Source organism: Liolophura sinensis, chromosome 10 (genome assembly GCF_032854445.1).
Source record: "Liolophura sinensis isolate JHLJ2023 chromosome 10, CUHK_Ljap_v2, whole genome shotgun sequence".
Classification (NCBI taxonomy): domain Eukaryota; kingdom Metazoa; phylum Mollusca; class Polyplacophora; order Chitonida; family Chitonidae; genus Liolophura; species Liolophura sinensis.
This window is the reverse complement of record NC_088304.1, coordinates 6,443,730-6,564,381: the sequence shown is the minus strand read 5'-3', so window position 1 is coordinate 6,564,381 and position 120,652 is coordinate 6,443,730. Positions and strand designations below refer to the sequence as shown.

Sequence of the window (120,652 nt, the reverse complement as noted above, 5' to 3'; positions counted from 1 at the left end):
GACATATAAGAATACAAAATTCCTTGAAAATGAGTTGATGAAGTAGTATCCTTCTCCTGACCACAAAATGTGAGCCCAGCGGGATATTTACAGTCCCATGTGTCGCCATCAAGTTCAAAATACGAAATTAAGTACTCAAGGAAACTTTTTAGACTGATCATCATCTGTACAAGGTAAAGTTCTGCGGGTTTCAAGGTCTATAAAACTGAACTATGAAGTATATGAAAACGACACTCGGCTGATCCCAAAAGTGCGAACTCCCTAGGAGATAATTTGCATGATCCAGCTCATTTACGGCGAGGAATAGGTACATATGTTAAGACGTTAAGCCATGTTAATGTATATATGTATAGGAAACAAAATACTGGTTTCACATTATCAAAAATTATTAACAGCCATCACTTAATTACAACTGGCTCAGAAATCAGTCATTTTGCGAAAATATTTGGACTGTATAATTATCGATATTGACATGCAGCGTTATTCTATCAGATCACAGATTTGTTGCTTTTAGTAGACATGAGGAAAGGTATACGTGAAAGCCTTACCATATATATATTCAGCGGTATATATAGCATAGGGTACCGTTACTTTGTGTTCGGCCTTTAGCCATATCCTGAAAAAGCAATTTGTTACTTCGTGTTTGGCATTTAGAGGTAGTCTGTAATAGCAAACTGTTATTTTGCGTTCGGCTTTAAACTATATTTTGTAAAAGCAAACTGTTCTTTTGTGTTCGGCTTTTGACCATATTTTGTAATAGCAAACTATTACTTTGTGTCCGGCTTTTAGCTATATTTTGTAATAGCAAACTGTTAGTTTCTTTTATGCTTTTAGTCATATTTTGTAATAGCCTACCGTTACTTTATGTTCAGATTTTAACCATATTTTGTAATAGCAAACTGTTGATCTGTGCCAGCGCAGTGCAATGACCCAGGAGCCTCTAACAGTCCAGTCGCTGTGAGTTCATGCCCAGCTCATGTTGGCTTCCTCTCCGGCCGTACGTCAGCAACGTGCGGATGGCCGTGGGTTTTTCCGCTCACCATAATGCTGGCCGCCGTTGTATAAGTAAAATATTCTTGAGTGCGGCGTAAAACACCAATCAAATAAATAAATGAATAATAAGAAATGCTATTGTTTTGTACTTGGGTTGAAACACACGATCAGGATAACTGACCAGTCGACAGCTACGTGTGTAAAGGAGCCGTGTGCACAGCTCACAACTAATACGACCGACAACGTGCACAAGTAGGCACCCTACCAAATCTAAGCATCCTTCTTTCCACGAAAAGGTCCCCAAATACAGTACAGAGTAAATAACTTTGCTGGCCAAGGTAATTTATTCAGTGTCACATTCCACAATATATTCAAGTTAGCAAGTAGACTGGCTGTTAAAACCAAAACACTCGAAGTGGAATAAAATAAAACACGGAGAAAATGTCACCAGATAGATAGTTGAAAACCATATCCCAAACTAAGGTTGTTTTTGGTTGCATTTTCCGTTGACAATACCTTACGTTGTCTTTGTTGTATTCCTTTAGCAATTGGTTGTTAAAAATGTCAGTATGTCAGTTTACTGTAACACTGAAAAGTTGGTTGTCTAGTGAAATTCTCAACATTCTAAATTACTTGTACTTACGTATTCTATACTACAGGATTATATATATATATATATATATATATATATATATATATATATATATATATATATATATATATATATATATCACATCTTGCACCCTCTCAAATTCTTAACCTGCTCTACAAACAATATGTACATTTATACACACTGTATATTTAACAATTTCGATCAAATATCCAAATGCGGAGGCTAATGGGGATAATCAGTACCGGGATATAAAAGAGCAAGCCTGTACGCCATATGTAACAAGAAATACATTAAGTACAGTTAACGAACATTCACTTCCTCAAACAGGCAAGCACCAACAATATCTGCACTCCTTCAAATAATCATTTATCTCAGTGATGTATTACACATATTTACACTTATTTACTTACTTGACTGGTGTTTTGTGTCGCTGTACGGCGATAACGGCGGACCAACCCACTGTCCGTCGCCAGTTGTACGTGATAAATCCCCTGACATTCACATCATACATATTTACAACTTCATGTATACAGATTCGTTGGCGATATTTGTCATTTGTTTGGCATTTGTTCTAATGATCGTTTAAACTATAAAACAAATTGTATATGTGGAAAATAGCCTACATGCATTTTCAGTAAAACTAGCTATCGAACTTTCATTTTACTTCATGATATCACACACTCCCTCTCCGGTGTTTTCGGAGATTTCTTGCCTTTTCCGGTCCGTGCTTCGAGCTTTTCGGGGTCAAGCTTCTCGCTGGGAGTCAGAGAGAGTAGACTCCCTTGACAAGACACATAATCCGAGTCGGTCATGATCTCTGTGTCTAGCTTATCCAGGCTAAAATTGTCCGGCGACGAATACTGAATGTTAATTTTAGGCGCTCCATTGTGATCTTTAATGAACTGAATTCTGTCACCGGTAGGCTCCATCCTCAAACTTCTGTCCTGTCCTCCAAGACTTTCACTTTCGGTTTGAGCAGCCGCTCGCAAGTCATTTTCGTTTTCATTTTCTCGCCCCTTGTTTTCGAACCATGTGTCGTCATGGAGTGGACTTGCAGAGCCTTTCTCAAATATGTCCCCAAGAGTTGAATTGATCAGGTCAGTTATGTCGTCTTTACACTTCTCCACACTGGGTGTTGGCGGAGATTTCGCACGAGGTCTCACCTTCCCCGATATGTGAGGACAGACAGCTCTTCTGGAGCCTTTCCTTTTACCTTGAACGGAAAATAACAACAAACTGAGAAGACGATATAGCAATGTCAAAACTTCATGTATATACATAATTTCAGACTGAAATCTCATTACAGTGGCTCAGTTGGTTAGCGCGCTAGCGCAGCGTAATGACCTAGGAGCCTCTCACCAATGGGGTCGTTGTGAGTTCAAGTTCAGCACATGCCGGCTTCTTCTCCGAACGTGGGAAGATGTTGCAGCAACCTGCGGATGGCCGTGCGTTTCCCCCGTGCTCTGCCCGGTTTCCTCTCCCCACAATGCTGGCCGCCGTCGTATAAGTGAAATATTCTTGAGTACGGCGTAAAAAGCCAATCAAAAAAATAAATAAACAAATCTGATCACCTCGCAGATATTAGTTGCACGACAACCACGTGTGTAAATCGCACGAGCAACTATATTACTTTTAACAATAAACCTTGTGTGTAGAAAATAAACATAAACGGATATGAGTGTCCCTGCATGATATCAAACAGAACAGAAAAACGTCAGGGTACGAAAACAACGGAGATGGTTTTGAATATAACAATTTTCACGACTTCACAAACTCATTTATGTGATGACCCACTTTAAAAACACACCAACACGAATCCATAAAAATATCATGATAGTTTGAGAATAACAACGGAAATCTCCATGGTTAGAAGTTAAGGAAGCCCCAAAGAAGTTGTTTGATAAAGTTTGTGTGAGTCGTCACAAAACGCAACAGGAAACAGGGCTGAAAAACACGTTTTTACTCCTGAAAAGCACGAAAAGTGTCATTACTTGTGGGTGCAGAAATGGGGTATAAAGGGAAGTCATTCGAAGGCTACCCGCATAATCGCCGTAGCAGCGGAATAGAACTGAGGACGCAATGCCGCGATTGACACCCGAGGAACGGGAGCGTGTCACTGCCTTGATTGAAGTTGGCCTGACTACAAGGGTCATAGCAGCAAGGTTTGGATGTCATCACAGTACCATCACAAGTACCATAAACTGTCAACGACCAGGGCAAACAAGTGTTACAACATCAAGAGAAGACCGACAGATTGTGAGAGCTCGTCTACGTGATCATACACATTCAGCGTCCAGAACAGTAGCTACCATCCTCTGTCAAGAAGTTGTCGGGGCCGATACTGTACGCCGGCGACTTCGTGCCTTTGGTTTACGTGCCGCGTGTACTTTCCAATGACACTTGTCATTACTAATGCGTAACTGACTTATCTGAGTGTGAATGTAATACACATCCAAAACCAAATAAAACTTGGTTTAACGTCATTTCTACTTTTTACCTCTGGTGCGTTTTTAATGCGTTTCAGTACCTGTATATATGGTACACGTACTCTCCACAAAGATGCCAAACAGTATATGAAATGATCAACTACTTTTCCTCATATCGTAATAGTGCAAATCATGCAGGCATATAATTTTCACACGGTCGATCTTATTGAAACGACTAAAGGAACAGAATAGAAAAAGAAAGAAGAAAAGGCTATTGAAAGAACCAAGAAAAAATGTATATAAATGACACATGACGAATTTTAGAGATTTTTTTTCAGCCAGACAATATTTGGATTACAAGGTCGCTTTATCAGTCATACATCACCTCACTGTTATGAAATCTATTAACGTAATATGTATGTAAGTAAACCTATAGAGTAGCTTTCTTGCCAACATATCGCTGGCCGCCGTCGTATGAGTGAAATTTTCTTTAGTACTGCGTAACACACCAAACAAATAAATAAATATAACAAAGCTTACCTGATATAATTTAAATTCAAATTCAAACACTGAAATTCATATAGGTTGCGGGTTAGTTGACGTTTACTTCATTTCGTTTTTTTTTTTTTTCCTTACTCACTATTGGCCAATCCATACTTTGCTCATATGGTGTTCATATCGAGATCAAAACAAGCAGGGGCTCAAAGTAAAAAGGTGTGTCAGGTACTTGCCAAGGGTCGGTGGTTTACTCCAGGCACCATTCCGGTTCCCTCTACCCTTAAACCTGACCGCTGTGACATAAGTGCAAAAATTCTTCAGCAATAGCATGAACAGCTCACCAATCAATCTTGTACATTTTTTTGCGTGGAAAACGAGGATTAACCTGAGAAAATTAAACAACACGTACGCGACAAATCTCCTTAATCTACTATATTTCTATCTTGGATGTTGTTTGTCGTGTATGAAGAGTTTCAGTATGACTGGGCCATTAACATGGACCTTATCACGCTCTCTACGACAGACCCAACAGCCTCTGTCTGAGGGCAGCAGAACCACGAATCGGTTAATCTCACTCATGTACGGACAGATGATACTACGGTAACTCCAGCAACGGCGTTTTGAGGATTACATCCAGGACTGGCAAATGCTGAGGTCAGCTTGCTTTTAATTATCTTAATAAGGAATTTGTCTCTGTGTCCACTTAACTTTTTTCGTAAAATTCTACTTGAACTCAAATATACAAGGCCAATTGCTATCAAACCTGGTGTTCAGTCAGCACTAAAATATCAGTCAGGAGAGTGACGCACTTAGTATCTTCGGTATACTGTCCGTACAAAGTATTTGCATATGTTCTTAATGAGAAGGGAATGTTAGCACAACGTAATCATCGAATGGCCTCATTTTACACATAAATGTAAGTTAATTAGGCAGAGCATGAAGCCGGATGACAAATTAAGCACTGTATGAGGCGGTATGACTTGGTGATTCGCATGCAATTTGGCACTAGTTGTGTGTAGTGCCAGAAGAAAATACATGTATTCAGAAAAAATCATTTCTGAAATTTGTCCAAGAACCATAACAAATAAAGTCGAATAGATCTTATCGAGATGAAAGAATGGAAGATGTAACACAGGCGTATGTATAAATATATAAGTTTATTCAACCAAGTAAATGATGTTATACTTTCTTTTTTTTTTATTCATCAGAGCAAACCCAATTCAACAAACAATAGCTGATGTCCAAAAAAGCTCACCATCAACAAACAGTGACTGATGTCCAAGAAAGCTCACCAGCAACAAACAGTGACTGATGTCCGAGAAAGCTCACCAGCAACAAACAGTGACTGATGTCCAAAAAAGCTCTCCATCAACAAGCAGGCATTATGACAAGACTTTAAAGCAACAATTAACACTGCATAAATCTGACAATCAAACCTCTGCCCATATGTCAGTAAGAATTCCGTCCAGATGACATACAAGAAGGCTGTAATACATTACAGTTTACTAAAGGCACATTAACGGCAGCATACGGGCTAGTGCAGAAATTCTGGTGGTGTAAAACTTATTTTGTTTACATGCAAACACTCAGCCGGCCCGTTTGCAAACAAAGCAATCCCACAGGTCATGTTGATTGTAACTACCATTGCAACATTTGTAAACTATCATTGCAAGGTATGTACCTATGATTGAAAAGTATGTAACTATCATTGCAACATACGTAACCACTTTTGGAACATACGTAACTACCACAGCAGTGTAGATTTTTTAACATTTGTCGCCATAGTTACAATTAACTATACAGCAAATGATTAAATTTTCTGAAACAAGGTCCGTAATTCATACATCGCAACATTCACAAATATTACACTTAGATTTGTGAAGTAACTTGACTAAATTTAATTTTTATTCAGGACTTTCTGATGAGGTTAACATGTATGTAAAACAGCAACGTTCCACTGCGCTCTAGAATCCTTTCAAAGATAAATCTATCAGCATGAAAACTAGGTGTTATCAGACCTATTCAAGAATTGCTTCATGTACACATGTAAATAAAATCACTACTGAAGATCTTTTGTTAACTCTCATCTCATAAGCTATCAGCTTCACTGGTATACCTTGCAAGTATTTTATGTGCACTGAGATTTTCCTACTTTCTAATAAAAATATCAACTGTCCCAAAAGGGTTATTTTTCCATGGCTGAATCCTGAAGATAGGCCATTTCTTCCAGGCTGCAGAAATACTTCGGGTTAGTGGTATGGCTAGTATATCTTTTAAATATATGAGCGCTAAGGTTCATTTCTTTATATTGCATGGTATTGAATTAAGGTAGGTTTTACTCAATGATTAATATAATATATACACATATGCAAATTTACATTGTGTGATGCCATTTTGATGTCAGAAGTGGTATTGAAAATCATAAACAATCTTGCTATTTTCAGCTGCATCTTGCCCATATAGATTAGTGATCAATGGAGGACAGCTATACATGTAAGTTCATAAATTATGAGGGGGGAGGGGTATCAATAAAAACAAAAATTAAACAAAGCATGGAGAAACTTTCAACAAAATATGCATGCACCTTACCTAAGAAAATAACACTGGGTATATTAGTAAAACTATACATTCCCTTGAAAAGAAAGAGAAAACATGATCCCAAATAAACAAGAACTTAAGTGCTGTAATAAACAAAATAAATATTAGCAAATGTACAGAGACGTTTCAAACTAGCATAAACAATAAACATAACAAAATAGGGAAGGGGCCCAAAGAGCTAGATAATATATTCAGTATATACTTATGTATAAAAATGATAAAATGCTGGAAAGGATACATTTTGTCCAATCCTTTCAGTAATGTTGCAATTTGGCAAGCGATTAGCAGTACATGTATCACGTTCAATGGTAAAAGGTAGAATGCTGACACATATGACTCAGTATTATTCGTCGGTATCTTTGTTTAACACCCCACTTCTTTACGTCTTGAGAGGTTTCCTTTAGAGTCTCTTTACTTCATGATATGGTAGAGGGGTAAAGATTTTGTGAGTTGTGGAATTTAGCAACCCATTTCTTTACATCTTCAACCTCTTGAGACGTCAGGTCTTGATCTTATTAAAACAGTGCTCTACAGTAGACCCTTCATGTACATTGTCATGGCCTGTTAAATGCTGTGACACCATGGACAGAGACTCCACCTATTCTGTACACCATATATGTGAAATCTATGTACCATATTCACCTAACAAATTGTGAGTATTAATTTGAATTGTGTTCAATATTTTCCAAAACACAAACTCACTTGCCTTTCAGACTTTTAATATGGCTATTGGCAAAATCCACACTACTTTTTAGTTGAAACTGGTTAAAACTGACATAACCCTACATCTGCTTATAAAAAGAAATTATACTGAAATACCACTTCTTCATCTGGAAACCCTTTTGGGTCCCATCAATATGGCTAAAATTTAAAAAGCTGAAATACATCAAATATTATGTTGAATACACATATGCCACTAAATACACAAAACTGTGATCTTGATCAGATGCTGGAAATGTGTACTTATGTACTAAGCACATCACCATAAACTTGTGCATAATATGCTTCCGTAAGACTAACACAGGACATCCTATATTTCCAAACCAAACCAGCAACTCCTACAGACAATCAAATGAGCAAGGTCACAGATTTGCACACACATGTAAGGGCAAAGCTGATCACGTTGAGCATCAGAAGGGTTCACGCCATTTCTTATAACCACAAAGTTCAATCAAAACCACAAGATCAAGCCCATATCTTGTCAATTTTTCTTTTCAGTAAAAGTTGAATTGAATCCATTATATTACTTGGATTAGGATGAAGTATTAGTTTATGAGACGACTAAATGCAGGTATATCTTCCCAGGAGACATGAAACAATGCCTAGAGGCTTTGCTACGAACATGAACAGGAAATACATGTATTGTATAGAAGCTTATTAAATTAAAGGAATATCAGGTCATGGTTGCCAAGCTACTGGGGTTCAGGACAAACGCATATGAAATTTATACAACGGGACCTTAATTTGCTGAAGCATTAGCTTATGCCCAGACAGAACACGTACTTACAAAAAGAAATGTGGCATACCCTTATTTACACAAGATGTTACATGGCAATGAATATAGGCTGCATTTCACCTAAAGTTTGGTTATGTAACAATGCACTGTAAGAAGGAACATAAAGGCTTTCAAATACAACTTCTGATGCCAACACTTAAGGTTTCCTGATAAGAAATCAATCCACCTTCACAAAAAAGTGGCACTATAAGGTGGATGAATCAACCTTTACAAAAAAGTGGCACTATAAGGTGGATGAATCAACCTTCACAAAAAAGTGGCACTATAAGGTGGATGAATCAACCTTCACAAAAAAGTGGCACAATAAGGCGGATGAATCAATCGAAATTAAACAAAGTGTGCCATTTTAAAAGTGCTAAACTTTAGGTGAAATACAGTAATATGAGAAACATTCAACAGGAGATATGTACACTTGTTTATCATATATAGATGTGTATGTATATTGGTTATTAACAATGGAAAACGTGACTATGGTAGATGTACACACAGTATGTGGTTACAAGTGGTGTACACTCCACATAATATCAGGTACACATCAGAGACTTGAGTAAATATCTTCTGGGTACACACATCATATTGTACACAAAGAGGAACAATATCACTTCAGAGAGAAAACCACAGGAATATATATTACTACTAGTAAGGCCACTTCAGTACACAGGAATACATTCAGGTTGAATTGATTGAATGACTGATTGATGTTTTAACAGGACCTACTGAACTAATCCACGACCATTGTCATGTGTTCAATTCTTCCACCATTTTTTTTTCTTCTGTAATATGTATGAAAATCTGTTTGCAATTTTTAAACTGTCCTTAACCAAGTTTTGAAGATCTAAAATGGTTTTCCTGTCAAGAAGAACCTACATATTGATAACATGCCCCATTAACAATAATGACAAACAAGATGAACAGTGATTATGGAGACTCAATAGGGCTACCTGGCCTAACATTTGCATCACGAGTGAAACTCCACAGAATTGTCCTGGCAGGGCAAACACATGTACAAGGCAGGCATAGGACTCCAACTCGAAAAACCTGTGGAAACTACCTTATCAGATTGTTACGTTTTCCACTGCAACAAGCTCACATGTCGAGAAGAACTTCTGCTTCACTTCCTGCCATTCATAATGAGTTATATGTACAACACCTGTTGTATGATGTGAATAACTGAAGTTTTCCTATACTACTGAAGTGGTCTGGGTATGTGCAAACTATTGCAGGTCATCACGGTTTTCTCAAAGAGTTTTTAAACAATCTCAGGGAGGAATACATGTCATTATAAATGCTGAGGAGAAACAGAGGTAATGGAGGTGATCACTGTCACTTTCCTTTAACAGTCAACTCTGATGAACATCCGAGCTGTCACTGTTTACACACAAAATGTTTTCAGAAATCACACAAACTTGATTTCACCGTACATGGAATTGTTCTGAATGGATTGCTCTTGACATGGAACAACAAACACAACATGGAAATATCACAACTGTTTTGTGAGGAATTCACACGAGAGGTTACGCGTCCAAAAGATAAAGGAAGCACAGACCATTGAGGAGACTGAACCTTATCCAGGTTCAAATATCTCATGTTAGCTGACCAAAGGTGGATTATTTCAACGGCTACCAAAGCTGTGCAGAAACTGTACTCTATAGCCTTTGTAGATTCAGCCAAAGATGTCCAACAAAGGAGAACTTTCTTTTCAGCACTGCATCAACTTTTTTCTTTCACAGCCCAGCTCCTAGAATACCACAAGTGTTAGCAGAATAAACATCTGGCTGATTAAACCTTTGTTTGTTTTCACTCAGCTTTTATTATCACTCAAACACTTGTCTTTAATGATCAGCTTTCTTGTGCGATCTTGTGGAGAGTATCACGGAACTTTTAACAGAAGGAAAGACCAACAGCCTTCATGAAAACACAGATCTATGTTGTATGGCCAGTGACCATTTGCACCCGTATCCTTTCGAAATGACAGAATAGCTCGACCCTTTCAGAACACAATTTGTACAGCTAGAGGGTGAAATTATGTACGCACAACTTACAACCTTTCTCCTAGGCTGACTGCTAACTGCCATTATTGTTCTCAAAGAGCGCTTCCTTAACTGGATGGGCTAACTACTCCAACGTGTTCAGGCCTGATTACCGTGAAAAGCGAAAAAAGGTGCTTTCCTTCAAGATGTCTGCTGAGACATTGTGTAATGTGAGTAGAAGCTGCAGAGGGGAAGCACCGCAGCGGTCACGGGTCAGCGCTCTATCAGCCAATCAGGTGCCAGCATTCTAACAGCCAATCAGGAGCCAGCTATCTATCAGTCAATCACCAGGGAGCTTTCAAAATGTCTGCTCATCATCACAACCAGTTGTCCAATGGCCAAAAGCTGCAAAAATCAAGGAGAAACCCACGATGCACAAGATGCTGTTAGAGAAAACAGAAGTTTTAAGAAAACAAAATCAGCTAAAAAATACTACTGCTATTACAGCTTACACATTTACCCTACAGATCTTCAAGAAACAACACCGACATGGAACTGTTTTAATAGTTGTTAACTCGTTAATGAACATGACTTTACTGATAATCAAAACATGATCTGCATGAAAACAGCCACTTAATGATTTCAATGCTGACCCCATGAACAATGATTATGACTGTTCCTTAATGCCATCTATGAACAATGATAAAGAACACTACATATCAACGACAGCAATGATGAAGATGTGGTGCTCAGTATTCTGTATACAACCCATTCCAAAACAAACCTGACACCCAAATTTAGAATAACTGAAAGAAAGTGAACTCCATGTGAATTAAAGTTTTCTGATGTGTTGATAATATTGGTTATACAGTACTTTTGATCTTTGAATCATAAAATTTGAAATATTGCCTCTATTAGTAACTGTAAACTGGAACAGGTAGGTATGCTTGCTATTTAACATCGTACATGTAAACAATTTTTCAGTCATATGACGATGAGGGGTCATTAGGTGTGTGTACATATTTTGTGTCTTCTTGTGGCAGAGGAGAGTAAATGATGCCGAAGTGCTGCTGCCAAATGTCCTGTTGCCACAGAAGTATCATGCCGATGACACCAGACATGACGCCCCACCCAGTCACATTATACGGACACTGGGCCAACTTAACTGGAATAGGTCAAATGCGGCTTGGTTCACGGGATACTCCCACAGGGCATTGACTGGGGCCTACATGTATGTTTGTCTCACCTTCGCAGATATCACAGTAAGGCCTCTCCTCGTTCCGACTGCCATGGTGCTGTGATGGGGGTGGGCTCTCCGTGTCTGACATGGCCTGCAGAGGACAGTCCTCAGTTTCGTGCTTGTCAAACACATCACAGATGTCGCAGAAAAGCCGCGGGGCCTTCACCTTGGATGGGCTGAAGTCAAATACACAAACATTATGTAATGTGTAGTCATAGTCCAGAGATCACTGCATCTCACCTGAAATTTAACTTTTTTCAAGGGACATCTTCATTCTAATGGAGTCATCCACCTTACAGAGTCACCACTGAGTTTTTTTTGTTAAGTTTGATCAATTTCTGTAGCATTTACACTGGTATCATTTCAAACATCTGGGTCACTTACAATACATGTACTTGTTTCAGAGATATTCAAACCACTGACTAACATCAACTGCAAATACCTTCACAAACAAATTTCCAAACTATGAAGAAAACACAATTATTTAAACACAGATAAAACATTATTTTACATAAGGTGGTTGGTAATTTTTTTTTCCATTTTGTTTTTGATGGAGTAGACTAGAACCTTTCCAAAGAAGCTTCCAGAGCCCCGTTGACATGATCTCCAGCCTCCATAGCAGACAGACGGACAGACAGCATCTCATTTTTGTTCTGTAGTTCCACAATCACAGAGTTCAAGAATTCCACCTGTAAGACAAATATTACACACACTCGGTAGAAAAATATCCATTCACTTCATACTGGGGTAGAAAAAGGAACCTCTAACTCAGGAAGACTGGTACACATCAATCAATTGCCTAAACAGGCAGAAGACAACACAGTTTGGCACACAGAGTCAGTGAAGAATACAATGTATTTACCAAAATTACTTGTACTGATCAGGGCCCGGTTTCATGAAGCATGCTTACCCAAGTCACCCCTCAATTACCATGACAACGTCTGTTGTAGGGATATGATTTATTTATTTATTTATTTGATTGAACCAAGGAGATACTTAAACCTTACCGACACATCAGAGCAGCTCTCAGACAGACAAGATGCAAAAATTCATTTAAGTGTGTATGTAATGCAAACACTTTTCGAACCCTGTAACAAAACAGCATCAAAATAAACCTACCTGTCCTTCTAGTGTGTCTTTATCCGACTTGAGCTTAGCCAGAGCAGGGTTACCTGTGAGGAGAGGTTCAAACATTCTGATAATTCACAGTTTCAGTTAAGTATGTATGCAGGTGTGTGCAGGTGTGTACATGTGTGTATGGATGCACAGCTGGGGTTTTACGTCGTACAATTTCTCAGTCATATGGCGAGGCGCAATTAAGTGTGTGTTTATTTTGGTGTCTTCTTGTGACAGGGTCCATGCTGCCAAAGTGCTACCACAACTGAAGTACCATGACATGACACTGCACCCAGCCACATTATACTGACACCTGGTGAAGCAGTAATCTCTCCTTTCTCTAACCTCTCAATGCTGAGTGTCAAGCTTCCAATTTATTATCACTAAGCATTTAAATACATGTACATGAATCAAAATTTTTAATTATATTTAGAAAATCAAATTAGGCAAATGGGCTATTCTCAATCATTCCTAGACTGGCCAAGAATTTACCAGGTTAAATATACCATAAATACTGTTCAAATGAAAGGTGGAAATGATAGAGCATGAGATGTGAAGTGTCATGTGAGTTATCACTTTCACAAGAACAATATTTATGGCATTCAGCACTGCCCTCACTATACAATATTCTACCTGCTATCTAAGTTTTGGATATATCATGATTCTGTGTATCTGAACAGGTTCAGCAATGTTTGCAGCTGTAGATCTTCACAGGCAAAATATCACAAAGTCGAAGTCAAGGAAACATCCTCTCGCTGATCAGACTGGAATGTCATGGCTTTTGGGTGCGAAATATCAAAATGTAATAACAGAAGTGATATAACATATGAAATAACACTTTTATCAGTGAAGGAATCCTGACATTTCACCTTTAAATGAATAATTAAGTGGTTTACCTATCCTAACTAAACACCAATTTCATTACTTTGCTATAAATATACATCTGGCTGAGATCGATAAGCGCATGTACTTATTAATTTATTTCACCAGGAAAAAAAGTTGTACTCTTGTATTTATTTGATCTGTGTTTTATGCTGTACTCAAGAAATACTTCACTTAGACGTTGTCGGCCACCATTATGGTTGGAGGAAAACATGAAGAACCCGGGGAAAACTCATAACCATCTGCAGGCTGCTGTCAGACCTTCCCACGTATGGTGGAAGATGAAACCAGCATGAGCTGGGAGGCACTGTGGGAGGCTCCTGGGTCATTGTGCTGTGCTGGCATGCTAAACCGCTTGGCCATGGAGGCACCCTGTTCTCATGTATTTATATGATGGCAGTCCGGGGTATAGGGTGGAGGAAAAAAGGTATTAGACAAATATCCTCCATGAAGTTTGCCACCTCATTAACCACAGGACCCAGGGATGCAGCAGAGACAATGGTTTACCCGAATAAACCAATGCAGGCCCCAAATCAATACATCCCAATTCCTCAACCTTTTTGCACATAAAGAGCAACTTTAAGTGCAATTTATGCACTACACAAAACTACACTGGTTTGACTGGCCAGTTTCAGAGCTTCACAAAAACCACAATTTTATAAGCCAAAACAGAACAATGCCTTCAGAATATGCTTGATTAAACACACTGCAAACATGAGAAATGGTTGAAGAATTACAGTATGTATATAAACATAATGAAAAGAATGGTTCATATGGGCATACATCTGGTGGATCGTACCTTCACCATCAGGGTTGTTGATGAAGTTAGCATTGGCTTTGGACTCCTCCAGAGAACTCTGGAGGTTAGCCACCTTTTTCTCCAGCTCAGAAACCTCCAACTGAAGTTGCTGGGAGGAATTCTTGTAAGCCAACAGAGTTGTCTTCTCCTGCTCCAACGCCTCGATCTGCACAAGGTTTTATTAAAACAAACTGTTGACATGTACAGGCACTGATATTTCATTTTATTTCAAGAAATACTGATGCTAAAAAATTTTGTACCTTCTAAGGCATGTGACATTTCCATACACATGACATTTACGTACAAACTTAGGGCTTCAAATATATTATAAGCTGGTAGACTTACTGATAGTGTTCAATATCATACTTAAAAATCTTTCACTGATACCAACGTGGTCAAATTTATGTGTTAAACAAATAAGAGTCGCAGAGTAAATCATGGGCATATGGCTAGTCTATACTGACTAATCTTCCATAACAAATTTGCTATGGGGTAAATGACTAACATATTTCACACCAAGATTGCATTTTTCGACACAAAAAAAAAAAAATCCCAGAAACCATTACTTATGGTGCTGAAACTTACATTTCCGCATCATAATATAATCCTACCTTCCAAAAAAACCTCAGAACATCTTTCAGAATCAGGCAAATACTGCAATTTAGTCACAGGTGAAACATAAGGTTGTTTACTGTACTCCTACAGGATAAGATTACTGGACACCCGGGAGTCCTACCTGTGATCTCTGGGTGGTCAGCTCCTGCTCCTTCTGCCCTAACAGACTGTGGGTGTTGTCCAAGGAGTCCTTCAGAGAGGCCTGCTTAGACTCACTTTCACTACTGACATCAGACAACCTGACAGGGAGAAAGGACAAAGCTGATTATCTCCCCCTTGATTTATATTGAAACAGATTAGGAATTTGAGTGAGTGCTTGGGGTTTAACGTCGTACTCAACAATTTTTCACTCATATGACGACAAGATTAGGAATTTGAGATCACAGACATCTGGGCATTTGCTGTATTAGATTGGGCTATTTGCTGTAAGATTGGGCTCATTTCCCTATGCCTTCCCATGTTATCTATCAACCTGTCTGCTAGCCGCTGCCTTATGCAGGTAAAGTGCCCGGAAGTGTGTGATCCCAAATAAGACAACCTGCGAAAGCAATTTGTTTTCAAAACCTGACACATATGATCCGTTAATAATACAGACAAGTTCAGATGCAGTTTTTACTCCAAACTAATGTGCATTTTGAGATAGAAATATATTAACCTTCCATCAAAAAAATAAAATGTACAGAAAACAAACTATTGTGCATTTTGAGATAGAAATATATTAACCTCCCATCAAAAAAATAAAATACAAAAAACAGTCTAAGTAGTTCAAATTGAAAAAATTAAACTGACAATATAATGTGTGATGAAGTAGTTCATCACAATCACACATTTCTTTAAAAGCACATTTAATATCTAGATGTAGAATATACGTAATGTTTGAACAGAAATTCATATCCTTATCAAATGTTTATAGGAATCAGTATTTATAACTCTCTTCTTTTCATATCATAATTCACACAGTTAAGTGATTCATGTAATCTACATTTTGACATTATACACAAAAGTAAACAAATGAAAAAAATTCAAAACACGAAGAAAAACAGCTACACAAAAATAGTACGCAAAAGAGAAATAGTCATTAGTCAAGCAGAAATGCAGACAAGAATGATAAAGTTAACAAGTTCTAATGATGAACTCTAAGTGGCTAGTTTACAATGATGGTGCTAAACACAGAAACAGGGAGACTGAAAATATTAATTCGAACGATTTTGTCTGATACATGTACACTGTACATGTATTTCTAGCTCCTCTTGTATCAAAGCCTTTATAATCCTGTTACTGTCACGCAATGTACTAATATTATTTATTTATATGATTGGTGTTTTACGCCATACTGAAGAATATTTCACATATATGGCTGCCACCAGCATTATAGTGCGAGGAAACCGTCAGGGACATGGGAAAACCCACAACCATCCGCAGTTTGCTGGCCAGAGAGAAAGCCAGCATGAACTGGACTTGAACTCACAGCGGCCAATTAGTGGGAGGCTCCAGTGCCATTGTGCCATGCTGGCGTGCTAACCTCTTAAGCTACTACTAATATAAAGTTGCTGCTAAATGTACAGGTCCACAAATTTCCATCAGGTCAGTCTGACTGCTGAATATGTGTGCAGGACTAATTACTGTTTGACGCTAAGAAAGCACCAAAATCAATAGTGACTGGGGAGTCTTGAAAAATTTGTGTCGAAAACATTTTACGTCTAGTACGATTCAAACAGACACAACCCAAACTTTGTAGACGTGACCACCTGTCTCCACACCCACCATCTCTCTCACAGCTGGTTTGACCAGGTTGATACACACACAAAGACATCACCCTGACAGCGGTGATCCTAACATGAAAGCATCAAGCTATGCATGGTGGACAGAGAACCAGAGCCCATGTTAGTCCAAGTGAAAGAGCAGCTGTTTGACTTGCATTGTGTGTACAGGTATGTAAAACTTGCCTCAACCATCCTCCTCTATACAGGAACACAATATTACGCAGATAATATAAAACAGTTTCACGCCCAAAGTCATGAGTCTATGTCAGGTATAATTCTGCACAGCATAAACTCAGAAAGTGCATGAAACATTAAAAGTACAGCGAAAAATGTGTACCATATCAATACATGTCCACAACATAGCACCAAAGAAAGAAGATTTAGCCCACAGATGAATATCACATGAAAAATGAGTGTAACCAAGGTGATGTTCACTTAAGGCATCTATAGCACACGCATATACAAAATGTTGCCTACATAAATACATGTACAGAAATACTATAGAAAAAGCATGCTGAAGTTGACCTACAAAAGTCTTACCGGTTAATATGTGCCACACAGAGGCACAAGAGGAAGTTATGAAATAAATACATTTAAAAGTTTTAAATCCGGTAAAATCTTCATCAGAACAAAAAATTACATATATACAACAATATTTAATACTGATCATAGTTAACATGTTTTTTGGTATTGTTTGTCACAACCAGTACATTATTGTTTACGTAGAAAGGAGAACATTTACCTGATACTTTAATACTCTCTATGGAATTTGCTTGTTATGCAATTACACTGAAGTATTACAGAAGTATTATCAAACTTCACTTAAATTTTAAAAATAAAGCTCTGAACATAAAAGACAACTTACCGTTGTGATATTTGCTTCATAGCTGTTTCTAGTTGCGCCTTCTCTCCTTCAAACTGAAAGTGAAAGTACATCAGAAAGCTGTCAAGTATATCTGCATCTGGCATATGACAAGGAGTCATTAGGTGTGTGTACATATACTGTGTCTTCTCATGGCAGGGTGACTCCATACCCTCACCATGGCAATATCATGCCTAAGACGCCAGACATGACACACACCCAGTCACATTATACTGGCACTGGGCCAACCAGTCCTGTTTCCTTGCTCTAACCTCTCAGTGCTGAGCACCAAGAGAGGCAGCACCAAGTGCCATTTTTAAAATCTTTGGTATGACCCTACCCAAGTTTTATTTATTTATTTCATTCGTGATTCACACCATACTCAAGGATATTTCACTTATACAACCGTATGCATTATGGCCAGGTTGGACAGAAGGTCTGACTTAATTTGATTTATTTATTTATTTGATTAGTGTTTTACGCCGTACTCAAGAATATTTCACTTATACGACGGCGGCCAGCATTATGGTGGGTGGAGACCGGGCAGAGCCTGTGGGACACCCACGACCATCCGCGTGGCAGACCTTCCCACATACGGCCGGAGAGGAAGCCAGCATGAGCTGGACTTGAACTCACAGCGACCGCATTGGTGAGAGGCTCCTGGGTCATTACGCTGCACTAGCGCGCTAACCGACTGAGCCACGGAGGCCCCGACTTAATCTGAGGTGGATTCACCAACCATTAGGCTGCCAAAGAAGTCAAATGGCACTGTGAAATACATACCTGTGCTTTGGCTTTGTTCACTTGTTGGATAGCCTCAGAAGTCTGTTGTTTTAAGCCCTCTTTCTCCTGTTCTGAGGAAACCAGTTTAGCCTGAGCCTCTTGTAAAGCCTTCTTGATTTCTGCACTGTTGCAAGTAAAAAGCACAAACACATTAAGAAAGCAAAGCAAAAAAATTCTCTTTTTTTTATATCAACGCGAATGTGGTCGCTATTACGTCTTTATGTAATACATGTATTACGTCAAATCCTTATATTACATTACAATTATTACATTGAACATATAATAAATAATTCCACACCGTACTGTCACAAACAGCCGGATAAAAAAAAAATTCTGAAAATTAAATCAATATTCACTTCTGCAAGCCTGAAGTTTCTACCAGCTATCATTCAAGTCTCATTTTGTTGAGAAATATACTTTTGAAACAAATGAATAAGTGGTAACAACTTACCCTAATTCCTCTATCTTTTTGCACATGAAAGAGCAACTTTCATTTGCAATTATGCACATTTATAATTTAATTTTGGAGACAAAATAACATTGGATGGATTGGTCAATTTAAGGGCTTCACAAATAGTATTACCTTATCAGCCAAAACAGAATAATTCCTTTAGAATACGCTTGAATAAACACCTTGGAAACATGCGAAAAGGTTGAAGAATTACAGTAACAATGGGCTACAGTGTGTTACACATCTTACTTACAGCTGACTCTCTAGCTCTGAGCTCAGCTTCCCCTCAACCTGCTGAGTCTCTATTAACTTTTTCTGTTCCTCGTTTTCTTCCCTCAGTTTCTTGATCTGTCGACGCGTAAGAAAATTATATTTATTTATAACTCATACATAAGAGAAATTTCAGGATTTCCTGCACTGATTTCAAAGGTTACATATACATGTATGCAACACCTGTGTTATCATATTTTGATATTTCACATCCAGTTGCCATGGCGTCAAAAAAACAGCGCTGTCCCACATGAGCTCAGTGGGAAGAAGTTTATACATGAATTTGTGAACTTTAAAGCAAAAGAAACTGTTCACTGGACAGGCAACTGAAAACTCTGCGTAAAAATACGTTCATTTATTTTTTTCAATTTTTTTAAAGAGTGTCGAAAGGCATTCAAATATCTGAATTCTATGGTGGGCTTTATGAGCCATACTGATCTAGGAACTCTGATGTCACATCACCTTTTTTATCTATGTTTACCAGAAGGAATGAATTTTTGACAACATTATTTCAGTAATCTTTTACTTATGGATAAAAAGAATTATTCAAGTATTCAGTGTCGTGATTATAGTTGGAAAAACTTCCTGTCATGTCAGAGTTCCTAAACTCTGATAATATGGTTCATTAAGCCCACCTTAGAATTCAAACTTTTGAACGCCTTTAACTCTCTTTACAAAAATCTATTAAGTGATGCCTTTTTCGATTTTAAGAGGTCTTTTCTTTCAACATTTCTACTTCAGGCAACATGAAATGCTCTTATACAAGATGTCATGCTTTGACATCAAGCAATATACAACTCTTTGACAATCTACACGTGAAAGCATTCAACATATAAACATTCAAATGAATAAAATCAGGGATATTTCACTTATACAATGCCAGCCAACGTTATGATGGCAGCACTGGGCAGAGCCTGCAGACTCCCTCGCCCATCTGCAGGTTGCTGCATGACCTTCCAATGTATGACACAAGAGGATTTGACTGTTACACTGTATTACGGCATTAAGTTTTCAGCAATGCTACAGACAAAATTTTCTGACAATACTGAAGTTTGAAAGATGGAATTTAAAACTGTGGAAGTCCACCAATTCACATCATTTATTTATTTATTTATGGTATTTTATGCCATACTCAAGACTATTTCACTTATACGTGGGCAGCCAAACACACATCAAGTGCAAATGGTTAACATGATCTGTGGCTCTGTAAATATTAGCTGAACAGAAGGAGCTTAGTATGCAAAGGTGTGGGCTGGATAAGAATCTTCCTCGGTCATGAGTCTCTGACAGAAGAGGAGAATTAAAGCTTGACAATGCCATTGTGCCATGTTCAAACTGAGTCCATTCACCATTATGGGTCATCTTCTTTTAAAGTGGCTGACACATTTTCCTTTAAGGCAGTTTACGTCAACCCTTGCAGCACACAAGCATGTTCAGCTCTCTTTATTAGGAAAATCTGCCACCACAATCAAAATGCTGACCTGATTGAATACAATGGCCATGGCAACTGACAAGTTTAATCAGTTGTTGCCTCACAGAGTTTATGAAAGGGGGTGGTTCCTTATGCCACATAGTTTTATTATATTTTTTCACTGCCTATATATTTAATGTCAACACCACAGCACAGTTAAGTTTCAACAGGCAAAGCCGAAAAAAAACATTAGCCGATCTAAAAGCATAATGTGTCTGCAATTAGGACAGCTTTTGCAGAATAAAGTGCAATAAAGTGGTAATTACCAGGGTTGCATGTTTGAACTATGGAGGATAACAGTAGGAGATATAAGGATGGCCATGGTTGTTCCTGTATTCACTGACCTGTTCCTCTAGCTCCCGTAGCTCTGCTGTCTGTTTTTCCAGGTTGCTGGTCAGTTCCATGTTCTCTGCCGTCAGCTTGTCCAACCGATCTGTCAGCTTGTTGGTGTCCAGCTGGGCTTCCTGAAGTTTCTTCTCTGCCTGTACACATAAAGGTCACTTTTGTTAAAAGTCGTTACAGTTTTCACATATTAAATGTACTATACAGAGGAGATAAAATCTGGCGTGAAATTCACGCAAGGCGAAATCCTGCTTTAGATGAAGATTTCTACATTATCAGACAAAATCATGTTCACCCCTCAGTCATATCATTTTGAAGTAAATTCACGCTGATTGCCATGACCCAAAGGCCCATCTACATCACATAAGCACATAAAAATACTGCTACGTGTAGACCATGTTATCCCACATCAAACAAAATACTCCACTTTTCATTGGGCAGCATCGTCCATTTGGAGGACGTATATATTCCTGTATAACGTAGCCGACATCATGTGTTTGTTGAGCAAGTTATGTTCCTTTGTTGGCTTGTGAAAACACTGGCCACATCATGCAAGCAATTTGCCTATGCATTGGTCTTTGCATGGACTTGATGGGTCTTTTGGTTACTCAGTGATAGGATAAGAAAACATATACTGTCAGTATACCTCCTATTGGGTGAAGCGTCAGCTGAGTAACCATATAACTAATATTACCACACAGTGGTTCTCACCTGGTCCTTCTCCTGTCTCAGCTTCTCCTTCTCCGTGGTGAGGGCTGTCAGTTGTGCCTGTACAGAGCCGTGTTGCGAGTCCAGCTGCCCATGTTCTGCCTTCACCTGCTCCAGCTCTGCCTGAATCTTGCTCACTTCACAGCTCAGTCCTTCTTTCTCACCTTCTAGCTTCTTCACAGAGCGTTCCAGCTTCTCCTTCTCAAACTGAAATCATAACAATGCGAATTGGTTTGACGCGATGGCAGCAAGGAACAGAAATTTTTGATTTGACTTATCTTTTAAATGATGCAAACTTTATTTGAAGGCAGCCTTCTGCAAACAAGGCTAAGGTTGATGGGCTTAAATCCTAATTCCAGTGCACTGAAAATTATCTAAAATTTTCCCTTAGACATGCATTTTTAGATCCCAAAAGTGTCACAAAAAATTACTTCAGCACCAAAACTAAACATTTTTCCAGTTCTATATTCTCCTACCTTACAAACAAATCACAAAACATCTTTTCAAGTTCAATGTAACTCTCAGTCACACAAAGCACTTTGGAGCAATCAGCCTCAGAGCTTTGAAGATCTAATGAACACTGTAAATATTTAACTTTTTCAACTGCTGAAGCAATTTTTCACTCTTCTCTGTCACTGAATATATAAGCTTCATAAAACTGTGAAAATTATTTCTCTACACTCCTTAGTTCTCTCAGACTGCTTCAAAATATTGGTTACAGTGGCGGTTGAAAAGGTTGAAGAAGTTTTCATCTGTTTGACTTTTCTCTAATGACCTCCTCAATTGTGAACGCGTGAAATTCAGTCCAGATTGAGTCCAGATTGCATAATTCATGAAAAAATCGAACACTGTCAGCCTAGATAGATATGATTATCAAGAATAGCCTTAACCCAGCACTCACCTTTATGTTTTCGTTGTCTGTTGAGATTTTTTCCATGTTTTCTTTGTTCTGTGTGATAATTTCCTCCAATTTCTTCTGTTCCTCTTGAACTGTTTGTAGAGTTTGTTTCAGTTCAGTTACCTCCCTTTGTCTGGTGTTCTCTAATTCCGTTTTCTCCTGCTCATGTTGTTCCAGTAAAGTTTTAATTTTTGTCTGTAATTTCTCCACTTCTGCTTGCTGAAACAAGGAAATCACAAATAAAAAAGTTATATAACCAATACAAATGAAATTTTGGTTCATAATGAAGTATAGTTTAGTCTGTCTCATCAGTTCAGAGATGAGATGTACATGTAAACAGCAGCATGACTACCTTCAGGCTGTTTACCTGAATCGTTATACTCACATCTCTGAATTCTTCAAACATACTGATTGAGCAATAATACATGTATCTATGTCGTGCTTGTGGTGTATTTTAAGCTTTGGAATCTTGCTTAAGTCTAACTCGGACTGTTTCTCTTCATAACACTTCACAAGTATTAAGAAGTTTCATGAAACCATGACCTGCTCTGTTCTTGGCACCTTTCTGGACAGCCATAAATCATTCAGTATCATACGATCACAGTGATAACAACATGTGTATTTTGTATTACGTGTACTTCAGTATCGATGTCTTGTCAAGGACATGAATATGCACGTCCCAGCTAATGCTGTCACTGTACAGCACTGTACGCGTTTGGGAAGGAGTGCTATCACAGAATCACACTGATGTAAAGCAAACATCATCGTACACTTTGGACAATACTAAATCTCCCGAGTTTGTTTATGATCTCAATATTTACCGTTTGCGTGTGTGTAGAGTATTGGCTTTACTACTGGAGTATCCCTCTTCAAGCCTGAGCACTACATGTATGTTTATAAACCTTGACATCATTTCTCCTGCTGCTCTCACCGGGTTGCACAGTGACCAACTAGTTCCCTGACCACTAACTACCAAACCGTCTGATTTGTACAAATGGACAGCTTACAGAAAATGAATACCCTGCCATCATGGAGTTTAGTTTGTTTTAACTAATTGTGGTTTAACATAGAAGTAGTACTCCGGAATATCTATGTTATATACTGGTAGTCAGGTCTGTTGGTCAGGAAAACTATGATAACCGATTGCTTTTTATCAGTTGGAGTTATATTTGAGCATGACAACTGTTTGGTCATGGGTCTACAGGCTGCCATGAGATCAACACTTTAGCTTGGTTATGACTAAGTCTCCCTGTCTCCAAATTCTTACAATTGTCAAATATTATTCTACACGTGCTTTTATTTAAAGAAAAGATATGTGGAATTATACATAAAAATATAAAACAACACATGGAGAGGAATTTCAAAAAAATTCTCTTTTTGCTTGTGGTACGTATGTGTACATGTATCAGCAAAAGACAGGAGAAACAGAAAATGTGCACAAATAACACTTACCACATCATCCCTGTTTTCCTGCAGTGATTTTAATTCCTCTTTGTGTTTGCTAACTAATTCTTCCACCCCCTGTAAATGGTCTTGTTTTAAAGTCTCAAGAGCAGTTTCCCGCTCAGCAATTTTTTGAGTAAAACTGGACAAGTCTGCTTGTTGCTCCTCTATTTTTCTGTAAAGATGACAATGTCAATGGGAAAACAAAAAACACAAAGTATGAGTAAAAAGGCTTTAAGACATAATCCATAAGCTTCACAACAAAATCTCAACATACATGTTATAACACTAAATTAAAATGCAATTAGTTTGAACTTTCATCTACAGCTTAAATACATATATAATGCTGCACTTCATACACTTACGTGTATGTCTAAGTTTATATAAGACTCATAAACACAGCCTTCTGAGATAAACTTTGCATTCACTTACTAATACAGCGGTATTACAGCATATTTTTTACTCAAATTAATAAAGAAATAATAACAAATTAAGTGTATACAAAGTGTAGCCCAGAAGGCCATATTCCCCTCCCCCTCTCCACCAGCAAATTCATATACCCACATTACATTATTTCTATCTCTAGATCAGTCTGGCAACATCAATCCTATACACCCCTCTACACAACACACTCGTCTGAGTATCTCAAAGCTATTATCATAAAAACTACAGACCCATACAAACACTTTAGACCATAAGTGAGCCTTAGAAGTCCAAAGTAGGCGTTTAAGTAAATGCCTATGAAGCAAAGAAACGAAACATCCTTCGAAGTTGACAACAAGCTGTTTAATACAACAAATTTTTAAGACATCCATCCTGCTTGGCAGCTTGCAGAATATAAGGTTCCTGTATCTTGGCAAAGAAAATATGTATCTTATCTATTTAAAACAAAAAAACCTGTTCCATACCTAAACCTCCTAATCCACACACTTGCACATGTATTACATTGTTGAAGTGAAATCCAACAAAGGATTAGAGGCAAACAATCCAGTATATCAGGAACGATCCAAAAAACCTTATCACTTCCAGCTCAAAACTAGCAAATTTAAATGAATGTACATGGAGAAAAAGATATTCTGTCCACAAAGTTACAGTTCATGTCCTTGTTGAGCCCAGCAGTAAACCGGACAGCACACTGATGATATTCTGCTGTCCTTTTAATCCCGTTATCAACGCACCATATAACTTACATTCTCCACTACATACTTCCAGCGGGCCAAACATGCGTCAAAACCCCATGTCCTTGAGCCTCATCTAAACCAATCCAACTGTCTACAATAACATCTGCAACAGTGCTGATAGATCCCTGTAGTCTTGACATGATCCACATACAGCTGTGATATTCCCTGAGGACCGTGTAGCCGAATCACCAATGACCCAATAGGACCTCACTGGAAAACACCACTAATTCTCGGCACACGTCCATATAGTGTATTTTAACAGTGAATATGACTAAAGTCAGCAACAGGGCTTCATAAACATTCCCATTACTCCAATAAGTTACTGAGACAGCCTTCACACCGCCAACATAAGACAACATGTACACAGACAAAGACCATAAACAGAAAGCTTATGAAGACCTACCAAATAAGCAACATCTAAATTCTGATTAGTTGGACTGAAACTGCCATGAAAATATCCATACTTTCACTGCCACCGATGGCATGTAAAGTTTTGCTCTTACTCTCCCAAACCCAATACCACAAACATGGAATTCTCATGAAATCCAGCACACCACAGCAGGGCTCCATCCTGGTCTCCCAGCAAAAGCATGTACATTGACCATGAACCATAATCATTGCTTCTTTGTGTCAGCATAAACATTTAGATTCTTGTCAGAAATGCTTAGTCCAAAAGCAAATTAATATTCCTGTCCAAAACTGCAGTTTGTCCCCCATGTTGCAAAGAATTGCACTATTTAGTCAGAGCTTAAAAACCACCCCAATTTATCTGAAAGTGAGGTGCAAATACAGAGAACGCTCCTGCAACACCAGTCTTAATTGGTTTTCCAGACAGCCTGCCCAGAAATCTGCTGGTATGACAGTCTAAAGGTTCATTTGTGACCTGACCTGACCTGTGCAGCTGTAACCCGACAGCAGGACTCTGAAGGGTCTTCCTGGCAGGCAGTGTTGGACAGAGGTAATTTAGGTGACAACACCACATGTTCATTGCACGTGGTTAATCATACCTAGCTCCATCTGTACTCCTCTGGTCTTGGTAGGGAAACCTTGTTACACATGCACATGAATATTCATACCTGCATCTCTTACTTCTTTGGTCTGCGCACAGGAATAGTTTATCAGCATTTAAAACCTTTTAACCCTTTGTTGATGTTCAGGGACATACATGAACTTTATGTAAGAGATACTATATGCTACACTTACATTGTATTCACGACCAAATCATCAGAATAGTTTGTTGCTATGACGATCGCCACGATAAGCCCAAAACATTGCTAAAGTGGCGTTCATTTATTCATTGTAACAACATCCTCACTGTTGTCTCTCCGTTATATTTCCACACGACGTTCAGCTGAGGTGAAAATGACCGTCACAAAAACGGCAGTGCCGTGCATTAGCGCTGCCTACAGCTGTTCGTCCAAGACACTCTGTCACTGAGAGCAGCTATACAGGCATTCACCACTGAACGTAACTGGTTATGGGGTAAATTGGGTAAGACATATTGCTGTTTCCTTGGTAATGTTGAAGGTCTTATGGCTGCCATACGTAATGATAATAGCTGTGCCAAAGTGACAGCTTCTACAGAAAACCCAGATCTGTGCTGGCTGGAAATCCACCCATCAGCCTAGTTGCCTTAAGGTCAGTCTCTCCAGAGTATAAACTAGGTTGTTATCAAAGTTAATGGTCGAGATCACCCTCCAAACAAAAATTCAAAAAGAAGGCAGGTTTTGGAGAAAATCAATAGAGACTCTAGAACAGCACTGCCAGGAAAACTAGGAGCTCTCTTCACAGGTTGGCATGTCTGCTTTATAATAAGACGCAGAAAGCTGATCAAGAAATCGTGACCATTCCGTACTCACAGCCTCAGTTAACAGACTTCAAGGGTGTTCACTATGTGAGTACAGTGACCTCATGGTTTCCAGTCTCTCCTCATTTACTACAGCCCGCTCTTCCTATTTACAGCAAACAATCACCTCTTCTACACCTCTCCTTGTTTCTAACATCTTGATGAGGTAAAAATCACTGTTTGTCTGAGTAGTAACTGGTTAAAAATTTCAGAAGATATGTGAACCAAACGTGAATAATTATCAAAACAATTGACTCGTCATTTTTAGACGCATACACAAACAGAAATGTGCTCATTTCTTTGACAAAATGCAACTGACAACATGAAGCCCACCTGTGATAGACTGTGGATACAAATAATACCAGTCCATGAAAACACAGTTAGATCTCAACCCACCAAACACCCTCCCTGGAAATCCTTGGGGTTCAAAGGAAACAAAGATTTTGTTGATCATCATCTTATGACGGAACAACAACCACGGATCAGCTCAAGGTGACTGCTTGAGTCTACGGCACCTGCTGAGGACATTTGACAGACACATGCGGAAGCACTTCTGGCAAATGTCGATAAACTCGCCCAAATATTGACCCGAGAGAACCTGTTGATGAGTCTTGTATCACAGCCCAAGGGTTACAATGTCTATAAACCCAGATCAATACACCGGGGGTTCGGTTAAACGATCACATATCCCGCTCCATCAACCCACCAAAAACCTGTCTCAATGACTGTCGGGGAGATCGTTTTGCTCTGCTGAAATTAAAACACGCTGCCTGCCAGGTTGCCAAATCCAATTTCCTGGCCCTATTACGCATGTGTGTAACTGTGGCTCACAACCTCCACAAGAACGGCCGGGCATATCTCACACGACCAAACACCGCCACCGCATCAATAATTACTGTGGGCTCAACAGCCAGGGAATTGGCCATGTTAACATTGGTCAGAATTCCTAATCGTCGTGTACAACATCATATCTGCACATCCATTATTCACCAGAATATGAATGCTATAGCTTTATTCATGAATTACTACACAAATTTCTATCCTGTGTGATCTGCAAGACTGGCAATAGTACATACATTACCAAGGGCCACTCCATTCTAGACACCTTGTTTAAGACCTCAGATGAAAATGAAATTCCATACCCACAACACACTCTACTTGACAATCAAACCCTGTTAAAGCCAAATCTACTGAGGACTGTGGTTGGTTTTTGTCCATTTAAGAACAGTTGGAAATATAGCTGCCAATCTTCACCTTATTTTGTCTAAGGGTTCAATGTTCCCACCATCAAATGACAAAGCCTTTAAGGCATTTCATTACAATTTATATTTCTAAATGAAGATAGAGCTACATTCAAGCTTTCAGATGACCATTAAATCATGACCCAAAATACCTGTAGTACCAGGGCCATATCTAGAGTCACTCTGGTTCTGGAAAACATCTGGGCTCCCAAACTGTTCGCCGTATAAACTAAACAAGCTGTATTAAAACTAACAAGTAAATTAAGCAAAAATATGATGGTTCACCAATAAAAAGTTAAGTTTTCATACAATTTTTTTCATTCACAGACATAAGAACTCTTAGAAAACATCATTTTGAGATGCATTTTTGACATTTCTTTATGCACAGTCACAATGTCACCATTACAGTTTGGGATCAGAACCTGTAATGTTTTTCTAGATATGGCCCTGAATACACTATCCAATTTTCTACTGCCATATGAAAACCTCCCAGTGAATCTTTCTGGACACAGCAACAATGAAGTCAGTGCTCTATTTGCCTTTACCTTATTCAGAAATGGCCCCCATATACATGTACATGTATAGATCAAACACTTGCTGCTCAGTGAACATCACAATGTCCCTCAACCTCCTTTCATCATTTACTTCAGATAAACATCTTAAAATCATGAATCTCCTTATGATCAGGGATGCTACCAATACTGTTTACAAGGCTCTAATAAATGGACTTCATCAGAAAACTTCCATATTTATCTATTTTTTTTTTAATTTATCTATCCACATACACACATATGTACACATCTCCCAAAGAACAATGCTGATGCAACCCATCACTCACTGATTGCCATCTGAATGACCTTTGGCCATGCTTGCTGGGAACTCTTATAGATATTAAAGCCACTATCAGTGTATATCTACATCTAATTACATAAGTGTTCACCGTGCTACTGTTCTACCAGAGAGAAATGATCACGACCACTAAAACTCTTCATACTAACTGGAGGTGTTACACATGTTGATATTGCCTTGAAAATATATACATGTAAGTATACATGGCATGAAGGAAGGGTAAAGAAAGGCCCGAAAAAGAAACAAGCTCATAAAACTTAAGCTGCAGTATCCATACCCCTCCATTGTAAAAAAAAGAGAGCAGTACCATGAGCCACACTGTGAAAGCTGCTAACATTCTTAGGAAAAACAACAAATGTGGTCCTTAACACCATTCAAATCCAACATAAATACAAAAAATTATTTATATAAAAAGACTTTAAAAATCTATTCAAACTGCACTAGTGTGGTTTTCTTGGACCTCTCAGTAGACGCTAAAATAAATGTGGTTAGTGTAGTAAGTGCTCCACCACAACAGCTACACAGCCAATCATAAGTGACCAAGTCTACAAATATGCATGATTACATCACTTGATACGTATTAAATAGAAGAGGCTAAATTAACTAATGTACATCTACATGTATATTAGAGATTAATAATGCGTATTAAGTGATCTACATTTAATCTAATGGAACAACCTTCACAAAACTTTGCAAGGTGATTGTTACACGGAAAAACCCCAGAACAAAGTTTCAGAGCATTGTCCCTGGATACCAGCTAAAGTATATTTACAAAAATATGTGCAGGGGAAGGGTGGACAATATAAGCATCTAGAGTAAATAAAAGCTTTCATGGATATTTCATGTATGTGGACATGAAGTTTATCAACATTAAACACTTTTTATTCTCCTTGTTACTTGAGCTACCAGACATTACCACCTGAATTAAAGCTAAAATACTTTTCGCACTGATTTAACAATGAGAGGGAGAGAGGAGAAAAAAAAACTAACAATTTGTTTTTAAAAAATATTTCTAAAGAATTACATGTTTTAAGAAATAATGCTCTGACTGATCATTAATAATATCTGGTAGCCCAAATGCTGCAAAAATAAAAACCTTGCGATTAAATAAACATAAGAAAACAACAAACTTAAAGAAAGTGACATGGGAGCAAAGAGTAAGAAACAAAACTGAAACCAATACGGAAAATTTACAACACTATGGAAGTGCAGAAATTAACAATTCATTATGTACACGTGATCTATAGCAATATTTTGGAGCACACATTGTATCATCAGTATCAAGATCAGCTATAAGTTTCCTAGCATACACATGAATTAGTTCATGCTTGGCTGCTGTTGGCATAGGTTATCTAGTTTATTCACATGTACAACAACAATAACATAATCTGAAAGAGAAAACAATATATAATCACAGTGCAGAGTTGGAAAAAAAAAATCAGACAACACAAGGAATATAAACTGACCTATCTTTGTCTCGGAGTTGCTCATTCAAAATTGACAGCTGAGATGCGCTATCGCCCGAATTTTGCATCAGGTCACCGATTTGTTGTTCCTTCAAAAATAAATGTCATTGGGCCTCACTTGAGTGAAAATGATATGTCACCTTATTGAGAGAGAGAGGTGGGATTTTGATATGTGGCGGCCTAGTTAAAACTACAAGGTGTTCTGTCAACACAGTGCAATTCTGTGCTTCAGTTTAACATGGAATCTTCTGTTACTATCTCTGTGCTTTTGTTACTAACTCTGTGCTTTTGTTACTATTGGTGCTTTTGTTACAAAGTATGTTGCTGTTACAGTTTCAGTTCACAACTTGGTGCTTCTGGTCACTGTCACTCTGGACTTCTTTTACTAAAACTATGTGCTTCTGTTACTAAACCTGGCCTGAGTTCTGTCACAGAGTCTCCTACTGTTACTAACTCTTTAGTTCTGTTACTAAGTCTTCTTCTGTTGCTAACTCTGGGCTTCTTTCACTACAACTCTGGGCTCCTTGTCACTGTTTCTGCGGTTCTGTTACAAAGTCTCCTGTTACTACTCCATGGTTCTGTTGCAAAATCTCTTCTGTTACTACCTCTGGGTTCCTGTTACCACATGTAAGTATTCTTCTGTTGCTACATGTACCTCTGGGCTTCTGTCACTGAGTCTCTTTCTGTCACTAACTCTGAGGTTTCTGTTACTGCTTTAGTCCACTTTATACACTGTAATGCAATTCAGTGCAATAAAATGACACAATCAGTTTCAAATATAATACTCTGGTCATGATCAGTACTCAGTGCAATCCTATAATTGTTAAGTAACATGTGAATTCAAAAAAAGTTTTTAGTACAAATTTGTAAAGTCATGCATGACTTAATAGTGTATCCAGCTATCCATCTGTGAACATACAAAGTTGGGGACAAACATTTTAATACATCAGTTGTCATCCAGCTTCACTGGACCTTGCAAATCTCAATTCGACATGGACAAATTTCAACTTCCAATGCATATTTTACATGCATAAGAAAAGATTTAACCACTTTAATCTCAAATTAAGTCACACAGACAAATGCTGGGCAGCAAAATCATCATGGCATACCAATGTGTTTGTGACAAATGGCTGCATGGACACTTGAGACAACAATCGCACTGATGATGTGAAGGAAGCTGTGAAATCAATGATCCCATTGTAACTTGAGACAACCGTACCATATGAGATTCACAGTACCATATGATAACTCCAAGGGAGTCCTAAAATGACTGTAGATCACAACTTTGCCACCACCAAAAAATAAGCATGTCAACAAATGCTTGTTAAGGTCGACAGCCTCATATCAATGCATTGCAAGGTCAAGCTTTGGCCGACATTTGGAGGTGAAACCTGCCAACTGTCAGCCAGCTGCAAAAAGCAGAATTCAACAAGAATGATAATCCCACAATGGACGTGGACGTCGGTGATCATCGGATACAACACTTATGATGAGTTTGAAATGCCACGAATCACAACTGTTTTGGCAACTCATTTGATAATCAAATGGCATGAGTTTCAAGATCCACTGGGACTTTAAAACAGTACAGCTTCAAAAGCATTACAGTTCAGTTTAGTCAAGTACAGTTAAGTCATGAGCTGGTTCCATGCCCTTATGACTATGGTTCATGGAAAAAGTTTTATATGAATGTCATACCCTACTGAAACAATTAGTTCCAAGACATGATCAACTCTAAACAGAGTTTGTTCAAGACATGGTTCAGTCATGAAACAAGATTAAATTCACTCATAAAACAGTTTGTTCAAGAAATGGTAAACCCATAAAACAGTTTGTTCGAGACCTGCTACACTCATGAAACAATTCGTTCAAAACATGGGGTTTCTGTGAAACAAGTGTGCTCAATACATGGTTCAATAATGAAACAACTGGATCATGATATGATTTGTTCATGACATGATTCACTCATAAACAGGTCAACAAGTCATTCAAAACAACTCATGAAATGGTTTGTTCAGGAGATGGTTCACATTCCACCACTCTGTGTGCCAAATGGTTCACAAGAGAAACACGCTGTGCAAGATTCATGCGTAAAAACATCAGTTCAAAAAAAGTTCAAAGCACCAGGGGAAATGATTCATTCCAAATGGTGAATGAACAACTCAGAACATGAGCGATGTTGTTAAAATGCAATGCTGAAGCAATACTCGTTTTATAAGCTACATGTATAACGTCTGTATGGGTAACGGAACTTTGAGGACATTGTACTGAAACTTTGGCGAGATCTTATCATAACTCGACCTATTATGACATCTTTTTCAGTTCTAGGCCTTCAATGGGTACGAAGTCGTGTGCATTAGTGCATGTACATATTTACATCCTGGTATTGGATGTGTAGAATAGATTAAGATTCACAACTGAATAAACTGTGTTGGGAGGACAAAGTTTTCTCAAAGATTAAACAAACGCACACATTTTCAAAACCCTCATATTTAAGGTGATATATGCACACCTGTAATATTGACAACTCTCTTTTTGTGTGTTCCTATACAATTCTATGTCTTTTTACGTTGCATGTTTTCATCCAGTAACAGTTATTGTATGTTTACGGAATGATAAAGCACTCTGATGGCTAACTTGAAGTGTACTTAATTATGTGTTGCATAAAGGCTATAATTTTTGAATTATTGTTGACAAAAATTGAAATGTTTGTGTACAGCATCTTGTGAAGGACCAACACCAGTCTTATTTCCTTCAGAAGTCAAAATATTGGTCATGATTGGGGGTAGTCTTCACAACATTAGCATTTCTCATTTTAATAGGATGGTTATTGTTTTAAATCTGTAAGGCCTGATGCAAGAATTTTCAACTTTTATCCACATAAATCTACACTCCTTTCTGCACTTAATAAACCATTCCTTGGTGTAGTACATGTATGTGTGGGGGGCACACTGAATTATTATCATGAAGTTATACCTCTATCAGTGCTTCACTAAGCCTTTATGTATAAGGTTGCATGTAATAAAAAGAGAAAGTGAAAGTGATGGTGCAGCTGCCACGGGCAAGCACCCAGAGAGATCCATGAGAAAGTGAAAGTGAAACCAACACCAAATGAAAGGAAAGCATGAAGTAAAAATATGAGTATGACGTGAAAAAGCGTGCATGCTTAAGCACTAGATCGCAAACGCAGACAGTTAATACAGAAAACAAACTTGCTTATAAAACAACTGATTACTCATAATTACTATTAAAGTGTTAATTTTGTGTCAGGTGAAGTTTAGCCCTTAGATCCACACCGCCACATCGTGTCAGGCCATACTTGGTCAAAATTACCACACAACAGCGTTTAAAACTGGCAATACAGAGAATGTGCTGAGGCACCAGTGCAGCTGGGATGATCTATGAGCCAAAATATCTTAGAATAGAAGTCGACTTCCTGACTAGGGATACATTCCACGCAAACCAAAATGTGTGTATCTCGAAACAATTGCCTTTCCCTTTTCAACTAAACTGTATTTTATTACCTCAAAGAATTTCAAGGAAGTGATCATTATAAATCAATTATAAGACCTCCTAGATTATATGTGATTAGATGTGCGTTTTTGACTACATGCTGAAGATAAATTGGTTCATAGCCCACATGTAAATGAATCAAATCTGCCCAGGACTGAAACCACAAACAATTTATAAAGCCCACACCACAATCAACCAAAGCACATTTAGTGCAGCCAGTTTCAACAAGTTCTCACCAATGCAACATTTTTTTTTTTTTACAACATATGTATATATACATATATATGTACAGTTTTACAAGTTTCAAAGGAAATGAAATGTGAATTAAAACTAAGAAAATATATTTAGGTCATGAAGATATGATAAAATTTGGAATTAACTTTCAATTAGAGGCATCAACACTTTAAAATTTCCTTCAGATTTTAAAACAATTGAGTTTGGGACAAGTTTTTCCAAATATTGTATTTGACCTTAAATTTTATGCACAAGTAAATTACTCATTTTGCATGATTCAGAAATTACAAATTATGTTACAAAGGTGTTTCAATATTTCTTTGGAAGGTAAGATGATATCCTACTGGGAAAATATGGGTTTCAGGACCGGGTGTAACAACCATTATTTGCCTCTTAATATACCTTTTTTCCCCGTGAAATTTGAGGTCAAATACATTAAACAACCATGTCAAAATTGGATCAAGGCTGATGCTAAGTGAAAAGTGGAATAACATCCAAAATCAAGCATTCAGCTCTAATTCAAGTTTGACACTGAACCGCCCACATTTTTCAGAAAAACTGCCAAGAGCTCGCTTTCACTTTTATAGAATTGCTTGTACTGCATCAATTAGAACCAAGGAAATATACTTTGTTATATAGAGAAACTCTAAAATCTACTGTAATTTGACGACAGATTAGTAAACTAAGACTAGCTGTAACAACTACAGGTAGGGACGTACCAGCTTGAGCTTGTCGTCAGCCAGGTGTTCTGACTTGGCTTTGCTAGCCTCGAGCTGTCGCTGAGAATCTGCAATGGGAAGTCAAACCGTATCTACCATGCCTGCCATCTATGCCCAGCTTTCCAAGACTCTGGTCCATCTCTCAAACCTCTAGTTCTGGTGTAATACCTGACAGACTAAGGTATAAAGCTAGCCACTACAATATCGCAAAGGATTAAAGCCTTACCCTAACATTCTTCAACCTTTTCAACCACCTCTGCAGCCAATATTTTTGAAACATTCTGGGGTGAACAATGGGGTGAAGAGAAATAGTTTGCACAGCTTTATGAAGCTCACATCTTTACTGATTGCATATAAATCATTTTAGTGTCATTTTCATAATAACCGTATGCATAAATTCCACTGAAAAAAGTGCTGTAGTGGTCGAAAAGGTTGAAGATTTATGGGTAACAGGAGGTTTCAGCAGTAATTTTTGTGTAACATATACACATCTGCAGTGTAGGTTTTCTTGCTATCAAGGATTGTGGTTAAACAAAAGAAGACTGATTTATGCCGAAGCCTGAGAGCACACGTCTATTAAGTTAAAGTTTCAATATTGCAGCAAGAATGAAGATTAGCATAAAACTGGGTCAAAAAAAAATATACAAACCACTGCTCATACAGTGCATGTGCAGTGGAAGGGGGGGGGGGGGGGGGGGGGGTAAAAGACCAAAATAGTCAGAAAAACTCAAATTTGTAGGAAAACAATACAGCTAACTTGCAGATTCCCTGAAGCTGAAATTTCATACTTATAAACAAGGTTTTCATATGTCCATTTAGATAACTTTTAAGTACTTTTTTTTTTTTTTGATTGGTGTTTTACGCCGTACTCAAGAAACTTTTAAGTACTAAATCCATTGATAATATGTTCAGATCTCACATGAATAGGGATTTTGGTCTCACATTATTTACGTACCAGAATTCATAATATTTTAAGAATTCTAGTTTTACAGGGGTATTAATTATAATCGTGAATAACTTGGACTCTAAATTACTGACTCTCACTCACATCATTTTACATTTGCCAATTCTACACTATATGCGGAAATACCTGTAACACTGGACAAAGATGATTTACACACAATTATTACGAGCGAGGTGCTAAAACAAAGACTGAATGAATATAGCAGCAGAAAAGCCTAGAGGGAAAGCTGAGCATATATGAACTAAACTATTTGCAAAAATGGGATGAAATTCTTTTGGCTTAGAAAATATCTGTGAAATTAATTGAAATACGATAAATGTTCTAATAACAAATCTTGAGGACATAAAATTAAAAGAAAAAAAATCATCATGACAGAATTTGCTTCTTGCACTATTGGAGATCAGACAAAAGTTCAAAGGGAATAATCTGTCTGAAGCTTCTTTTTCAGAAATTTGATCAGTTTCCAAAATTTGATGAAAAAAAAAAAACCCATCAGAAATCATTAAAATTGGCTCAACTCCTGAATGCAAGAAGCAAATACACATATTCAAGCTTTCAGTGACTACATGTACCAGATAAAGGTTATGTTTGTATGTAAACACATTAACCAGGTGAAGAGAAATACTGTACCACACCTCACATATTTCTACCTCAAAAAACACCAATACATGTTAAATAGGCATGCTAAGAGGTGTGTACCAAGAAGTGTGGCAACATGAAGAATATGTTGGATAAACTTTGCTTTGGACAGCGTACTTGTAAAGAATTACTGATAAAATCATGCACAAATCATGCTATAGAGCATGTCATCATGCATCTTCAGGGTATAATGTCCTGTCTGACATACCCCTTCACCGTCACAGCCACCATAGCAACAGCGTGTGGGCTTTTACTGTAAAGGCCATCGGTTTCTTTCATTTGTTTTTCTTCTGTTTTGACACTCACGACTATGTGGAAAAATATAACTCTTAAAAATGGTCTCATTTTTTGGGAAGGGTTGTGGGGGCATGGGTGAGGGTTGAGATGTCCAGAAATATTGTTTTGGAGTTGAATGCATTGTGTAATTTACGCACACAATAGGACTATCAAAACTTCAGCAAATGCTGATATTTAACGTATGAAAATCCCGACGACAATTTGGTGAATGTAAAAAGTATGCATGTACACTGCGTTAAGTGAAATGAAACTATGACTGTAACGAACAACTCCTGAGGATCTGGAAGAAAAACATTGTTTTTATTTTGTCCTGAATCCAATGACATCCAATGTCCTGCTTAAAATCACAACACATGGATCATTGATACGCACATGAGAAACATCAGTAAGACAGAAAGAAATCTTACCTTCAAATCGGTTCTTCAGCTGCTGGATTTCTGAATTCATTGATGATGAGGCAGCATCCTTGCTGGAGATCTTTGCTGTCAAATCTGTAAACATTGGTTTAAAGTATAAAGATTGATTTCACCGATTCATTGACAGACACATGTAGGCGTAGGGCATTTTACATAAAGCAGTGGTTAGTATCATGAGTGGAGTGTGCCTGGTGCTAACTATCAGACAGCTAGTGGCACACAGATTTTCAACAGTGAAGTTTATTAAAAGGTTGCCCATACGTGGGAAGGTCTTCCAGCAACCTGGTAGGCAATCCTCAGGTTCTGCCCGGTTTCCTCCCATCATATTGTTGGCCTGCTGTTTGTATAAGGGAAATATTCTTGAGTACAGCGTAAAACACCAATCACATAAATAAATACCATACAAGTGTCAGCTACAGTTTAGGTAGATAACTCATCAGAAATAGGCATGATAAGGTGCCTCGATGCCGAAGGGGTTAGCACACCAGCGCGGCGCAATGACCCCGCAGCCTCTCGCCAATGCAGTCGCTGTGAGTTTAAGTCCAGCTCGTGCTGTCTTCCTCTCCCACCATACATGGGAAGGTCAGTTAGCACTCTGCGGATAGTCATGGGCTCTGCCCGGTTTTCTCCCACCATAATGCTGGCTACCGTTGTGTAAGTAAAATATTCTTGGGTACGGCGTAAAACAGTAATCAAATAAATCATCACAAAAGTTGAGCCTTGAAAGTACATGTAGGAGGGGGGGGGGGGGGGGGGGAGAGGGTAGATTTCATGTTGAGGGAGGTACACTTCATGTAGAGGGAGGTACATGTCATGTTTTGGCACCTTTGAGGTACCAGTACTGGTGCAAGTTAATTTTTCTTAACTCACTGTGCAGTCTAATCCTAAATGCAAGGAACACAAATACTTTCACTCAACACTGTCATAAAGCCCTAATCTTTAGATTGGAAAATGTGCGCACTAAATACTCAACTTTTTCGCTAATGAAATGGCAACTTTTCACTCCAAATTATACATCTTTTTTAATTTGATTTTGGAGACAATTTTGGGTTGGTCCATTTGAGAATATAAAGTACTAGTATGGGTGCATTGTCTATATACATGTACATGTGCATTTCTACATCTACTGTAATTCTTCAACCTTTTTGCATGTTTGCAAGGTGCTTAATTTTGAGGGCATTATTCTGTGTACACTGAATAACACTTTTCTTTTTGTGAGGCCTTGACACACTCAAATCCAACCAATGTAGTTTTGTCTCCAAAATCAAATAAAAATCATGTATAAATTGCAGTGAAAGTTGCTCTTTCATATGAGAGAGAGTTGAGGGATTAAGGCACCTCTACCAGGGATTCACAAAAGTCCAAATTCTTACAAACTGATACTCAAAATTGAGATTTTTCCTGAGGTTGAGTTTATTTTATTTTAAACACCTAATATAACCTGGTATAGAGTTTAATTCTGCATTTTAATAATAGCAACTGATAATTTAGTGAAAGTGAAAGAATATTCGATATATCAGTATATATATATGAGAGCGAGAAAGTTTAATTTCATTTGAAGTTCACTTCTAATCATGATATTATTGTTGGTACATACATGTACATATACTTTTATAAGTATATTATCTAGATCAGAGATATACATCATATAATCAAACAGTCAGAAACCATGGTGATGCACGTTCAGTTGTTGGTTGTCATATTAAAGAAACTAATAAACATTATCTCAAAAGTAAACAGGGGCCTCCGTGGCTCAGTCGGTTAGCCCGCTAGTGCAGCGTAATGACCCAGGAGCCTCTCACCAATGCAGTCGCTGTGAGTTCAAGTCCAGCTCATGCTGGCTTCCACTCCGGCCGTAATTGGGAAGGTCTGTCAGCAACCTGCGGATGGTCGTGGGTTTCCCTCGGGCTGTGCCCGGTTTCCACCCACCATAATGCTGGCCGCCGTCGTATAAGTGAAATATTCTTGAGTACGGCGTAAAACACCAATCAAAAAAAAAAAAAAAAAAAAAAATCAAAAGTAAACATATGCAAAATACAGAGATGAGGCTTATCCCACTCAGAGGTATATAATGAAACAGTGATAAACCATGCATGTTAAGTTGTTGGTTGTTATAAATATTAGAAGAAAAAAAGGAACTAACAAATATTACATAAAAAATAAACACATATAGGCCTACAAACACAAAAGACAAGGTTTATTCTCATCAGAGGTATATACTGTGAAGCATTTATTATTCCCTGGAATTTATTTTCGCGGATTTACTTAAAAGACGGATTCACAAGAATTAATTTTCACGTAGTTGATCATGGGAATACTGAAAAGAACTCTTAAAACTGTTTAATATTCCAAGTTATAATATGGCCGAATTTACTCAGGCACGTAAAACAGGTAATATCAAGAGTGGCTACAATCCTCTTTTGTTTCCTGTGGTGTCCCTAATCACTAATCCAAAAAATTGAGTATTTGTACCAGAAAAACACAGAATTGAGTTATTGTACGGTCATTTTCAGTTTTCAACTGAATTTTACCACCGAATACCGGGGTCTAAAATCAACGTGTATGAATCCCTGTGTACATGTTTAAATACTGCCTGCCCAACCACGTCAACATGTTAATGTTATAAGGTGTGTCTGTTGTTTCACACACAGCCCGCATACTAGGCCACCAAGCCCATGCTTTGTTTAATACCCCAGGCTTCCAGTGAGCCTACAGCTAGATGTACTTGTACAAAAAACAAGCATTAATTCAATCTGTAATTACAATACATTCCACATTGAGCTTTTCCCTTCGCTTCACTGGGCACAAATTCTATATGTTATTCCAGATAACAATTTTTTTATTTTAAACTTTCTTCCAAAATTTAAAGAATAAGAGTAAATGAGTTGAAATGAGATGCATTTTTCAAAGTTATTTCTTCTATAATGATCTTGTTATCTCACTAAGCATTACAGATGTTCTTCGGGACATCTTAAATGTTTCATCAATAAACATGATGAGGAATGAAACTACAGCCTGCAATAGTTTTCACTTCAGCACAGCAAATTCATAATCTTTTCTCTCGGAATATTACATGCATATGAGATTCTTTACACCACTCTGTCTTTAAAGAAGAAGAAAATATAAAAATGATGACAAAATCATATCAAAGTGTGTGAAAACTTGTGTGCAAAAATGGCCTTTAATGTTCTTTTTCAATTTTTTTCTTTCAGAAGAAAAAGGTATTTAAAAACAATTTGGTATGGTGGGTATTTGGGACCACAATTTGGTATATACAGTCTTTGCATAATAATACTCTAAATAAGGATGTGATGCAAGTCTAATAAATTTATTTGAATGTAAATTTGTTGTTCATATCCAACCACATGCATTTAATCTGAAGTATGCCAATATTTATGAATACATTAAAAACATAAATATTATCAAAATATGGATAGAACACATTTGTTAGCTGAAAAGACCAAATTCTAGTGCAAATATAATTATTAAACATGTGTTGCATCCTCATTTATAAAATTATTACACAAAGACAATATATACCAAAAAGTGGTCCCAAATATCCACCATACAAAATTTTTTTTTCAAGTGTCTTTTTCTCTTTAAATAAAATCGAAAAAAATATAGAAGACCACACTGAAAAATAACTTTTTGCACTCTTTCATCTCAACTTCAAGTAATTTTTAAGTTTTCTCCAGCTTTAAGGATAGCCATTTTAATACATGCATGAACAAAGTGACCTACCATCAATGGTGGCTTGTAATTTTTGCTGTTTAGTATTTCCTGCTTTCACCTCATCCTCCTGCATGAAAGAAAAAGAAAGAAGACTTAAAAAAAACATTTACAGAGGATTGAAACTGCTACCACTAATAGCAATTTATGAGCCACATGTGTACATTGCTTGCAAACTGAGATCAAAATTTACCACCACTGCAATTCCATTTTTACATCATAATGAAAAGGCACAGGAACAGGTTATAGTTTATGTATTTTACTGCATGAATACTGACAGTGTGCCAAATGTGTTCACTGTTTCATGACAATCAATCTAATGAATATGCACATGCATATATATGTTTTGAAATGTAAAAGAGATGATTATTTTCAAACCTATATTAAATACCAGTGTTATCATACAGTATACTGAACAGGAATGTCCACACCAAAACCTCTCCCAACAACAACATTAAAGCCAGTTCAAAACACAAAGTAAGCCTATCACAGAAAAGAAAACGCCGATGACAAAACACATGTAACACAAAGTGCATGAGGAAAGAGTTGAGTCAGCAAAAAGCAAAAGCACAGTATTGATCTTCTGATGATCAAAGAGGTGAAATTTGGTGATAAAGCAAGTCGACAAAGCCTGAATATGGTATGAACAAACATGAAATGTAAACAATACACATCTGGGTATTTGTTATTTGTAAGAAACACTGCATCTTGTTAAAACACAATGATGAAAGAAAAGGTCATACAGTAGCTAGCTGCCAGCACATGGGCAACAGAGCGAAAACTAAACAAAACCAAAAAAAATTCCAAACAGACCAGTAGCTACAGAAAAAAACAATCAATATCAGATCTAGACATATGCATTTTAACAGAAAAAAAATGGTTCCATTCATATCTTTTACTTTAAAAATATTTTTCTCCTAACGTCCACATTGGTAGGAAGCATGACTTTCTCGTTCCAAAATGCACATGCGAACAACAAAATTTTCTGGACTCAGAAGGGGCAGAACAAGCCTGTCATCTTAATGAAAGCTCTGAACAGTTGACGGAAATTGTTTTTTTATTTGTCCTTAAGAAATTGTCTTTTCTTTTTACATGCAATAGAATTTTTATAAACTTGGCCAATGCCAGGGTATTGAAGCACTTGTGCTTAACCTACTTTCTACAGGTGATCTACTTTCAAACACTTCAGCAAATACAAATACAAATTCATTACAAGTATGACAGAATTTAAAAAAGTACACCAAAAAGAATAAATATGCTGAAAACATTGATTCAGTGGAAATGTTATTTTCATTCCTTAGGACATTCAACACAAGACTTACTTTTGGGATGGTTTACAAACAAGTTCTTAAATAACACCATTTATGTTCTGCCCTTTCAGAAAAAACAAAAACAAAAAAACACACAGGTTAAGCTCCAACAGCTGACGCATGCAAGCCCGTTACATTCTAGTCAAAAGCAGCTTAGCTTCTCAAAGTGTTGCAGTTTGAGAAATTCTTAAGTTTTCAGCTGTGACCAAATTTAGAGTTAATTCAAAGATCCCACCTCCTAACAGGCTATCCTAGTTGTCCCCTTTCTTAACCCTTGCCTCCTCTGTTCAATTCCCTACATGTAGGTCCCAGTATTATCATTTTGGTATCAAAACAACAGGTATATTAGAATTTCACATACACACAAAGGAGAGAGAAAAATTGATTAAATTAAAACATTTGACTGACTTCAAAACGACGACTTTGAATGGCGCAGAGCTGAGCAGGGAGGTGAGAGGGTTCAGCCAGCCAGTGAAGGTTGTACAGCGGTCATGCAGGTGGTGGTAGGTGGGGGAGGGGAATATATAGAGGTAGAGCTGAGAGTAGTGTGGTACATCTGCACTGGACAACCTGGACAAACTGCCCATAGCGACAGAAAACCCTTACCTCTGACTAAAATAAACCCTGCTGCGAGGGTGGGCTATATTAGTGTCAGGGTTACTATACATGTAGTACACATGCCAGGGGAGGAGGGTGAAAGGAGGAGGTTAGTCCTCATCAAAGAAAGCCTGGAGGTCCTGAAGTCCCGCAATCTGAACAGAACGGGAGATGGTTTAATAAAAGCTGGTCAGTCGGAGGCATGGAGGACCAAACTGGCAGAGGGCAGAATATGAAGTAATGGTGACCATGAAAGAGGACCATGAAATCATTGATATCAGACTGGCATACAGAAAGTTTCTTAATAACCATTATGAATTATTTTTTCTATTTGGTTTTTATTATTACTGACATGTCAACTGTGTTGTTCAAAAATTATATGCTTTTTATTGTTAAAAGGATTAACCTCACTGCTGACATGTTAGTTTTAGAATTTCAAAAATTCATAAATTTATACATTAATTATTAATATTTTTACCTTTTTTTTACAGTTCCACTTCAATCAAAAGTATGAATTATGACCATAATCTATCTGCATCAATGATCTGAATCTGGTACAAGAAATAGTATCCTTGAAAAAATATCTTTCACATAACTTAGAGATTAACACTTTGTAAATGATGCAGATGAGTAATGCTTTGTCTGATCAATTATCATTTGTTAAACTTTCAACAATACCAGTACTGGTTTTGTAGAAGATTAACCAACAAAACTAAAAGAAAAACGCCTAAACTACTCATGAATGACACTCACTCCAAAACTGCGTGTACATGAAAGCTGTATATTTTTTGTTTTGTTCTGCAAAAATGGTTTTCAAAAAGATAATTTTGTTTTCGTACTAATACTTTGTCGTCATGTCACTGTACAGTTTACAGCCAATAGTCCATTCAGTCTTCATCAACCCCCATCACACACTTTCTGATATTGATATGAAGAACAAAGTTACTGAGCATGCTTACATAGATCTTTACGGCTCATGCTGTTTGATAACGCAGTAATAACATTATTATGATAAACTGAAGACCAGGGCCCAGTTGTTCAAAAATGTACCAGCTGTTAAGACCAGGGCCCAGTTGTTCAAAAATGCACCAGCTGTTAAGCCCAGTATTAACTTCAGTCTGCAATGAAGTACTATTAGTTTTGTAGTAGGCCAAAATTTGTATTAAGATTTAGGCCTGGCTTAAATTATCACGCATTTCAGAACAACCGGCCCCAGAAAGACAGGAAACGCCTGGTGAAGTACAATGCAGATAAACTACACACAAATCCAATCACACAGCCAAGCAAATGGGTATATGCAAAAACATCTACACGCAGTCATGGCAACCTACTTTATGAACAATTGCTCTAGTTCATTCACACAAGTAAGGCAGGACTGACGTGCATTTCTTTTACAGATACAGATTTCAAACAATTTTAAAGACTATGCATATTTAAGAAAAGAATAAAAGTAATGGGGACAATGTGATCAGAATTAAGCATGTCAGATGTGCATGATTACTTTTCTCACGTTATCACAGTGATGTGAAAATAAGCTATGGCTCTGGTGCTCTAACAGAAAAAAAATCCTGTGAACAGTTATAGCAAAGACTAACAATGAACCTGAACACAACAAAAAGCGTAACAGATTCCAATAGCAGTGATCACATTGCAAAGTGATGATTTATCCACAGTTTGTATTCTTGTCTTCTTCATGTGGGCTTTTTTTGTTTGTTGGAAGTTCTCTTGTTCAGAGCTGAGAAATCTTGAGAATGGACGATTACGGGTGTATAACACTACATTACCAGTATAAAATATTTCCTTTCATAGAGCCATTAATTTACCCGTGAGTAGTATTTCAGATGACAAGATGAGAAGGAGCTGATGGCAACTCAGGAGTCTGAAGGGAGAGCCATGAACACACAAAACCGAAATCTGCACCAAGAAAAACAAGAACTTAAACCAAGAGGGGAGGTAACCTTGGTAAGCAATAGCAAATGGCAGAGGGCCCAAAAGAGCAGTTGTCTCCCTTTAACACTCACCAGTTCAGCCAATCGAGACTCCAGCTGTTTCATGTCTCTTTTCTTTGTGTCCAGGGCAGTCTCCACTTCAGCCAGGCGGGAGGATCTTTCTGTTAGCTGAGCATTCAGCTGGCTAGTCTGTAAAGATCACAGTAAGAGGTTCAACTAAGAAGTCAAATGTCTCCAAATCTTACTCATGCAGAGGTCAATTTGAACACGACAGTACAAGGAGGCTGATGGACGTGCTGAACTTCTCGTGATCTCTCCAATAACAAACTTATGCCAACATTCTACATATTTATTACAGCAAATCAATATAAAGACGTGCTTTATGCTTAAGAACAAAAACTCTTTAACACAGTAGCCAACTTTAATATGGAAAGACGAGGTTGATTTCTGATAAAGAAATTTGTGGGGGAGTTCGTGCACAAAATTGAGGCAGTGGTCTTTGATATGCAACTTGTGAACTACATGTGGCATGTTCAATGCTGTGAATGGCTGAGCGAATATTGAGTCATGGTAGTAAAAAAAAAACTTCACGTACCAACTCACTAGAGTGATCTTTGATATGTGAATCGTTTCCCATGACTGGCTATCCGTGTACTATGGGTGGCCACTACAGCCCTCTGATTGGCTGAGCAAATACTCAGTTGACAATAGTCACTGCCTGCATGGATGGTTTAAACTTTCCGTCACAGTATAGGAAGGCACATGCATCGGCGAGTGTCATAGGCTCCCAGTACTAATACAGATGTGGAAAGCTTTCAACCGATACTAAGTATACCAGATAAATTGGTATACACCTAGGTAAATTCTTACACTCTGCAAAAATGGTTATGTAGCTAGAGAGCCAAAGAGTTATCTTGATAAGAGACTGCATAAGAAACTGTAGCCCTACAAGAAAGGTTTGTGGAAATCCGTGTTTACAGGAGAACAGAATAAAGTCAATCTGAATGTGTGCATGATGTCTGTAAAACAAAAAAAATGGTAAAAGCGACAGAAGATCCCAATACCCTTCTTGTTCTCCTACATGTAGGCAGGCATATGCATAAAAAATGTAGCCCTACATGAAATTTTTCTTGATTACAAAAATGATAAATCTGGCAAAGAGAGAGCAAGTGTTTACAACAGAAAACAAACTGAAGTTTATATAATTGGTAAATTTTTGAACTGAAAGTTTATCAATTAAAATCATTAAAAAACTTTCACAACGCCTATAAAACTAAAATCAATAAAGCAGTTCAACCTTCCATCAGTAGGCCTTTTTTAAATGTACAACGGTGAAAAGAAATATATAAAAAAAAAAACACAAACACAACATAACTTTCTATTGCTGTATGTTGGAGATCCATGTATGATTGAAATAAAACAGGAGGTAAAAAAAACAAAGGATAACATGCCACCTGAGAATGTGAATTTACACTGGGACCAATGCTTTATACTAGGGACCAAAAAAAGGGCCTAACTTTCAATTCATTTATGATAGCCCAGTATATAGAAGCTAAAAAAGCTTAACTGGAAAGCCAAAACTGACGCCTCCACTTTCCCCACCTCTCTCACAATACCTTGCCTTACTTCACACAGGCTAGCTAAAAATCAAGGCAGCAGTTTGAGCATAATGAGATACTTTCAACTCCATGTACAGCCAGTGCTGCGGTTGGTCACTGCCTCAACTTCTGTCAGGAAATGAACCTCACACTGACCCTCTACACACTTTTTGTGTTGTACATACCTTGGCGACATCGTCCTGTTTGCCAGACTCAAATGCCTTGATCTTATTCTCTGCCTGGGACAACTTGTGAGTCAGCTCCTCTATCTGGTCCAGGTACATGGTATGCAGGTCATCTGAGGACTTGCTCTGTGACTGGGCAGCCTCTAGTACTGACTGTAACAAGGCATCAAAGAGAGCTCAGAATCAGATTATCACAGAAGGTGGGAGGCTTACATTGCAAGAGGGAATTATACACGACAACAAAGTATAATACAGAAACCCAATATCCTGCACTGACAATACTTTTTACTACTGTCTTGTCAGGTGTAGAAACCATACCAGTATGCAATAGTCAGGTGTAGAAACCATACCAGAATGCAATAGTCAGGTGTAGAAACCATACCAGAATGCAATAGTTCTAATAGGATACCTTCATCTTTTTCATCTCCTCTTCCAGCTTGTCAGCACGCTCTCGTTCCAGTTTTACTTGAAGTTCCAGTTCTTTCACTTTGGCTTCATCCTCTTCTGTCTTAATCTGAAATCAAACACACAAAAACAATGTGTCCTTACACGTCTGCATTTATCTTCTAAGAAACACACAGCTTTATTGGTTTAATAGTTGTTTAACTCCGTACTCAGCCATTTGTTTTTTCCTTTCGACTATGGAATGACGGACAATTTTACAGTTGGAGGAAACTGTGCTTTCCCTGAATAAAACAGCTACCTTTGGCAAGTTACTGACAAACTTTCCTAAGTGTGATGTACTTGCATGCCCTCTTGGTGGAAGTTGTCTCCAAGGCATGTAAGACGGCACCAACAGGCCCACGAGCACTATTGACTCTTATCTTACACAACAAGCAGTGACAGGGAGGGATTCTACTACTTCCCTGGCCAAGGCTGGGGTTAAACCCCGAAGTCATGTTACTCCCAAAAAAGTAAAAATAAGAAAGCAATCAGAGATTGCAAAGATGCATATCCTCTCTCTATATCACAATCAGCTATTGCACAGTATTAAGATATTTTTTTGTACTTGTGTGCAAATACCCTTGAACTCATTGGTGGGAGGCAACAGCAATTGTCAGGCGAGTGCCTTAGACCTTTAGGCCGCAGGGGTCCTGTGTAAAGTTTGAGAAGCCTACATGTATGCTATAAGGTCATACCCAAGATACACATATATTCAGCCTTATGGGCAGGTGCAAACAACCAATCAAAAATTCAAAATGTGACAAGATAATCTGACAATGCATCACTTCAGGTTACCTTGCATAATGTGTTTAAGTTTAAGAAAAATATGCCATAGAACACCAGAGTTATGTCCCAGATAATAGTTAAAATATGTCCAGCACAAATTTGCATGGACTGGAACATATGCACAAGGGCAGACAACTACTACAACAGTTCAATATGCGAAAATATAATCTGATAGTGCACAATTTCAGGTCATTTTACACGCCTTGTGCGACTTTAAGAATCCTATGCTTCATAAATGCCCAGCTATGCTCTGCACAAATCTGAACGGAACACACGGACGGACAGAAAAAGCGATCACTTCATGTCACAATAATGTACATGAACATGTAATGAAGGCTGTACTTTGTCTCTCAATTACAGTGTATAGTCAGCAACAACCAACAAGCAGTGATAGCCTGGGATTCTACCACTTCCCTGCCCATGACTGGAACTGATCCCACAAGTCATGCTGATCCGAAAAAATCCACAAGTTAAACACATGAGCAAGCAATAAAGACTGTTCTTTGGAAAAGTGTAATGATGAAAGCAATCCTTTCACAGACTCACGCTTTGACTGACCTCTAGATCATCTTTGCATATTGATTCTTCCTCTATCTGGAATTGTAAATCTTCCGTTTTCCTGCAGACAAACATACACATTTATTTATTTATTTGTTTGATTGGTGTTTTACGCCATACTCAAGAATATTTCACTTGTACAACAACGACCATTATTAGGAGGGAGGAAACCAGGCAGAGATCAGGGGAAACAAACATACACAAAAAATAATAATAATACCAAATTTATAATACACCAAAAAACTTACTACTTAAGCTTGTAACAAATTACTTTCCACAGTTTAAAGTTCACAAGTTTCCCCAAACGCAATACATAAATATAGCATAGATAGCATAAAACAGACAACTCCACTGTATTTGCACTTGCACAACTAATGCACAAGACATATTGTATTACATTACGTGCCTAAGTTTGACACCCGGATAGATAGCCTAACAGTAGATAACAGTATTTCAGTGGGTACCCTTTCCAGGTTCCACATGAAAAATATTTACAGTAATAATAATGAAGCCGAGGCATCACCACATAAAAGTAAAAGGTTTCACAAGCTTTCGATCCACATGCTAGGAGCATTATCTAACTGACTGAAAGCTTGTGAAACCTTTTACATTTACATGGCGATGCCTTGACTACATTATTATTATTATTATTATTATTATTATTGAGCCCACGTACAACTATGAGTCTTACTTATAATATTTACACTATACAACAAGATAATTGTACCTTTACATCATACAGCTAGGTGATCCTATGAAATCAGTTTGAATCATACATCGAACCACCCTTTGCTTGGAGTGATACTGAATCCCAACGAGCCTGATTTTTTGTACTGACACTGAAGATCCATGTTGTGTTGGAAATCGACAATGGACTTGAATGACCCACTTAAAATAATCTAATAATACAACTAGATAATTGTACCTTTATATATCATATGGCTATTCATGTGACCCCTATGAAATCAGCTAGATACAATACCACCCCATAATGTACAAAACGCTTCACAATAAACTTATAATATTCTTCTTGAAGTAACAAAAAAAAAAAAATCTCGCTGTAGATGGTTAAAATGGCATTTAAACATGCCCCAATTACCGCTTCTCATCCTCTAGCCGGCCTGTCAGCTCCACCTTTTCCTTCTCCAACTCCGCCAGGCGTGTTTTCAGCTTCTTAATGGACTCTTCAGTGTCCTCCCTGAAGCGATCATACTCCGAGCGTGTGTTCGCTAGCTGGCCCTCAGCCTATGAACATCAAGAGTAAGCTAAAGAGCCTAGAGAAGGGAAGCTACTTGTGCTTGTATTCCGTCATAGCAAGAACACAGATACACTTAGTACTATCTTCTTCAGGTTAATAGATATGGTTACAAAAATATCACTCTTACAAAATTAAAAATCTACACATGCTAAACAATCAAACTATGGATGACCATGCAATTGAGGAGCGTGAGTAGAATGTTAATTTGCCAGGATCGCACACACACACCCTAGTTCTTCAACCTTTCCAGCAGCCTCTCCAACCAATACTTTGAAACATTCTGAGAGAACTATGGGGTGTACATACATGTTTTGCTCACATTTATGAGCCTTGAATCCTTACTGACACAAATTAATCATTCTACCGTTATTTCCATAGTAGTTGTAAACACAAATTCCGATGCTTTCGATGTTGCAATAAAGTTGATTTATAGTACGCACAGGTATGCAAAGTTCTTCCTATGTTGACAATGCATTCCCTCATTACTAGTACATGTGCTGCTAACTAACTTCAAAAGGCCCAGACAAAATCTGAGCCAATCTGAGCCCAGTGTGAATGTCACAGACAAGACTGAACTTGTTTGAGTTCTTGTTTGAAGGGATTAATCTATTGAGCATTTATTAAGCTACATTAAAACTTGTATGCGTATATGCCTAGTAAATTACAACTCTGTACATGTACAAGACTTAATAACTGCTTTATTCAAGGATTAAAGACCAATCTCTGAAGGATGAGTTCAACTCCTAAGCTTTAAACCTGGCCTAAAAAACCAAAAAACAAGAAAAACTAGAACTGCAGTTTCAGCCAGGGTTCGTTCGTTCTCGTAGTTATCACTGTACACTGTCAAATGTGAGACAACTGAACTATATCCAAACACACAATGTCTTTGGGAAACAAGTAAGTCAATAGATTATACATCTTTCCAAATGCCTCCCAACTCAATGTTAAAGCAATTGAATAAACATGTATTTATGAAAAAAAAAAAAAAAAACGGTTGTGTCATTTGAACGTGTCTAGCGAGAAAACTATTAGCCATAGCTCCGTTGGCATGCTACAGAAAGAGCATGTCTTCAGCTACAGTTTGGTGTAACCTTCACTTTTCTACCTCCCATAGTTCTCGAGTTACAGGTCATTGAAATGAACTACATTTTAGTTCTATGATTATATCTGAAAAAGTTACAAAAGTTGCAAAAATAAAAGCAGAATCAGAATCAGTGGCTCAAAATACACTAGAATAGGTAAAAAAATCGATGGAGTAATAATAATCTGAACAAAGACAACAGGTGTCCTGCAAAACTACCTGCATGGGCCCTTAAAAAAACAACAACACTAAAATGTTACAAAACATTTAACCAGCATAATGTCCCAGATTCAAGTCACACAATATCGCATAATTAGCAAGAAACAAGAACCTCATGTTAACATCTTCAACTTCCCTAACACGCATTCTGTTAAACTTGACAACAGGGTCATTAGTCTTTCCTTAATACAGTGTGCATTAACTTAAACTTTAAATTCAGGATAAAAAGGCCCCCTAGTGATTAGGTTTACACGTATACTATGTAATTAAGGCTACAGTATGTGCCATCATTTTCACTTTGCGTATGTGAATTTAACTTCAAAAATCACCCATATTCCTTAACTTTTTCCCCATATGAGAGAGATATTTTCAATGTAATTTTATGCACCTTTTTTAATTTGATTAAGCAAACAAAACTATATTGGTTGGATTAGAAAATTTCACGGTTTCACGAAAAGTATAACTTTTTCCGTCTACACCTTCCGAATATGTGTGAATAAACCCTTTGCAAAAATGGTTGTATATCACGTTTCTTCCAGTGACTCGAGACATACACATACAAAGTCATGTTAAATGCAAATGACAGCCTGAATAATGACCCACCTCATCAACCTGTGCCGCAGCCCTGGCGACCTCTGACCTCTCCAAGTCACGCTCCCTCAAAAGCTGCTCGATATGCTCCTCTTTCTCCTTCAGAGCTTTCTGTGGACAGACAGATCCTAGTTCAGTTCAACACCCAATACTATGAAATCAGTGTGCCATGAAAGTCCGTAAAAGACATGCATTGTACATCGATGCACCCTCGATCATCTTTTTTTTCCCGTGTTATATAAAGCAGGTACAGAAGTAAATATAATATACTATCTTGATCAACTTATTAAGACTGTACTAAGTCATCTTGATATCAAATAATTAACTCCTGATAATTTCCTTCAATTCCATAAGAATATATCATAAAATAAAACAATGTGTATTAGGTCACAATGACCTCTTTCACTTTTTAATCGTCAGTTTATCAGACTTCTGAATTTTAATGTTTTACCATCAAATAGTGAAAAAGGCAAAACGAAAATTATCTGCCTAATGAACCATACAAAACCTGGTTGCCTCCCTTGCATGGAGCAAAAGGAAAACTCACAAATGTACATGTATCTCTCAATTTATGGATTTGTGGATGTATATTAAATGCAAACAGTGAATTTCCACAGGTCTTGATGAGTTTAAAAATCTACTAAACATAAACCAATTGTAGGGAGGAGTATGATACTTGTATATATGTGTATTTCAGAGAGTCCTGTTAATAAAGGGCAGAACTACTGATTGTTAAAATACCCGTTACTGTTATTAGCTGGCTGGAGCAGTGAAATGATGTGAATTATTTATTTATTTGATAGGAGTTTTATGCTGTACTATTTTACTTTTAATGTACGACTTCAGTCAGAATTACAAAAACCAGACAAAGCCAGGGGAAATCCACAGCCACCAGCAGGTTGCTAACAGACCTTCCCACATTAGAACATACAGGAAGCCAGCATGTGCTGGACTTGAACTCTGTGATAACATTGTTGAGATGCTCATGGATTATTGTGCTGCAGTAGCCCGCTAAACACTAGGCCAAGGATGCCTTAGAAATGCTGTGAGCATACAAAATGTTTTCCCCTTGTGTAAATTCAGCTTACATTTATGGGTGGAGAAATCCTCTGCCCTTTGCTAGGTACAGTATTTGACAAACTGCTAACATGTTCATGTTCTGGACTTTATCATGTTTATCAAGATACATGGGCCAGCGGGTATACAAAGAATGCGCTATAGATATTGACAATGTGTAAGGACAGAACTGATTTTTCATATAGTAATACATGTAGTAAGGCCCCCAAGCAATGAGAAGACAGAAAGTTCACAATTGTTACACTGTGCATACATTTATTTATATATTTATTTATTTTATGGTGGCTCAAGAACTTTTCCACACTCAAGAACTTTTCACTTTTAAAAGATGGTGGTTAGTTGGTTTTATGCGTGGAGGAAAACCAGACACTGTGCTTAAATATGCACAATATTACTGCATATTAGGTACTGAACCCGTCAAATTCTCATTACAAATGAGCCAATGACTTCATAAATACATTATTAGATAAGTTTTCCTACACTAAATTAACCTCTACATATTGAAAAAAGAAACAAAAAAAAAAAAACAGAAAATAAAAATTACACATACATAAATACTTATAACAACTTGTTTGAAAAGATCATGTGCACCATGAATATTAGATAAATGAATTACATTAGTACATGTATAGGTAGTTTTGTGGTAATTTAAATTCCTGGCGTGTAGAAGTTAAAATCTATCATGAATTTAACTTCAGTTATTACAATTTTATACAACTCGCTACACACATGTAGATTACTAAATGACCACGAGCAGATAAGGCCATATGAATAAGGCCATATGAATAAGGGCATATGAATAAGGCCATATGAATAAGGGCATATTAATAATGTCATGTGTGTATACACACCAGGCCATATCTAGAAAAACATCCAAGGTTCTGGTACAAAACTTTAATGTGACACTGTGACTATGTATAAAGAAATTTTGAAAATGCAACTGGATCAAAATGATGCTTTCTAAGAGCTTTTAAGTCTACATGAAAGAAATTTAGGCCCATATGAAAATGTAACTTTTTATTGGTAAATCATCACGTTTTTGTTTAATTTCCTGGTTGGTTTTAATACAGCTTGCTTATTTTGGGCGGCCACCAGTTTGGGAGCCCAAATGTTTTCCAGAACCAAAGAGACCCTAGATATGGTCCTGACATAAAGCTATAAATACGCTGATCAAATGTTAGCAGCCGGGGGGATGTGTGAAGAGCTAAATGTGATTGTACACAGGTGTAATGAAGGATCTAATTCTACTTGCATACACCTATTATATTGGTTTATATGCCTATGACATCGAGTACCTGTAGAGGCTCAGATTCGGGAATATCAGACTGAAGGAAAACAAACATCAGACGGTAAGCTAGAAATGCTTCAGCAACACAGAAAGAAAAAAAAATACAGGGTCTGGAAATGTCTTTGCTAGTTTCTTATGAATATAGCCCAGGGGTTCATACATGTACACAAAATGGTTACACTTTTATTTCTGGCCAACCATTTATAGGTACAAGGTCTGCCCTTAAGCTATACAGGTGCAGTTTAGGATTATTTCTTTTGAGATAGCTGTGACTTGCTCCAACACTTCCGGAATATCTGACCGTGTCTTTATGTTCCAGATTTGTCGACTTGCCATCATACACGTGTAAACAGTAATGCCTCGTAAGATTTGCAACGCGTATAATATCAGGCGTAAGGAGTCATCCAGTCACACCAGTACAAGGGGATGGGCCGACCAGTACTTCAACTGAGCCCTTCGGGTAAACACCAAGAGACAGAAGAGCCAAAATTGCCAACTTTCAGCAGATAGATCTCTGCCACGAGACAGCACTGATTCACACAATCAATCAATGAGTCACAAACACATTAACCGCAGATCTTTAATGAAAGATTATCGCACTTACCTGTAAAGCTGAGGTATTGGCGGTCAAGTTTAACGAGCTTGGTCGACTCTGACCTGGCTTGACCTGATTAGCAAACAAAACAGTAAAATCCAAACACACCGTTAATCACAGGAATTATTGAAATTTAGAATTAAAAGACATCAAACTTGAATCCCTTCAAAGAACATTAAATACAATGCATTTAGTCATTTTTTAACCTTATATTAATAGACAGTCATGGGATTTCAGATCACAATAACAACATTTACAGAAACCAATAAATACTGTATGAAAAGTAATTTCATCACTTATCGAGAGGGTCGAAAAAAGAAAGTTAGTAAGGAAACACAAAAAGTAAAAAATACCAGGAATACAACAGTTTTGGTTTCCATTTAAATTAACTTTAACAAGGCAGTCACCAAAATGCTGGAAAAGGCCATAACATAAATGAACTCCAGTCTAGCTCCTGTATCCAAACCTCAAATGCTCAAAATTTTCATGCAATAATAACAACAAAGGACCCTGGGATAGGGATTTAAAGAAAAAGTCAAATAAATATGCATATATGTATATACTTTATAAACTAAAAAGTTCAGTTTAAAGGAATTACACATAGAAGCTATATACTAAAATGTTATGTTCAGGCGTTTGATATATATGTATACGTAGTGTGCCAGGGATTACGTACATTTAAAAACACACTCAAGAGAAGAGATATTTGTATCATAGCAAGGGTTAGTGGTCTTCAGAGGTAGTGTTTAAAGTCCACCCTTCATATATTAATCTATGACATACATGTAACACTCTCATTGTAAAGCTGTAGTGCTGTAATGGACCAAGGGAGACTACTTCTATGAACAATGCACATGGTAACTTGATATGAGTACGCTATACAGTAACAAAGTCTGCATTTGATAACCAGTTTCAAAAATAACCACTGTTTCAAAAATCCAAGAATACCATACATACTACTCATGTTTCAGGTTTTCAGTCGAATTAATGTATACAGCTGTTGTGAAAATCACCTTAAAAATTATCTGTTTGAGTCATTAAAGATGCAAGCTTCATAAAATTACACATTACTTCTCTATACCCCATAGCTCTCTCTGAATGTTTCAAAATATTGGCTGTAGAGGAGGTTAAAAAGTTGAAAAATTTGGGTATTTCTCAAAACCCAAAGACCATTCCATGTTGAACTTTTGAGCATATGTTGAAAGAGAATACGCTGCGTTAAATCTGTTACGGGATATTAATACAAACACTTGAGATAAGGCCACTATATTGGTATAAATATACAAGTATACAGTTTTCGCTTACCGTTCAAAACTAAAAAAATACATGTTAATGTGTATGCAATAAATGCAGGCCAAAAAAAACTACACTAATCAATCCAAACTATGATCCTATCTTTAACAAGAAAATAAAATACATCAGGCAAGAGTGCTGGGTAAAAAAAAAAAACCAAAAACGAGTACAAAATAAAACCACTAAGTCATGAAATCATGCTTGTGTTAATAAGTGTAGTTAGTCAGATTTATTGTGTAATGAAATGCTCCCTACCACACAGTAGCTGTAGTTTTTATTTTATTTTTTGGCTGTGTATAAAGTACCTGCACAAATACAATTTACTTGTTCAAACTGTATTAAGACCAAAGATTACCACAGTCATAGTATAATTAGTTTCATAACAGTGATGTATTCTTGCAAGTTGGGATTATTAACGTACAGGCCAGAAACCTCACTTTATTATAAAACTATATCCTCTGCTACTTTCAAATGCTTGTATCACAGCAGTCTAGTAATACTGAAGCTCTGATCAAGACGGCGCAGAATTTGTTAGATTCAACAAATCAATAGATTCTACAAAATCATCCATCAATAGTTTCAGTTGTTAACGATGTTAACTGCATATATATGAAAGAACCACCACCTATTATTAGCTTTCAAGACCAAAATTCAGAATAAAGTCTGCTAAGTATATAGAAATGCAAATAAAACCCAAGAGAATACAAATTAAAAATTCTTGTTGTGTTAATTCTAGCAGGATTCCGTAAGAAATATACGCATGCGATATTATAACAGCCGTCAAGAGGCACTCAACTTCATGAAATACTTGCTGGGGTCAACATGTTAGACAAATTCTGCCGCAAAGTATTTGTATTGGAAGATCAAAAAAAAATCATCCAAATTTACCAAATATTCAGCGATGTTTTTTAAATTTGTGTATTCAGGTGAAGAGTCAAATACTGAATTATCCACATTCTGATCACTGTCTAGAACATCTTCGAACACTTCCATTCCATATCTTATTTGTTACTCATTATTCTCAAAATCCGTTTCAACATGACATTTTCAGATGCATGAAAATTTATAGTTTTCGGACATTTAGCCTGAACAAGAAGTTTTGTTAAAATACACCTACTGAACATAAAAAACAAAACAAGCAACAGAACAGTGAACACAAATCAACAACCAAGTACGAAGCATAACCCCAACGAATATTCAACACCTCTCTTAATTCAATTAAACAACTACCATACTCCTAAACATGCAAAAACGCATTCAAAAGGTCTGGTAAATTTCCTACAGCCCAGAAAATGTTAATAATTATGCTTTTGAGATAAATACTTGAAGAGAAGAAAATAACTGGAGACCGAATATATCAGTTATAACAAGAGATGTTAAATGACAGTAACCCTCCACAAGATCATCGCAGACCAACTCTCATTCAAATAATTGTACCTGTCTTAATGAAAATACACTAGTTAGACTTCAGTATTATTTTAATATTATTATAGAAAATAAGAATTTCTCAGTTGTGGACCTGCAAAGGGCAGACTTCTGAGTAGTTTGTATTGAATAATCTGATAAACTTACATTGGGAATGTTAAGCAGTTCTACTATGAAGAATTCCCTTTGCAGTCCATCATATTAATGTTATAACAACCAATTATTGGAATATGAAAATCATAATTTTACACATATCCATGCGGCTTACTAACTTCAGATCACTGGCGTAACAAAAAATTGGCATTTGTAAAAAAACAAATGTGATGTTTGAAAAAAAAAAGGCAAAATAAATTAGAGAAAGAAACAAATATTTCTTGCAGGTCACAATACTGCATTATGCATGTAGTTCATATTTCAGAAATTATAAAAGTACAACAGTTTAAAAAAAAAACAACAAAGAAAGAGTCGGCAGCTGAGAGCCTGTACTGAAGACTTTGCAACATCAAGCTCCAAAGGGGCATAACTATGTAAGATCTACAAGATCATGGCCACATCTACGGATTGGGTGAGTCTATGATAATTTCAGCCTAAATGATGATAGGAGATGAACAAATGCGAGTAATTTCTAATAGAATATGTTTGATACGTATAAAAGGAGTTTTATCTACGTGTATCTACAAGGATACAACAGAAATTATATGGAAATTTGATACATCTTCTTGCAATATGAGATGATGGAACCAACTACTGGCCCAACATAGATTGTAGTTCGAATCCAGTGATTTTCATAAAAACAAAAATGGTCACATAATTAAGTATATATATGTAGTCCGATCATGCCGACCATGTGTGCGCAGAACACAAATGACTATGTATAAAGTAATAGTACAGTGTGTTTACACTAATTATATTTTTGGCAAATCAAACTTAACCAATAGAGGAGTTTTGAGTTCCAACTCTTTTATCGATAAAGGTAGAAACAGCCCAACTGTATCGTGTGACCGATCAAAAATGTTAGGCAACTATTTTTGATCACATTAAACATGGGTGTCTGAAAAAGAGTTTCATAAAAATGATGAAGAAGGTTGAGAATCTGAACCTATGTGAATTTGAGAAGTTCCTAAAGGAAAGAGGAGTCATTTGTGGTTAACATTCTTCAAATGACACAGTAGGACTGTTATTTCCTTTGATAACAAAAGAGTTCCAGCTTGAAACTCTCCTATTGATTTCTATTAACTATTAAAGGAAGATAAGTAAAAACATGCGACTATGGAGAGAGAAAAAGAAAAAAAAAAAAAAAAAACATGGAAAGCAACACATAAATAGCAATATAGTCTTTACTGCTCTACTATCAAGAAAATCGGCATGTATTTCATGTGCTACTGAATCACAGGTAAACACATGGATATTTGCCCATAAAAAGGCTTCTTTTCCGTGTCTCTTTGAATCACTTATTATCACGTGTTTGCAGGGATATTCATAACAGTGATGTATTTAGATTCGTAGTCGCTTTAGTCCGTGGTCATTAACCATTATACCTGTATGTATTTTATTCACATGTATTTCTGCATTTGGCTGAAAACCCTACTGAAGAATATTTAGCTAATTAAAAGGTTTATGGGTGCAGAAAACCGTACAGAAGTTAGGTACGCTGTAGCTTATTAAGTGCTCTACTCATGGCTAGAGATGGATCAGCAGGAATTGGATTATAGCCTATCAGCTCACAAGGTTTCCATCCATGAAAGAAAAGCTTTTTCAAGGACAATTAAGGATCTAATGACTTATTTTTGCTGGCACCTTCATTCAACTACAATTCAGTGGATGTACAAGCCTTCATGCGGAGACTGACTGCTCTTTTAATAGGTTTTTGATCAGTCCAGTTTTGAACATGACGAAATAATATATTTAACATGGAAAAATCGACTAATCCTCAAATAACCTGGTTTCCAAGAATTTAAATATTTTAGAGGATTTCGAAGACCAATGAAAATGCTGAACTGAAGGGAGGAGTTCTTTCTCTAGTCTTTTCCAGATATGAAGTGACAAGCTATATGAACTCTGTAATGACATGTTTGACTTCAGCATGTTTGTATGTGAGGCATCCTAGCATACAGATAATCTGTGTGTGAAATATGGTATAACAAAGATGGACAAACACAAGCCAAATGAAAGAAGGAAGACAACATGAAAGGACATACACTGTACATGTAAGTCACACCCAGCAGACAACAACAACAACAACACATAAATCACAAACACAAGCATGATCAACACATGGTGCAGGTAAATATTCTCCTTATCATACATAATAATAAACCTGCTGATTTATATATCCATGTAGTTGGAAAAAATATGTTGAATGTTTATAAGTTCAGTTGTTCTTTTTTTTTACATTGCACTTCTATCATTTTGTGAATGTGATTTCTGAACAGAGTAGTACCGCTGCCCCCCACCCCCCACCCCCCCAACACACACCCTTCCTTCCTTTCTAATTGTGATTTCTTTTTTCTCTAACCAGGTTTGCAAAGTATTTTCATTTCTCCAAAACATATACAAATCTTTGAATATCAAAAAAAAACAACTAAATTTTTGAATAACAAATCGATCATCAACATTTGAACTCACGCATGAAGTAATTTCTCAGACGTAAATTTTGCTACATGTACATGTAATTAAACAGAATCTGACATGACTGTCTATGCATGAAAAATGAGAAATGAAAATGAAATGAAATGGTGCGCATGGATAAAACAAACTGACACTATAACAGAACACATGGCGGGTAGGACAGAGGGTGGTGTTCGTGCGGGTGCTGAAACAACGCATATACTACAGGAGGGGCTTGGAGCTCATGAAAAGTCAATTTGGAATTTGGATCAATTTTCATCAACATTAGACGATTTGCCTAAAAGCTGCAACTGCCTATCCTAACAAGATTTGTCAGCCCTGACATGTAGTATGTCAGCTCCACGTTTTTCATGATATTTAACAGCTTGATATTCAACCAAAAGTGAACGAGGTTACGTTTTGCTTCAATGACAATACTGCAGCTTTTACAGCAAATTTCAATCCTTCAGTTTTTGACAGAAATTAACTTAATATGACATTAAAATTTTTAAAAAAAGAGTGAAAAAATGAGAAAAAAGTTAGCGACAAGAAATCTGTGCACCAGTAAGCTGCATGTACCTGATTGTTGAGGCTGCCTATGCCCAACCTTACCCGGCTCCGAGACACACTCGATGCCGACGAGCTGATGGAACTAATGGAATCCTGACTGCCGCTTCTCTCCCTTGATGCACGCAGCGCGCTGTTTGAGGACGGCAGTTTAGAGCTCCGTGGTGTGGTCATTCCAACAGCTGTAGCACTTGAACCCAGCCTAGCCACTTTGTGTACAGGGGCGAAGAGCCCATATAAAGGCTGGCAACTGAAATACCTGTGTAAAAAGATTTAAAACATATATGATATTGAAGAACAAAAACTTCCACATTAATAAAAGGTAAACTTTACCAACTTATCCCACAGCAGTTTATTTATTTATTCATTTCATTGGTGTTTTACGCCATACACAAGAATATTTCACTTATATGACAGCGGCCAGCATTACAGTGGGAGATAAGCAGGTGGAGCCGGGGGAAACCCACGACCATCCGCACATTGCTGACAAACCTTCCCACGCACAACCAGAGCAACTCGTTTTATAACAGTTGGTCTATTTCAATCAGAAACCTTAACTTTCATATAATCAGATCAGCAGAAATATTTTTATTTGCTGTTCTACATGTGCGAACAATGCTTGTAATCTGGACCATATCTACAAAAAAAAAAATTGAAGCTTCTCAAAACCATTGCTTTCTGAGAGCTTTTAAGTTTGCGAATGAAAGATATTTGTATGAAAACTTAACGTTTTGGTCATAATTTTGTTCAGTTTATTTTTTAGTTTTAGTTCAGCTTCACAAGTTTTCCAAATGTTTTCCAGAACAAAAAAGTCTCTAGATTTGGCCATTTAGATTTAGAATTTATCTAAGAGATGAATGTGTTTTCCCTTTTTTTTGTACACAGAAGTATAAAGTAGCATGACATGATATGATATGATTGTTAGTCTCAGATATGAAATCATAAAGGATACTGGTCATTTACAACTGACATTCAGGCATAGAATACGATAAAATCCATCACGCCCAATGCAAAATACAATAACATAAAGAAATTGAAAAACTGCTTGTTTGTCAAAGGTGTCCAGTTATGGAAGTTCAAAATGAACAGCTTACCTTTTGCCTGCCACAGCACCATCATTCTTCCCCATCGGGTCATCCAGCTCCACCCCTGCCCAAATCCCCTTGGCAAAGTCTGTCTCCCCGACATAGCGCAGGGTGCCTGGCTTAGTCCCGCTTACCATCACACGGTCACCTGTCTTAAACCCTGACCTGGAACCACTGCCCATGTTAGTGGACGCTGACCCAGACACGCCTTTGTTCAGACTAGACGTTGACCCTGAAGAAGTGCGACTCACGGACAGTCCTAGCTTAGGCGTCACGGATCGAGGAGCCAGGTTACTTGGAGGTGTCTTGGTACCGTTGCTTTGCCCCTCTGGGCGTGGGGTAGGGGCTGATACCCCACCCTCTGTACGAGACAGTTTAGAAATCCGTGCAAACACCCCACGCTTGGGTTCGCACTGGAAATAACGTACTCCAGACACTGAGCCGTCATTTTTGCCAACAGCCTCGTCTAGCACAACACCTGCCCACTCTCCCGGGGCAAACTGTGTCTCCCCGAGGAAGGCAATGTAACCGGGTTTGGTGCCCCCCACCCAGACCCTGTTTCCAATGATGAAGTCATCCACAGGCTGCTGAAAAGGCTGAGGTTCTGGGCCTGTGTGAAAACAAGGAAATACAAAATGCATGAAAATTTGTAACAGAATACATGAAATAGTTTCCACGTGGATCATACAAAAAATATTATTTTTGAACAGAATAAATCATATTAATCACCTGGTTCAAGATGCAAACACACTGAAAATACCTTATATTGTCATTCTGACATTAAATAAAAGTAAAAATCTGATATTACTGCAAGCCAAATTAATGAAAGACGAAATACATACATGTAAGAACTTCACTCAGGTTTGCTGCCTAATGTAAATGTTATTCTGGGCAAGCAATTTTTATGGTTATACAATAAATATTAATACAAAATGAAAATTATTGCTACATCAAAGTATAAAATGTACTGAAACAAACGTAACTGAATAAACACTGGAACAGTAACAATGTTCATACCCAAGTGATTAATTTCATGGGAGCACTTATGAAACATGAAACGATTCTGCAAATGTGCACATAGGTTAATAGGTTAATAACTGAACAGTTTCATGTAGTATTCATGCTTGTTACTAAAATTAAAACTTCATTATATAAGGACATTCAGTTACTTGTAATGTGAAGATCAGAACCACCAACAAAATACCTTCCCACAGGGTTTGTATGCAGAGAAAATGACTAAGGTAAATGAGTGAACTAGTGACTAATAATACAATATTCATAACTGTGTCAGATCTAGAAAAAAATTCAAGATTCTGATCCAAAACTCTGAAGGTGAAATACTGAAAGTGCATAATGAAATTTTATAAACTGCAACTCAAAATAATGTTTTCTGAGAGCTTGTAAGTCTGTGAACAAAAGAAATTTGTATGAAAACTCAACTTTTTATTGGTAAACCATCATATTTTTGTTTAATTTCCTAAGCCTAAATATTTTATCGAACTGAAATGCCTCTAGATATGGCCCTCCATAATACCATGTCTAGTAATTACGAATTGATCTCCCTTTAGTAGTACTATGGGTTTAGTGAGGCACTGCAAACTGTTGAAATTTACACCATCAAACAGATTGAATTTGCTGTTAAATATTAAAAGGCCATGTCCACTAGCCACTACTTACATATTTGTCTCCCTTCAATAGTCCCATGCATTTAGTGAAGCACCTTTGAAATTTACACCTTCACATGCATTATATCCAAGTATTTTACAGATGTACTCACTGACCCACTACAAAGGGGGAAATAATTGTCTTCTTTTTTGTAAGAGGAATTGTCTGCATGAATTGATTCCATAAGTGAACAAAACTAAGTACAAGGTGAACTTTGTGTTTTGTATGTGTGGTGAAGGGGTTCTAATGTCTAAAAATACCACATACCAGATCTAAATCAAACTTTCACCCATAAAAACCCAAATCAACCCTTCTGGTCACCACCTGACCAATCCATGCAGACATGGAGCAACTAAGGAAATATGGAACTAAGGAACTACAGAACTGCTGCATGCAAAACAAACAGACTTGACCAGGAATATAACTTGAGTAAGTACATGTAAACTTCTCCCAAGGGAAAAACACTGTTGAAGTAATTTTTACTGAAGCCCGCATTAAAGTTGCCCATTTTTTTGTCCCAGCTATATATTCTTTGGAGGGAGCGAAAGAGAACAGTTTCCCTAGCTATATGTACATCGTACATGTACTTGTACATCCAAAGCACAGCTACTTTAAATCTTTCAACCTTTTCAACCTCTAAAGCACTTTTTTTCAGTGGAATTTATACATACAATTATAATGAAAATGACACCAAAATGATTTGTTGGGGCCACTGAAGATGCAAACTTCATAAAACTGTGGAGATTGGATCTCTATACCATAGTCCTCTCAGGAAGTTTCACAATACTGGTCGCAGTAATGGTTGAAAAGGTTGAAGAATTAGAGTAGGCTGTCTAAGACTCTGTTCTTGCATAAATTTCTTCCTGGTCAGCTCTGTTTCGGATAGTTCAACTGTTAACAGAAATCTAACAGAATATTAGATGAAAGGGTGGACATTGTTGATAAACAGCACCTGTCGGTATTCGGTTTGCTGAAGCAGAAGTGGGTCCTGAGAAGAAATCAAAGATCAACACACATGCTCAAGGTAAGTAAAGATAAGTACATACAGATACATATATGTACAGGTAAATGCACACAGGTACATGACCACACATACATGTAAATACCATAAATGTGTAAAAAATATTGAAACAAAAACATAAATATACAATGGTAAATTATTCCGTATTACATAGTTTGTTGTTACAAATTACAAAGCCACGATTACATGAGTCTATCTCCACCAGGGAAATGTTTCTCAGCTCCGACCAGGCCAGGTGCGAACTTCCACAAGTCTACATGTAAATGAAATCAATTTGTGCTGCTAACACTATTATCAACACAGCATCATTTCTGAAAGTTATGAGAAGTTTTGTGAAACCAGCCAACGTACATGTAAAGTGATCATAACTCGCACTATATCAAGCTGTAGTAAAGGATATTAGACATTCTAAGCTAACGAAATTAATACACATAATAACGGAATACAGACAAAAAGACAGCACAAGACTGAACTGTTACTAACACACAACAATATGAGTTCAATCCATACCTCCATATGATACAGGTACAAAACAGAATGTAGAGTTGGAAAGGACTTAGACAGATGTGTTTAAAAGATAAACAAAAGATGCCTTAAACTATACAGAGGGTGCAAGTCATTCACAGAATGTATAAGCAGGCACAGATTACAATACAAATTACCCACTTGCAAAAGGCTAAAATATTGTGAGCATATATATATATATAGGTATTAGAAAAGATCAAGCATTACTCTAGTGGACTTTCCAATAGTCCTATTTCCGCACTTTTATTTATAGTGATCTAGATACAAACAACTGTACATGTATATTTATACAGAACTGTAACCTTTACATCTAACTCCTCAAATTCTATACGGAATCTCTAGAAGTTCTGCGAAGTATTTATAGCCTGTACAATTAACATCTATGATGGCAATTAAGGGGTATTTTTAAATGTGGAATATACATTATGATATCTGGCAGTATTACTTAAATTTATTCAAGAGTTTGTACACGAGTACCTGCAATATATTTAATCCTTAAACTACATGGTACATTTCATTCAAGCCACATTTTGTAACTGTGTCTACTTTGGGCACTCTTTAGCAGGCTAATCTGGGCTCAAATATTTCCAAATATTAAGAAACTGAAATGAATGCGCTATATACTAAATTATAATGTCAAAATTACCTATAAGTCTTGGTACAGTCTGTATTTTGTTTTAAACATTTTAATTAAATTGATTCTCAGAATTCTCCATCATTTGGACTTACTAACGATATGCTGTAATCTAAAGGTTATCAAAATGGCCTCAACATGTCAAAGCTGCACGACACAGACATGTTTCCTTTCATCCCGAGGTAATTCCGACTTCATATCATTTGGTTATTTTGTGAAAACTAATTTGGAAGCTAGTTGGGAACATGGTCCGTGAATCTCATTGCAAAGCCCTGGCGTGACAGTGTACATACTGTGTGCCGGGGTATGGTATTTACTCCAAGTCCTCAGAAGTTTTCTCAGTATGGTGGCGACAACTGATTGAGAGACACATGAAAGCTGAAAGCTGTCAGGTCATTATTCAAAGGTATTCAATAGCCTCTCAAACACTTACAGCATCTGGACAGAGTTATAGACAGAGCCCTATGGCCCATCACACTCTGCACACAGTTACTATGTATACATTTACAGCTAGCAAACTCCACTGTATCTGAACCTAGACCCTGAAAACTGCCCAGAATTCTACATCTACCTTCAGTACTATACATGCACTTACAAGCAGAGGTAGTTACTAGACCCTATTTCTGATATTAAAAGTGTGCAGGTTTGTACATACATACATACACGTGTACACATGTAATTATGACGAATCCCAATCTCACCAAGAGCTAAACAAATAGTGACAGCATTATTCTTAAACAACAGTGAGCACACAAGCAGATTATCAAACTTAAACCATCCAAACCTATTTAACATAACTGTATATATACACTTTTGTGTTTGTTTTTTAAACTTAAATATAACAGGAGGTGTGAAATTCATAAGTGAACTTAATGTTAAAATTATGTTTAAATTGAAAAAAAACAAAGAGAAAAGAGACATTTGCCACATAAATGTACTGCCTGACCTACTCTGAAAACACATATACTCAATATATAAGACAAAAGCATTTGTATGTGTATATATGTTAGTTTGTAAACTACTGTACGGCCATAGTCACCGTGTATAATCACGTTAATTCATTGGGTCAAAGTACAACATCACTGGTGAGCATTTTAAATCATAATCAGGGGCTGGTTGTTCAAAAGGGTATTAAAAGTTAAGTTAGACTTAAAGCTTCATACTAGTTTTAGTCTACTACAAAGCCAATGCCACTTTAGACCAGACTAAAGCTAATACTGGTCTTAACTGCTAATACACTTTTAAACAACTCCACACAGTGATCCACACAGCCAATTCTTCACGCATACTTTCACAACATTACCTAGTGAATCTGTAGGACCTATGAACATCCTATTAGAGCTTCTTCACAACAAAGAAAGCAGAATCCAAACATGTAAATCCATCCAGATGAACACTGTATACTTATTAAGCCAGTATGAAACAGACCCTATATACAATAAGTCATATGTCCAAAAAGCCTACACTAGCCACATGTCTATCTGAATCACCCACAAGCCCTCCATCTAGGATATCCATTAAAATCAGCTTGTAGAACCCTGGTAATTGGTGCATTGGGCTTTGTCCACACTGTTTCTCCCCTGACCTAGGAATCTCAGATCAGCTCATCAGGGTGTGTGTGGGATGGGGGACAACTGAGATGTAGCCACCAGATGTGCCCAGGCAGATGTGCCCAGCATGAACATGTATAAAGCCTATGTTTAGAGTACCCATGGATGCTGACCTTCCAGTGTAGGGACAGAGCAGACATTAAAGGAGAAGTAAAATTCAGATGTAAGAGAGTGGAAAGTTTTGTAATTGTAAATACTTTCTTCAAATAATATTTTCTTTTTTGAGAATATTTTTGGTAAGGTGGATATATGGGACCATTTCTTGGTATTAGTAATCTTTGTTTAATACTGTTATATATACAGATGTCAAGGTACAGCATCATAACTTCAGGTGTTTCACTGGCACCCGGGGCTATAGGGATGCACAGTTTACAGTCTGTCATCATTACACTGTAAACTGAGTAATCACTCTCAATACTCGAAAACATGTCCATTTCCATCTACACCTACATGTACCTCCAAATAATAAAAACACAAAATAACAGTGAACTGTTTAATATTCAACACACACACAGCATTTTGTGCAAAATGTACACGTAAATAAAAAGATGCATATATATGCTCCATACACAACAGATTCTGCTTTAAGTATGAGAAGTCAAAAGAGGTAGAAACTACATGCGAGTGTTAATCTACTGTCACACACAAAGAGACACTGTTAATCATTCAATATAGGACACGTCAGACGCATATTAAAGATGCAGAACTTTTTATCAACACATGCAGTTTCAAACAGGCAGAGTTAAGTACACACACACACATCCAGAATAAGAGCAATGTAAGTATAATGTTCCCTTTTTACTTTTTTACATGTACTCAATTACTTCTATTTTAACTACTTCTTGTCATGAGTGAACAGATTTGAGGCCACTGTTACCTGTACTCAACATATCTAGCTCTTAGTGGTGAGTGGTAACTCAAAAGCCAAGAAGATAATGTTACAAGAGTTTTGAAATAGTATGTTTAAAGTACTTAGTAAGTAATATTATAAGAAAGATATTCAAAAGCAAATTTTAGGTATTAACAGTTCTAACCTATGAGCCAATGACATACTATTTTGGGGCATTACAAAATTTTAAAATCTGTACTGTTAGAATTTTACACTATTAAAACTTCTGAGAGCAACTTACATGTAGATTATGACTCATTAATTACCAGTTTCTACAATTTGCATTTGAAGTTTTACGCACAAGAAGATGCATAATGAAGGGAAAGAAAGAATTGGTATATATGTACATAAAGATATCTATATTCGTGATCTAGAGCACTGCAGCGCCCCCTACTGGCTGTACTCAGTGTTACCTGGTAACTTATACGAGACTTCCTCAGCATACAAATCAGCAGGGTGGGTTGCAAAACCTGCTGAGCGTGCACTTTTCGCTATTGCACCTTAAAACAAACAAAGAACACAGGAACTTTTGACATTAGACAGCTATCTAACACAATGCTGAGCAAGACACATACATTCTCCATTCTTGAGAACAAGCATGCATAGATCAGACAGTGACGTTCATAGAAGTGTTGAGCTATTATTATCTACAAAGAAATTGTTAAAACCTATGATAAACTTTCCCCAAAAACTGCATTTATACTAACTCACGCACATATGCCGTACAGTGAATCTTGCACACAGTAATATATATGACACTTCTTGCATTTAAGTGTTCACAGCCATAAAACAAAATCTCAGGCCAACTGAGATGGCCATCCTGTATGCCGCTCAGGTAGGCGTTAATCACCTGTCCAGCATCAGGTACATGCTGTACATGTACTACAGTACACCACTGTCCTAGGCTTACTGATGTAAGATTTATGGAAGCAGCTGAAATCCTCACCGGCCCTTTCTCATGTTTCTTCATCTGGTTCCGCTGAGCTGGTGGTCCATGTAACTCTAATACTGCTGACACACAAATGTAACTACAAAACACTGTGGCTAGTGGCTAAAAATTACATGTACATCACTGCTAGTGCACAATGACAGCAGCCATATGGATGTATTATTTGCTTGACTGGAGTTTTACTCAAGAATATTTCATTTACATGACGGCTGCCAGCATTATGGGGAGAGGAAACCGAGCAGGGCCCGGGGGAAACACATACTCATTCGCAGGCAGCCGTCAGACCTTCCTAGGTACGGCTGGCAGTCATATATACATGGAGATATATAAAAACACAATCTGCTGTAAGCTCGTCAACACACTACATGCATGCTGATGCAAATAATGGATAGCTTTTAAGCTGGTCGAAAGAAAATGCAAACAGCATTTTTACAAAACCTGAAATTTTATTCTCTTGCGTCATCTGTTGTAAAAGCTTAGTCTAACTGAATTCTTGTGGTTTAAAAAGTACATACAGTGTGTTTATGTCCAGTAACAAACAGACATTAGCACCTAATTCAACATGAACAAGTAAATGTTTTTTCCACGCTTTACAATATGCATGGCACAATCCTGCCTCAATCAGAAGAAAGTGACAGCCTTTCTGGTATACAGGGTAAAGCACAAATACATTCCGGTTTACAGTAGTACATGCTTAGGCCTTTCCCCTAGGAAGTTGTTTGTGTTGCTTTCCTTCTGGTTGGTTGTGCTAATATAGTTTTTATACAGATACACACGTACACGCATAAACGCAATACACAAGAAGCACTGGCTCACTCAAAGAATACACGTTGCATTGCGAGGCCTTATCCAGAAAAACACTAAAGGTTATGATCCCAAAGAAAAAGAAATTTTAAAAATGCAGCTCAAAATTTAACTTTCTATGAGCTTTTAAGTCTGTGAATGAAATTATATGAAAACATAGCTTTATACTGGTAAATCATCACAGTCTTGTTTAATTTACTTGTTACTTTTAATAAAGCTTGTTATTGCAATGGTCTTTGTTTGTTTATTTGATTGGTGTTTAATGCCGTACTCAAAAATATTTCACTTATACGACAACGGCCAGCATTATGTTGGGGGGGAAGCGGGCAGAGCCCGGGGGAAACCCACGACCATCCGCAGGTTGCTGAGGACCTTCCCACATACGGCCGGAGAGGAAGCCAGCATGAGCTTGACTTGAACTCACAGTGACCACACTGGTGAGAGACGCCTGGGTCATTACGCTGCGCTTGCATGCTAACCGACTGAGCCACGGAGGTCCCCAATGGTATCTGTATCTAGTACATGAACCTTGGGTGTAAACTACATGTAAGATAGGTATTGTAATAGTATGTGTGCTGTATATATGTTAAACAAGCCAACTTGGCCTGATGAAAGCTCTTTCCGAGTTCTTCAATCACACTACATGCAAACGACTAGCAGGCCAGTGGCTTACTACTAGGTTTCCTGTTTAGTCTGGTATTCACAAATAATACTGTATGGCTCGTGTCTACATGCATATGAACTACTACAGGTCTGTACATCTGAGGATGTTGATTTATATACAACAAATAGACAGAGACAAGTAGTCACACTGTATACATTACATAAACAATATCATACATGTACAGTACGTGTACCATTACTGATGGAAATCTCACATGTATGTACATGTGCAAGCTGTTTCCAACAACTGAACATATTTTAATACTTGTAAACAGCTACTTTTTAGCATAGGTTTTCACTTCTGTGAAGTCAAACATTATGCAGTTTGCGAAATGAATCAAACTATACACTTTATAGTATGTACAAACAAGAACAGTACCCTATACAATATACAATATTCAAAACTATACAATATTCAGAATAACGAAACAATACAATATACATGTACATGCATTGTTTCAGTGAATATCATGAAGCATATCCTGTACAACATTTAAATTAACACATGAAATTTTATCCAAGATTTGCTCATGGCAGGCTTGTGTGTGTACTTACTTTGCCCCCTGTTTGCACCTGGGGCAGGTATTCCAGAGCTGCCCTGGGTGAGCCCCGTGGCAGACTTGGAAATCTTAGAGGGGGCCTTCAGCCCGGTGGGCTTTGGTAAACTCATCTGAAAGAAGAAATAGAAACTGGTATTACACATACAGACTAGGAAGTAAAAGCCAGAGCATAAATGCCATATAATGAAAGTGGACCAGCCGCTCATTTCTTATCGTTGATACTCTCACATACATGTACATGTTTAGAGATGGACCAAATTCAGATCTTGCTAGGATAGGGCTGCAATATTGCCAAATTGGCTTTAAGCCATAATCACTCATTATACTCACAGTGACACCTTACTAAAACTTACTCTGCAAGCACATATCTCCAATGTATCACTACATGTAGATGGGCGCATTACTGTTCATCACTTCACAACTTGTGTTTAACACTGGCACTGCACTGAAGCATTTTGAACATGATGTCGGTTAGGTTTAGGATAACTAATGGCAATGAAAGCAACCATCAATGAAGAATAACCTTCAGCTTGTTGAGGGGCATTTTGTTCAAGATATTCAACTAAAAATGTTCTGCTGCACATACAGTGTACGGTGCGCGTATACGCATTTGCATAACTCAAGTCTCCCTGTGAGTAGTAATTAAAATCATAACATGGTCAGTCAGTCAGTCAGTCAACAGTCAACAGACAACTGTCACAGCTATTCTCATGATCTACATGTACCACTTTCATAATTCACCCATCATAATACCGTGACAGCTTTGTACTTATGACGTGTTAGAGTCAGGTGAAAACAATTAAAGCATCAAGCTTTTACAGGCCTTCATCTTTGTGATTATCACACCCACAGCATGGCTAACAGAAGATCGGGAGAGTAATTTGCACACTTAAATTCATCCACCTCAATACTTTTCATTTTGTCAGGTGTTTCTTACTAGTACACCTTGACTTTGTCACAGAAGTGTGTTGCATGTGCGAGTGTGTTAACATACCTCATGCCTGCTTTTCATGCTGAAATTTAACATTTTTCCAAAGGATATCATCCTAGCAATCAAACAAGCCTTTCTAGGATCACAGAATTCTCAGAATCAGGCAAATTCAGTATGCTACTAAGTCATGAATGGAATTTGAGATCATTTAAAGCAATTACCATTTCTGTATGCTGCGGGTCTTCACATGCCAGTTTCCTCTGGTGAGTTAAGACAGGGGGAAGAGTGAAATCTCCCCATAAAACAAGACATGTACCTGTTCGTGTTATTGTCAAGTCTTAAAACACCTACATCTACTTGTTCATCTGCCATAGCACAGTAATTCTTCACACAATCCTGACAAGTATAAACACGATGAACAGGGAGCGGGTTAGCACAGTCTGTCATAGAGGTTTAGAGCAAAAAAAACAACAAAAGGTTGTCTTCAACAACAAAACATCAGTCAGACACACAACCCCTGACAATCCCATAAGTTAGTACACCCCTGTGATGGGAAGGTCAGCTTAATGCTCAATGCATTAAACATTTACACTGTGTGTTTGTCAGGGACTATGTACAGGTAACGACACCCAATCAACACCACCAAACATTTCTAATCTACTGAGGGTATTTGTTCTCCTGGTGTCTCTACAATTTGACTGTGCTTAACTAAAAAGTATATGAACATGATCTATATATTACAGGCTTTCTCAATTCCTCTGTGCATCAGCAAGAACTAGGTTGCCCTTAATGAATTATTTGTTGGGCAGGACTTGATGGTCAGAAAAATTAGGGTAGGTCAGTATGGAAATCTTTTCTTTTAATTTTCTGGTTAATAACACAGGATGGAGATTTAAAGAAGAGCAAAACATAAAAATTGTGTGAAAATTCTAATTTCTTTTTTGGAGTATGTGTTAGTTATGTCCAACAAACATATTTTTAGTCATGTCGCAAAACAGGTTCCAGTCAGTTGTAAGTAATGCTTTTTGAGATGTTGGCACAAGTTATAAAAAAGTGTATTCAGGGCATGATGTTTATTTGTTCCTGTACCTGGACTCACAAGTACTTCACTTTATCATCGGAATATCTCACCCCAAGTGCAAGTAATAAAGTGATCCATGGGTGCTCTTGACATCTAATCAGTGTTGACAGATCAGTTTGTCTTAGGTCATGTCAGTGATAAGTTGTTACTAATTGAAAATGCAGATACTATATAACAAATATAGATATAAAACTACATGTACACTGTAAGTGCAAGGATCACTCAATCAGTCTGCTTGTAATTAATCCTTAATGCATACACTGAAGTGAAGCGCATACACTGAAGTGAAGCGCATACACTGAAGTGAAGCGCATGTATTTACGCGTGTACATGAGCATGTAACATTTAATACAGAGGAGCTACACATAAATGAAAGTTTACATGTATCTCTATGACCAAATCTAAGTGTAAACAAGAATGAACTATTAACGACAAACATGTAATATACATGACAAATGCGACACCCCCTTCCACAGCTATGATCATCAACGCATAAATCAATGCCTCACTCTCGACACACTTCCAACCATGTTTAAATGTATTTAACTACCCAAAATGACCTAACATTTCGACCATGAAAGTGCACTTTTAGAGACAAATAAACGTCAGAAATATTATTTTTTGGTGATGAAACTTACAATTTTCATATCATGTTCCAAGTAAACCTCAACACACCTTTCTAAAATATAGAGCTCTCAGAATCAGGAAAAATGGGAAAATTTAGTCATGGACAAAATTTATGGTAATTTAGGGTACATAACTGATTTAATGGGGCTGGATATAATATCTTCATGTCACAGCCCACAGCGGCATATGTACATGTATAATAATGCAAGTAACAAGATATGGTTATACATACACACATGTGCATGCTCATGCAGTGATTTCATGTCATAACACCCTCCCCTCAGGTGATGCACACAGTCATAGGCAGGTCAGTAGTAAAGCAATGCAGCCTGCTAACTGGCTGATGCCATGAGACTTCGAATGCCCGGGCATAGTCTTATAATGTTTAACTGATCTATAAATGTATACACAGGAAAGAGCACAGGGTCTAGCTCATATGTGTATTTTGGTGCATAAAAAGTATACAAATATTACCTGTTGTTTTACAAAACAAGTCTTGTTCACTTGTAAGAGCTCACCCAGGTTAAACCAGTGAGGGAAACTTGACTAAACTGAACACAGGAAAACAAACCTGCAGCACTCAGATGTATTAATGTATACATATGTAGTTCACCTAGTTTTACACAAACTACACTTGAGCCAACAGTAGCTAAATTTGCACATGCACTGTACTTCATACAGTATGTTTACTGGATTTTCATTGGAAAGTGTATTTAAGCTAATACTGGTACTGAGTAATTTCATATTTATGATCTGAGTCAAATTCAGATGCCAACGCAGTTGTCCAAACTCGAAGAATATTTGAAGAGCATCAAATTTAGTTCATATTTAATATACTGTTACGCAATTATTATCGGACTACATACAAAACTGAATACAAGGCTTAAAGTTAAATATGGTATACACTGATTCATTTTCGAACCGGGCCACTTTCACGAAAAGTGCCAAACTGATACTCCTAGTAGCTTCTTTGGTGTAAAAAAGATCTCTAATTTCATAAGACATGAGATTGACAAGTCATCAGAGACAGATTTACAGCCTTTTGGGAAAGGCCCAAAATCAATGAAAAATGCACGAAAACTGTTCACACAAAACCTATGCATGTGTATGTGTATGCATGTGTACTAAACGAAGCATATGTGCAAATATGAACACTGAACAACATTGCCTGCATAATCCAGTCTAGCCTGTAGAATAATTAACAGTAGCAAAGCCCATACTTTGAAATGAAGGTTAATTAAGTTCTACAAAAACTGCATGATGAAGGTGGATGAGATCATTTAACATAATCAACAACACCATTTCCTCTCTACGACACACATATAAATGAATATGTACCTGAGCATTTTTACATTGTTCACTCTACAATCTGCATGTGAACACACACACATATATATATGGCCCCAATATTACCGAAGTGGTGATAAACCATAGACTAGAATGTGATTGGACGGTCTTGTCGGAACGAGCTCAGCATACACGAAACAGAAATATTGGTGATAATGCCCAGCTCTGTCTGCACTCCCTGTGCTCCCATCACTGTCAGCTACATTTGCAGACATTTATACATGTACAGACTGAATCCTCTCAGATCACTGGCAAACAATCAAGAATTCTCCCACCAACCATTAGCATTCAGCGTTACATACGCACACATGTACATTATCACTTTCAGGAATATGGATAATAGACACTGACACTAGGGGTCATAACTGTAGAAAGACACCTGGAACCAGGAAGGCCAACCCTTAATATTCTATACAAAATGATGGAAATGAGGGAGGGTCATGAAAACCTTAAAGGTACAATTTATAAATCAGTGGACTAACTTCATATTATTTCAATGTACCCTAATTCTTCTAATTTTTAGGACACCTTGTCGCTCATTTTTGCCCGTATACATGTAATCTAATTTAGTCCATCTAATGAACAACCTATTCATATCGATACTTTTTGAAAAAACTGGAAGCGACATGTACGTCTTTGCTTTCTGCACTACTAGTACCTGTCCTAAAAATTAGAAGAAATTCTTATCAGGATGTACTGGTTGATGTGCAGATTAATGTATTTTGTGAGCTCATACTCTGTATGTATGCAATCACATGTATACTTTGGTTTTTATGTCAAACTTTACAATTTTTCTGCCATGACATCAAGGAGTCATTAGACACACAAGTTCTGTAAACATATACCATAGTGCAAATACTGTAATTCTTCAAGCTTTTTTTGCAAGGTATTTATTCAAGCTTAATCTGAAGCCATTATTCCGTGTTGACTGATAAAATTGTCCTTTCTGTGAAGCTGTGAAACTGACCAATCCAACCAATCTAGTTTTGTCTCCAAAATCCAAACTGTGCATAAATAGACACGAAAAGGTTAAAGATATAGGGTATATTATGAGTCTGACATGCATGTTTCTGTATGTTTACTTTTTCGAAAAAGTACAAGTTAGCTATGATCAACAGTCAAATTGGGATTACACACACTTTGAAGACAGCTATGACATCAAGATATCTTGACCAGCATCACTCAAAATTTATCATTTCTCACAAAACACTCAAATACATGTTACTATACACCTACAGGACCACAGAGACCATACAGCTATGTTACATATATCCAGCCAGAGCAGGAATGTATCATTTTGAGCACTTCAAGCCTGCAAAGTTTTTTAAGGTTTTTCAAGACATTTTAATGGCAAATCTTCCAGCTTTTCACATTGATTTATTTATTTCACTGGTGTTTAATGCCGTACTCAAGAATATTCCAAATATTAAAGAAGTTACAATGTTATTTTAGATGGCAGTTTTGTCCTGTACCAAACAGTTGGCTTAGAGTGTCAAAACACTGCTTGAAGCAGGACACTGTCCTTGTCATGCTGCTCATTTCCACACATGCACTCGAAAGAGAAAGCTCAATGATCTCCAAATGCAAGCATTTACCTGAAAACACTCTACCTCCATCTTATCATCCAGGTATGCAAACACTTCCTTAATTATAAAGAGCTTAAGCTGTCACAGGTAAATGATATGCTCTAACGAGCAATCTAATTAACACTTCAGGTTAATTGCATAAGATGCACCATAAATAACTGCAGTCAGGACACTGAAGCACAACTTCTCCTCAATGACTGCCCCTTAGAGTAATTTGGCTAACGTTCTTTTTTCTCTTGCATGGCCATGTACATTTCTAACATTGCTGAGAAGCCTGGTTACCATGGAAACAGCTTGGCTACACCGGTGAAAGATCTCAACAACGCAGAATGGGGGGAAATGAGGGAAACTGACACAAAACAAAAAACATTTGACAGTGGATGAGAGTGTGCGTATTTTGGGTTGTTATTCTTACGAGAAGGTACTGCTCCTAATGTCACGCTGACTGACCGCAGGAAGATGGGGCTGGCTCAGTATTATGTGTACTAGTGTCTGCCTCCTCACACAGACTGGGCTCTGACACAGACGTCTAGCCCTATAAAATAAATTACCTGGCCCATGTAATACAGACATACTGTACATATCTGTACCTGTACAATGGCCATAGCCAGCAGACATGTATGTACGCATATTTTCAGGTTACATCCTGCTGTTCACATGCACAGCTAACAATAATCGATGGATCAGGACATAATCTTACTCTCTGACAATATTGTATATTTAATGTATAGGAATTTCCTCAAGATAACTGTTTCCCTTTCAGATTACACAAATAACATATACAAGAACATAGCCCTGATCTTTAGGTAAAAAAAGCTATACAGACACTGCACTTCTCAAAACTCAAACAAAAGCAAAATTTACATGCATGTGAGCACATCCTGCAGCCTAGGCTTAGCCAGAGGGATGTCTTGGTGTCTTTGAGGATGCCCTATTCTGACAAAACTAACATGGGAGAGATAAGGAAAAATAGAAGAAAATTTGAAATGAGACTGCCTGATTTCAAAATTCTGGCAAAATCTATGTCCTACAGTACATTTTAAAAGACAGACCTGTATGCAATGAAATCACTTGTAAAACAAATCTTGAGAACATGCATGTATATGTATTATACTAAGGGATCCAATTCATGCATTTCCTGCTTCTTATTTCTACTTTCCTTCCCTGGTAGTTAGAAAATTTACAAGATACATGTCCATGACTGATCACACCTGGGCAAACTGTCTGGCAATTTGAACTCAACATTACAAATAGTTAAGATTCTGCCCTTTCTCAACTCAAAATTGCCATCATAGACCTAAATTACTATCAACATATTCTTGCAAGAAGGGTGCAAGAACATTTGCATACATGTATGTAAAATTGCTCAGGCTTAAAGGAGAAGAAAATTTCAAACAAATACCATTGAAAAGATTATGCATTTCCTCGCAGATGTACCTCGAGTGGATAAATTATAAATAAAGTCAGCACCAAAATCCGCTGTGGGCGACTCCATATTTCCATATTGCCTAAAAACTAGTCCTGAAGTCTTCTGTGTTATTTTCTTCCGAGAAGGTAACAAACAGTAGAGTTCCTTTTCCGCTTGACGATCGGGAAACCGGAATGATGGATGTAGGTTACGAGCTTACACAAACAAGCCAGTAGTTTTAACGACTCTCATTGGCTGAGAGGCAACACACCCCCAGCATAAATTACAGGGTGTTAAAGATGAACTCAGCGATTTATGCCAGCTTTGCCGTTTTCAGACTTTATGTGTATGGCGAGGAAAATCACAAAATTATGCAGCAGGCACGACCAGATAGAAAAAAGCGTTTGTGTTTCTTACACAAAGATCTAATATATGGCAACAAATCCAATCTTACCTTGTATCTTAGTGATCATAAACAGCTGACAGAATCAGTATTACCGAAGCCACATCATCAGCCTGAGAACAGCAACAGTATGTCACCTTATCTGAATATGTCAGGAAATGTAACCTCTTTTTGTTCCACTGATAATTCAGTGACCTGCAAAATGAGAAATCAAGGACACTTGTTCAGGGTTTCATAAAGAGGCAGCTGGCAGAGGTTTTTGGTGGCCACTTCTGCCAAAACCTCTGCCTACTTCACAACTGTCAATATCATAAAATCAAATAAAGTCTCATTTCACCCAAGCAACCAAGTGCTTGCCATTTTTGACAAAGGAAGAAACTTTTTGCTGTCTGACTTGCATTTCAGTTGGTGTATCGAGTGTTGTGATGTCCAGACATTGGAAATTCGTGGGAGAATGAAAAAGGCTTTGTGCAATTTTACAACGTTTACATGATGAACGAATTGGACATGAAGTGACTTACACATGCAGAGAGGCCACACGCAAGACACCAAAAATGGTGCTTGTTGCTGCCTCGCTTGGCACTCAGCACTGACAGGTAAGAGTAAGGAAACATGACTATTGAGATACAGTATATGTACATAGACCTAAAGATTCTGTGCCATATTTTAACTGAAAAATGGTAAAGTATCACATAAAACCCCAAGCACACATAAAATACATATATGTACATGGAGACATTTGCAACTTCAGTGATTTTAAAAGAGATGGCATTGGGGGGAGGGTGTGGTTGGTAGCTGAGGCATAATAAGAGATACTACCTCTGTTGCTCCCCTCCCCCCCCCCCCCACCCCCAAAACACCAAATTTATAACATTCGGCTGCTCTTGAACAATCCAGTCTTCAACAGCCGGCGTGACTCCTTTAACCCTTTCCTCTCTTCAATGTACTCCACCATTCAAAATGACCACCAATTACAACTTTAGACTTGCTTGCCAACCTGTGGATCTCTCTTTCAAGCCGCCTTTTCGCTGACCCTGTCATAAGCAAGCTGTAAGTCCTTATTTTACGTGTGTACTTGTAATTAGCCACATTCGTTTGCAAATGAAGTTTACCACGAGCTGTACACATGCTCCATTTCCACTGAATTGACAGCACTCATTTAAATATTCTGGCAGACATTTCAGTTTTTTGGTTATTTTTAACCATTCACTTAACATCCAATGGTTGGGGTGGGATTAACGAAAAGCTTGTAACTTTTACTTCTGAAAAAAGATAGCTGATACTCATGTCATTCTGTAATGACGCAAAAATACTGTGTCGCCTTAAGTTGCAGGTTCTTAAGGTTCACTGTTGTCATGATGCCACATGAACTGCTGGTCTAAGTTAAATGGCAACTGATGATAATGTTTCACAATGCTTATGATAAAAAAAAAGTGTCCACAGGCACTTAGAAGGTGTAATGATATACATGAACAAGTCTGATATCCTGTAGGCCCTATAACATCGCAGTTCAAAATTTGGATGCTTAATTATCACATCAACTGTTATATAATCCACAAGATTAACAAAACGCCGAACACACAATTCGTTTTTTTGAAAAACATGAAATAAAACACGGATGCTGTTGTCAACGCGAACCTGCAGTCTGCACTCCACTCAAGCGAAATATTCAAAGTTTGTGTCCCCCCAAGACTGCGCTCATTTCCAGCTGTCTTGTACAGAATCTGTGAGATTATGGAGCATAAATATTTAGGACAACCCTCAACAAAAAATGTGCAAGGATGTCTGTGTGAAAATTTACCTCAACCCGGTTAAGTTGCGAGTTCGTCGTAACGTCACTCCCGAATTTCCGCCATCTTGACCACTGGAATGATTCATCTGCGGCGCATGCGCAATGTTTGCAATACCTCATGCAGACGCCTTTTTTGTAACCTAGGAAGGCTACGTGGAGCCTATGACATGCTCGTTACATATTTACATGTGTTTAACCCATACTGGCAATAAAATGGTAGAGACTGGATATGAAGGAAACTAACGGTATCTTTGTTTATTCAGTAGACAACTGCATTGGGACAACGTGCTCAGACTTTTACGGTACTGAAAATGACAACATTTTGATATTTAACTTGAAATGTTGTACCACTAGCTTAGACCTACCGCATATAGAGCAGTGTTTTCATAACAGCGAGAGTTATGTCCCTTTAAACGTTGTCTCATGACATTTACTTAGACAGTGTATCTTTGATAGGGGTTTTATTTAATTATTTATTTGATTGGTGTTTTACGCCGTTCTCAAGAATAATTCACTGATACAACGGTGGCCAGTATTATTATGTGTGGAAACCTGACATACCTCCTCACGTGCGGCCGGAGGTGTGAGTTTTATGGTTTATTGGAGAATGTTCATCGCATTGATCAGATCTACTCGTATGTAGGCCTATATGTGTGATTAGAGAAAGTGAGTTGTCGGTGATTTAGAGTTTGGAACTTTGAGAACAAATATTTATGTATTTATTTAATTAATTGGGGCTTTATGCCGTACCGGTAAGAGTATTTTACTTATAGCCCCAAGGTATAAACGTAAAGCCCAGCTTCGGTCCACGCGGACAACTTCACTAAAAATACTTTATCCTACCCAACATTCTCTTTAAGAATTGCATGCCCAGTAAACAGAATGTTGAGTGAGATAAAATTTTCGCGGCCCATTACCCTGCCCAAAGATGAAAAAAAAAAAAAATTCCAAACACAGACGTTGATCTGTGTTGTCCGATTCGAAAGTTTAAACGGCTGGATTACTGTTGAAGGATGGTTTAACATTGCTGGCTTTGACATATTACATTTCGGGCGTTTGAGGGAATGGGTGGATAGCTAAAATAAGGTAGGGTTCGAGCCGGTTTTTTCAGTGACGTTGTCCGCGTGGATGTGTATAATTATGATCAAAGCTGAGCGTTACAGTAGGAACGTTCACACGTACTCCCTGAGAAGAAGCATGATCTGGATTTGAACTTACAAATTTTGTGAGAAGTCATTCTAGGGCTCATATTGCTCTGTGCTGGCTCGCTATAACCTATTAAAGCCACGACCGGCGCCCAATTAAAAAAAACACAAATTAAAAAAAAAAAGCACGTACCGGTACAGTTTAGGTTTACCCTACATCGGCAGGCCACCATCTCGATAACTCAACTTGATAATACCAACTGCAATGGTATGGACTCGGAAAATGTATTATTTTTGCATTATCGGATAATATTTTGCATGAACAGGCATGATTGCCGTGTACCCGTTTGGTCCGCCGAGTCTCAGAATAGCTTGGTTAATTATAGGTATCACATAATTGACACCAATTTATGATAGGAAAAAGCAAATGGCCATGTGAACAGCGGTATATGTTCTTTACGGTCGATCCGACACATATAGGGCTGTTTCTCTCCGTAACTGTCTCAACTCGTTGTCAGTGTTACATTCCGCAACTGCGTGTTGAATAAGATCACCATGCATGTTAAATATATGAACAGCTGCAATCAAAGCGCAAGTAGCATGGTACACGATTTGAATACTGATGTCACTCATTCGCGTAGAAGATACCATGTGTCTTTCCAACATCACTGGAAACTGATGCCTGGTTCTATTTGCATGGTTCCGTCCCAATCTCGTACTTTATACATAGGCTACCGGTACTTTTTTTTAACATTCTTTGATGCATGTAGTTTGTATTGGACGTCGTTTTGGGAATTGGCCTTGCGATTATTGGCCTGGGACGCCCATCTTGGTTAAAACTGAGGGGTGCTGTACGAATGTCTGCTTTGACGCATAGATTAACAATTTTTCAGTCGAGTTTTGAAGTGTTTTTGTTTCATGACGCAGATTTTCAGACCATTAAGTGTGTGTTATTCTTCGATGAAGTGCTTACCTATTGGTTGGTGTAAATTTATGTTCCTAATGTCAAGTTTATGTCCATTATGATGTTTCCGGAGAGACTGTCCAGTTAGTCCAATACATATAGCAGATGGGCAGCCATGACAGGATATTGCATATACAACATCATTTGAAGTGCAGGTGTGTGGTCCAATTATGGTTAAATTCTCTTTGTTCTTTCAGTTGCATATATACCTCCTTACTCTACTTTCACTTCATAAATCCTTACAAAGGCTGTTACATACAGCTGAAAACTAATGAACTCGAAAAAATAGTTCGTCTTAAAGGCACTACCTTTATATATTTATTTATTAAAGATATACGTATGTACGCTTTGGTTTTTATTTCGTTTTTAACTATTTTTTAGTCAAAAAAAGTCACTTGAAGAATCATTATGTGTGATATACTGTCTTCTTGCAGCAGGAAAATACCCCTGTTTTTTATGGATCTATTTTTTTTACTTTTGTTCGTTCTCAACAGAAAGGGGCTTACAAAGTGCTGTTTGTATTTTGGTTGACAATGAGTGGTCGCTCCCTGTGAATGTTACCACAGCCTAGCGTATAATACAGAACGCCATCATACAACTGTATAATTCTTTAGTATGTCGTTTTTTAACAAGAATTAAGTTAATAAATAAAATATATGCATGAGCGCGCTTTTATTTTATACATAATACTGCCCAAATATATACTGAATGGTGGTTTGTACTCAGAAGTTTATAACATCTTTAATTTGCACTGAAAATCGATATATCTTCGGTCTGTGTATATATTTGTAAACATGATTGATGTTTAAGAGATTTCCACCCATATATTCAAATTAAGGTGATCAGTTTTGTGATTGAAGGAAACAAGATCGCATGCGGAGTAAAACATAGATATTTATAAACACATTCTGAGATGTCGAGTTTTGGAAGTACACGTAGGTATAGCCCATTTGTTTATTCGATAGTCAGTTTTACGCCATGCATGTATTGATATAGCCCATCTGTTAATTCGATAGTCAGTTTTACGCCATGCACATAGGGCTATAGTCCATTTGTTAATTTGAAAGTCTTTTTCGCGCCATACACATAGGGGTAAAACCCATTTGTTAATTTGATAGTCTGTTTTACGCCATGCACATAGGGGTAGGCCTATAACTCATTTTTTAATTTGATAGTCTGTTTCGCGCCATACACATGGGGGTATAGCCCATCTGTTAATTCGATAGTCTGTTTCGCGCCATACACATGGGGGTATAGCCCATCTGTTAATTCGATAGTCTGTTTTACGCCATGCACATAGGGGTATAGCCCATTTTTAATTTGATAGACTGTTTCGCGCCATGCACGTATATACCCAAGATTGTAGCAGTGGTTTGCAGGTAGCCTAAAGCAGGGAGCGAAAATACGACCTCGCTCGCCGGCTAGCTATGTATACAGGGGGCTGATAATATATGTTCAAAGTCATCTCAGGCGAATAAGCTAGTGATGCAGGCCACCTTCATAGTTCTTTACGTCATAGGCCTACTTGTACATTTGTTTATAACGCCCCTGTTTATAAATTTCACAATGGCAGTCATTTTCGTAATTGGAAGAAACCGACAAGCTACGGTTACCTCCCTTCCTCTAGTCAGGTTGGAGGTGATTTTTCTCTGCCCCGATAATTTCGTGGGTTTCTCGAGAACTGTGATGTATTTCTGACCTGTATGGTACATTTATTAGGTTGTGATTGCTCCGTTAATTTTCTGTATTTTTCTTCCAAGGGAATTTTTGGCTCGGTTGAACTATTTTGTTTGGTATTTGAGTTTACTTTTCAGCAACCTGGTGTTGCTGTTGTTGTTGTTGTTAACTTGTTGCTTTGGTCGATAGGATTGTGTTATACTGTTACTTTGTATATTTGTAATTTTTTGCTTTGGTATTGAGGTAGTAGCTGTACTAGTGTAGATGTCTGCTGTAATTGCACTGTAACTCAGCACTGTGTTTCACGGCTCCTGTTGTCTCTTCCTTACCCTGAGTCGCCCCAGGGCCATTCTCTCTCTCTCTCTCTCTGTGCTGTAATAACAACTCATGTCAGTGCACGTAGAATAGTGTTCTACACTACTACTTTTTATCACGTAGTCTATAAGCATGGAGGAAGAAGAAGAGGACAACATGGACTTAGCGACATCAACCGTGACTCGTGGAAAGCGCAGCAGAGGGCGATCTGTCAGTACTGACTGAGACCAAGAGAAGAAGGCAAAAGCGTCAGGCTACATGCAGGAGAGACATTTGAAATCGTGTAACGTAGTTATGTCTGCCGTGGGTAGCCCCCCCTGTAGCCAGCTTAAGCCCAGTTAAGTTTGGCACTGCACCCCAGCAGGCAGTGGGTGTTGTGAAAGTTTTGAAGAAGCTTGCAGTTTCGAGACTTACTCATCACTTACTCAAGAAATTCTTAAAGGTAGATTTTATAGTGGGGCGAGATGTTGTGTGCAGGGTTCAAACAAAAGCCTAGTCCAGAGGTGTAATATATGGTATTTGGGGGGAGGCCTAAATGCCCCAAAGGGGCACAAAAATGCCCCAAAATGTGTAAAGTGTGGAAATCTCCTCAGCTCAGCCTATCAGGGTTGCCCAAAAATTAAAGAGGCGAATAAAGCCCAGTTTATTCGAGTTACAGCTCTTTCGCTGAGGCACTCAAAAGTGTGAGAGAGCTCAGGAATGTGAGGCCATGAATTGTTTTTACAGGATCCTGCTTTTGACGAATCCATTTGGGATATCTCGAGTGGTGAAGAGCATGCAAATCCATGTAGTTCACAGTGTAGATCACACCCCACGTAGATCTTTAGGCAAATGTCCAAAGAAAAGGGCTAGTACACAAACTGATTCTGAGGCTGCTGTTCAGACCTAAATGTGTAGTTCATCTACAGTAATAAGTGTTGTTACTCTGTTCACAGAGATAGTGCTTCATTATATCAAAGTATCAAAAGGGAAAAAAGAAGTTACTGACCATATTGCTGAATGTGTAGAACGTCATCTTGATGGTTCTGTCGTTGATATTAAGGAATTGTGAGAAAAAATGCAGCACTGAAACTTTATGCATAAATAATAATGATAAGTTCCAATATGTATACTTGTGTGAAATCTGGGGTTGTATACTTACTATAATGTCCTTCAACATCTTGCAGCAAAACATCCTGTCGTTGTATGCCTATGGTCAGGAATTTAAATTTTTCCTTTCCAATCTTGATCCAAAACCAGACATAGTTTCTTTACAGGAAACATTTTTAAAGCCTGAGTACTTGATTTTACTTTTCTTGGATATGCTGTCATTAGAGAAGACAGGTTGTGTGGCAGCAGAGGTGGACTTGCTATGTTTATCAAGAATGGCCTTTCATGTACTGAAATAAAGTCACCGCCATTCAAAGTTATTGAATGCTAGTGCTTCCAGATAGCAATGGACAGTAACAGGTCGGTGAATGTTGTAAACTTATATAACGTATGTGAGAAGCTAGGCTACAATCATTTTAAGGTCTCACTGGATCACTGTGCTCCGAATCCAGTTATTATATGTGGTGACATCAGTGCGCACCACGCTGTGTGGGGCAGCACAGGTCTTGACACAAATGGTAGAATTTTGTATGAGGTTATCCAAGATTATGAACTGGTGGTTTTAAATGATGGTTCTGGGACTCGTTTAGATGCATATTCTGGGAAACTTTCAGCAATAGACCTCACATTGTCATCCAAAAGACAAGGTTCTATATGCACGTGGTCAATCGATTATCAATCTCCATGTGGAAGTGACCATTATCCAGTATCAGTATTTTTAGGCTTTCATCCTCGCTCCGACCGCGCTGCCTCATTGCCAAGGTGGAGGTTAAGTAAAGCAGACTGGGCCAAGTATAGCAAAACTTGTGATTTGTACTTCAATTAAGACTTGTATGACAGTGATGTGAATAAGTTTACAGACAACATTATTACTGCATTAAATGCAGCAGCTGGTCAGGCTGCTCCAAAAACTTCTGGGAACATTCCAGGAAAAGTACCTGTTCCCTGGTGGACAGAGGAATGTTCGCAAGCTTATCAAGGAAAGGAAAAGGGCCAGAAATAGAGCACAGCATACAAGGTTGTATAAGGATATAATTGTGTTTAAGAGGTCTAAAGCCCAGGCCCAGCGGATTATGAAAAGGGTGATGTTGTTATTTTTACGGATTCTTTAAGTGCTTTACAAGCCATAAGAAACTTCAGTTGGAGTGTATCCTCAACCATGGTGTTAGAGGTTTTACATATGTGTACAGTGCTACATTTTAAAGGAGTTAATATCAGTCGGATCCCAGAGCATGCAGGCGTAGCTGGAAATGAATTGGCAGATTTGCTAGCAAGCTCTAGCTTGCACCAGTGCTACCCGAAATATTAGTTTTACACCATCAGACATTATTAGCAACATGCAGTCACATTTTATTAGTCTGTGGCAGAGTCAGTGGGAAACCTCTGGGAAAGGAAGATTCATTTTTCAATTCCAAAGTTATGTTTTATAGATTACAAACAGGCCATATCCCGTTAAATTCATAACTCCACAGACTTAAAGTACGTGATTCGAGCCTGTGTCAAAGTTGTCTTGTTGAAGAAACTGGTGAACATTGTTTGTTTAAAGGCAACAGGTTTACAACTCAAAGAACGAAACTTTTTCATGATCTTATTTGTGCAGATGTGCGTAGACGGGGTATGGAGTCTGTGCTTCAGCCGGTAAGAAACGTGCAAAAAGTTTTTCAAGCGGTTGGAAACTACATTGTCAGTTGCCATAGGTATTAAATTTTTTTTTTCTTTTTTGTGGTGTTCTGTGGCAGGACCATAATTCCTCTCTGCAGGCTTTTGGTTTAACCTACTTGCGCGTTTTATCATGAGCTGTAATCTTGTTTAGATTTTTGTTTCTTTTTTACATGAAATGCTGCTTGTATATATTGGTGTGTTTTATTATTGCTTTGCATGATCAGAACTCCACTTTGCATATTTCTGGTTTAGTACATTTGCGTTTGTGTACTGTTGTTATGAACTGTTTTTTTTCTGTCTACCCTTTGTGTGTTTTGCCATGATCAGTAATTGAGGCTGTTGTATTGCTTTGGCGTGAATCATTCCAGTGAATTGAACGCCAATAATATTATATCTGTCTGTCTGTGACCGACAAGCTACTGACAAATTCACTTTTCCGCCAGCATGTGATCACGTACAGATCTGTACACCATATTAGTGGCAAACAAGTGGTCTTCAACGAACGCCCAAATTCCCTGCCCAAGACCGGAATTGAACCCGCCGCTCGCGTGCACTAGTGATTTAAAAGCATAGCTTTTGTAGGTAGTGCATATGTGGGTAGTGACCAAGACTTATATGAATACGATAACTTACACCATACATGATACAGCAGATTTCTGCAAAAAATATCAACGCAACAGGGAATATCATACTTTTGTTGCAGTTATTTAAACAAAAAACAAAAAAGCAGAACATTGGTTCATTGTCGATATATACGCTCTAAAAATAAGCTGTCAAATTTAACATAATAATGAGTGAGTGCTTAACAATTTTTCAGTCATATTACGACGAAGGTATCCTTAGGGTGCTTGTAACATGCCTCCTTGTTGTAGGACGGATTTCCACCGCTCTTTTATCTAGTGCTGCTTCACTGAGACCACTTACCGAAGGCAAGTAACCGTCCCGCCCGAGCCATTATACTGATACGGGTCAACCAGTTGTTGCACTATCCCCTTCACGCTGAACGCCAAGTGAGGAAGTTACAACTTGCTCTTTTAAAGTCTTAGGTGTGACTCGATCCAGGATTTATCCTGGGTCTACTGCTCCTGAACATAATAATGTGTTTTCTAAGTGATGACGAGATGATTACGCTGTTACAACATTATCTTATATTATGAACAGTGGCTCAGTCGCTTAGCGCGCTAGCGCAGCGTAATGACCCAGGAGTCTCTCACCAGTGCGGTCGCTGTGAGTTCAAGTCCAGCTCATAAGCTTCCGCTCCAGCCGTACGTGGGAAGGTCTTGCAACAACCTTCCGATGGTTGTGGGTTTCCCCTGGGCTCGGCCCGGTGTCGTCCCACCATAATGCTGGTCACCGTCGTATAAGTAAAATATTCTTGAGTACGGCGTAAAACACCAATCAAATAAATAAATAAATCTATTATGAACAACGTATATACACAATATACGCCATTTGATCATCAGAACAAGTCATATAGAACGCAATAATTTCCCCCGGGCTCGGCCCGTTTTCCTCCCACCATAATGCTGGCAGCCGTCGTATAAGTGAAATATTCTTGAGTACCGCGTAAAACACCAATCAATGAAATAAATAAAAGGTAGTAAGCAAATTATATCCACTTCACAGTCTGAGCCGCCATTTGGGAAAGCAATATCCCGAAGTCAAATTCTCAAAGACCAAGCTGTTTTATTAATGCATTTAGCATCACAGTCTATAATAATTTTAACTGAAGATAGTTTCCTGGAAGAAAAAGTAGTCCGCAGTTTGAAGTGATGTCGGAAAGACACGAGCGTACATATATACGTAATATCCGATGCGTCCATCAGGTATATGTGTATGTTAATGCTTGAGCATTGAACATTTGTATCGTACACAATATCACGGGGTAAAGGAAGAAGGAGTAGCGCTGGTAAACGTGTCTCATTTACGCTTACAGTTGCAACTGTTTATATAAACACAGCTGTGATTTTAAAACTGTCACGTTTATAAGTCTCAATTAAAGAGGCATTTTACTTACACTCGAGGATTTGCCAAAAATATATTCAATACCCGAAATACTCTACAACTTCCCACCCACGTTGTTATCTAGAGCTCTGCGGAAAGCTGAAACACTTTGAGATCATGCATGTGGATACTAAACAGTTCTAGAGACATTTGCAGGACACTTACGCTTGAAAGGTACAATGCAGTGTAAACGCTTATCCACATAGAACAATCCCTCAGTATGATTTAGGCCTAATCCAGCGCCTAAGTAAGTCGATTTTTTTAGTGTTTCAAAAGACAGTCCATCATTTCATAATTCTCAGAACACAGAAGGCATTGTTTAGCTCAAAGTACTATTTAGAATACCATGTCTTGCACTGTTACAAAGATTGGGTCACTTCGACCAAAAAAAACCTGGTCAGTTTCAACCCCCAAAAATTGGGTATAGATTTGACGTACCCAAAATAGCCGTCCAATTTCGACCCAAACCACTGGGGCTGACGCAAACAATTAGGGTCGCTCAGTTAATAAGGTCAGCCCACCGCAAACCTTCAGGATCGCACCTTGCAAGCAGCTTGACTCAATACGTGCTAACAGTTTTCTACAACACAACACAACATTTAATTATGCAACTAGGTAAATGAAAAAAATAAGATGGCCAGAACATGAAAAAGTTTTATTTATTATTAACTTCATAAATCTCGTTTCTTCACCTTCTCAAGCGATGTAGGGACGACTATCTTACGGTACATTATCCCCACATAATCGAAACGGTGAAAGAAATATATTCAACACCAGGGCTTCCCCCTCACGTCGGTTGTGTGACAAGAGACGACCAATTTCGACATTGCTAACTATCCATTTATGGATAGCAAAATCCCGGAAAGCACTGCCTATGGTGTACACATATCTCAAAGCTGATGTATGCCATCGAGCGTGTACTAACGTCGACGATTTCAGTCTACGGTCATAAAACATTACTGCTGAAACTTCTAAACTAATGTTTCACTGTCAACGGGCCCCATTCAACGTGTTTTAAATTTCGTCAAACATACTGGCAATTGCTTACTATTTATTATCATAGCGTGGAGCATCTAGCCATGCTGTGGCTTTGGTGGAGCCATGCCTTGTTAGTATGACGGAGCCAGACCCGTTTTTAATTAAATTTTGGAGACAAAACTACATTGGTTGGATTGACCAATTTCAGGGCTAATTTTATCAATGTACACCGAATAATGCCCTCCGAATATGCTTGAATTAACACCTTGCAAGTAACAGTAATATAACACATTCTGCCATCAGTCTGAATCCATAATTATTTGTCAGTTTAGTTTATTATTTTGTGAGGGGGGTGGTGTACTCCAAACCGCATGCATACATACCACCGACTAGTCCTTTTAAACGACACCTCCGCTCTGGTATTATTTTGAAGTCACTACAGTTCACTGTAATGAAGTTCATTCTCTATATTCGCCCAGCATGCAGTCTATACAACAATCGAACGTCAAGCACATATTTTCCGTGAGCAACCTTTAATGGTGTCGTAGAGACGTCCCTGTTTTTCTTAAGCAGAAAATTGGGAACTGGTAGGCTGGTATGTGGAACACTCTCACTAGCACTGGGAAACACCGTCATATGTGCTGGCCCTGAACAGAACCCTGGCCCAATACACGGAGTATCGCCTCGCTCAATGCTTCTCGCTGTAAAACAGTTTAAATAAGAGGTTGCCCTGTGTACAAACTCAGTATATACCAAGTTAGATGTGGAGACTTGGTTTCATTGATAGTGGTGTAAAGCAAAACAACATAGGCCACGTGTGTTGAGTATATTCGTGACAACGCGAGGGTACAAGAAACCCTATATGTGTAAGCCCAACCAGCCATCGCAAACCAACGGTCGTGTACAGTAAGTAGACGTGCGTAACTTTCAAATGACAGATTTGAATTTCACCCAATCTAAGTCCACTGCGCACTTGTATGGACAGAAAGGCATGGTACATACATATAAGAAAGAAAGGCATGATATGTATGTGTGTGTATGTGTGTGTGTGTGTGTGTGTCAGGCCAACTGAACTGTGAGGTGGTCTCTGATCGGCACGGGACGTGTATATATAGTGCGGATTGCGCTCGATTAGCATACACTATCCGAGTATATAACTGTATATGGCTGTATATAACACTGCCCTGTCAGTATGCGTACTTGAACATAATCTCGCTCCAACAACTAGTATGTGTACGGATTTTGGCTTGAGGTACATTGCATGTATGTATATAGAACCTTTTCGTACTTGTGTGCAGCTAAACGCCTTGGAATTAGTGCTGGGGTACATTTTCCTGAGCCCGGTAAGGCGTGATTGACTTCATGCTTGATGGCTTAATTTACGCCGCTTTGGTAAGACTTAGAATTAGATATAATAATGCAAAGATTTTAGTGTTGAACGGCTTGGAATTGATGCTGTAGTACATTTTACTTCTCTGGTTACTTCACGTCAAAGAAAACAAACAACCAAACAAACAAAATTCGACTTTGTATTTTCACTGCATGCAGAAAATAAATACACACACATGTTCTCAGTTGAGTATTTCGCAATCCAATTAATTACGCACAGCTTCTCCTCCGGCAGTACTTGTTAAAGTCTGCTATCAACTTGCGGATTGTCGTTAGTTTTTCCCCCTTCTCTCCGAATGCGGCGTAAAACACCAATCAAGGAAATAAATAAATGATTGCGCACATTAGCAAGTTTTATTCAGTGCTTTGTTCACGCATACCCTGGGTTACGCATATTGTAACATTTTGTTGCAGAGTGTGGGAGCCACATGGCATGTTCGCTCTTCCGCAAGATCCAGGCCGCGTCTGTCATTGTGATAATCGGTGCGGCCTTATGGGGTGAGTCGTCAAGTTCCATAGGGCATCACATAAATGTATTACATAAATGTATTACATAAAAGTCCTATGCACTTTTCTTGAGGTTTAATGATTTTTGTATAATTGAATTCAATTTTAAATGGCATTTTTTTAACAGTTACATTCCACCTCTACTTCGCAGTCATTAGACTATGCAATCTTTTCTAAATCCAAAGAAAAGAATAGCAAATTCTAAAACGATATAAAAGCTGAAATTTTCAGGTTTCTTATACCAGTTATTTTATAAGATACATGTATTTTGTGAACAAGAAACTGTTTCACAGTATAAGCAAGTAGCTGTTCACAGTATAAGCAAGTTACTGTTCACAGAACACAGTATAAGTGCACATGTATGCGACTGCTTGAGCGCGACTGCTTTAATTGTCTGAACTCTTCGTTGCCTGGCGGTAATATTTGCAATGTATATTCAGTGTCCATCTACTAGACCCCATTTCAAAAGCGATTTCGAGTTTAGCTTAAATCGTAAATGAAACTCCTAAAAGATATGCATCATTTCAATAAAATATGGACCACTGATTCAATGCTGTGGCAGTACATTGTCAGCGAAGTTTGAGCATCAGGCTGCAAATTCGAAATGTGGTTTAAGAAGATCAAATTTTTTACTTTAAGCCCAAGATGGATTCGTGAAACAGGCCTCCGTCAGAATGTTCTGTGTTAGAGTTATGTGCACAGTGAAGTAAAGGGCAAAGGGAACTCCTCGTTCTCATTGTCTGACGAGTGTTGACGAGTTCGAGTGGCGTCTAGCTTTGCATTGTGCATATATCTTCCTATAGTTTCTTAATACAACGTCCTTAAAAGAAAAGAACACATTTACACAATCTATAGCTTAAATGAAAGAGCTGCACAAGTTCAATAAAATACCTACATTTTCTGTAAGTAGGGCTTGTATTTGAGTATTTAATAGTTAAGCATCGAAAGCTTAAAAGTCTCACTTAACCCAGACATTTGAACAGATTACATACGTCAACGCGCTTAGCTTTGCCCAGTAGCTCTTCAGGACAATGCATTCCAGACACAGTTTGGCAGGCAACTGCCACGCATGTAGGTATGATGTGGCCCTCTAGTACATCCCAAACTCTTCCTTTTTAGAGTTGGCTTTCACAAACCTTAAAATCCACGATGATCATGGTATACATAGGTGTTTAGCTGAGACTAGAAAAGCACGTTGATCATATGGTAAGAGTAAAACCTTAAGCACCTTCACGTCACTATGAATATTCAAGAGGATGAAAGGAGGCGTTTGATTGGACAAGCCTAAAACATGGCGGGGCTATCAATGTGCCTCGAATAGGTGGATTTTGTAGGAAGTACCGATGTTTAAAACCGTTTTTCTCTCTTACGACATCTTGAAAAAAATCTAAAAAAGAGAATTCCACACCGTTTATATAGCTCTTTCATTTAAGGTATAGTTTGTATAAAAGTGTTCTTTTCTTTTAAATATTTTACTAATGGGACTATAGAGACAAGGGACTTTCACTTCCAACATAATTAATATCAGCTTTTTGTCTTTAAAGGACTCTCTTACACTTCATGGAGATCGTGGATAACAAGAGAAACTCATGTGTTTGTTTTCGTCAACTTCATGTAGGGGACTTGCTTGATGTTAAAATACATGTACAATTAAATACTGTAGTCGTAAGAGAGTAGTGTTTCAAAGTAACAGTAATGTCTTGCGCACGCGCTTTTGCTATGTACACTACAGAGGTAATGGCGTTTTCTGTTGTAGTTCTGGCTTGCATTTCAAGTTACCATCTCCGACGGAACCAGTTTTTATTATTTTCTGAGAAGGACGAATCCAGCTATGGTGGGGCTCGAATGGTCTTGATTCTAGCTTACATGCGGGGCGGTAGTTCCTTCACTGGCAAACTTTTTGATTCCAACAAAGAAGCGTTTTACGTGTTTGAGCCACTATATCATATCTATGAACGAGCCCTCAAACATCCTAACTTTATGAAGCACGTGGCAAAGTCGAATGGGTAAGTGTGTAAAATGATGGTATTCAAGATCGAGCACTTCGGAGCACTTCGCTCGCCTGAGACAGTAGCAAGCAGACGGTGAGATGATAGATAACAGAAAGGAACAGGGAAATGTATGGTTTACACTGAATTCTCAAGTTATCATGGTCAAAAAATGTCAAAACCGATATTTACAAATCCACCTCTACCTTAATCCAGCCTTTGGAACTTTTGAAGTCAAAGCGACGTTCGCCACATTTCATATTCGAACCTCTTACATTATCTCTCGAACAGCGAGTTCGAACTTTACCGAAGGTTAGAATTCAAAACCTGATGCATTTATGTTGTATTAGGGATAAAATTATCAAAGGTTGGATTACAGTTATTACAGTTATTTAAAGGATGCTTTACTGTTGATAAAATTATCAAAGGTTGGATTACAGTTATTTAAAGGATGCTTTACTGTTGCAGCGTTTGTCATTTCGATACAAACCATGGGACATCAGTACATATATATCAAAACATTGGGAAGGATCGAGATGAAAATGTCATGTCAAGTTTTTTTTTATCGTGACTAGTAAGATTGGGAGCGGTACAGGGATCTGTACGTAATATAGGTAATTAGTGCACTGTCCGACCGGGCTATGTAAGTCCTGTAAATGTAGTTACAACGACAAAGGCCTTCCTTGGTAATTGACACAAGATGGGCAAGTGGGTCCAATATTATCTCAGCTATTTATATATTATTTCATGCACATTCCTGTGGAGATTGGTGTTTTAAATTGTTATGGAATTGGACCTTTTGGAGTCCCTGCACGAGTGGTATACGAATGTCGGACGCCTATAGGTTTAACCTTTTCCTGATTTGACTAAGCTGGATGTTTTATGATTTAACCATCCAGACAAATTACAGCAGTGAAAACGGTAAAATTTGTTTAAACCGATCTTCTGTGTTCATTTCAGCCCAGCTCCTGTCGCTGAAAATGCCACACTCTTTGCCCAACAATTGCTACGTTCTTATCTCGCGTGCAGCATCAACAGTATTTCGGTGATAAATTTTTATGACGTTTTCTTGAAAGAAGGGTCGAAAACAAAGGAGTTCCTAACTTGTGGGAAGACGCAGCCTGAGTGCTTAAAAGAAGCAACATATGCCTGTCAGGAAAGCAAAGTCCGGGTCATCAAAACGATTCGATTTAGAATGTCAGACGTCTCCGACTTGATGGATAGCTTGCCATCTTTGAAAGTAGTCCATCTTGTGAGAGATCCACGCGGAATAATATCCTCAAGAATGAATCACTTTGGAAATTACAAAAAGACTGGTGACATTTTGGAGGACGTCACAAAACTCTGTCAGTCCATGTTGAAAGACTTTCATTCGGTAAAATTGTATAGAAGACGATTCCCAGACCGAATTATGACAATTTTATATGAAGATCTGGCGGAGAGGCCGGAAGTAATTACTGCGCAAATCTATAAGTTTGTAAACTCTCCTCTACCGGAGAGTGTTAGGGAATGGATTCATGCTAACACACAGGCGGAGACTGACGAAGAGCTGCAATCGTTCATGGGGACTCAGCGTAAAAACTCCAGCCTCACAGCCTCGTTCTGGCGGACTCGCATTTCGCTGCAACTGGCGAAGTACGTGGATCAAAAGTGTCACGAGATTTACAAGAAAGTTGGATACCTTCCTGTTCAAAACTTAACCCACTTAAAAGACAACCTTGTCTCACTGAGAGACAGAACGCCTCCTAATTACCAGTCTAATTAAAATAGATTTTATGTGTAAATGTAGTTTTGAATTTGTAACTGTAATCAATGACAACGCCATTTTGCTTTGCTGTCAGTTGTTGTCCAGGCTTATGACCAATAATTATAAATTACTATTCCTTCATTGGATGACAAGGTCATGTCTCAACAATAAAATAAAGAACATCGAAACAACAATATTGCCGCATAGAAATGCGAAAAAATCATAATGTTACACTCCATAAGCTTGTTTTCGACACGAAACCCCCTTGCCACAAATGGCGTTACATGTATAATTATTCCAAAATAAATTTTCAGTCGTCGCGCACATGGGTTTCCACTGCGGAGAAAATATTTACACCACGGATGGAGCCTCTGCATGGCGTAGAAAAGTTTATACCGCGGATGAAGCCTCTACATTGCATAGAAAACGTTTACACCGTGGATGAAGCCTCTGCATGGCGTAGAAAACGTTTGCACCGCGGATGAAGTCCCTGCATTGCGTAGAAAAGTTTACAGGGTGGACGAAGCCTCTACATTGCATAGAAAACGTTTACACCGCGGATGAAGCCTCTACATGGTGTAGAAAACGTTTATACCGCGTATGAAGCTTCAGCATGGCGCAGAAAACGTTTGTGCTGCGGAGGAAACGTCCACATCACGCCATACAATAAACCTTTGCATCGCTGATGAAAGCCTTTCCATCGCGGAAAAAGAGTGTACAGCGAAGAGAAAATCTTTTCACTTCAAAGAACACTAATTTACTCCGCGAAGAAAACGTGTACATTTACGGCGGAGAAAACCTTTTAATGCTTTTTTTTCTGCTTCAGTGAAACTGAACATTAAACATTTACACTCTGTAAACAATGTCTCCGTTTTTGTTGCACGGAATCGCTTAGAACACCCATTTGAGATCCTGGATTTTCCAGCTAACATGCAGCTCTGTTCGCGCGACATTAGTTTGCACAGTCTAACGCCTGTTGAAGGGGGCATAAGTCACATGTGGGAAAGTTCGCCAGTAACTTGCCAGAGGTAGGTGGTATGGTTTTCTCCACCTGAATGTATAAACTAGCCATCATCGTACAGGTGAAAAAAATTTTGAGTAAAAAATCGATCCATCAATCACTTAATCTGACAAATTTTAGGATTGATCTCAGTATCAGTTCATATAGAGGCCGGAATCCATGCTTGTTATTCACTCGGTACTTCTTGACATTCTCCCGATAAGTGGTGTCATTCTGGACTGCAATACACATTCTGAAATCCTGTAATTCTTGTCATGTACGCTCTAAGCTATTCTGCCATGGCCGAGACAGTGAAATCTTGAACTTGTACTGCTGTTGTCGCAATGAGAAATACGTGATACTGAATTATCTCCCTTTAACCATTCAAGTACTTGTTTTCTCACATCACCGCCATGATTATAAACCAAAATCATTGTGAAACCAGTATTGTTATGAAATAAATGGAGGGCTTTGACGGTGCACACGCACTGCAGTGTTACGGCAAAAAGGAGGGGATAAGTTTTGTAACATATGATATCAAAGATGTATTAAGACCACCGTCTTATGATTGCAACATTAGTGAGTACGGCGTAAAACGCCTGTCACATAAATAAATAAATATATATAATTTATTTGATTTATTGATTAGTGTTTTACGCTGTACTCAAGAATATTTCACTTATACGACGGCGGTCAGCAACATTATGATGGGAGGAAACCGGGCAGAGCCCGGGGGAAACCCACGACCATCCGCAAATTGCTGTTAGACCTTCCCACATACGGCCGGAGAGGAAGCCAGCATGAGCTGGAATATAGAAAACAAATAAATAATCAAATAAATAAATAAATATACTTACAGTTGACTTGACCCTCAGCCATTTAGCTTGCATTTGAGGTGTTCGGTGAATTCTAAACACCCCTTTGTGTAAGTCCAACAAATTCCTGGTATACATTTATGGGTTGGGGCGGGGTGTGGATATATATTTCCGTTACGTCCGTGACAGTTATAAAGTTTGTGGGTAAGGGGAACGACACAGATCCTGAGATAAGCTACCGTATCTGGCTAACTACCCGGCAGTTCTTCTGACACAAAGCTTTATTAGAACCCGAGACAGCGGCTAGGGTTTCACTACGATATCTCAACCCTGAAGGCCTGGTATAGTCTTCCTAATGCCCACTGGACAGCTTGACCAGAAAGTGACCTCAACTTATAGAAGAGGTACCTATTGGAGTGAAATGTTTATTTATTTGATTGTTGTTTAATGCAAAACTCAGTAGAGTTTCACTTATACGATGGTGGTAAACTTTAAGCCTATAGGTAATACAAGAAACCAATGGCCCCGGGATAAACCACCGACCTTTGGCAAGTTACTGGCGAAATTTCCTACATACCATGATGGTCACCAGAGCCCCATCATTGTCTTAATGGCCCCAGGAAGGGTGAAAGCGGGCAAATCCACAAATTCACTACCTAAGACCACGATTGAGACCGCGCCTCCAAATAGCCCTAGAGACTGAAAGACTCTTTTGAAATATTCCTGAGTCTAAAATTTCACTGTCAATAATTTTTACTACAAAACGCCATGAATATGCATCCACGTCACCTTGCATGTAACCAGGCTAGAACTGCATGTGGTGTTATTTTTTTCAGCGAAATAGAAGCCGGGTTTAAAAGGCGCACAGCTTGGCTCCCCAAGGACAGGGTGGTCTTAGAACCTCACCCGACCGTGGAAAGAAGAGATATATGTAGCTCAATTATGCAAGGCCCGCTTCCAGCAGCCACAGTCTCTAAGGGATAGTCCGTGCTCGTTATCTTGCCAGGTACGGCTTTTACAGGTTCCCACCTATAAGTCATTAACAAGCAAACCGCATAAAAAGATAAAAATCATGACTGTGTCTTTGGCAACCACGGACTCGGACGGCTTCTCGTGTATAGCCAGCATTAGTGCTCCTGCATAATTTAGACCGAGGCCCTTTCACTCCGTAACTCTGTATTAGCGTGATGATGAAAAGTATAAAGGGTCTAGTACCCTAGGATTCTCCTCAGTATTCAAAGTCAATTTGCTGGTCGATCAATATAGAGAAAGGATCGTTGCAAACGATCCATGCAGTTGGGGAACCGATAGGCTCCCATCACATGTAACATAATGAAATCTTCATGAAATTAACATGAAAGTAGGTAATAACCGTTTCCAGTCGGATTGCGATTCAGGTTGTTGCTTTGTGATGGACAGAAGCTGTCTGATATCAAATCGATACCAAGGACTAATTGGCAGACACAGACAGAACAATTTGACAAGACCATTTTCATGTACATAAAAATAGAGAAAAAAGGCCAACCAGTACGTGTTTAAAACAAATTTATTTTTTTTTGCAAACTGGCAAAAGTGTTTACTCTGATAACTGCTATAATAACACAGTAGCTATATGTACATGCATAGCTGTTCGATCGGAATTATCGCACCTACGGCCAAATCACGTTGAAAACACCGGAACACGTTCGATCACCGCAGTTAAGAAACGTTGAGCTCGGCCAGTACTTGGATGGGTGGCCGCCTGGGACCACCGAGTGCTGTAGGCTGTTGTAATTTCCCGGTTTCCTCCCGTCATAATACTGACCGCCGTCGTGTAGGTGAAATATTTTTGAGAACGGCGTAAAACACACATTAAATAAATCTGAATTATCATGTATTTTTGTACAAGTTTAAAAAGGATTGGATTTTCCATTTCGTGTTAGCTTCTCTAACATTAGATCGTATAAATGTGAATTTGACTGTCCACGACGCGCCCACGTTTTGAATGATATGCACGTGTAACTGATTGGGCTGCATTCTGGGATTCGCGTGACAACTTATGAGTATGTTTACATATGTTCGAATGCTTAAACTAGGGTTAAAACTTAATTGCCCACGTTTGTTCACGATCAGATGTCCCAGTGTATCAATAACTAGTTTATTTAGCGATGTTTGAATATGATATGTCTTACTGACATAGAATACCCCTTATCTTTTTAGTAGTATAATGCATACCTGATCATCCCTGCGAAGGACTACTTACCATTACCTTCTCCTCCAATCTCAGCTCCACAAACCCATACACCTACCGCATCCTGCGCATAGGAAGACTCGACTTATTTTTCTGGCATCTAGAAAGGTGCAGTGGTTTCCTGTGCCATTTACTCAATTACCGTAATGATCTTACCGCATTCTCTGACAAACCCTCTGACTGAAAACCGCGGTAAATTCGGCGAGAACTGGATTCGAACCCGCGTCCTTTTCTAAGTAAACACAATAGTGCACTCCGTTATCTGCATGTGTAGTACATCTACGTAGTACATGTAGCTTATAGTCTAAAGAATGACCTGTATGACAGAATATTATGTTTTCTGATTGACAGCAAAATAAATTAGGCCACAGCTAATACTATTTATTTATTTATTCGACACTTATACAACAACTGTCAGGATTATGCTGGCAGAAAACGGGAAGAATTGTTTAATACTATTATATTATATATTACAGGTTTGTTGTGTTATTCTAACAGAATACATTTGTTGGTGTAACGGCAGATTGTGTTGTCGATATTAAGTTGCTATAACATAATCTATTCTAGAATCACTCCCAAAAACATAACATTATTTTAAATTTAACAGATTAGATTTCAATGGGAAAAAGCTTCGTTCATGGAAACTTCGATGGTTTTGTCAGCTGACTGTTGTGGTGCATGGCAGAAAGCGAACAGACACTTGTCAGTCTTTATCAACTGTTTCTTTTTTATTTGAAAAGTGTCAACAACAAAATTATTATACACGCAAATGGATTTTGATATAATTCACAAATGATCACCAGGTCGTCTATATAAACATAATACAGCCTCCTTCACATGTTTTATATAACATTATTGATTAATAAACCTAGAATACACACTTCATTTACAGTTGGTGAAACAATGGTATTAGAGACCTTTAGTCAGTAGTCACATGTTGAACTGTTTGACTTCAAACAAGAACAGATAAACTAAATCTGATTTGAATTTACAAGTTACAAGTTTGTACTTGTAACTACTAACTATAGGCCTCTATTGCTTCAAGAAAGTATTTCGTGTCCACTCACATTTCAATAAGAGAAATAAAAAGCATATGTATAGAGTACCCGTGATAGTGTAAGGATTTCCTCTGTGAAATTCAACAGCCAATGGTAGCCCAATATGGCTATTAGCAATCACTGAATTGTAGAACATTAACAAATAAATAAATAAATAAATAAATAAATAAATAAATAAATAACTACGTCATGACATGCAAAAAAAGATGTGCGGAGGTAATCATGAACATCACATTTCAAAATACAAATACAAATGAGTGGAGTCAGCGTTCTAAAATACCGGTATATGTCTTTTATTTAAAAAAATGTATTTACCAATGGCGATCTAGTAAGGATTATGTTTGATCACCTCAATGAATGGGAACATCTAGAAATGGCCAAAGTTCAGGTGTTTGCAGTGTGGCGAGGTTTACAGGGTTCAAATAATCCATTATAGGATAGGTGACGTTTTGAAATCATCTTATCCGGCAAAAATAATTAAATAACGAATAACTAAAAACGATTTTTATGAAGAGTTAAAAAGCTCTTTTGGTGTTACTTATTTTTAATCTGCCCCTACGAGGAAAATCATGTTGTTCGGTGGACTTTGAACAAACAACAAGGAGAAATAACCCTCATCCGCAGCCATTCATGTATACGGTAGTGAGCACCAAATATTGGGCTCCAACTAATCACACAGCCAAGGTAAGTTTGGCGTTTCTATGTGATATACGGTGACCTCGCGATCGTCATCTTGCTTAATCACTAGGGGATGAACACAAGAGACACGAAAAGGAATTGAACCAAGCATTCTGCAACACAATAACTTTCTTCCCCTAATCCCCCGCGGGAGGTGGGGTGGGGGCGTGGTTAATATTACGAGACTCACATGCTCCCATGATAATCTATAACTTATGATACAAATCCTTCTACAACAACTCTAATGCTTTGTGTAGCATTGGTATCCATGCTTGACTATCCAGCATTGAATTAATCACTCAAATAAGAGCCGATGAGATAAGTTGGTTACACTTCCTTGTTTCGACAGTATATAATGTATGCGATACAGGGCTTTGATTTATCCCGTTCAGAACACACGCCTAGAATATTTCAGAACAGCTTCCTTCAATATGGCGGAATGCAGTCTTCCGGTCTAAACATGGCTTCGCCCAGATTTGTATTGAACTCTGGTGTGACGTCACCGTGAATAAATCTTCCTTCACCTGATGTCTGCTCTGTAAATTTAAAGAATAAAACATATAAGAAAGAGAAGATGTTGTTGCCCACTAAAATTAAACACATTAAAACATATTAAATATTGGCATGGACTAAAATTCTGTTCGAAATAAATTAAGTCTTTAGTCTGGCTTTATTTTTAACACATTTTGGACAGTTTGTTAGTGGTTGTGATATTCATTGTTTTGTTCCTTTTGTGTTAATGTTTTTTTGTGTTAATGTTTTTTGTGTTAATGTTTTTTACGGCTGACGTAGATGAACACTTAAACTGAACGGTTTATTGTCATATTGGCATCTACCGTTGAACTGGTTGGGATTTCGAATGATTAATAGCTCATAGAATAACTGAGCACATGCTAAATCAGCAAAATAAATAACCGATGTTTCACGTTAGTTAGTGGGAGTTGAGACTGGACGGCTTGAGATGAGGCTTGAAATTTGACCGGTTGTTATTGAGACTATTGAGATGTTTGATGGATAGTTATAGGGGCCTTATGTTTGACGGGTAGTTAAAGGGGTCTGATGTTTGACAGGTAGTTATGGGGGTCTGAAGTTTGACGTGTAGTTATTGCGGTCTGATGTTTGACGGGTAGGTATTGGAGCCTGATGGTTGACGAGTAGATATTGGGGTCTGATAGTTGACGGGTAGTTATAGGGGCCTGATGGTTGACGAGTAGTTATTGAGGCCTGATAGTTGACGGGTACTTTAAACAGTATTTCAGTCTTTGTCACCACGGTTCCTCCTTTTAGCAGACAGGGCCCTATGTGGAGATTTTGGTGCTGCCTCTCTGGAATATCATGTCGAAGGCACCAGGTATGACGTTCAACTCAATCAGAATTTAATGACACCGGGTCAACCAGAGTTTTGACCGTATGCTCATTCTGGGTGTCAAAACTTTTCATGGGAAACATAACCCGCCTAGAACCGGTCAGTCCAAGCATTGTGCTCCTTTCTTCTTTTGTGTAATACGTCACACCTTCTGTATAGTGGTGCTCATAAAGCGAAGAGGTAGTTCACAAGCACTGTAATGTGACGGCAAGGAATTGAGTGTTTCTACACAGCTTGAAACCGGCTTGTTTAGATGGGAAGTTAGGTGTCCTATTATAGGTGTGTCACATATTTTGGAACTGTTGAACACCATGGCTTACCGGCATGTTTCCTTTGGTGCAATTTCCAGTCAGCTTGGGTGGGAAGGTCAAGGTCGCATACTTTACAAGAGAAGGCCTTATCTCGCACGTGCGTCCGCCTCACGTGACTGTCATGTGCTGCATGTGAGGCAAAAGCCTTTCCACAGAATTTGCACTGAAACAAAGAAGAAACAGAAATGTAAAACTTGAAAGATGTTACCCAACGACAGCTCCCTGAGGTCAAACAGAAGGGGAAGTGCGATATACCTTTTGTCTCCACAGGCGATTCTTAAGTTGATACTGATTCATAACCTTAGTTAATATTGTTACTTAACCTAATCATTACATCAACACACGTGACGGAGCAAAAGATCACCAACTATGTACTCTCTCTAAAACACACTGTTGGAATCTAACCTTACTACCAGTTGACATTTACAATTTTCCTGCTTATAGTTCATTTGTGTCTTCTGTAACAATATGAAATAGTACATGATAGAGAGGAAAATCCGGGAAGCCACCAGGGGTAATAGTGTTGTAGTCGGTAAATGTAAATGATCACGAGTAACCGATGAAATACAGGCTCTTGTCAGTTTAAGTCAGTTTGAGTTTTATTCTAATGCGTAAATAGTAGCAGCTTACTACTGATGTTCCCGTGTATTCAAATATCGACTACTCATAAAGTTCTTAATTTATTTTAAACAGAACTTGCAGTTTTTAACCTAATTCTGTTGCCACCATAGCAGCAGAGGGCGTATAAGTTGCCGTACTATGTAACCCATTCACCTGTTACGTGTCACCATGAACTGTCATGTATGTACTGTCGTTGCTGCTTTCGTTTTACTCTGTATGCTGTAGTCTTTTATGTTTTATTTAGCTTACAAAAAATTAAAACCAATGACATTTACTTAATGTATATTATTACATCGCGGCCCTTTAAAAAGTGTGTCAGGAAACCTATGCCGAAGCATAAAACGACGCTTATGCCAAATTGCACAGTTAACAACTTTCGATTCGCAATAAATATAAATTAGAATCGGTTTAAAAGGATGCTGGTCATTACAAGTTCTCTGAGGGATGAATGCAAGACATCTGTACGCCTGTATCTTGGGAGTAGATCACAGTGACTTACCTTAAATGGTTTTTCGCCGGAATGCTGGCGGATGTGGGTCCGTAGGATGCTGGAGGCGGTGAATGCCTTACTGCAGTATACACACTTGTACGGCCGTTCTCCGCTGTGAACCTGTGGTTAGACACATGTCATGTCAATTAATTTATTTATTTGAGTTTGCTTAGACCTGTGATAAAGAGAATTTTCCTCTTTGTAAAGTTCAGAATTGTAAGTGGAGTGCCAGCTACCTGGTAAATCTCTTGACGTAAGTTAGGAAGGTACATCACCTGCAGATGGCCGCCGGATTCTGCTGGTTTCCTTCAACCATAATGCTGGCCGCCGTCGTATAAATGAAACATACACTTTCCTAGTTCTTGTTTAGTTTGCTTCGAAAGTTGTTGGCCATACGATTATTAACTCGGAACGCCCATTGTTGTGAGGTTTGGTACATGAATATCTGTATGAACGCTCAGATTCCTTCTTAATTTCTTACTGTACATACTGTCTTATTTCATTGCTGGTTCGCATGAAGCCCCGTATTGCGATTACTGAACCCGGGCGTCTGTTATGTGATTCTCCATTGTCAGATAAAAATAACTTCAAAGTTATACATAACAGACACAGGCATGTGAACACAGCGATATTCTTTTACTAACTGTTTTGCAACCGCCTCAGAAAACTGCTCTGGCGTGAAGTTATTGACAAACAATGCCTTGTCAAGAGGCTCATGCATTTGGGAGATGGTTCAACACTAGAAGTCATCCCAGCGGTCCAAACATAACGGTACGTCATTTGCGCCGTCCACGAATTTACAATACACAGCCGCGCAGCATACTCCCCTTTTTGTTCTTCCTTCACTACTTGTCCATTCAGGTGTGATTAATGAGAACTGTGATGGGAATACAGCCCCATCTAAACAGCATGTATATTTATGAGCAAGTTATTCCCTTGGGACTCGACGAAAACTAACAGAAGACTCTCGTATTAATATAAATGAACACTTCACAATGAAATTTAAAAGTGGATTGTTCAACTGAGCACAAAATTTCCTGCCAGCCCGGGTGTTTTGTCCGTTGGAAACAAGCCCCACCCTAACTGTATGATGTCATTAAGAGAAAACTTGGACAGATAGTCATCTTTTATACAAGATGTCCACGTGCCTGATCTGTATATGGCAAGCAGGGGTTTATAAGTATCTATGAGTATCTATTATGAACATTAATTGCAATGAAAAGGCGACCAAGGCATGTGTGTATATATGTATATATATATATATGGATGGTAGTGGGTTGTCCCCGGGCTCTGCCCGGTTTCCTCCCACCATAATGCTGGTCGCCGTCGTATAAGTGAAATATTCTTGAGTACGGCGTAAAACACCAGTCAAATAAATAAATAAATAGGTCACAGAGTACGAATTTGAAATTCGATATCTTACATCTTAATAACTTCATTTACTAACTTTATTTTGATATTTCTTGCATATTCCGTCGCGTAATGATGTTTTGTGGAGCATGTGGAATTAACGTTTGGCCTGCAAACTTGTGTAATTAAGCTTTGGCCTGGAAACATGTGGATTAAACTATGGTGTACAAACATGTGGAATTAAGCTTTGGCCTGGAAACATGTGGATTAAACTATGGTGTACAAACATGTGGAATTAAGCTTTGGCCTGGAAACATGTGGATTAAACTATGGTGTATAAACATGTGTAATTAAGCTTTGGTCTGGAAACTTGTGTAATTAAGCTTTGTTTTGTTAACATGTGCAATAAGGTTTTGGCCTGGAACATGTGGAATTAAGCTTTGGCCTGCAAACATTTGGAATTAAGCTTTGGTGTGCAAACATGTGGATCTAGGCTTTGGTGTGCAAACATGTGGAATTAGGCTTTGGTCTGGAACATGTGGAAATAAGCTTTGCTCCGGATCATGTGGAATTGAGCTTTGCTCTGGGAACAGGTGGAATTAAGTTTTAATGAACGCCATTGTCAGAAAGGTGACCAACAAAACTTCCACAAGGCTTTAATATATCGATAATGGAGAGAGTGCTGAATACATTTCGAAACGCCTGCATTCTAAGCGTTGATGCGGAACAATAGCGCATGGCAGTACAGTAACTTTAGCATCATTAACTTGATACCGTATAACATTGTCATTAACCGATTTGTGCTTGTCTTTAGTTTCAGTTGGAAGGGTCATGTAAAAACGGAATCTGGGGGGTATTATCGGAAATTCGACACCACAGAAAAAACGAACGCGGAGCGTCGTTAGAGTAAAAGAGACGAGGGCCCTATGCATGTTTTATGACATAGACTTCTATATGATGAGCCCTTATATGATACTTCAGGGAATTAGCGCCGTTTTTACTTGTGAAGGAATTATAAACGAAGATTTCCTTCTGTAAAGATCATCTAGCATATCGTATAATTTATTTTGAATAATATTCATTTTACAGGCTATTTGATTTGCCAGAGGTTCTTTACGCAAGATGGCAATGAAGAAAAGCTACACGGCCGCAATACGAAGGCAAAGGCATCGGTATATTTGCTTGGAGCAAATCGTTATTTTTTATTTTTTCTCATAAAACGTCGATGTTCAAATCACGCGAGTAAATTTAATTTGTACTGAAAGTAATGCCAAAGATATGTTTATTAAATTTGTGATGATTCCAAATCAAGGAAACAAAACAATAATTCCATAGTCCTTCACAAAAGCGAGAATTGCAGTTATGGACTACGTCAAAATTGTCATTTTTTAAAGTATAAGTTCTAAATGCATTATAAATATAACTACAAGCGATGTTCTTTAGGATTTCAGTCTTACCCGCATGTGCTTGTTGAGGCTTGACGACTGGCTGAAACTCTTGCCACACACACAACATTTGTGAGGTCGATGCTTTTCATGCACATGTAGAATATGAATGCGTAACCGGTCTCGTTTTTCAAATGACCTGGGCAACATAAAATCACAAAGATTACTAAACCACGCTGCACACATCATTTTGCTAGATTGCTATAATCATTAACAGAAGATAGGTATTTGACTTATTCCCGTGACGTGAACGCCAACATTGACTGAAAAGCTCTTTTCGATTTTTAAAACCAGATTTTTCCAACCTATAAGATGTGTGTACCGCAACAGTCTCATTTCATTCACAAAAAAGTTCATTCAATTGAAATTACCAGTCCTTAACTTTCAAGAACACTTAGTTTGCGTTTACATAGTTTTACGTTTGCATGTAGTTTCATATTAATCTACCTCGGTTTTACATTTTAATAGTTCGCAGCAATTTATAAACATTGTTCCTTAAGTGTCTTAAAAAGGCCTTAACCTTTCAGCCAATAGTAATTCATTTACAAACAGAAGAAAGAAGAAACGGTCTAGATACGCTCCTAAAAAGAATGCAAAACACTAATCAAATCAAATGAATACAAATACAGTTTTAAGAACTGAAATAAATTTAATTTCAACTATGTTTATCGAGTTAATTTGGAGTAAATTGTCCTAGATTAATTCACGTAGGACATTTTCGAATTTTCGTTAGCTATATTTTAGAAACATTTGTTATTATTTGATTGGTGTTTTACGCCGCACTCTATTTTAGAAACAGATTTTATTGTTATTACGTAGGGTGCTTACCTTTTGCACAAATGACATGGAAACTTCCTGTCACCTTGGTCCACACATTTTGTGTATTTTAAATGCTTATCTCTGTAATATTCGTAAGCGAACACCTTACCGCAGCGGGCACATTGAAAGCCCTCTTTACCTATGGGGGAAAGAAAAAAGACATGTAATACATAAGTAACGATAAATTATTCCCACTTACATGTCTGATTGTGGATGATTGTCGCCGATAAACTAAACTCACAAGTGATTTGTGTCTTAAGAGAAATATTAGCCCTGTGCTTTATTCTAATATGAGGGGCCTTGGTGGCCGAAGAGGTTTGCGCACCAGCGCGGCGCAATGACCCAGGATCCTCCCCAGCTCAGGCTCCAGTCCAGCTCAAGCTGGGAGGGTCTGGTAGCAATCTGTGGATGATCGTGGATTACTCCGGGCTCTGCCTGGTTTTCTCTAACAATAATGCTGGTCGCCGTCGTATAAGTGAAATATTCTTGAGTACGGCGTAAAACACCAATCAAATAAATAAATAAATAAATATTCTAATATAAAGCATACTGGTATATGACAATACAACTACACACCAAGGTTATGTTTCATAATTCAAATTCTCGGATACCGATGCACACATCGTAAAACTGGAGATCTCGATAGCTTTAAAATTTTACTTTTTAATTTTAATAAATATCACGAAACCTTACAGAGGATCGTCGCATGAGTTACATGTATATGCATGACGACTTCTGTCGAAAAAAGTGCATTATAGCTCTTAACTAATGAGGTCACAGGTTCGGAACCAGCTCCAGATGCATGGCTGGACTCCGGTTTTGTCAGGAGGTTTTTCTCAGTGACAGTAAGTGATATGAGGTAGTTTCATCAGAGTAGTTTTTTCTCATCTTTTTTATGTATTAATTTTTTCTGGCAGTGTGGAGTGTGGATAGAGGAGTGAGGCACTAAGCGAAGTAAGTGATAAGGGCGTACTTAACGAGTGTATTACCAAAACGCCATAGATGTAAGCAATTAATACGTCATATTACTTACTCTCCTCTTCTCCGGTCTCTATCGTTGGCGGAATCGTCGTGTCCCGGAGAGTGACCGGGATGCCAAGGAACTGCAGGTAGGCATCGCCGTACCAGACCAGCAGTTCCGTTCCTTCCGTGACGTCTTTACACACCTCGTAGAAGAGCTGTCCGTCCTGCTGTACGACTACCAGATTCTGCTCTCCGATGTGACGGGCGCAGTTTACGAATGACATCCAGTTACCCCCCGAACCTCGTCCGTCTATAAAGTGACTAAGGCGACCTTCTTTAAAAACCTGGGAAACGTAAATGTGTTTTAGCTACACACAGTGAAGTATTCTCTCATCAAGGATCTTAATATGCTGACAATGCGATTTCGAGCGTAACACCTGAAACCATTATCCATCTATACCAATGAGATGAGGTGGTCTAAATCAACCTTCATTTCCCTGACGGGGACTTTATGTCAGGGCGTTTTTTTCCTGAGGGTAATCAAGAAGGTGACATAGTTCAAATGAAGTGAAACACGAATCCACCAAATAAACAAGCGAATGAACATAATATTCAGAAATAATGGAAACATTAATGGTCTAACTGCTATTCCTGTGTGACCGGCAATTTTTATAAGGTTTTCTGGGTAAATAATCTATTCTTGTGCTAAAATACCCACGATAATATCCAATTAAATTAAATGGCATATAATCGGCATGCAAGCCGTCTAAGTACAGTATGCAAGTTAAGTCTTCTACGTAGAATGGTGATTTGTCGTCAACCACCTATCAGTCAGTAGAAGCCATCGTATCCTTTTCATTGACACCAAATCAAAACACACGGTTCTTTATTAAGGTATCGATTGGTTAATCCAGGCTGTGTCCAATTTGCTATTTCTTGAGTACGTCGAATTCATGAGTACGGGGTATCCATGAGTATGATGTATTCATGTGTATGGGGTATTCTTCAGTAAGAGGTTTCCATGAGTATGTTGTATTTATGAGTACGACATATTCTTGAATACGCGGTATTCTTGGGTACGACATATTCTTGGGTACGACATATTCTTGAGTACGACATATTCTTGAGTACGACATATTCTTGAGTGCGGGGCATTCTTGAGTACGAGGTATTCTTGGGTATGGGTATTCTTGAGTACGACATATTCTTGAGTACGGAGTATTCTTGAGTACGACAGATTTTTGAGTACGGAGTATTCTTGAGTACGACATATTCTTGAGTACGGGGTATTCTTGAGTGCGGGGCATTCTTGCTTACCTCCCACATATACGAGTTGTCATCAAAGGCTTTAATCTCACTGGTATTCACGATTTTGCCTTTGAATGGTCCGAAGGTTTTCCCCATCTCCAAAGGTCGCTGGGAAAACACCCCAAAGTGGACGATGGGTCCAAATGTGGTATGGCGGATGGACACGTCTGTAAAGTTAAAAGTGATTGGTAGCTGAGAGAACACGAGGATATGGCGGGAAATGTGCAGCAACATCAGTGTAATAGCTCAAACATTTATCTTGGTTTGAAAACTGGTTTGTGCCCACACGTAACCTGTGTCTCCAGTGTGATAACTGGAACATTCATCTTGGTTTGATGAATGGCTTGCGCCCACACGTAACCTGCGTGTGGGCGCCCCCCCCCCCCTCCCCCTCCTCCCTTCGTATGATAACTGGAATATTTATCTGGATTTGATAACTGTTTTGCGCCTCCAGTATAAAGGCTGGCTTAAATAAATTATATTAAATTAAACTGAATATGTCACCTGGTTATAACAAAAACATCGGCGTATATTTATTAATATACGACTTAAATCCATCATAATTAAATTTCTGAAACAAAACAGCCGTTTATATTAACATGCAAAGAATCATCCTATAACATTTGTACACACCATCTCAGTTTGCCCTTTACGCTGCCTCCCGAAAGAATATATGACACCTTTTTCATTTCCTTTTTTTTTTTTGAAATATAAAATAATATTAAAATGTGACATTTTAGTTTGTCACCAAGATATTGAGTGCATTTCAGTTAGTCAACAAATTAAAGGATCTTATTTACGGAATAGGCCTATTTGTTAGAACTCAGCGTTCTTACTCCAAAAAAAGTAATCTGATATTTTTAAAAGAACGTCTGTGTTTGAGGGATGCTAGAATGTATTCTGCTATTGCAGTAGATTATTATTTTAAATATAACACACATATTCCATTACCGTAATTCGAACTTAAAGACTTGTTCTAGACTAACAGGCGTTATGTTGAATAAGATAGAATATTGTGTTATAATAACAGCATACATTCTAGCGTCACTCAGACAATAGACTTTGTACTGAAATTAATAGGGAAATTTTTTGAGTGTAGAATAAGGAACCTTTCCCGCCTATATTAATGCGGATCAAAGTTGTTGCTGTTCATTTCTGCATTTGCGATGACATTTAGTGGGTGAACTGGTAAAGTCGTATATATTCATTGCAAGTGAACAATGATAAAAACATCTTGGAACTGAGTCTCCACTGGGCAGTTAAAGATACCCCTTTAATTAATGAGTAAGCCTACACGCACAACGTATGACGGGCTGCGTATACGGTGTTACATACATGTGGGTCTTATTGCAGTGATTGGCAGCCCAGACACACCTGAAGTAGTCGATATTCGCTAACATTACATATTCCCTAATATATCATTTGACTTGCTGTAGAAACCACATGAAATACGCTATCTGTCATGTAAATCAACAGTGGGCTACACAGCTATCGTCCGAATCGCTTATGGCGGATATTTGTTTCTGAAATGTATAAATGAGTAGCTACAGGTTTGGAAAGATGAAATCAGTTCAAGAGAGCGACATCTGGTGATAGGGGAGACAACCGCTGACAAAGTATCGATTGCCCCAAGCGGCTCACAAAGCACAAGGTGGATAGAGCTGGAATTAAAAGACCAGTGTCCGCAGGAAACGTTTCTTTACACAAACAATTAGCAAATTGCACAACAGCAGCTGTGTATGGGTGTACTTACCCTCGGGCAGATCTAACGGGGCAGGATCCAGCGACATGATTTTTCCACCGGTAAAGGTAAACCGGCCTGGTAACCCCATGTTCTGGCGATGGAACATTTTCTCCATACCTGCGAGAGATAACGTGTAAAATAATGTATTTACGTGATTGATATAGAAATAAGCTGAATCTAGGCTACAAACTGTTACAGGAGAAAAGCAAACAATTTTTTGGTTTAGTTTTTTTTCGAATGGCATTGTCCCTATTTTTGTATCCTCACCTTGTTTCACTTTTTTAAAGGTTTTAATCCGTAGTTATTAATTTTGAAAGAAAGGTCTAAACAAGATCAATCTATTTATTGCCATTTTATGAATATAGTAAATAATTCGTACTTGGTGATTCAACGAAACAGAAACAAGATCCCCTGGCCAACGACATCGTAGGCTCGAAATCATTACTTCGATCGTAAGTTAGAAGATCTGTGAGATGTATATACATATGTCCGACATTCGTATACCAGTCGTACTCCATAAAGAGCGCTCCAAGTCGATAATCGCAAGATCCATTACCGGTTTGCTCTACTAATCTGATCTCCTTGCATGGCATAAGTGAAACATTCTTAAATACGGCTGTAAGTACGAATGGTACAAATTAACAAAACACAGATAAATCAAACAATATGATGTATCAATGTCATTCTTAAACTGTTCGGTTAAAACTCTGTATTTATTATACAGTTCACTTATTACAGCTATTATACAGCTGACTGTAGGCATATTGCCCAGTGCATACATCTAAACGTTAATCTATTTCCACACAACATGGGCTATTGGGTATAATTATATGGTATAGTTATATAACACATCATATATGTTCAAAATCAAGATGGTGACATGCGGACAGACTGAATGGTTTCTATTTCGCCTAAAGCTCGTTTTTTTTCCACCCTAAAACAAATGTAATTTTCCGCCTGAAGTGTGACGTGAAGTTGACAGATGTTCGTACTTTCTGTTCACGCCAGCTTCACAAACTGTCATAATCCAAGTCCTCCATTTGGTGATACCCAATGAGGGAACCACTGAGGGTCAGGAGGCTGGCCCTTAGCCCTACATCCCGAGGCTCAGTCACACATGTATCTGTCAGTATTACAGGAGTTTTGTACTTAATGCAACACTAAAATGTATTCGCCTAACCAAAGCACAATGAATATGTAAACATTAAAGCATGTTAAACTCATTTATTTCTATTTCTTTTTATTGACTATCCATTGCTTGAGTGCAGTCACGTGCAGTAGAGGTAAGTGTTCATACCACACACTTCATTTTTTTTCCTCCGCAATCAACATCTTTTATTACATTTTAGCGCCGCATTGCACATTGCCGACATTGTGGTTATGTTAAAGCCTAAATTTCTCTGATCGTAAGGCCACTCGTATAAATAAATTCGTTACCCCACCAAAGAGACGGGGTAACTTACAATATACTGTTAGTTTTGGCATTTAATCCTTATCTTGAAACAAACACAACCACAAATTATTCATAGAATTTCTGAGCCTTTCTACAAGTTTTTCTTACCATTTGCTGGCTGAGAAGATATGTTTTTTGCCAATTACGTTTAGCTATGAATGGAATTTGTCTGAAAATGGATAGTTTTGTGACAATAAATGTAAAACTTACACAGATTTAACTACCGATACTTTAAAATTGACAAATCATTCAAATGAGAAAATGCAAGACTTTTTTTTTTAATGGGAGGCACACAAGAATTATTTTCTTAAAATTTTAAGAAAGTGCAGAGTACACAGTTTTTCTCCACTCTGTATACCTTAAATTAATGATACTTTGTGTTCATGATTTGTTACATGTAATTAATCCGTCATTTGTACTTAAGTCACGTGCTTTCATATTGATTGTCTTTCTGTATAATGCTTTATACTTTCAGATTACATCCATAATTTTGTTTATAAATACAAGAGATTCATTAGCGATGAAAAGAACATACATGTATTGATTAGAGTGGAGACAACTAATGTACAACATACGACAGCTGTCAATCAAGCCGGATCTGGAATCGAACTCATTACTATTTCGATCCTGTTGTTATCTTGAATATGTGGTAATTTGATTAATTCAATCACCGTGGGCGATATCATGTAATACGATCAAAGATTGTAGCACCTTCTAAAACTGGCAATAAGAGCACCTTTGGCGGATATTACAATGAATTCGTCTTCAGTACAGACTAAGGATCATACGATATAAACCCCGGTCTGTTTAGTAATTAGAGTAGACTACATTTCAAACGTTCTCCACCAGTCGGTTGTTGATTTGTAGTGTGTTTCTTATGGAGAGTGATGACATCCTAGCGTGTTCGATACCTGAGTCACTCTGTACAGTGTACACTCAATACACTGTTTTTAACACGGTATTACAGGATTCAGCAGCCATAACCACTAAAGTATATGGACATTTCAATAAAGACGGGGCTGCCTGCTGTGTTACGAGGCTACAAGAGTATCATGTTTGAAAGTGGGAGCATTTGGCCCGAGGGCAGCCATTTTGTTTGATCGCTCGTGCGTAGCACGCGCATGTCAGCCGCCACTTACCACTAACGGCTGTAATTCGTTTGCTATTTTACAGTTGTTTCGAGCGAAGTGTCTGTTGTGATACAGATTTACATCTCGCTTGAGATTTCTAAACTGATGAGTTGTTATGTTATACACCATCAGATCAGGCACAATTTCTAGCGAGGTCATACGCATGAATCAGTCGTCGTATGCCACTGGCGTTTGATAATACATATAGGCCTACATGTAAGCATATGCCTACGCTTGGGCCCCTGTATTTGTCTTTGTGCTACATATAACAGTCTATACATGTATTTATGTATTTATTAATTCATTTATTTATTTATTTGGCTGTTGATTTTCACCATACTTAATATTTCACTTATACGACGGCGGCCAACATTAAGGTGGGAGGAAACCATGAAGAGCCATGGGAACCCAGGGCCATCCGCAGATTGCTGACAGATCGACCTCCCCGCGTACCACTGGAAAGGAAACCAGAATGAGCTGGATTTGAACTGGTGGTGACCGCCTTGGTGAGGGGCTCATGAATCATTACGCTGTGCTATCATGGTAAGCTCTCGGCCACGGAGGCCACTGCCTAAATAAACAACAAACAAAAAGTAATGGATTATAACTTGTGTAAATCTGTAAAGAAACACATGCAAATGCGTCCTGTTTTTTTTTTTCTTTTTCTGTTTTTCACTTCAGCTGACATTCACAAATAGGTCCATTGATCCTAATTAGGCCTTTTAGTTTTATTTGCTAAGGTTTGTACCCGTTGCACCTATAATTCACACGAGATGAAGGTTCGGCGACAGCTGAATTTTCTAACTCATAAAATGAATCTACCCTAAATGACCTAGCATTTCGTCCATCATTAAATTTCTCATTTTTCCACATTTTGGGAGTTCTGTTGGTTTAGAAAGATGCTTTGAGAGGTGTTTTGAAGGAATGATGACATCCTATTGGGAAAATGTCAATTTTAGGATCAAACGTAATATCTCATGACATTCATCTGCCTCAAAAAATACTCTTTTGTGGTCGTATTTTTAGGACATTTTAGGAACTCAAAGTATTTTCGCCGACTTTTAAATGTTGGTCTGACTGTACAGGTACAAGGTGCTGTTCACTTGACATTGGTCGATGACCTTGGCGAACTGGGCTTTTGTAATTGTGCTTGAGGCACTCGGTCCGTTAACACACGTTGATTTTGTGCTAAATAATATCCGTGAAGCATGTTAACCCAACTCCCTTAAGTCTGTAAATTGCTAATGCACTTTTAGCTGCTATATAGTTGTTTCATCAAGCTTAATGAACACTGAAAACAGATTAAATCATGCTAAGGTTTGTAAGCTCACAAATCATAGGAGAATTTACCATTCTTGGCTTGATTCGTTTTAATTGCCTGATCCCGTAGTTTAAACACGGTATTAATGGTTTTAGGGTCCACATGGCGACATCAGCGGACAACAACACCGCATCGGCCATCTGGTAAAGAGAAGGGGAAACTTGGACTGAGGGGCATACTGAATTATGGAGTAGAAAGCCTCGATCACCTATGTACATAAACGGTCTGTAAACACTACTCGTATAAATCACCTGCACTATTATGTCAATGGGCTTTTCCTGTGCGCTGCTTCATTGAGTCATCTTCCATGCAGGACACCAAGCATTAGCATACTAACTATCTTTAGCTTTCGATATTGTGAGAAATTTAGGCGACGATAAGCTTCTTCACGGTGGCAATAATGTCGTTCTTTTACCGGACCAAAAAGAGTGACCATTAAGTAAGGTGCTTGCATTAGTTAAAAGACACACATGGAGAGGTATAATTTGCTAACCACAAGTCATGGCCATCTTGTTCTATAATGTACCACAGAATATTGAATTTTTATGTTGTGATTTCTACCGGTACAAATATAGAAATATCACTGCCGTCAGCGATGTACTTCAAAGGGAAAGAAAAGGATCCGTACATTTAACCTTAATTATTGTTAAGTTTATTCCATCCACCTATGGCTTAACGTTTATCCGCCATATCACAACATTGTCTTCTTTAACAGGTCGATTTCAAAAATAGTCATATTTGAGATGCTGCCTTATCAGAACGCATTTTAGAATACACTGGACTGACACCTCACTCATTTATAGTATACTGTGTGAGCGCCAGACAGACTGGTATTCTTCACCTGTACCGTACTCCTAGCTGAGCGAAACGATCAAGCCCCAATTCTGATGATTTTGATTTAAAATTTTTTTTCTTGTATGACCCGACTCTATGTACTGACCAGATGTCCCTTCTCTTGCGAGGCTTGAAATTGCTCACAAAACTTACGTCTGTCTTTGTTAAGAACGCTCTATTTATACGATAACTACTGTAGGTTTGTCAACTGATGAAATCAAACATTTTTCCCTGGAGGGAATGATTCATGAAACCTCTTACCAATGCGGGACATTCCGCACTGTAAGGAATGATGCCATACACCTTACAGCACATGTGCTGCTCTCTACGTTCACTTTACATCCATGCTACCGATAGCAGGTTTTGTACAGAAATCTTGAAAAACGCCTATGTCACTGGGGTCACGGTGATGAGGCAGGAAACACAAAAACTGTCTGAATCTTTGCTTTGAATAATACTTTGATACACATGCATTCTCTTTATCTAAAGTTTGTACAACACCTGAAGTTATTTTTATTGTGAATGTTGAATACCACTACACCCGTGCTGAGGTTTAGTCCAAGCCAGCCCGATGTGCAGCTGGTTTCGTGGTCTGTGCAGCGATGTGAAGCGAGCGCTGATAGCGCTATATGCGCAGTATTGCAGCCAATTCTTGGCGACAATGCACTCTGGAATGTTGTTTGAGAGTCCATTTCAATATTTGTAAAAATTTGGCATTCTTACCCATAGAGAACTCGTTAATTCTATGTCCCGTTAAGGCATGACGTCCGTCGGAATTTGTGCACACTCTGCCCACGTGACCGTAAAGGACAAGGTCAAGGTCGGCCTGTGTGAACTGGTGTCCGAGTGTAGGTGGATTCCGGAAAACAGCGGCCAGCGTCCAATCGTACCGGGCACACATCCGGGCACTGCGGCGGCGGACGAGAAGTGTCAGCTGGTTGTAGAAATTCTTGATGAAATTGGCCGCAAACCTTGGCCTGAAACTGAATGTTATTTGGATTATAATATATCATCAGATGAGGATAGATATACCGTAAATAGGCTATTTGCATATTATGGACTCCAGCCGAGAAACTACTAGTATTCTTTTTCACCTGTGTGTCCTGCAGAGCCAAAAAATTTGGTGCAAGGAGTATACTCAAATTTAGAGTGAGCGACAGCTCTACTATCTACAGTCTACACTCAGATATAGCATAAGCAGCAGTGGCGTAGGTACATGTCTCTATTCTGAAATGTAGTGTGGGCGATAGTGCTGTAGACAGATTTCTACACTCATATGTAATGTAAGCGGTCGTAGAATAGGCAGATATCTGCTCTGAAATGTAGTGTGAGCGACAGTGGAGTAGACAGATTTCTGTTTTGAAATGTAGTGTGAGCGACAGTGAGTAGAACAGATGTCTGTTCTGAAATGTAGTGTGAGCGACAGTGGAGTAGACAGATGTCTGTTTTGAAATGTAGTGTGAGCGACAGTGGAGTAGGCAGATGTCTGTTCTGAAATGTAGTGTGAGCGACAGTGGAGTAGACAGATGTTCTGTTTTTAAATGTAGTGTAAGCGACTGTGGAGTAGACAGATGTCTGTTCTGAAATGTAGTGTGAGCGACTGTGGAGTAGACAGAAGTCTGTTTTGAAATGTAGTGTAAGGACAGTGGAGTAGACAGATTCTCTGTTCTGAAAATGTAGTGTGAGCGGACTGTGGAGTAGACAGATGTCTGTTTCTGAAATGTAGTGTGAGCGACTGTGGAGTAGACAGATGTCTGTTCTGAAATGTAGTGTAAGCGACTGTGGAGTAGGGCAGATGATTTCTCTGAAATGGTTAGTATAAACGGCAATGGAGTAGGCAGATGTCTGTTCTGGAATGTAATGTAAACTACATGGGTGTAGGCAGAATTCTGCTCTGAAATGTAGTGTGAGCGACTGTGGTGTAGGCAGATGTCTGTTTTGAAATGTAGTGTGAGCGACTGTGGAGTAGGCAGATGTCTGTTTTGAAATGTAGTGTGAGCGACAGTGGAGTAGGCAGATGGTTTCTCTGAAATGGTTAGTATAACCGGCAATGCAGTAGGCAGATGTCTGTTCTGGAATGTAAAGTGAGTGTGGAAGAAAACATGGGTGTAGGCAGAATTCTGCTCTGAAATGTACAGTGTAACTAGCAGTGGAGTAGGCAGATGTCTTCCCTGAAATGTAGTGTAAGCGGCAGTGCTGTAGGCAGATGTCAGCTCTGAAATGTAGTGTAAGCGACAGTCCTACACTATAATCTATTTCTTTTAGAAAGTCGCCTATTTTCAGCTGTCTGTAAAATCAGTTATTCTCCCTACCAAAATTGCCTTTAGGCAGTGGCAGGTAACATCACAAGCTCTAAACATGGATATCTTTGAAGTTCACATCATTGCAAGGAAATTGACGTTAGAGCAATTTTCTTATCCATAAGATTAAGCCCTTAAGCTCGGTTTCAACGGCAAGAACTCATTTCTTTCTCAATGACGTCATAATTATTACAAAACCAGTGGCTTGCTGGGTATTGGGCGGAGTTCAACATGTTTTGAAGGAGGGTGGCACCAGTTACCTTAACTGCTATCGAGTCTATGTAAGCCCTGTTTCTGACACCGCCGTATTTGGAATTATTGACACGTTTTAGTATAATATAACCTTAATAAATGAATTTAATTTTATTTGTTGTAGTATATGATCTTATGGCAGTATGGTTTTAAAACTGGATACTAGGAAATTTTGTTATTAAAAAAACAATGTAGTCTAACCGCTTAGAGTGTAGTGTAGGTAGTGTAGGTGAAGTTTCTTCCCACCACATGTTGCTGCACCTATTGTAAAACATGTTACTTTCCAAGCTCATTCGCCAGCATGCCATTTGTTTTTGTGTACTTATCCAGTCAGTCAAGGCAGTGAGTTCTTGGCATCAAAACTGAGCTTATGCAGTTTAACATTATGAATTAGAAAAAGTGTTCTGACTTGATTTTCTTTGGAAGAATATGAACTTCCAATATATCCATGTGTAGAGCTTGTGTTGTTACGTATCACTATGACTTTGGCAGACTATGCCAATTTTGGTAGCGAGTATGACTAATTATACAGGCAGCTAGATATAGGCGACTCTTTTAAAGAAACAGACTGTAGTATACAGAAGTGGCTTAGGCATTTGCCTACACTAAATTGTGGGGTAGACATTATGTCCACAGTGTAATACAGCGTAGGCCGATGTCCGACATCGTGGATTAGAGTTGGCTTACAAAACATTTCTTAAAAAGTTAACATGAACACGATTATCTGTGTAATACATAATAATGTACACACTGTTAAAATAATTAAAAATAATTAATAAAATAATAATTAAATTAATTTTTGTAAACAAAGAGAAGTACTTCTAGCATCACCATAACGACCACTAACAATTGTATGTCAAACTATGTGTACCACTTTGTAAAGATTATTTCTCACGTAACCATAACTCAGGCAATATTTAAGGTATTTGAAGATTATATCTGTCCTAATTATAACTAAAACAATTTACCCAGTATAGTTTTGTGGGACAGTATTCATAATATAATTTGATTTGTTCTGAATGGTAATTTCTGTACAACAACAGACTGGTTTTTTATATGTTTAGTTACATATAATATTACATGAACGTGTTTCACAAGAACGCGATTGAGCAAATATATATATATATATATATATATATATATATATATATATATATATATATATATATATATATATATATATATATATATACCTTCGCATAATTATACCAAGACATAGTTCCTGAAGTCCATCTTACAACCTGAACAATTAACTGCATTTACCTGTGAAAAGCATCCTTCAAAATCGGAACCTGTTTTTAGATACAGTTTCCATGGTATTTTCCTTACTTTGCTCTTTGCTT

The 120,652-nt window shown here is 38.1% G+C and overlaps 3 protein-coding genes and 1 pseudogene across 7 annotated transcripts; 2 read left to right on the top strand and 2 right to left on the bottom strand.

Annotated features, from left to right (window-relative positions):
- Positions 1-1,719: 1,719 nt before the first annotated feature.
- Positions 1,720-78,727, bottom strand: LOC135476137 (CAP-Gly domain-containing linker protein 1-like). 5 transcript variants are annotated; one of them, XM_064756051.1, is made up of 30 exons: positions 78,616-78,727; positions 71,177-71,291; positions 68,619-68,705; positions 64,479-64,514; positions 61,871-62,471; positions 60,789-61,035; positions 54,894-54,956; positions 51,937-52,035; positions 49,875-50,020; positions 48,776-48,836; positions 47,397-47,501; positions 46,988-47,140; positions 45,277-45,393; positions 41,361-41,418; positions 37,611-37,694; positions 35,304-35,371; positions 30,841-30,929; positions 24,267-24,432; positions 22,818-23,033; positions 21,920-22,123; positions 21,211-21,348; positions 19,379-19,473; positions 18,675-18,798; positions 17,895-17,947; positions 15,388-15,505; positions 14,652-14,817; positions 12,974-13,026; positions 12,422-12,543; positions 11,861-12,030; positions 1,720-2,819 (listed from the first exon to the last, which is right to left on the bottom strand). In XM_064756051.1, exons 2-30 carry the CDS (start codon positions 71,289-71,291, stop codon positions 2,272-2,274), a joined length of 4,302 nt encoding a protein of 1,433 aa, XP_064612121.1. In that variant the 5' UTR covers positions 78,616-78,727; the 3' UTR covers positions 1,720-2,271. The 5 variants fall into 5 exon arrangements, with proteins under 5 accessions (XP_064612121.1, XP_064612122.1, XP_064612124.1 ...); XM_064756056.1 differs by lacking the exon at positions 1,720-2,819 and adding an exon at positions 5,669-11,019 and having other exon boundaries at positions 48,764-48,836; XM_064756052.1 differs by lacking the exon at positions 68,619-68,705 and having other exon boundaries at positions 48,764-48,836.
- A 5,364-nt stretch (positions 78,728-84,091) lies between these two features.
- Positions 84,092-95,856, top strand: LOC135476844 (carbohydrate sulfotransferase 1-like). The gene is made up of 4 exons (XM_064756985.1): positions 84,092-84,171; positions 91,994-92,077; positions 93,843-94,092; positions 95,035-95,856. Exons 2-4 carry the CDS (start codon positions 92,008-92,010, stop codon positions 95,837-95,839), a joined length of 1,125 nt encoding a protein of 374 aa, XP_064613055.1. The 5' UTR covers positions 84,092-84,171; positions 91,994-92,007; the 3' UTR covers positions 95,840-95,856.
- A 3,427-nt stretch (positions 95,857-99,283) lies between these two features.
- On the top strand, positions 99,284-99,402 carry LOC135477263 (uncharacterized; annotated as a pseudogene).
- A 2,626-nt stretch (positions 99,403-102,028) lies between these two features.
- LOC135476470 (PR domain zinc finger protein 14-like) lies at positions 102,029-112,134 on the bottom strand. The gene is made up of 8 exons (XM_064756500.1): positions 112,029-112,134; positions 110,285-110,442; positions 109,038-109,311; positions 108,014-108,143; positions 107,198-107,324; positions 104,400-104,510; positions 103,289-103,442; positions 102,029-102,138 (listed from the first exon to the last, which is right to left on the bottom strand). The coding sequence occupies exons 1-8, from the start codon at positions 112,132-112,134 to the stop codon at positions 102,029-102,031; spliced, it is 1,170 nt and encodes a 389-aa protein (XP_064612570.1).
- Positions 112,135-120,652: the final 8,518 nt, after the last annotated feature.

What these genes read in the sequence shown, in the direction of transcription:
- LOC135476137 (XM_064756051.1), bottom strand. Translation starts at nt 71,291, where the DNA reads ATGAGTTTACCAAAGCCCACCGGGCTGAAGGCCCCCTCTAAGATTTCC. An exon ending in CGGCTAGAGGATGAGAAGCG is followed by an intron (nt 48,837 to 49,874) that starts GTAATTGGGGCA and finishes GTTTGTCTGCAG; the next exon opens with GAAAACGGAAGATTTACAAT. An exon ending in ATGAAGCAAATATCACAACG is followed by an intron (nt 15,506 to 17,894) that starts GTAAGTTGTCTT and finishes TCTCCCTGTCAG; the next exon opens with GTTGTCTGATGTCAGTAGTG.
- LOC135476470 (XM_064756500.1), bottom strand. Translation starts at nt 112,134, where the DNA reads ATGGAGAAAATGTTCCATCGCCAGAACATGGGGTTACCAGGCCGGTTT. An exon ending in CCCGTTAGATCTGCCCGAGG is followed by an intron (nt 110,443 to 112,028) that starts GTAAGTACACCC and finishes TTAACTTTACAG; the next exon opens with ACGTGTCCATCCGCCATACC. An exon ending in AGAGACCGGAGAAGAGGAGA is followed by an intron (nt 108,144 to 109,037) that starts GTAAGTAATATG and finishes TTTCCCCCATAG; the next exon opens with GTAAAGAGGGCTTTCAATGT.
- LOC135476844 (XM_064756985.1), top strand. Translation starts at nt 92,008, where the DNA reads ATGGCATGTTCGCTCTTCCGCAAGATCCAGGCCGCGTCTGTCATTGTG. An exon ending in AATCGGTGCGGCCTTATGGG is followed by an intron (nt 92,078 to 93,842) that starts GTGAGTCGTCAA and finishes TTTCTGTTGTAG; the next exon opens with TTCTGGCTTGCATTTCAAGT. An exon ending in CACGTGGCAAAGTCGAATGG is followed by an intron (nt 94,093 to 95,034) that starts GTAAGTGTGTAA and finishes TGTTCATTTCAG; the next exon opens with CCCAGCTCCTGTCGCTGAAA.